This window comes from Panthera pardus, unplaced genomic scaffold (genome assembly GCF_024362965.1).
Source record: "Panthera pardus isolate Hobbes unplaced genomic scaffold, ASM2436296v1 HiC_scaffold_27, whole genome shotgun sequence".
Classification (NCBI taxonomy): Eukaryota; Metazoa; Chordata; class Mammalia; order Carnivora; family Felidae; genus Panthera; species Panthera pardus.
Window position 1 is genome coordinate 104,701,678 of NW_026526843.1, and position 140,710 is coordinate 104,842,387.

A 140,710-nucleotide genomic window follows, 5' to 3' on the forward strand; every position below is an offset into this window, starting at 1 on the left:
CTCATGGGATCAAGCCCCAGGTCGTCGTGCCCCACTGTCAGTGCAGAGCCTGCTTGGGATTCTATCTCTCTGCCTCTCTCTGTCTCTGTCTCTGTCTCTCTCTCTCTCTCTCTCTCTGACCCTTCCCCACTCATGCTCTCTCTAGCTCTCTCTCACTCTCTCAGAACAAACATTTAAAAAACAAAAAAATTTTAAAAGGTTCACACAGCAAGTAGTTGAACAGATTCAACGTAACAAGGAATTAGTTTTTTTAAAAAAGCATACAGGAAAATTTAATGGATTATGGAAGTTATTTCATGAGACTTTTTTATTAGAAGACTTTCCTATTCAAAATTCACCACAGAATTCTGCTATCAAATAATAACCTCTATCGCGAATACACATAATCATTTGCTTACAAGAGGCTGAACAAGAATAAATTTGAGTGAGTGCTGAAAAAACAAACCTGAAGGTGTCACGGTCCCTTACTTGGGTCTAAAAGGATACAAAAAGCTGTCAAGCTCAAGATTAAAAAGCCGCTGCCAGAAGAGTAACATAAAGGACCATAAAGCATTACAAAGTCATAGATAATGCTGCTCTTAGGAAGCCTTGTAAGCTATAAAGCAATTCTAGTAAGGTATGTTTACCATCCTTCTACCCAAAACCCATCCTGAGTGGGAACCAGGGTTTTTGAAAGTACTGGACCTTCTCCACCTCTCCCAGCCACAGCCAACTAGACAAGTGGGGGACAGAACACCTACTGTAGGGTGACCAACCTACAGGTTGGTCACAGTCCTCAAATCTGTGGTCGTGGGCAAGAAGATGGACTGGGCCAACTAAATTCGTTTTTTGAGAAATTAGGATAGAGACAGGCAGGGCAGGAGACACAAGGACACGCTGAGAGTTATCATGACTGACCTAGAGGGCCTGGGGTGGCCACCAATGCCTTAGACGAGCTGCCCTAAACAAGCGTCAAGGCTACAGACAAGAGAGAAAAGGCAGAGGGGCCGGGGCGCCTGAGTGGCTCAGTCGGTTAAGCATCCGACTTCGGTTCAGGTCATGATCCACAGTTCGTGGGGTTTGAGCCCACGTCGGGCTCTGTGCTGACAGCTCGGAGCCTGGAGCCTGCTTCGGATTCTGTGCCTCCCTCCCTCTCTGCCCCCTCCCCTGCTCACACTCTGTCTCTTTCTCTCTCTCAAAAATAAACAAACATTAAAAAAAAATTAAAGAAAAAAAAACATTTAAAAGAAAGGCAGAGGGGCCATGGCTCGGCAGCCTCAGTTGCAAAGATACACAGTAAACAACCTTGTTTTCTGCTTCCCAGGTCCAGTGTAGCTCCAACTGTGAAGTGCTTCCTGTCCCTCGGATTATCATGGGAACTACTAGATTCTTTTTTTTTTTTTTAAGTTTATTCATTTTGAGAGAGAGAGAGAGAGAGAGAAGAGCGAGAGGGCGAGAGGGACAGCATGAGTGGGGGAGAGGCAGAGAGAGAGAATCCCAAGCAGGCTCCACACTGTCAGCACAGAGCCTGACACGGGGCCCGAACTCACGAGCTGTGAGATCATGACCTGAGCCAAAGTGAGAGGCTTAACCGATTGAGCCACCCAGGCGTCCCCCTACTAGATTCTTTTAACGTATCGGTTTCTTGTGCTAACATGAGCGGGCCTCTGTTACCTGCAACCTCAAGAGCCCTAAGTGAGAGCGTAAGACATTATCTCTGAACCAGAATAATGACATGCTCTCAAGATACCACTTGTATGCTATTATGCTAAGCAATAATGGCATGTAGCAACAACACAGGCAAACTAACATCACTGTGAAAGCTGACTTTTGTACCAAGTATTTAAGTCTGTACCTTTAAAATGATCTTACCACAGGATTTTCCATTTTATTTCCTGGTTTCTTAACAAAGAAAGAAGAGGAAAGGGTCACAATGGAAGGCACCTCCCAGAGGATAATAGGAACAGCTTTACAACACTAATTCCAGCATTCACTACCACGAGTCTGTAATTTACAGATGGTGAAGGTAGATATTAATGTGCTAAATAGGCAGCAAGGAGGCATGCTTCAATGTTCTGCACAGTCAATCAGTGTTATGCAAGATGCACCCCACGTTTACACATTTATACAACCATCCAGTCAAAAATAAAAATGTCCCTGCCCTTCTACATAAAAGTAGTTCCTGTGGTCTGTCTCAGGAGACCTAAGTATGGTACCATTGTTAGTTCATTAGAGCTGTGTAAGGCTGTGAAACGCATGCGCATATGGAGGCATGTGTGTACACGCTCAGGTCACGTGGGCTTCACATGTGACTGTGCTGAACTCGGGCAGGATCTTCACAGCTGAGAAAATCAAGAGTAGAGCTGTCATTAAAACCCGGAACCCCTGCTTCCTCTACATCAAGCTTCCTAAAACAAAACAGAAGGACAAAAATAATCAAGACTGAGACAGGATGTGAAAAGGCCAAAAAACCTGAGAAGTCTCATAGGATGTGAGAAGGCCAAAAGGCAATGAAAAAAATACCAGCTACTCGAGAAAGAGGAAGGGAGCAGTAAGACTTCGCTAAGAGTCCAAAGACACAGACACAACTTTCTTCCACTCTCTGACAGTTCCCGGGAATACTGGGACTGGCTGTGACACGTGGGCCCTTTGAGACCTTCTCATCATTAGAGAGACTCCGGGACCTTTTTGCTAGAAAACCCAGAAAAACTTCTAGGCTTTTTGACGGCTGGTGCTCTCTGCTTTGTTCCTTCTCAGTCTTATTTTGAGCCAGAAAGAGCCTGTGCTCAGGTGTTCTGACACTCAGAGAATTGAGAGGAGGGCCCAGAGGGAATGAAACGGGAGGTGACTGTTAAGATTGGCTTTAGTCCACAGGGAGAAGAGACCTTCAGGTTTCCTTCTAGGCTGCCCAGTCCATTTCGCCACAGTAGGAAAGGTACCTGATTTAAGGCCAATACCCCAGTGAGGAATAAAGACCATACACACTGGGCTGGAAAAACCATTCGTATACAAAGATGATGAGTATAGCAGATGAGATATAGGAAGGACTCCAACCATACTGATACAGAGGACGGAGAAGAGGCTATGCTGTCAGATGTTCAGTTCATCCAGGAAGGTCATGAGTGATGGGCACTCACACTGGACAAGATGAAACAAATACAATGGATCTTGTAGAGACAAGGATCACTCACCGTATTTGTGACTGCATACTCATCTGTAAATGTGGTATGAGCTCAAATGTATAAAACAATGTTCTCACTGAGTTACAAAAATGGGTCATTTTTATTCTCTTTACCCCTGCCCTCCTTTTCTGAACTTCCTTCAATGAGCACTTTTTAGTATTTTGCTAATATGGCCATTAGTCCTCTTAACTGACCCAACTGCGAACACGAGCTGGATGACCAACAAAAACGCTCGATAACGTGGGAAGCCCTAAAGTAGAACTATTATTATAAACGTTAAGTTCGACTGCACGTTTGAATATACAATTACTCCCCCGCCAACCTTTTCATGGAAGGCCAAAGCCTCTTCGTTCCATATGGATCGGTTTTGGGCTCTAGGTCATCTTTCTCAGGTAAGTAACACCACATGTATGTATGAATTCCAACTCCTACTCCTTGAAAGTCTACTAAAGGTAAAGATACCTGTGAAGCAATGTGAGTTCAGGTTCCTTCTGCGATTTTTCCTCAGTGCTGCCCTGTAACCTAAGAGTTATCTGTTCCCTGTCACTTCATTACATTTTTAAGAGACTCTTCTTTATCAAGTCTTTCCGAAGCATTCAACTTGATTTTAATGGAGAGAAATCTTTTTTCTACTCGTATTTCTTCAGTTTACATAATATTTATATAAATTATGGAGTCACAACAGGTGGAAAACTTATACCAATGGTTTGAGGACAAGTAAGTGGCCCTTAGTAAGCATCCACCTCACCAGGTGGAAGGAGCATAAGAGCATTCTACAGAGTATGCACGAGCATACTCAGCGTGCCGTGGGGACCAGGAGGCATGATTTGCGAAGGGAACGAAGGTGGCAGAAGAGTTGATCGTGTGAATGTAGCTTGATGTGTTTCTGCACTTTCAGAATCTGAAACCACGCTCTGCTGCTGACTTCCTTAAGGGAAGAGGCTGTCGAAAAATGCAAAATCTGGTTTAAAAGATAAAGTAGGAGCGGGGAACACGCGAGCCCTTCCTCCTGACCACGAGAGCGAACGTTTGCTGGGGGAAGCGGCAATGCACGTGGCAGAAGGGCATGGAGGGTAGCGGGGGATGATTTTCCTAGGCACTGGCATCGCCAGGAATCCAGGCTCTAAGTCATGCCCACAAGCGGCAGAAATGATTAAATGAGTACACAGTAAGCTTTATGCACAGTACAGCAGTGGTGCCACTGGGTACAAAGTGGAGAAGGGCAGGAGAGAGAGTGGAGCCAGAGCTGTGAGTAAGCACGGGAGGGGGCAGGGAAGGGACCTGTCTGGCCCACGGTCAGACCATGACCACAAAGGACAAAGGAAGTGGAGCCAGGAGGTAGACCGGAGGCATAAACATCTACTTTCTGTCTTTCAAGTATCAACTGAACCGCTTCGCACATCTCTTCAGCTAGTTTTCAGTGCAAAACTTCTGTCCCTAGGAGTGATGTGAAAGCAGAGACGATCAATTCCAGCCGTTGAGAAATCTGCAGCGCCGTTAGAGGGACCAACGAAGTACGAGGAAGGCCGGGACCGGGGAGCATGGAACAGGCCAGGGAAGAGCAGCGCAGTCAGTAAGTGGCGCGAACCCACAGGTTCTTTTCACCTGAAGAGTCAAGGGCAGCGGGCTCGTCCTCATCCTCTCTTACGAACTGACTCACGTTAGCGCCGCTTCCTCCCTCTGCTCTGAGAAGTGCTACCAGTTGCCTAGAAGTCTGTTACTTATCTAATTGTATTGATTTGCGGTTTAAATCTCCCTGAAAATTAAAGACTGCCAAGAAACAATGAGATGATAAACATGAGTCTGTTTTCTACAAGTTGATCGTGAATAATGGCCAGCGTATGCCAAAGTACAGATCACACTATAATGAACCCTGACGTACCCATTACTACACTCAGCGGTGTTCAACACATGTCAGTCTTTTCTGCTGCAATTCTGAAGCAAAACTCACATGTCATTTTATATCACGTGCGATATTTCAAAGATACCTTTCTAGAAGCTAGGACTCTTTTAAAAAACATAATCACAACATAATACCACATGTAAAAACAACAGTATTTCTTCAATGTCAAATATCCAATTGTCTTATACATGTCCTAAATGACTTTTATAAATATTTCACAGCTTATGCCAGAAAGGAAAGTAAAAGGTGCCAACCTATTATATAATTGACAGTATAAACGAGAAGCCAAATGACTTGTACGAGGCCCAAGGACTACTCCTGGGAAACCTGCCTACAGTCCCTACCGGGTGAGAGCCCTGCTTTAGGAGCTCTCTCTAGATCAACTCATTTAACCCTATGACAAAGATGACTTACCAACAGCACCATTTTACAGATGAAGAAACTGAGGCCCAAAGAGATTACCTAACACGTTCAAGGGTGCCCAGCTAACCCAAATGTCCATCAACTGATGAATAAACAAAATGTAGTATATCCATCCACTGGACCATTACTCAGCTGTAAGATGGAATAAAGTACTGACCCACATGCGATGTGGACGAGCCTTGAAAACATTCTGCTCAGTGAAAGAAGCCAGACACAAAAGGCCGCATGTTGTGTGATGCCACTTACGAAAGTGTCCAGAATAGCAAGTCTATAGAGAGAAAGTAGACCCGTAGCTGCCTAGGGCTGGGTGGACAGAGACGATTGCCAATGGTCATGGAGTTTACTTCCGTGATGAAAATGTGAGGCTGACTGTGGTGATGAATTCACAACTCTGCACCTGTGCTAAAAACCACTGAATCGTGTGTATACTTTAAATAGGTCAGTTGTACAGTATGAGAATTCTATCTCAATAAAGTGGGTTTTATTTTTTTTTTTAATTTTTTTTTAACTTTTATTTATTTTTGAGACAGAGAGAGACAGAGCATGAACTGGGGAGGAGCAGAAAGAGAGGGAGACACAGAATCTGAAACAGGCTCCAGGCTCTGAGCTGTCAGCACAGAGCCCGACGCGGGGCTCGAACTCACGGACCATGAGATCATGACCTGAGCCAAAGTCGGACGCCCAACCGACCAAGCCACCCAGGCGCCCCATAAAGTGGGTTTTAAAATAGTAAATTATCAAAAGGATTAAAATTTGTCAAAACAACGAATGTCTATTGACCATCTTATGGGCATACGCTAAATTCAATATGAGTCACAAAACCAATGTAAAACACAAATGCTTATAGTTCAAAAGAAAAGGCATATATTCAGTACATAATCAAGTTCCTGTGCTTTCTGGATTTGTGCCTTTTTCTCTACGAGCGGGCAAATATCTGAACCAGGCTTTCTGATTCGTAAAAGCCAGTGGACTAGGTCTGATGAACACAAGCTAGGACAAGACCGATCCTGCTCCCCTTCTACCCTGGGGCCTGCAGAGGTCATGATCAACCACAGGGTTATCTTGTGAGCGAGCAACCTATAGGATTCCTAGGGAGCTGAGGCTGGGCCTATATTCACCTTATAACTGACATCATTTGAATGAATGTGTCCTAAGTAAACAGAGGCCAGAACAGCTCAATGATCCTTGGGTGTGCTAAGGCCACCATGCCGGGGTCCCCCTCCCTGGGTTTAGCAACACCCAGGCTATGCAAATGGCACAGATCTTCCTTACCTATCGCTGCTAAAGGTCTGGTCTGCTCCCCCACTGCGGAGGCTGCACCTGTTAGGCCATCTACCTCGTCCCTCTAAGCTCAAACAGCAAAGGTCACTCTGCTTGAGGTGGGCTTGAGAGCTTGGCCAAGAAGACAAGGCCTTCTTCTGCCTCCCACTTAGCTACACAGTTTAGAAAAAGAGCAACTAAGCTCCTTGATGAAAAACGGGAAGGACTGTGGCCATGAAAACTTGTGCGTGTTTAGGGGAAAAAGAGGAGGACCACAGTAGGAGATATAATCTTTGGGAAGGAGCAGTTTGGGGATCTGAGGCTGCACAGAGTAACCATAACATTGAAAAAAAATTGAAAAGGTCCAGGCAGGTGGGTCACTTAAAACAAGTAAGGCTTTGTGGAGGTAACATTTATCTTAAATGAACAACGAGGAAACTGCTGTTCAAATTACAAGTGCCTGGGTCCTAGGATGTATGGCTGCAGGGCTCCATTCTACTCTGAGGCTACTAGAAGGGTGTCTGGGTGGATGGCCAGTGAACCCATGAAGCTCACATGCCACACAGATGCCCGAACCTGGGGTGCACATCAAAAGGATGTTGAGATGTTACAAACCTGTGAATTCAGCTGAATTTTATAACACGGATTTATATTTCCTGGAAGTTTCAGGTACTGGTAGCAATCCAAACTTAGAATGCTACTTAAGCTATGCAACAGTTCAGTGTTTAAGATAAAACTATACGTAAAACTCCAGTCAATGAGGTAGAAACTCCTATTTCGAACAGTGCTAATTATATATCTTTTCCTGAACTGTCACATATTTGGCACAAGTGGCTTGGGCCCAGCCCGATGAATGAGCCAAGAACTTAGCACCATAACGCTAGGGTTGCCTCAATGAGACCACAATCCTATTTGAACTCCAATCACTAACACGATAGTGGTCTCCTTACCTTTCACTACGTCAGCCACATTACAGGTGGGATCGATACTTCCTATGTGTTTAGGATGAGCCGGATTAGTATCACCACCAAACAGAAGAGCTAAACAAACACAAAAGGGAAGGGAGAGATTAAAAGCAAAGCAGGCAACTGTAGGCTTACAAGCTGTAAAAGGATTGTCTTGTTTTTAAGAATCATTTTAGCATCCGCACTGACTTAAAGCGACAGAACACATATAATGGTGGCTGATTCGCTCCACTGGACCGCCGGGTGCTATGAGTGGGTCCGAAAGCAGTGACACGTGCCAGCTGTCCAACCCTTTTCTCCCTGACCCAATGTGACATGGAGGAAAAAGTTATTTTCATCCTTAGCCAAGTTTACCCACCTTCTCCATACCACTCCAGACAGTGATTCCAACATTCACAACATATTTAGAAACCGCAGACTGCCCTGTCGGTGCAGGCTTGCAAAGTATCTTTGCTGTGAGCACCTCAAGTGCCTCTGTAACAGAGATTGTTCTCCAGAGGAGTCTACACGAATAGTATCCATTCAAGTATTTTTTTTTTTTTGCTCATTTTTAAAAGTACATTCAAACAGTTTCACAACACACAACATCTGTGAAATTTTACTCCTGAACAAAAGCCAAAAGGAGCCCTCAAGAAAAAAGTCATCTAAATCCAAATGTTTATAGGTGTAGTTATTTTCAAATCGGACAGAAATTGGAGATAACTTGGATTCCACAAAAGCGAATGCTTAAATAAAGCAGGGGAGGTTTTAAATTATGAAAAATGACAAATAAGGGCATTAGGCCAAAACCTATAGTTCCAACTGATCAAGTGGAAGAAAGAGGGGTACAACCTTGCTTAATCAATGACCCAAAAACATGTACATATACACGTACACAGACACAGTAGGTCACAAATTATGTAAGTAGTTTAAATCAATAGTAATTAGGTTGTTTTTTCATTTAAATTTCCTATAAATTGTTATACATTCCTATTTTTAAAAGATATTCATTTGGTACCAACCCACATGTATTAATTATTTAACATTCACTTATCCAAACAAATTAGTAAAGATGTTCTGCCTATGTTCTGCTTCAGCAAAGAGGGTGATTTAGACCCTAGACATGGAGGTGCTTTTCCGTAATAATTATGAAATCAGGCAAAGAAACAAGGCTGAAAACGAGCCCAAAAGTTTTTTGTGGCAAGAATTAGTTTGTTTGTTTGTTTTTTCTTATCTGCTTATCATCCTGGTGAGGGGACTAAAACTCTGCAAGAGATTATGGTTTCACAATTCACTTAATCTGATTTCAGTGATCACTGTGAAATTAAAGATCAATTGCCTCAGGCTGTCATAATGCCAATTTAATATTCCCAGGATCAATGTTTTTAAAACCAACAAGGAGACCACGTAACATCCCGAGTAAAACATCCTCTCGGAGCGTCCTCCCAGGGACACATCCAAGCAGTGCGATGCCTTCACTAGGAAGGTAATGGCAGAGGCTTAAAGGGCGAGCAGAGTTCCAGTCTCTAATATGAGCATCAAATTTCAAGGGTCTCTTTAAACAAAGAATGCTAAAGAACAGCTTTTTAACAGACAGGATTTACTTGGGAGAAACTAAACTAGAAATGAAATTTCTACATACAAAAATGCAGATCAGTACATTCTAAATCAAGCAACAGGAAAACACTGGGGAGAAATCACTCTGGGTACCCATTCAAAAGTGGACCAAAACCACAACTTACTGTGCTGGTTAATAAGCATGCGGAAAGAGATGCGGTTGGTATAGAACCGATCCAGAAAATACTGGATGTTACTGCTAATGAACGGATCAAACCCAAATTTCTCCTTGTATTCAATCACTCCTTGTGCCATTGTAGGAACCACATCATTGTGTCTATTTCTGACTTTAATCAGAACTTGCAGAAAGCTGTGTAGGAGGGAAACAAAAAGAGGTCAGTCTTTATATTTCATGGGCTGATGCATGAACTTCCCAGCTCTGTCTCTGGATTTTCTATGTGCTGGTATTTTTTTAAGTAGAGACATAATCATTATAGGCTACAAGGAAATATTCATGAGAAACTAAACTATTACCCAAGTTTTTGCGTGAAACTTTCTATCGAAATTCTTTCAAAGACATAAAAAGTAAGAGGTTCTAGTTAAAAAAAAATGCTCAAAGATCTTTTTAGTAACCCAGTGACTTTTTGGAAAAGCAATCACATATAATACAGGTTCTATAAATTTTTGGTGAATAATTGCAGAACATATTAATATTTCTTCTGACAACATGAGGACAGTCTCCCCATATCTCCAAGGATTTATTATAAAGTCTCAAAGCAACAGCTTCCATGAATAAACAATGCGAAATTTCTTAAGAGTAAAATTTTGAAATGAATTTCTCATAGCAGTAAAACAGAGCGACAAAATATAGATAGAACAAAGGCAATTAAAACAAACCTACAAGTATTATGGTATATTACTATAAAGATACAGAGGGGAAAATATGTACTAAGAGTGGTAACTAAGAATAGAAAGACAAGTCAATGGAACCAAATAAAAAGCTTGGAAAAAGGCGCAAGGGCAAGTAAGTCTGTGTACATAAAAACTTAGCATATTTATAAAGTGGTGTTCCAAGTCGGTAGGGAAACAATCAAATTAGTTGGGACAGCTGGCTAACAATTTAAGTCACATCCCAATTTCAAGCCTTAAGCCAAAAATTTAGTTAAAAGATTTAAATGTGAAAGAATGAAACCACAGAAAAAATAAAAGAAAATCGGGTGAATAAGTATATAGTATCACTTGGGGTAAGGAAGGCTGGTCCAAGATGAACACCATAGGTAGAAACCATGAAGAAATAAATGATAGTACTATGTAGAGTTTCAGCAATTCTATAGTGATACACATTACAAAGGCAAAAAAAAAAAAAAAAAAAAACAGGGAAAACTACATTTACATTTACAAGAGCTACTGCTATCCTTAATAAAGGAAAAGATGAGCACCCCAACAGAAAACGAGGCAAGGGATCTGGTGTCAATGGGAAATTTACCACAGAGAAAATGCAAATGCCAGTAACTTCTCCTTCAAAACAGTAACAGAAAGGCAAAACAATGCAATAAATACTATCCTCCGCTTATCAAACTGGTGAATAATAACCAGTGTCATCTAATGTTTGTTTATTTTTGACAGAGAGAGACAGAGCATAAGTGGGGGAGGGGCAGAGAGAGAGACACATACACAGAATCCGAAGCAGGCTCCAGGCTAGGAGCTGTCAGCACAGAGCCTGAAGTGGGGCTCAAACTCACAGACCGCGAGATCATGACCTGAGACGAAGTCAGATGCTCAACCGACCGAGCCACCCAGGTGCCCCAATAACCAGTGTCATCTAGATCAAGGAAGCATAACTGATGCATTTCTAGGGGCGATTTAGCAGCATATATCTAAAGACCAAAGAGAGTCATTCCACTCTCAGGAACTGATCCCAGGAAAGTAACAGGACAAGGCCAACAGCTGTATTTAAGAGCTATTTTTTAGAGCCCTGTTTAGAGTAGCAAGAAAAATACAAACCATTCTAAAACTCAATGACAGGAGGTCAAATCACATGACTTACCTGTAGATGGATCATTTTGAAACCATTAATAATGGTATAGAGATCTATAATGCCCACAGTTATTTTTGTAAAACATTGTGCACATATAAAAATATGGATGCCTAGGAAAAAGTATGGAAGGAAAATGTTAACAGTGGTGGTCTCATGATAATGGAAATTTGGAGTGACCTTCTTTTTACTTATCTGAATAGTCTCATGTTTCTCAGTGATGAAATACTTCTGTAACCAATACATACATACAAAGACATCAAAGATGAATAAATCAACCATGAAACTGAAAGGTCATAATTATCCAGAAGACATTTCAAAACGGACAGTTTGTCCTCTACGTAACGTTCTTTCCAACCTATTTAGAAATTAAATATCACTAAAGCTTAAGATTTCATTATAGTAGAGAAACACCTCACCTGACTGGAAGGAAGGAGACTTGCCTCAAGGGCTCAATTCTCAGAAGCTTCCCCAGTCTTCCTGGGCTCTTCTTAACTTTATCATCATGGGAAGTAACCTTGTGCTCTAAGCCGCTTTCACTTTACTTAAATGATCTCCCTGCCCGGGACTCCTGTATAACCTCTCCCAGACTGGAAAAGGCTACCACCATGAGTAAAGCCACTCGCTCACCTTCCTTTCCTTCCTTCGCCAGGAGCAGCGGGCTTCTGAAAACCCAACTATCTTAACTAGCTGTGTGAACCAGGGCAGGCCATCAAAACTCACTAAGGGAGACTGATTATCATTATGATCTCACACACAATGGATCCAGCACTTGGCAGTTTCCAAAGTGGGCTCATGTCCGTAAGTTGCATCTGACCGATAACCTGTTCCAGAAATTGAGACAGGATTCCGGGAAACATACAGCCGCAATATTATATACTTCCACCCATCTATACCCTACAATTTGAAGCTAGAGAAGTCATCCTAATGGCATCAAGACAAACTGTTACTAGCTAATGACTTCTGAGAAAATGAAGCTTCTAGATTCAATTCATTTAATTTCAATACCTTAAATGGCAGCAATGGCTTCTAGCAATGAAAACACTGCATCTGGAGCTCTAATCCAATGCCTCCCCTCCACAAGTCACAAATCCATCAACAAAACACCTAGCAAAGTATAAAACAGGTCAGGATTCTTCTTCCTTAAATTTTAATTTACAACTAAACTGGAGCTAGCTACTCAAGGCTCAAACTGGCGGCTTGGGCACTACGGAACGTTGTAAAGAACAATGTACTAAGGAAATGGAACAATGACTTACGGATCCAAGTTCTGCTACTAGCAAATGTTACCACGTGGGGCAAGTCAGTTCACTTCTCTGACTTCAGTTCCCTGAGCTGTACATTGAAAGGGCTGGGTTCAATGCCTCGAGCTAAGGTTGCGTGAATAACACAAAGTTTCTTGGTTCTTTTTCCGGAACGCCTATATAAGGCGTTTGGTGTCACAACTATGCAGACCAGGCTTCTACGTAGAAATTCTTCAGGACAACAGGCCTGCCCTGCGTATTCACTCGTGTGTACGCGAAACAGGAGGAAAGTGATGTGAAGGGGATACTTAATTTCTCTTGGGGTAAAAAAGAAAACCACACTCAGAGCTGGGGTTAGTGTTTTTCAGTTAAATGAAAATGAAAAAACAGAAACATTTTCCATCTGCAAGAGAATTTGAGAATTCAGCAGTCTTCATGCGTAATAGCAACAAGAGAATTCAGGTCATTATATTAAAAGCACCTCATTTATGCTGCTCCAAAATAAAACCATTACAGTTTTTCCGAGCTCAAATGTTATATCGCCTTGAAAATTAAAAAAAAAAACAACAATATCTGTAAAGGACTGAGTAGATAAATTCATGTCTATATAGAGGCCACTGCATTCTTAAAACCACCACTAGGTGGAACATTTACTGCGATATTTACAGTGAGGGGCCTGCGCCAGTTCACCATGAGTAAAAGCAGTAAGAACTAGACTGTGAAACAATGTTGAAGTCATTATTCCTTTTGTGCTACGTTAAATTCTTAACTCAAATTATTTAAAAATGTGACGTCAAGTTGTTACCCATTAACAAACCTAGTGCTTTTGTCCAAATTAAACTTCTTGGTTCTTAATGCCACGAGTTCCATTTACCAACACATTTTTTAACGTAGAAGTTTGTACTTTCAGGTAAGTTTGGTACCATACTTACTTATCCAAGACCTGTGGATCCTCAGGGCTCTTATTCTCGTATTCTAGGAGTTCAAGAAAGCTCTGCATATACCTAAAAAAGATGAGTTACTGTGTTAATTGCCTACTGTGTTCATTGCCATCCATTCCTCCTTTCCCACGTCCTAACAGCAGCCCAAATTTTCACTCAGGTATCTCCCCTATCTCCCCCTCCCCCCCATGTAGCCCAGGTGCTGCAGGGGAAGCTGATGCCATGCAAAGCTCCTGGGTGGCCTGATTTTTCTCTGGGTAATGGTATTTTTCTCGTCACTGATGACTAACTAGTCCAATAGGCATTCCCCTGAACACAGGGACTGGCTCAGGAATGGTCATACCGCCCCAATTCAGGCCAGTGAAAGAGAAGACATGGTCGAGGACTTTGGGAAAGAAATTACCTTGCTCTGCTTTTTGTACAGTGTGCCATGTGGGTGTGGAGCCTGGAGATGTTGTAGCTATTCTGTCACCAGGAGGAAACCCAGCCTGAAAATAAAGCTAATGCCGTGGAAAGCAGGGCCTGGATAACCTCATGAATCTCTGAATTGAACCAACACCAAAAGCTCATCCTTCTGGCTACAGGAGCCAATTTATTGTTTCGTTGGGTTTTCTGCTATTCACAAACATATTCTAACTGGTACACCAAATCTACAGCTTGATTAGCCAAAAAGTACATATCTACTGTAAGAAACACTATGTGACACCAAAGCACACGCTACGAACTTGGAAACTACAAATAAATGTTCCTTCTCAGAGTTAAACCAATCTCATCAATACTGCATTGGAGGAGAAGGAATGCCTCTCTGGTCCTCAGAAACAGCTTCTGGATTAAAAATAGCTACATATCTCAATCAGGGTCAGTACAGGAAATAATGTGTCCAAAATAAATATCTAGAGAACAGAGAAAAATGGCATTGAGAGAGGCACATTACTGGAGCAGCTGTATCCAGACAGAACCTGCTGGATCTGGAGGGGATTCAGAGATGCCAATTACTCAGACGTGCGCCATCTCTGCTTTGGATCTGAACATGCCCGGAAAGAATTATCCCTGAATATAATTATTTCGAACAATTAATTACCACTAATCCTACTAACCAGCTTTGGAGAGAGGATGAGGTACTCCAACAACAAAAACTGACTGTGGAGCACATAAATACATCAACAGGAATAATATTTTATTAATCAGCCTCACTTGAACTTTGTAACAATGCATGACACTAAAAGTATGCTCATCTCCGGATATATTTTTTAAAAGCCTCTGGGCACATCAGGCTATGAGTTAGGTACTGTTGAAATCTTCAGGTCAAACCTCTCGGAAAGGCCAAAGTCAGCCATACGCAATAAGGCCCTCTATCTAACACGCCCGCAGAATTCTAGGGAGGTAACCCATCCTTTCCAAAGGGGTAGTTCATCTAAAGAGCCAAGTCATGAACAGAGAGGAGCCAAAGATCACGTGGAACTGCCCAGCCCGCAATTCAAGAGAACAAGGAGAACACGCTCTAGCGAGGTGGGCTTCACAGCCTGTTGTAAGTAAGAGTCACTATTAAGAGGAAAAGGAAACAACAGCTAAGCACAATGTGTGACCCTAAACTAGATTTCTAAATTGGGGGGGGGGAGGGTTACTTAAAACAAAAAGAGCACTGTTAGGCCAACTCATGAAATGGGAACAAGTTGTCCCATATTAGAAAATATCACTGGACTGGGGCACCTGGGTGGCTCAGTCGGTTAAGCATCCGACTTCGGCTCAGGTCATGATCTCACGGTTCATGAGTCCAAGCCTTGCTTCAGGCTCTCTGCTGTCAGCACAGAGCCTGCTTCAGATCCTCTGTCTCCCTCTCCCTCTCCCTCTCCCTCCCTCTCTCAAAAATAAACATTAAAAAAAGAAAATATTACTGCGTCAATGTTAAGTTCCCAAATTTGATAACCATACTATGGATTTCTAAGAGTTGTTCTGAAAGAGATATATACTAAAGCATTTAGGGGTAGAGGGACATGTCTACCGTTAACCCAAATGGTTTAGGGAAAAAAATAATGTGTATCATATATGTACCACATGTGTGATATACCATATGTTTATATGGTTTATACCATATATGTTTATATATGGTATATATATGGCACATATATACATACGTGCATAGAGAGAAAATGAATATGAGAAGAGCAGAAGAAATGCTGCCAGATGTTAACAATTAGTGAATCCGGGCGAAGGTATATGGGAATTCTTGCTACTAGTCTTGCAAACCTTTCTGTTACATTGGGAATTATTTCAAAGTTGAATTTAAAAAAAAAGTTAAAAATGACATGCATAAGTTTGGAATGGCTATGGAAGACAAATATGAGACAAAAAAAAAGAGCTGACCCGGTCATCTGAGTCTATACTTTGCCAGCAAATCACTTTGAAGCCCATGAAGTAACTTTTACATAAGCAATAGGTTTGACTGTCAGCCTCTGCCACCAGGCCCAGGGGACTTGACGGTCATCTAGCCAACCTACAATCCCCACGACAATGACCCTGATAGTGAATTCACATTTTCTGGAGAAAATTTTCTGATGATGGTCTCGAAGCAATCAAGAAGTCTCACGCAAACAAACACTCGTTGATCTGGAAATGAGCTACGCATCTGGGGTGGAAAGCAACCTACTTTGAGAGCCAAGTCACCGTGGCCAGCTCTCTCACCCGCCCCGGACCCCAGGGCCCCCGAGCCTGCCACAGCGAGGAGCCGCTGCTTGTCTGGAACGGAGACTGGTGCCCACCCAATATACTGCTTCTCAGACAATTCAAGCTTAGCCCTAAAAACAGATTACAATTAATATTACTGAGGAATCACGGCTGAATGTCCATTCTCCTTCGGTAGCCTGGCTGCCATTAACCCTTTAAATGCCAACTAATTAATAGCTCTGTTCGCCTTCTATCTGTCCCCATCATTCCCTTCCCCTAAAATGCTGTCCCTGCCCCTGTCCCCTCCACCCAACTACCCAGGGGCAGTGCAAAGCCACAGCAGCCTCTTCACCCCTCCCACCCCACCCCCCCCCCCCCCCCCCGACACCCTCTGTGCGCTTCCTCTGTACTGGCTTGAGAACACTTTTTTATCTGGCCTCCTTAACTCGTCCAGCTTTCTTGGTGACTTCTACCTTGCTTTTTATAACACACAGGAGACATGCAAGTGTTTCTTGACCATACGCAGATGCCTTTCTGAAAATACACCACCTGCTCTTACACCCTACCACTCGCCAACCTCACCCTGCTCACCTAGTGACTGGTTTGGTGACACATTTGACTGTCCCAATTCAGTAACCATGCCTGAAGCGTCAGAGCTGTACCCGATCAAACTTGATGTCACACTTTGCTCAGATTTTTTCTATTTTTCACAAGGCAAAGGAAGCACATTAGGTACTGATATTTTTACAATCCAAGGTTCCCCTTTAAACAACTTCATTTTCTCGAAAAGAAATACTGCCTCCAAGAAACTCCTTTAACGGGAAAACAAAAGGAGCAAGGCTGAGACTTGATCAAAGTGGCAACATTCCCTTACCCAAAGGATGGCAGACCAGTGCCCAGAGGTCACAGCATTGTTATTCCTGTATATTTTTCTGTACCAATTTTTGTTCCGATGGGCAATTACACTTATAACCAGAAAAATAAGATCTGAGAAGTCAAGAAAGCGGTTAGTACACGTGAGAAGTATTTTCATTAAGACAATTTTAAATTGTCACAAAAACAAACGAAGAAACACATATAACTGCTTGGAAAACTCAGCTATCCCAAATGACTCATTCCCACACTGGCATACGTGTACTTTTAGGGAGAATGGTCTCAATGCCAAGTGTCCAGAGCATCATGGGAAGACCCATCTAAAGCCACATTATTTACTCACCAACTCTGTACCAACCCCACCGAAGGGCGGTTAAGCAAGTTATCCGGCAGAAGATTAACTTCTCTCATCGTGTTAGCCAGTCGTACAGGAAGCTCCTTTCGTAGAAACATATATGAAGTCTTCTCACATGCATTATCTCTCCCTATTAAGAGATAATAAATGTTCCATGATTTTATAATCTAACAGATGCAATAATAGAGTGCTCTCGTGACGGCACAGTTACTGCTTAAAAAGAGAAAATTAAACAATCCTAGGGTCTCCAGCTAAATGTTTATCCTCTAAAATTGCAAGCTGAAGAAAATTTAATTAGAATAGAAAAAGAACATTTATTCCAAGAGGCAACCTTGAAAGCAGTTTTTTTTTCTAACACAAATACATTGCTAGGGTTACCAGCAGTGATATAAAAGTGACCTGGGATATAATCTGAACTTGTTTTCAAATAAACACTGTGGGAAAGCTGCCAAGTACAAAAGCAGGAGAACATGCAAATCCACTCCTGTTTACAGGGGTTTCCAGAATGCAACAGATCCACTCATTCCACAAATATTCACCTACTGCATGTTGACTCATTCCTAAGGTTTTCTTCAAACGTGTTTCTCCAGGAACCAGAGCTTTGTCACTCTGGGAAGTGGCCACAGACGTACTCTGATCGGGACACAGGGCTCAGGACGTGCCAGAGATACCAGCTCACAGGTGTACTCAGAAGCAGAGTGACCTACTATGGCAAGTCCGAGAGGGTACGACACAGTGTCGACCACAAAGACAGAGGTCAGAGAGTCTTCTGTCGGTCGCCCTGAGCTGGTGGTGCATAAAATTTATGTAACTAGGGCAGAGAGAGAGAAAAGGTACCCAGCCAGCAGAATGAGGAAACATGAACCACTTCCCCAGCTGCTCTGTGACCAGAGTGGTTCCACGTAGGTTTTGCCCCCCACTCCCCAGGTCCTGCTGTAAACCTGGATGATGGTTGGGGGATGGGGTTCATGACAGAAAGGACATGAGCTTTGGGGACAGAAATGTGCTTCGGCCCCAACTCCTCCATTTTGGGGGTAGGAAACCTTGGGTAAGCTTCTTAATCACTCTAAATCTCAGTTGCCTTAACCTGTAAAATGGGGATGAAAATTCAGTTTCTGTAAAGACTAAATGTGATAACGTGTATGGAGCCTGACACAGAGCAGGTGAGCCATAAACATTAGTCCTTCTTCTACTCTCCGTGATACTTATGGGTCCATCCGAACTCCTTCACATTCCACAGGCCTTCCTAATGCTCCATACTGCCGGGAGGATGTTCAGAGATGGGCAACCTTGAGACCAGGCTCAGAGAGAAACAAGCAAGGCTCAAGTAACAATCTTCTTTTTTTTTTCTTTCCTTTATTCTTTTTTTTTTTTTAATGTAATTTATTGTCAAGTTAGCTAACGTACAGCGTATACAGCGTGCTCTTGGTTTTGGAGGTAGATTCTGGTGATTCATCACTTACAACACCCAGTGCTCATTCCAACAAGTGCCCTCCTCAATTCCCATCGCCCCTTTTCCCTTCTCCTCCACCCTCCTCCAACTCTTCCCATTCCTCCAAACATGATACAGGCCACAAATCAGAGATCCAGAAGTAAATCTGATTTGCTAACACTTGCAGCCAAGTTCTGGTTTATTCCTTTCCTCTTCCTGCTGAATAAGACTAGAAATAAAGAATCCACTTTTGAAAGTCATCTGCAGAACCTTTCTTTCTCCTACTGACCCCTGAGCCCCATTCTCCATTTTAAAAAAAGTTAGAGTAAGAGATTAGTCTTAAACAATTCATCCCTTACTTCAGTTATTCTAAGTGAATATACTGAATGAAGGCCCTGGGTACATCTTTAACTAATCAATGATTCTGTCTTCCACTTTTCCCCCAACTAAGGAAGAAGGGCGTGGTATCCCAGCAACGACCTTCCATCACCTCCTCTATGCACACTTATTTGGCTTTAGATGATTAACATTTAAAAGGACTCCGGCTGCTTTGCTTCAGGTAATATATATCATTCCTAAAATGTTTCATATAATTCTTAGACACGAATCATTTTTAAATGCACTGAAAATGCTGATTTTTAAATCATAGTGAATTGCATCACAAAATGAAGCACCTGTTATTATCTAAGGTAAAAGGTACATCTAACTTTTCACACACTAGGAGAAATACTTAGCATCCTGGTTAAATAGAAAAGACACCTTTTTTTTTTTTTTTTAAGCACAAAAGAAATGATGAAGTACTCCCTGGAGGAGAAGGAAGTGAGGGAACAGGAGAGAAGAGGAAGAAGCCCACAGGGGTTGAATCAGAATGGTGAGTGGCAGTATGAATTTGGGATTTAAAAAAACTACCTGAGTTTCTTGACACAAAAAGTTTCCATTTTCAAACTGCCATGTCCGCGTCAGTAGCAGCAAATTGGAAGCCTAGGGTCAGGGGAAGGGGAAGGACCAGGAGAAGTGGGGGCAGGCTGGCAGGTGGCAAGGGGCGGTCAGGTCCCTGTCTGTGCTGGAAACCCACAGGGCTAGATGGTTTCAGAATTTCAAGGTTATCAGATTTTAGGAAGGTAAAAAGGAGTATGTACACGTATTGTGCAACATGGTCTATTATACAGACACAATACAGCTGCAGTGAAATCTGCAAACATTTACAGAGAGCAGGACAGAGACCATGGCCTCAAATAAGTTCAGGTCATGTTTTGCCACCAAAGGCATGAGAAAACAACTTCAAGTTTTAGAGGTTTTTGGACTTGAAAATTCAGATAAAAAACTGCAGACTTGGGGCACCTGGGTGGCTCAGTCGGTTAAGTCTCTAACTTCAGCTCAGGTCACGATCCCGCGTTTCATGAGTTCGAGCCCCGCATCAGGTTCTGCACTGGTGGTACGGAGCCTGCTTGGGATTCTCTCTCTCTCTTCCTCTCTTTCTCTACCCCTTCCCCACTTTCTCTCTCTCTCTCTGTCCCTCTGAAAATAAATAAATAAACTTAAAAAAAAAAAAAAGGCTGTAGACCCACAGAACAGTAACACCAAGATCATGTGCCAGACTTAGACTTGGGTTTGAATCCTGACTTGAGGCTCAGGAGCTCTATGAAGGTGACATTACACTTCTAAGCCTCAGTGTAGCCAGCTGTAAAATAAGAACAGTACCTGTTTCACAGAACTGCGTTAAGGGTTAAAAAGTGCTTAACCTTTAACATTAACAACGTCTTAAAATTTAGAAGAGGGGGCTCATTAAATAGCCATCACTAATGATGCCAGCAATGATAAAGCAGAGAAGCCTGAGGCCACAGGGTGCCAGACCAAATCATCTGATACTTGCTAAACCCCCGAGAGCCCGACTGCATTCTGGTTCAGTGCGGTTGCCTCCGCTCATTTGGTGATTCTACATAATTAAAAAGGGATTAAGAGGGATTAAAGTATGTTGTGTCCCTACCTACCACTTTTATTTATTTTGAAATGAAAGGCTTGATGCATACATTGGTCAACTCTGCACAAACTAGAAAATTCAACAACTAGGAATGGTCTAAGATAACCAAATACCAGGAAGCCTTTATTCTAGCCATCTTGGATGATCAGCCTGTTGTCAACCACCATAGAAACAACCATGTTTTGTCTCTAGACATCCCCCCCCCAACCATGGCACCAATGGGAGTACCTCATCTACAGCAGCTCCTCAATGATTTACTGGAAGAACAGAGAATACTTTCGGAAGTTTGTAGTTTTAAGAAACAATACCTGAAAAATCTGTTTTGACTCCTACATTCTTCTTTAGCTTTAGAGATTAATTCTTTGTACTCAGGTACCTTAATTATACAGGGGGTAAGCCTTTTTTAGTTAATTAGTGAACCTAAAAATAAATATGAAAGGCCCAATTTTTTTTAACCTTTCTGTGGTTTTCCTCATGTAAGTTGAAAGTATTTTATCCCATGTATTAATATTGGATATTCAGTTTAAATTAAATCAAAGGGTTCTGACAATCTTTTTTTTTTTTTTTTAAGTAAACCTAAAAAAATCCTTTTGGTTGTAATTGAATGTCCTCTCGGAAGGCCTCAAGTTTTCTAAGTCTTCTGGCATATCCAGTATTTTCCAGTTATTCTTTCCAGTTATTCAGCTTCATTTTTTCCCCACTTACTTGGCTTCCCTACATTCCTTAATTTTGATTTTCCATTTTTATTCCATATTTCTCTATATGCTTCGCCTTATTCAATTTTACCAGTTAAATTTTTTCCTAGTATCTGTTGGAAGGATGATGAGGGAGTGGGTGAAGGGCAGGGAAGATTCTGAGCTTAACTACATTCGTGCGTATTTCTTTAGTTTCTCATGCTCATATGATGACCTTTCAATTCTCTTCTGTTCTCGGTTTTTCAAACTTTGCCCTTTCATTGAGAAGTTGGAGACAATTACTACATATGATTTGCTTTGTCTAAAGAGGTTCCAAATAACTTTCCATTCACCAAGACACAGGATGAACAGACACAGAAACACAAATGACTTTTAAGCAAGTGCAGGGAGCCCTCTCGGTGACGGTTACCGATAAGAAAGGAGCGTTTGACTAGCCTTCTGAGAACCAGAGTTCAGACTTATTCTTTATACCTGGTTTCCATCGTGGCCTCTGTCTGGTAAATCTTTAATCCTCTTCCTGATTAATTTACAGGAAGCAGAAAAAATATTTCTTCAGTTAATAAAGTGACCTGATAATGTCTCTTATAATTGAAGCAGAGGGTTGAGCACATGCCCCCCAAAATGGAGAGTCCCCTGTCTGCATTACTAGCGGGCTTTGTCCACATATTTCAGCTTTAACACTTGCGGGGGGGGGGGGGGTGGGGAGGTGGTTTGGGAGCGGTAGTAATGGAATCACGGAGTGAAAAAGGAGAGCAGTAACAGGGAAAATTATAGCAAGGCATCAAAAACCAACAGATTGATCAGCTCATTCTAGTTATGCTGTTTTTTTCTAAATACTGTCAATTACATGTATGAGTCTGCAATGTATTTTTACCATTGACCATACTCAAATGGGGAAAATGTAACTGAGAAAATAATATCTTAGGGACAGCTCCGGTTTTTCTCCAGTTACATTTATAAGATTTCGATCTTTTGAAAACACTGAATTTTAGAACCATGATTAATTAATTTTTGGACTTGCCAAGGCTAAACAATGATTAATTGGCCTTCAAAAGAAAAGTGTCCTTCACTTATACTTTTAAAATATTTACTCTGTGTCCAGAAGTAGTACTTCACTGCCTGAGAAGTTTCACAGATTTCCTTTATCTGGGAAAACTTATTCCTGAGTGTAGACATCAAGATATGTAGACTGGGGCGTCTACCAAAATTAAGGCTGCCTCTATTCTAGGTCAGACTGTGTTTTGGTTATTATTACTAATAGCCAGAAACATCAGAGCCAAAGACGGGATTTCACACACACCACATTCCCTGGCAAATTCAATGCCCCGACAACATCCAGACGTGACACTAATTCTTTCAGCTCAATGTCTATTTCATTATGCTCACCAATGCCATGGGTTAGGAATTCAGACAGGATGCAGGAGGGATAGCTCGTCTGGGACCTCAGCTGGAAAACTCAAAGGCTGGGGCTGAGGAGGCAGTGACTAGATGGGGGACCTGGAAGTTCCGAAGGCTCCTCATTTAGAAGTCTGAACCTTGGGCCGATGACTTGCCAACTAGGATTGCCTACCAGAGCACTATCTGGTGGCCTCTCCATTGGCCTGCTCACAGCGTGGTGGCCTTGGGTTAGCTGGATTCTTGTACGGGTTCGGTGAACAAGGTGAAGCTGCATGGCCTTTTATGATCCAGGCTCGGAAGTCAAACAGCTAGTCACAAAGCTTGTCCAGATCCCAGGAGAAGGGGACAGATCCTTCCTCCTCTTGAGAGAGGGATGGTGAGGGCACACGGTAGGAAAGCATCAGTGTGGCCATCTTTAGAAAATAGGATTTGCCCTATGATCATGAGGAGGTGCAGAGGATGATTTCTCAAATTACATTTTATTAAAATTTTTTTTAACATTTATTTATTTTTGAGACAGAGAGAGAGCATGAACAGGGGAGGGTCAGAGAAAGAGGGAGACACGGAATCCGAAACAGGCTCCAGGCCCTGAGCTGTCAGCACAGAGCCCGACGCGGGGCTCAAACCCACGGGCCGCGAGATCATGACCTGAGCCAAAGTCGGACGCTCAACCGACTGAGCCACCCAGGCGCCCCTCAAATTACATTTTAAAGCACTCTTTAAAAAACAAAAGCACTCTTTGATTGCCTCAACTTATTTCTTCTGGTGTCATTTTTGAGCAGCATTTAGTTTAGTTTGTTTTTCACTGTGGACTTCCCTCAGACATCTGGTAACCTGTGCTTGTTCAGTAATGCTTGAGGGTGAAGCAGCCTTCTAAGACGAATGAAGTGAGGACCGCAAATATCTGGTTATTCAGGGCTTCTGGGTGGGGTCCTAACAGCACACCAGGATCCCTAATTCTCCTTAAGTAGTTCACTCGATGCCATTAGAGAAGAGTCCCCTGGTACCCTCTACTTTCCCTACAGATAATTACCTACCTACTAATGTTCCGATGGTTGGGGTAAAGGATGACCCTACTGTTCACAGACTTCCAGTTCATCCTCCGGTTTTCGCCAGCCAGCCCTATCTGTCACTCCCGTCCTCTATCTGTGGTACGCTACTGAGGCCGAAGCCCCCTCCTGGGCCCTGCTGCGTCCAGCTCAGCACTCTCCTTGGCCACAGTGCCTTCTGAGTATGTTCTGGACCTGAGCTGTCCAGTGCTGGAGCCACCAGCCATGAGGAGAAATTTGAATATTCAGTTTTCTTATGAGATCAATGATGAATTCCCCAAATGTGATAAGAATACTCTTATGCTTCGGATACACATACTTAAGTAACTAGGGGTAATCACGTTCTCTACAACTTACTCTCAGATGGTTCAGCCAAAAAGGCATGTGTTGAGAGAGGGGCAGGGCAAGAGACAGGAAGAGGGATAGACAGAGGGGGGAAAGACAAGAAGCAAATATGGCAAAGTAACTGGTGGATCTAGGTGCCAGACATGGATGTTAACTGTAGTATTCTTACAACTTTTCCTAAGGTCCGAAATTTTTCCAAATGAAGAGTGTAGGAGGGACCCTGTGAACAACCTAACTATCCAACAATAAGGGAAGAGTAAAATAAATCACGACATTGTATATTTACATCGGGAAATATGGAGTCATTCAAAAGATTGTTTTTAAAAGCAGTCTCCTAACAGAAAGGTCTTCCTATGTAACTAGAGCCATTCTATTTTCTAAAAAGAATACAAAAATCTCACACAGAATGTGCTACCATATGCAACGGACGTGCAAAGCTCGTGTTACCTTCATGTAATGATTTTGGTTGTTCTTATAGGGAAGGAGGGTACAGGCTGACTATGACAGGGTCATTAAGGTAGGCGAGGGTCACTGGACCCTTCCCTGAGGGGCATCCAGGTCTGTGCTGAGAGAAAGTGACTAACATCCACTAATGCCCTCATCCTCTCTCTTTAGAGTCCTCTTCACTCTCTGAAGGTAGATATGTGTCCATAAACACACTCGGGAGAAACCCGCCCTTCTGTACGCCAAGTGAGGCCAAAGCAAGTTGTAAACGGGTTTCACCATAGGCCCACACTGTGTCCTCTGCCTGGACAACCCCTCTGCCATTCCCCCCATTCAATGAGTTCTATCTATGTCCTGTGGGTCCCAGGATTCCTCAGAATTCCTCAGAGTACTGAAGAGGCCACTGGCACAAAATCCAACACACGGTAGGTGTTTAATAAATATTTCCTGCTTAGAACTGAAAATAAAAACACCTAGCAAGTTTTAGAATAAACTTACTACAGCAAATACAACTCAGGGATGCAACATAATATTTGCTGGTAATGGCCAATTCCTCTTACAGAATGACAGATCACTTCATTCTATATATTTGGTCAGAGGTATTACATCTTTTAAGTTAGGGGAAGAGGAACCCAAGGGAGGTAGGAAGGTGAAAATAAAGCGGCAGTAACCGTCAGCATGGTGTGTCAGGCCACAGAGCGGAGAGAAAAGGCATGGATGTGTTAGGAACTGATCCCACAAACAGAGCTTGGTCCAGCCAGAGCATATGAGTAACATGGCAACCACAAAGATTCCTATCAACCTAATTCCGGGAGGGGGTTTAAGATCTAGTCCTAATGGTGGACTGGTAAATTATGTGACGCCTTGTTGTCCTGGAAGCAAGAACATTTAAGTCAAGGTCACAATGCACTCATCCTCGAGGTTAACTGAGGCAAAACGTTAAGTTAACCGCTACAGTGAATGAAGAAGATCCAAAGCCAGTCACGCTCCAAGCACAAACAAACTGAAAGTGCTGTTTCTTGGAAAACGGTCAGTTTTTAGAGCTGGGACCTTCAGCCAACAAACCTTAAAGTAATTAACATCCAAGGTTAAGAGCTCCCTATGCAGCTTTTGTTCTTAGCAGTAAGCTGATTTCATCCAGGAAGTGCTGTGTCACAAACTTCCTGTAATGAAAGCAGTCACCATCTACTGGGCACCTACCACGTGCCACACCTTGCGCTCCATGTTCTCAACCGTACCAGTACGACGAGCCTGTGGTCGGATGCTAGCATTTTGATTCTGTAGCTTAATACACTGAAGTGTAGCGAGATCAAGTGATTTGCCTTTGCCTCCTGGAAAGAATAATTTCTGGTTCACCTTGGAAGAGTTGGTCAAGATGTCATGTCAACAGCTACCTGATGATTTGGGAAGTCTCCGCTCCTTATTCAGGACTTGTACTTTGCCATGTATAAAATTAGGGACGTTGGAGAGATGATCTCTAAGCTCAAGGTCCCACTGAATGCACCAGAGAGGGTTAGATGTTGGTTCGTATCTCTATTCAGTTATTTATCGTACACCAACTGTGCGTAGTAATGTCAAATCTCAGATGAGTATGGAGAGAGCACTGCGGTGAGGAGGCAGCCAAGGAAAGGAGCCAGAGATCAAGAAAAAGAGTACATCCTTTCATATGCGTTCTTCTAATTGTGTTCTCCACCCAGAAAGCCCCTAAGGATGCTGTGGATGAAGGACAAGAGGGTTAACATGGTGCACATTCCCAGAAACCACTTCTATGAAACAAGCCTTCGAGGGAGAGGTAGGGACAGCAGGAACGCATGCCACAAAGTCATAGGGCTCATAAACGATGACTAACACATCTAAATTTATGTATTTCCCCCTGCCTCACATTTATCTAGAAGTTTCCCAAAGGCAGCGACTATGCCTTGACAATTTCCCAAAGCTTCTGTTTCCACTTCATTCCAAATCCAGGTGTTCAAGTGCTAACCTTCAGCATCTCGGACCCCATCCTCTAAAGTGGTTCATGGCTCTTAGGCTTAGGCCAACAGTCTACTGGATCTAACACAGTTCTCAGCACATCACAATCACGTGGGTAACTCCAGGATCCTGGCGCCTAGACACAACTTCTGGGGATTGATTCACTGGCCTCAAAGAGGGGCAGGTGCTACTAGTTTTAGGAGCAGCCCAGATTATTCTCGTGAGCGGCAGGACTGAAGACCACTGACTAACATTAATCACAAAAAATCCAACCAGGGAAGGCGAATCAAAAACTCCTCAGGCTCAGACAGTGGCTGTTTACCCATCTATTTTTAGTCTCTATTTTCATGTTTGAGATTTGTTTCAGCCTCTTAGGAAGCTGACCGAGGATGTCCTCATAGTCTTAAGAGACTTCTCAGCGTTACCACTATCTTCTTTCTCCTTGTCCTTTAGATGATCCCACACAGGAAAGATAAAAACTGCTGAACACATTCATGAAGGAGATGGCCGTACTTCAGGACGTGGTGACTCCTGCCAAGCGGCGACAGTGTTCTCGTCGATCCTTCCCCTCTGGTGGGTTTTGTTTCCACACTGCACACAATCCTTACCTACTTCCTCAGCTACAGTGGGGTGGTACGACGAGCAGGTCATGGGTCCCCGGCTCTACTGTATGTGTGGGTACTTTTCTTAATGGCCCTGAGCCTCAGTTTCCCAATTTGTAACATGGACACGACTGTTGTCAGAACCCCACAATAGTGTATTTTATACCAAGTGTTGGTAAGTACTCAGAAAATGCTGCTGGAATCTACTCAATCTTTTTCAGTTTACACAGAGTCCATTTTAATTTCCTTCTCCAACAGTTTCTAAAACCAAGCTAAGAAGCAGAACTAGGAGTATGCAGGTTGGAGATAGCGTGGCAGAGAATCTGTACAGAATGCTAACCAGAGACGTGGGCTCCCTTTGTACACAGGGCAGTTTCTAGAGAAGGGGGACTCGCTGTGGGCAAGTAGCTTAGGAGTTGATTAGAAATAAAGGGGTCACGACCACACTACATGACCAGTATAGATAGGTATAGTAATATAGCAATTACCCTTTTGCTTTCTATTTAATATCACAAATGGGAAGAGAAATTAACCAAATTTATACAAACTTGGCAATCAGATACTAAGGAATACCTGCTACCAAGTTTAAGGAAACACTATATTCTACTAGGACAGGTCCCAGGAGACGTTCAGATAAAACCCAGAATATGCTCTGAGCTGTGAAAATCTAGCCATTTGCTGGGGAAAGAAAGGTATGTTACACATCTCAAAGGCCCCTACTGTTTTTTGGCCAAGAAGACATTGGGAAATATTTAACTTCCCACTCCAGGAAAATGTTAGAGGTATTTAGTAATTTATTCCCAACAGTGAAACTATTATACACTGACACCCATGCCCTAGTAAGAAAGCAAGCAACATTGGTACAACTCAAATGGTCCGACTGGAATCACGTATCATGTCTAAGAACGAAAGTAAAATAATGACTGCCTGTGTGATGCTTAGGGAAATAATCTACCAGTGAGTTAGAACCCCAACTGTTCAATCAGAGGCAATATAAATATGGACCTGTATATGTATATACAATATAAATATAAATATAAATCTGTAAATGTAATAGTTTGCTGTAATTTTTGTGCCATTCACTATGGCAGAAAGTATAATCTGGGAAAAGACGAGACACTGACCAGGAATAGGGTTCTCCTTGAAGGATATGAAAGATACCACCAGGGGCCTCAATCAAACCTGGCTCTGCCCGTAGGGGAAGCATGGAGGTAAACTGATCCCCCCACATACCATGAAAGTGAAATGGGCTAGCTGAATGCTGCCAGGTCAGTTTCAATTAATGTCAGGTAAGCCACCCACACTCCCCTTAACACGTTTTCCTGTGAGTTAACTAATTTATCAAAAAGAATAAGTGGGCAGGTACAGCAAGAATTTCTAAAAAAATATGGAAATAAAGAATCGTCCTTACCAAGTTTCAACACAAATTATGAGGCAAAGGTTAACATATACTACTTCGTTAAAATCAGAAAAGCTGTCCTACTGAATAGAATCCACAAATATAAACTACTCTGTGAACTTAGCATGTAATAAAAACAGAAACACAGCGAAAGATTTCAGGCCTTAAGAACTGTTGCTATGCAACTAGAAAACAGAACAGAGCCAAACTGAGTTAGCTACAGAAGTCCCATCAGAAATGGCAATAAATTCCAGAGGGGTTTAGTAACAATTTGCAAAATGCTATAGGTGATAAATCTGACCATGATAAAAGCACTGTAATTGACTGAGTATAAAAAAACTCAGACTGTGCACTAAACAAAAAGGAAAGTAGCATTCAGTCATAATACATGCAAACATATGGGCAAAAGCTGGAAGACTATCACAAAAAAATGGATGGAAGAATTATAGGTGATATTCTTTCCAAATGCCTTTAATTGCATACTCCGATAATTACCAAAAAAGGGAACACGGTGGGCAATGATACTTACACAGTACAATAGGTTACTATGCCAAACAGATACAAGAATTCATGGAAATGATTAAAACTCCAGATTCTAGTTAGTAAGCGGTCAAGGGCACTTTACACACAACAAAATGCAGAAAATAAACCACACAGGGAAAAAAAGTAAAACACTTAGCTTCTATGTTACCTATTACACAATTAAAATCATAACACCTCACTGTGGCAGGGCTGTGGAGAAACTAGAACCCTTAAACTTTCCCTTTCACATGGTCACTCCCCCCAGGGGCACGTACCACATAGGTAAATCATGGATTACCTGGAAAGGTCTTAGCTAACTTCATGTTACGCTTCAGATAGCCAATACAGTATTTGCTTTCGCTGGCATTTTGGAGAAACAGATCTTCATCATTTAAATCCAAATTTTAGAGCAACCACAGCAAAAGCTCCTTTAACAGGCTGCCATTAGCTTAGACTAGAGAGAGGTACAAAACTTTCTGTAAAGGGCCACACAGCAATCATTTGTGGCTCTGTGGGCCAAATGGCCAACTTTGCTTTTGTGGAGGGACAGAAGTCACAGACAATATGTAATACATGGGCATGTTCCGATAAAACTTTATTTATAAAAAACAGGTGAGGTCAAAACCCAGAGAGTGTACAAGACAAAGACCGGAACCCTAACATAAACTATGGACTGTGATGGGCCAATGTTGGTTCATCAGTTGTAACAAATGTCCCCACACTGGTGCAGGATGTTGATGGTGGGGTGGAAGGGCTGTAATTGGGGAGGGGCTGGGCATGGGCGCTCCCTGTACTTTCTGCTCAATTTTGCAGTGAGCCTAAAATTACTTTTTTTAATATAATTTATTGTCAAATTGGCTAACATCCAGTGTGTAAAGTGTGCTCTTGGTTTTTGGGGTAGATTCCCATAGTTCATTGCTTATATAGAACACCCAGTGCTCATCCCAACAAGTGCCCTCCTCAATGCCCATCACCCATTTTCCCCTCTCCCCCACCCCCCCCCCACCCTTAGTTTGTTCTCTGTATTTAAGAGTCTCTTATTGTATGCTTTCCTCCCTGTCTCTTTGTAATTATTTTTCCCCTTCCCTTTCACCATGGTCTTAAAATTACTCTTAAAACTAAAGTCTATTAATTAAAAAACAAAACAGGAGACTGGCCCTCAGGCTATATAGTTCGACATATCTTCGAATATGGCATTCCAAAAACAAAAAGCATTTGCCCAACTCTGACGTCAGCTTATCAGCGAAGTCAAATAACGTAACGCCCATACAATATAAAGGAAAAGCGATAATATTTTCTCATTCCATCCAGTAACAAATCCAAAGTTTCTCAAATCTTGCCAATAGCCTGAATTTCCTAAAGCTTAGTGGGAGAAAACCACCCAACAGGTCAGCAAGTGTGGCCATGCCGCCCCTTCAAAGCTACAAAAAGTCCCACACAAAACTGCAAAGACAACGAAGCCAAAGCCACAACTTTAGTGCCCAGAGCCTGATAAACCAGATTATGTTGAAATCCAATGCTATCTGATCACTAAGGACCCAAAGGGCCAATTCTGTCTTTAAACTTAAATACTGATCAAGATGCATGAAGCCAAGTTAGGTATCTTTACCCTGACTGAAATCGTTCTCTTCCCCTTTAATTCTGAACAGTCGGCTTCTGTCTCCAAACAGGTTAGTCTAATTCTTGGCAACTCTTCACAGCAGAAAAACCTTCCTGCTTAGAGAAAAGGTATATCATGTACATGTACATACAGGTACAAAATAAAGACATTCGGAAACAATGCAATTGTTTTTCCTTTTTCCTAACATGATAATTAAAAAAAACCTTTTCATTTCCTCTGTAAATAAAACCACTCTTGGGGCGCCTGGGTGGCGCAGTCGGTTAAGCGTCCGACTTCAGCCAGGTCACGATCTCACGGTCCGTGAGTTCGAGCCCCGCGTCAGGCTCTGGGCTGATGGCTCAGAGCCTGGAGCCTGTTTCCGATTCTGTGTCTCCCTCTCTCTCTGTCCCTCCCCCGTTCATGCTCTGTCTCTCTCTGTCCCACAAATAAATAAAAAAACGTTGAAAAAAAAAATTTAAAAATAAAAAAATAAAAAAAAAACCACTCTTCTCTCCAGTGGTAATCAGGCTTCGAAGAGCAAAAGGACTTAAAAAACCAAGACTTTTCAAAGACAAGTCATTTGAAACCAAAGTCAACTTTTCAGCAGGTAGTGGAATCTTAAAATACTTTCTAAAGGAAAACAGAAAGTGGCTCGGCCCTTAAACCTCAAGAACAATAAAAATAAGGAAATTGGCTGGTGCCTTCTAACAACTAAAGGCTCCTAGGTTCAGAGAACCAGTGTGACTGTGGCAGACATCTTTTCTGTGAATAGAAACCAGGACTGTCACACAACCTGCTTTCTGGTGGTTTTATTTGGGAGATGCTATATTTAAATGTGGGGACATTATGAAAGGTTTTTATGTTTTTATTTGTTTAATATTTACTTATTTATTTTGAGACCGAGTGGGGGAAGGGCTGGGGCGGGGGGTGGTGGGCAGAGAGAATCCCAAGCAGGCTCCAAGCGGTCAGCAGAGCCCAACACGGGGCTCGAACTCACCAACTGTAAGGCATGACCTGAGCCAAAATCAAGACCAGGATGCTTAACCGACTGAGCCACCCAGGTGCCCCCATGGAAGTTTAATCTTATATACTAACTGACTAAAGTAACAGGGTGTTTCACACCCTTTATATGGAGCCAGGAATCACCAATGACAGAGCGCCCACTCTGCAGACAGCAGACAGCTGAAGAAAGCGTGAGAAGTTCCAAAGAGGTGAGCGCCGCCCTCTAGAAAGAGACGGTTGTGAATAGAATAAAATAAAATAAGAGGAGGCTGGAGCAAACACCTTTAATACCGGTGCAGCTGTGCAAAAGACAAGTGCAAAGGAACTGGAAAATAAAACAAAAGGGGAAGTAAGTCTGCAGGAAGGGGATCAAAGTGATGAATGAAGGAAACAGAAGTGGCCAGAGTGAGACGGGAAGATGAAAAGCAGGTCCAGATGAAAATGTGAATCATTTCCTATGAACTCATTCAAGATTCAGAAGGTTCTGTCTTTAATGTATGTCTTAGTCTGAGTTCTCCTTTCCTTAGATCACTAAGAGAAGTTTGAATTCCTAACAACTCCTTAACGGAAAAAAAGAACTCAAACCTTTGCAAATATAACAAAGAACCACCATGAGCACGAGCTGCCCTTCAAAGACAAATTAATCCCCAAATCCCAAGAGTAACAGGTTCATAAGGAAAAAAACTGTGAAAGTTATATTGCAAAAGAAAATCAATACGTGTTCATTCTGAACACTAAAATGTGATACTTCTATTACTCCTAAGGAATTAATATATACTATCTGAAGCCTCACTGTCCAATAGAAACATAATGTGAGCCACATGTGTATTTTAAAATTTCCTACCAGCCACATTAACTCACAAAGAAACAGGTGAAAGTTGTGATAGTTTATTTAAACTATCCAAACAATCCGAACATATCCAAAATAGTATGTCTACATGAAATCGATATAAAAATATATTGAGATATTTTGCCAATTTTTACATTAAGTCTTTGAAATCCACTGTGTATCTTATACTTTTAGCACAACTCAATTCAAAACCTAAATTTCTATCAGAAATAAGTGACCTATAATTAGATTTCATCATTATAGTTAAGGTAGATTCACATATCCAAACTGTTCTAAACAGAGCTAAAAGTTTTCCATTTAACTGCATCGAGCATCAAGTTTAAATTGAAATTGAAATCAATTCAGTTTCTCTGCCACACTAGCCACATTTCAAGTGCTAACTAGGCTCAAGTGGCTAGCGGTGACCTTACTGGACAAACAGGGCCTAACATAATCACAGGAACCAAAAATTCAAACCTCGCTGTTAAAATAACTATAATAAAACAGCAGATAAAGATATATAATACAGCAGAAAAATTAAGGTATTAAAAATAGAAAGCAACAGAAAATTACAGATGTTTATCATTACAGATGATGGATCTTTCATATCAACAAACATATGTATCGGTTAAACTTCACCACATAAAAGGAAAAGTTTGATTCACAAAGCAAAACCTAACTTTATACCACATTTCAGAAAGACTGAAAATAAAGGACTAAAAATTAAAAAACAAAATTAAATAGCAATGCTCTACCAGAAAATGTAAACACGAGGAAAATAGGGATCTAGATCTCAATGTCAAATAAGGTTGAGTCCAGACTTAAAAGCATTAAACTAGTAAAAGGGCAGCACTCCGTATTGCTAAAGGGTACGTCTCACAATGAGGGCATGACAGTTAAGAATGTCTAAGCAACAAACAAGATAAAGGAAATACTACTAGAAGAGAGATATGGAGAAACAAAATTCTATTACGAGAATTGAACTTCTCTCAGGTCATGATGGATCAAGTAGATAAAATAAAAAGTAAAGGTATAGGAAATTTAAATAACCTAATATGGTAGATACGGAATATCAAACTCTGTAACCTGAGAAGAGAACATCATCTTTTTGCTGCCCAAGGAACATTCACAGGAAATGATCATACACGGGCTACAAAGTAAACATCAATAAATTAAAGAAATAATTCAGACGTTTGCTGATCACAATGCAACAAAACTATCAAGAAAATGAAAATACAGGATGCACCTGTACCGAAAATTTAAAAGTCCACCAACTCTTAGTTCACAGAAGAACAAAAATCTGAAGCTGCAGAAGAGCAGGGAGGAGAGAGGATCAAATACTGTACATGTCAGCAGCTAAGCAGTGCTCGGAGGACTAACTGGAGCCTTAAATACTAAAATAAACAGCCAAAGAGAAAAGAAACCAAATGTCCAACTTGAAAAGAAAAAAGAAGAGCAAAATAAACCCAAGGATATTGAGGAGCTCAGAGGGCATTAACAAAGTCAAAGCGGACATTAATGAACTAGAAAACAAAAGTCATAAAACTAATAGAGGAATCCAATCATAAACTCCCATGTAATATCAAAAAGGGGAGGGGGGAATACAAAATAGAGGAACAGCCACAGAGAAAATTAAGACTGCTAAGAGACTACTATCTCAGCTATGCAAATGGACTTAAAACCTCAATGACTAGGACAATTTTCTAAGGAAATATAAAATGGACTCTAGAAGAAAATCTATGCAGATCAATAGCACAAAATACAGAAAGAGCAATAGTCCCTAAACACACTAGGTTTAAAAGGTTGCACGGGGGGGGTTCTACCAAATCTTTAAAGGACAGATCATTCGAGAGACAAACTGGTCTTAATATAGAAGCAAAAGGTTTTTTTCTAAAACAAGCATGTCACCGGTAAGAAAATCTAACAGACTGCACATACACGCAGGATCTACAAACAGCACGTGGATACTAATATAATGAACCCAGGAGTTCAAGAGCCAATTCTTGCTACTTCTGTCTATGCTCAAAACCTTCCATAATAAAAAACGAAAATAAAAAATCGTTTACTCGAGGAGAAAAAATTCTCACTAGATACCACTTTTCATTCATCAAAAGTTTGAAGACGATTTGGTAAAAGCAGAGGAAAATAGGTGGTACTTCCAGAAACTTCTAGCGAGAGGATAAACAATCTCTCTGGAAAGCAATTTGGCAATGTGTGTGAAGATTTCAAATGCGCACACACTCTGATGTAGTAATCCCACATTTAGGAGTATGTCCTCTATACATACTCGTACATGCACAGAATGATCCACACAACTCGCCGCAGCACTGGTTGTCACAACAAAGACTGGAAAGACCTATTAGCCATAAAGAGGGAGTTGGCTAGTGAATTCTAGAACACTTATATAAACAAACTCTCAGAAGCCCTAAAAAAGAAAAAGGAAGTACTGTAGATAAAGATTGGAAATCTCTAAGGTATAAAGTTTAAAAAGCAAGGTACGGACAGAACTATAACGAGTTGCCGTTTATGCAATAAATGGGGAGGCTAGTGGACAAAAGTAGGAAGGTGACATTTCTGTCTACGTCCTGTTGCGCTTTTTTTGAAAAAAAAAAAAAAGTTTATTTTTGAGAGAAAGAGACGGGGTGTGAGTGGGGGAGGAGCAGAGAGAGGGAAACACGGAATCGGAAACAGGCTCCAGGCTCTGAGCTGTCAGCACAGAGTCCGACATGGAGCCTGAACTCGGGACCTGCGAGATCATGACTTAGGCTGAAGTCGGACACCTGACGGACTGAGCCACCCAGGCGCCCTGAGCACTTCTTAAATTTGAAACCATGTAACTCCAATCTCAGATCAAGAGAAAAATCGCGTTTTTTTTAAAAAATCCCACCCTTTAGAAAGCACTATTGCCACTATAAACTCATAATCCATTTAAAACGCTATGCTTGCTATACTTGCTCCCTGTGCAGAAGGCCATATTTCAGGTAAAGACTGAGTTCAAGAAACTCATTATTTTAAAGGGCATAGAAAAAATGGCACACATATGAAAGGGCAACGGTATTCTAGATCGGAAGGTCATCTAATTAGTGGTTCTCAATGCTGGTTATGCTTAAGGACAGCCTGGGAATCTTCAAAAAATACCAGTGCCATGCACCCCACCTGCAGGCCATTGACATGAGAAGTTTGAGGTATGGGACCCAGGCATGACACCCAGTACTTTCCAGCAGCAGTCCTCCACAAAGGGCGATTTTGCTCCCCTCAAGGGCATGGCGCTGTCTGGAGACATTCGGTTGTCACAACTGGTGACATCTAGTGGCTAATGGCATCTAGTGGGTAGAGGCCAGTGACACTGCTTTAGTCAACTTCCAACAACCCACAGGACACACTCCCAACAATGACCTGTCCCAAAATGTCAGGAGTGTCGAGAATGAGAACCCTTCCTTTAAAATAAAATCACTGGGGTGCCTGGGTGGCTCAGTAAGCTGGGTGTCCAACTTTGGCTCATGTCATGATCTCATGACTCTTGAAAGTTCGAGCCCCATGTAGGGCTCTATGCCGACAGCTTGGAGCCTGGAGCCTGCTTCGGATTCTGTGTCTCCCTCCTTCCCTCTCTCCCTCCAAAATAAACAAACATTAAAAAACTTATAATAAAAATAAAATCACTCCTTCTGAAGTAACAACCGGTTTTAATCCTCACTCTTAAACAAGGAAGATAATCTCCGTATTTTACTAGCGTGGATACACTAATATAATAACGCTATTTCGGGGCACCTGGGTGGCTTAGTCTGTTGAGTGTCTGACTCTTGGTATCAGCTCAGATCATGGACCCAGGGTCGTGGGATCAAGCACCATGTTGGGCTCCACACTGAGCATGGAGCCTGCTTAAAATTCTGTCTCCCTCTGCCCCTCTCCCCCGCTCGTGCTTAAATAAATACATAAATAAAGCTCTTTCAGTGGCCATAGAAACTACAAGTTATTTGTTAACATGGTTATCGCAAATACTGTAACACAGAATCATGTGTATATACTTTCTTTGGTTCCTGTCTGATTACTCAGTCAAAAATGTATGTCCCGTTTGTAAAGGAGCCAGGGAAAAAATCGTAAAAGTCACCAAGTGGTGGCCTGGAGGTCAACACGGTCCACGTATCTACTTTGTTTGAGCCTCAGTTCTTTTTATTTTGAGAGAGAGAGAAGGCGCATGCAGGGGAGGGGAAGAAATGAGGGAGAGATGGAACCCCAAGCAGGCTCAGTGCTGTCAGTGAGAGCCCATCGAGGGGCTAGAACTCATGCACCTTGAGATCACGACTGGAGCAAAATCAAGAGTCAGACGGTTAACCTACTGAGCCACCCAGGTGCCCCTATTTTTTTAAAGATTTTATTTTTAAGTAATCTCTACACCTAAAGCATGGCTTGAAGTCATGACCCCAAGATCAAGAGTTGCACACTCCCAGACTGAGCCAGCCGGGCACCCCGAGCCTCAGGTCTTTTAAAATATACTGAATCAGTGCCAATCAACCGTCCCTCTGGGAGCCAGCACATACCTGGGAGTCTGCCACAGTCCCCACCTGGCTGGCTTCATGTAGTCATTTGCTGCTTCCCAGCTGGTCCTTTAAGCATTTGAGGTGGCCTTTATCCACAGTTTCCACCAATCATAAGAAGGCATTCAGCCTTTTTACTCTTCTTCCTTCTCACCTTAAAAATATCCCCACATCCGTTCTAAATTCTCAAACTCCTACATTATTTGCCAAAATAGAACTATCAAGAGCTAGAAGAACTAAAAGAAAGGTAGAAGTTGAGACGGTCTCTCTTCTTCTGCTTGTTGTCATTAAACATAGGCTGCCTGCCACCTGTCTCTGGATATGACAAACTAGGCTTGTAGTTTCTAGCAAATTCCACTACAATTATATATAGCTCTTCTGTGGGCTTCCTTATAAGGAAAAGACTTCAATTATTAGGCTTCTTCCATTATCCTAGATTAGTGTATCCCTCCACCTCTCCCAAAATAGGTCAGAAGCCTTTTATGGGAAATATCTATCAAGAGATTTGGTCGTTTTCTTTTGAAAGGCTCATCCCTTTTCCTTTGAAACTACAATCACATATTTTGGGAGTTGTTTTACAGATTACCTGAAACAATCCACACGTTTCATTCATGAGGAAAACGAACCCCAGTGAGGCTCACTTAGCCAAGGCCATCCTCTTGAGATAGTGGCAGAAAAAAATTAGAACATTTATTCCCAGATACTGGTCCCATGGGGTTTTCCACGCTAACACTACCCTCCACTGTGGTCTTCCTACTCAAGTAACATTCTTGCGAGACATCTCTTAACACGGGGAGATACTAGCTGCTATAGGAATAAATCAACCGAAATTTCGCTAGCCTATCACAACAGCTATCATTTTAACTTTGAGGGTGGAAGAAGGAAATTCGGGATTTCTGGACTCCTTCTGCTCCTTTTACTGTGAATTAACCTAGCCCGGTTCACCCCCGATGAAGCTGACATCTTTGGAATCATCTCTAAACCATAAAGTAGGGATGGGAAACACGCTATTTATAGCAATGGTGGCATCTTCTTTCTAAATCCTGAAGTCAGGGGCTGCTTCAAACCTCTAAAACTCTCACAAGTGGCCAGAGATAGCGAACGACTGAAAAGCTTTTAGGGGGGAAGCTGAAGATGCAAAGGTCAACATCTCATTGAACTTTGACTTTCCTCCTCATTCTCTGGCAAAGTGGGTTCTTAAAATTTAATCTGGCCTCAACTTTAACCTATTCCTCTCTTCCTATCCCAACTTTTTAAGTATACACACAACATCGCATTTTGCCTGCCAGATCCTCCCTGTATGTTCTACCTCCTCTGCACATGTAGTTTTTATTCCCACCTGATACGATCCCTTTACATTCACATAAAATTCATTAAATGAACAGACGCCCCATTATTTTCCCTTGAGAGCGCAGGGCATGTTTGCTGCTCCATTTTATTCCCCTCCAAGGATGCTGACCTCCATTCGGACACCCGGGTGCGCACATTTGTTTTACTGTCAGGTGTCTCACAACCAGCTCCCTCGCCTCCAGCGATTGCAAGTATTCGCTCCGTGGCTGAAAAGGCACCACTCTGGGGAAACACGATCCGGTTAACATAAGGTGGTGGCATCTATTCCCATTTCAGCTAGGCCTCTAGGACAGGGTGAGGGCCGGGGCTTCTGCGCTCCCACCTTCATCCGTGTGAACTGCCCACCAGCCCACCCGACGGGGGGACAAGGTGGTGGGACACAAAAGGAGAGGCGCGATGAAAGGTGCTGGCACTGAGTCCCGGGGTGTATCAGACCCTGCTCTGACGCTAGGAGCCCACGCGTCCCCTCCTCCCCAGCATGTAAGGCGTTCACAGTCCAGGCCTCTAACTGCTTTAACCTAACACGAAAAAGACAACAGTTCGAGTCCTGCCGCTCCAGGCACACAGGAGCACCTTAGGGCAAAAAAGGAACAAAATGCCATTGCATAATATATTCGACCTCAAGATGTTTCTAAACAGCGCTTACCCAACAACAACAAAAAGGATCTAACAAATCTAACAAAAATATTAAAAAGCCACCCACATTCCGCTACTAAGTTTTAAGGGCGGTGAGGTCTGTGTCAAGTAGATTTGAAGCTACCGAAGCAGGTCTGGGGCGTCCCGCCCGATAAGGGTCCTCGGACGCGGTTTCTGGGTTTTCAGGTAAACCCCTGGCCGGTGTGTAAGCGCCAGGCCCTGCCCCTCGGCGCCCTGAAATCCGAGTCCCTGGGAGAGACCCCGGGCATCCCGGAGCCCCGCCCGCGGTTCCCACGGACTTTGCCCCGAGGCCGGGGAGACCCGCGGCGGGCCTGGAAGGCAGCGGCCCCGCGTTCCGGGGGCTGTGGGGAACGTGGCGACCGTGGGGGCCCGCGGCCCCGCACTCACCGAAGTCCAGGAACTGCTTGATGGAGAGCGGCGATGGCGAGAAACGCGAGTAGCGCTCGATCTGCTTAGGCACCGGCTGCTTCAGCAGCCACCAGAACAGCCGCATCCTCGCCGAGGCCGTGCACCGACCAGCCGAGACGCCTAGGCAGCCGCAGGAGCCAGTGCAGCCGAGCCGCGCGGATCGAACACGTCTGCCGAGCGCTCACACCGGCCCCCACCTCGGCTCCGGCGCCGCGGGTGCAGCCGCCGCAGCAGCAGCAGCAGCTCCCGGGCCGCTGCCGGCCGCCCGCGGCTTCTCCAGGGCCCGCCCACGGGGGCGGAGCCGGCCGCCGCACGTACGCGGCGCACGAAGGGCGCGGGGGGCAAGAGGGGCGCGCGGCCGCACGCGCCAGCCGCTGATTCGCCGCTGCCGCCCTCGCTTTCTTTTGCTTGAGTTCTCCCAGAAGCCGGCACCTCCCACCCTGGCTCCTGGCGCTGAGCCCCGCCTCCGGCTAAGTCCTCCGCTGCCGAAAGGTAGCGAAGGTGCCAGAGGACTGTGAGGAGGCCTGGAGCCCACGCCCAGAATCCAATCCTATGCCTCGTTCCAGGCCCGTCTCAACCGCAGGGACCTCTTCCGGGGGGCGGGGGGGGTGGCCTTCCCTGGACGGGCTGGCGACTGCACTTCAGAATTCTCGTTGCAGCTTGACACTTTACTTTTCATGTTCTGTTTACCACTTAACTATACTGGCTGTTACATGCTTTCCACCCCACCACCACCTTTGAGCAGATGAAACTCACTGGTTGTTTCATGCCCCCTCCACCCCCACCCATCATTGGACAGGCTTAATTGTAACGTCACGGGCTCTGTTTCGTAGCCCACCGCACCCCTCCACCTCCACCTCCCCACCCTTCCGGGTCTCACTCAAACACTTTTGGACAAGAATGTTAGGTTACCGACTCTGTTTCACGGGCTGCCGCTCCTCGTTCCCACCAATTCCCCCCCCCCCCCCAACACACACACCTTCCCACCTGTGGCCAACACCTTTGGACAAGATTAATTAAGTCACTGACTCTGTTTCATGCCATCACCACCACCGTTGGACAGTATCAATTTTAAGATCACTGACACTTGGTTTCGTGCCTCCCCCCTCCCCAATACTCCACCTCACACCAATGGGCAGGATTAATTATAAGGTCACTGGCTGTTTCATACCTTCACCAGCACTACCACTGGAAAGGATCAAATGTAAGGTCATTGGCATTATCTTTCACACCCCCTCACCTACCACCACCACCACAGGACAGCTCCTTGACTCTTTCATGCTTCACCACCACTAGCACCACCACATTTGGACAGGAATCTATGCTTACACTAGTGTTGGGTATTTTTTTCTCTGCATACCAGTCAACTTGAACTCGGGGCTCAGTATATGAAATCACCGTTTCCTGATGCGGACGTATGAAGTACTGCCTAGTTTAACCATTTTCACCAAAACTTGCTTTATTTTTGGAAACGTGTCGATGTGGAGCTAAAGGAAAGGTAGAATATGCCCTAAGGAAAGGAAAAATGTACCTGGAAACCACTCTTTTAATCTAATTAGACTGGTTTTCTCATAGAATAAAATTATTGGTGTGTAGCTATTTAACTTTTGTGATTTCATTGGTTATTTATGCACCCAATTCTTTGCCAACTAGTTGCATCTTTTTTCTGAATTTAAGGAAGAGTAATACACGCACTTAAGGCCATCCAGTGGTCTTACCATACTTCTAGATTTTCACATACATCTTGGTCACCTTGGTGGTGGTATGATATCTAGGCTACCATGTCTTTTCCATTCCAACCAAAGACGCACAGAGACGTACTAACAACCTCTTTAGCTGGGAACTTTGCCAGCAGAGCTAAGCAATCCTTTCGGTGTGCGTGGGCAGACACAAGGAAGGCCCGTGGCCTGTGATTCTTCCAGGGACTTTTGCAGGCGCTACCCAGAGGCAGAGTATACTTGGTACCGGTAGTGGTAGTCAGTAAACAGGAAGGGTTTCCCAGCCTAAGCAGCAGATCGCTGCTGACCTTTCTGAGCTTGCAAATCACTTCTTTCACTCTTTCCTTTCCCAGTGAACAAAATCTATGTATTCTGCTGATTTGATTACTTCACTTGTCCTGTGACTAGTTTTATTAATGCTTCTCCAAAAGGTGACAAAATCCTAGAAGCTGGGAACAATATGAAAGAGTCTGGTGTAATATAAATTGTGCCGGTTCAGGGCTCAAAGGACCCAGTCCTGAGCTTGGCTCTATCATTAACTGGCTGTGTGGCATTAGACAAGTCACTTAGCCTTTCTCTGCCCTAGATGGAGACACCTGATTTCTCTCCCTGGCATTTGTGACAATCAAATGAAATAAATCATATCTAATACAAACATAAGATACTGTTTTACTGCTTTTATACAACAATACATTTTTCAAGCTAACAGCTTCATGTTAACTGGCAAAATCCAGAAGGTAAACCAGTGAGTTGATTTCAGGGCTGGTTATAGTAATAAGAAAAGGATCTTGAAAGAAATAAATAGATCTTAGTGAACTTTTTTCAATTCCTTGTACATACCAAGGTTTGCCCAGGCCTGCTCCCAGTGGCTGTCAAAGTAAAATCCCTGGACCAGCAGCAGGAACATCACCTGGGAACTTGTTAGAAATACAAACTCTTGGACCCCACCCCAGACCTACTGAATGTTAAGCTCTGGGGGTGGGGCCTAGCAATCTGTGATTTAACAAGCTTCAAGGGTTTTAAAGATATGGCCACAAATTCTTTGATATTCCTTTCCCCGAGAGATAGAGTTTAATTCTCCTCCCTTTGAGTGTGGGCCAGATTTGGTATTCACTTCTAACAATCAGAGGATGGCCAGAAGTGATAAGATATCACTTCAAAGATGAGGTTCGAAAACAACTTCACTCTTACAAATACCTGACGAATACTCCTCAAAATTATCAAGGTCATTAAAAACAAGGAAAATCTGAGAAACTGTGACAATCAACAGGAGCCTAAGGAGACGTGACAATTAAATATAATGTGCTATCTGGTACAGGATTCTGGAGCAGATAAAAGGAAATTAAATAAAAACTACAGAATTCTGATAAAGGATAAATTTGGACCAAACGTGTTCAATAATAATACATCAATGTTTGTTCATGAATTGTAATGAATGTACCATATAATGCAAGATATCAATAGTAGGGAAATGGAGCATACAGCATATGGGAACTTTGTGTACTATCTTCTCAATTTTGCTGTAAATCTGAAACAGAAAAAAATAAAGCCAATTATATAATACAGTATTAACTACAGTCATCGTGTTATACATTATATCCACAGAACTTATTTTATCTTAAAACTAGGATTTTTGAAAGTTGTTAAGAGACATCTTAAAAGATCCTAATAAAAAGGGAAATCATTGTAGCTATGTAAGTTGATGGGTGTTAACTAAATTTATTGTGGTAATCATTTGGCAATGTATACATATCCCAAATCATGATGTTGTACACCTTAAACTTTTATAATGTTATATGTCAATTATATCTCAATAAAATGGGTGACAAGCAGTATCTTTTGGTTACAAAATGTAAAATATATTCAAAGAAAATATATAATATATTAATAAAAACATTTTATAACCATAGACTAACTACTGAAGATTTAAAGGACATGTATTACAGAGGCGCCTGGGTGGCTCAGTCGGTTAAGCATCTGACTCTTGATTTTGGCTCATGTCATGATCTCACAGCTCGTGAGATCAAGCCCCGCATCAGGCTCCTCATTGAGTGAAGAGCCTACTTGGGATTCTCTCTCTTCTTCTCTCTTTCCTCCCCTGGCTCATGCACTTGCTGTCTCTCAAAATAAATAAATAAATAAATAAATAAATAAATAAATAAATAAATAAATAAATGTTTAAAAAAAAATAAAGGACATGTATTGCAAAAGTAATAATAAAGTGAACATTAAAAAAAAAAAAGGCTGTGACTTCCCTCTTGGGGTTTCCTCTCTCTGCCTTCCTGTCTGTCTCTCTCTCAGAAGCCACCTGCCATGCGGCATGCGAGACAGACAGCCATGTGGAGAAGCCCACGAGAGTGAGCTTGAAAGCAGATTCTTCCCCTGGTGCCTTGACTCTAACCTTGTTGAGAGGCCCTGAGCCACAACCACTAGGATAAGTGGCTCCTGGACTCCTGGCCCACCGAAACTCTCACAGATTGTTGTGATAAATGTTTGTTGTTTCCAGCTGGTAAGTTTTTGGATAGTTTGTCATGCAGTAAAAGTTAACTCATCTACAAGCCTCGCAGGTGATTCTGATGCATGCTCAAGGGCGAGAACCACTGTTCCGCCATATGCACTCTAGCCCAGCTCCGTGTTCCTTCTGGATAATGCCTCACACCTCAGCAGCAGCATCGCTGAGAAAACAGGGAGGCCTTCCCTGACCACGTAGGCACTTTGTTCCCCTTGCTATATGGTTCCCTGATTCTCTGCGCTTCTCACTGTAACGCTCAAAACACTGTTAGAATTTCCTAAGTGCCTGTCTTCCACCCTAGACACAAGCCCTGTGATGGCTGAGCCCAAGTCTCACTTATTCGCTGCTTCATTGCCATGTCCAGCATCAGTACCACTCACTATGTCCACAACAAATACGTTTCAAATAAATGAAAACCAACAGCAGGAACAACAAAACGACCCCAGATTGCATTCCTTCCCATCAGCTCTCCATGGGGGACAAAGGCAAGGGTAGTATTCTGAGTAATTCATGCAATAATGGACATTTTATTAAATTATAATTTGATAAAGCCAAAAGCCAAAAGCCGAAGTGGAGTGGAATAGATGAGGGGAAAAAAATAACCCCTGATTATCTCATCATCAATCGCTATCCAGTGGATCTTGTTAATAAAACGCCTCCACCAGCACTTGATTTGGCCATGACCTCCTGGCCTCCCTGTGTTTTCCTCCTCCTTCTCTCTTTACTCTCAACTAATATATTTTAAGCACCTGCCGTGTGCTCTGGGAAAGGACCTGTGTTTGTCTCTTCACAATAAGTCTGATGGAGGAATCGTATCCTCATTTTACGGGTGAGTGAACTAAGACACTGAAAGGTTAAAATAATTTAAGATTACACAGCTTGTACATGACAGTCCAAATTTGAATCCCGGTCTCCTGACTCTCAATGCCATGTTCTTTCTTAATACCAGGCTACATTTTTTAAAAAAAGATTTTATTTAAAAAAAAATTTTTTTAATGTTTATTTTTGAGACAGAGAGAGACAGAGCATGAACGGGGGAGGGTCAGAGAGAGGGAGACACAGAATCTGAAACAGGCTCCAGGCTCTGAGCTGTCAGCACAGAGCCTGACACGGGGATCGAACTCACGGACCACGAGATCATGACCTGAGCCGAAGTCGGCCGCTTAACCGACTGAGCCACCCAGGTGCCCCAAAGATTTTATTTTTTTAAAAGCATTTTTAGGTTCACAACAAAATTAAGTGGAAACTACAAGGAGTTCCCGTACACACACAGCCTCCCCCACCATCAACATCCTGCGTCATACTGGCACATTTGCTACTATCAGTGAACCTACATCGAAATGTCATTATGAACCAAAGTCCACAGCTTACTGTTCACTCCTGTGTTGTACATTCTATGGGTTTGGACAGATGTACTGCCCTAAAAATCCTCTGTGCTCCGCCTACAAATCCCTCCCTGCTAACCCCTGGGAAGCATCGATCTTTTTTTTTTTTAATGTTTATTTACTTTTTGAGAGAGAGAAAAAGAGAGACACAGAGTGTTAATATGCAAGGTGCCTAGAGAGGGGGACGCAGAATCCGAAGCAGGCTCCAGGCTCTGAGCTGTCAACACAGATCCCGATGTGGGGCTCGAACCGCCAGATCATGACCTGAGCCAAAGGTGGATGCCTAACCGACTGAGCCATCCAGGTGCCCCAAGCATTGAACTTTTTACTGTCTCCATAGTTTTACCTTTCCCAGAACGTCATACATTTGGAATCATACAGTATGGAGCTTTTTCAGATTGGCTTCTTTCACTTAGTAATACACATTTAAGGTTCAACCATGGTTTTTTTGGCTTGACAGCTCATTTCTTTTTAGGTCTGAATAATATTCCATTGTCTGGATGTAGCACAGTTTATTTGCTCATTCACCTATTGAAGGAAATTCTGATTGTGTCCAACATTCACCAGCCCCCCCCCCTTTTGATGTGAAGGGTGGCAAGTCAGGAGTGTGAAGATGAGGGGCGCCTGGGTGGCTCAGTCAGTGAAGCGTCTGACTCTTGACCTCAGCTCGGGTTACGATTCGTGAGATCCGCGCCCGCGTCCAGCTCCACACTGAGAGCACAGGGCCTGCTTGGGATTCTCTGTCTCCCTCTCTCTCTGCCCCTCCCCTGCTCACAATCTTTCTCTCTCTCCCAACATAAATAAACTTTTTCAAAAAAGGAAAAAAGAAGTGTGAAGATGAGTGAACTATTAGTAAGGGTTACTTAATAAAGTTTTACTAAACTTCTATATTTACTCAAGTATGTGTGTGATTTGAAACAATAGCTCTATTTTCCCAAGTGCTCAGATTCATGATTTTTGTGACAAACTACTTTGGATGGGGCAAGTCCCCGTCAAGTCCATTTATCCTGGTCCTTTCATTTCTAACAAGGGAGGGTTTTCATTCTACTAGTAATAGTCTTTCTCTTCCTCCAAAAAGAGGTCAGGAAAGATTTTAAGCACAGGAATGGTGTGGCAGGATAATTTATGGAGAAATTAAGTCTGTGTTTTGTTTTTGCACCTCTTGGTGGGGCAAATGAAAGAGGTAGCTGACCTTCTCTGACCTAAAAAAAAAAAAAAAAAAATGGAGACTTCACGTCTGGACTTCTTTGGGCTACCGTGTCTGAGGGTGTTCATTAGCCGTTTTTGTACAGCAGGACCGAAAACAGAAGTTGGAAGATGTAAGAGACATTTTGATAATGTCTGTAAATTCATTCCTTCTTCTCTTGGTAACTCCCCCCACTTTTGTCTACTGCCCCGTGCAGTGTATTTGTGCTGCGGGTGGGGGGAATAGCCTCTTCTGGTTGTAGTAATGAAATATACGGTTCAAACTAACAATTAATGAGCAGGGTGCCTGGTTGGGGGGGGGGGGGGTCCTCAGTCAGTTAAGCATCCAACTCTTGATCTTGACTCATGTCATGATATCAGTTTGTGGGTTCAAGCCCTGCATTGGGCTCTCTGCTGACAGCACAGAGCCTGCTTGGGATTCTCTGTCTCCCTCTCTCTCTCTGCTCCTCCCCCATTTGCACACGTGCACACTTTCTCTCTCAAAATAAATAAATAAACTTAAAAAATAATTTAAAAAAACTAATGAGCTTGATTCTGACCCTTGGCCATAGCCAGGAGGGTTCAATGGACACATGACCCAATTTAGGCCAATGAGAAAGGAGAAGATATTTCCTGGAGGCTTCTGTGAAAGAAACTTGCTTGCTATTTGGAGGAAGCTTCTGGAAGAATCTCTCTTTCTCTCTTTCTACCTTCTCCTTACCTCTGAGCACATGCAAAAGAGCATGTAGCATCAGCTGACAACCGTCTTATGACCAGGATTAAGCTGACTTTGTAGAAAGCAGAGCAAAAATGAGAAGAAACAGGGTCCTTGATGATGCTATCAGGTGACTAAATCAAACCAACCCTGAATCTTCCTCTGAACTGCCAGGTATACAGGCCAGTACTTCTCCTTTACGGTTTAAGCCAGGTTGAGTAAATCTGGGTCGTGTTGAGTCAAAAGTATCCTATCTGTCATAGTAGGCATTCTCCACATACCCCTACATATACACATGGGACTAGCTCCCCATTGATGGGTGTCTTGCCAGCCCTGCACATGGGAATTCAAACCCAGATTTAATTTTATTTTTTAAAAATAAAGAAAGGTAATGTTTCATGTGCCCAATTTATGAAACAAAGTTACATCCTATAATATCCAGAAGGAAAAGACAATAATGGAAAAATAGCTCAATAAATCATGGCACACCCACTCAATGGCCCGATACACTGTCATTAAAAATTTGTTGTGTGAGGGGTGCCTGGGTGGCTCAGTCAGTTGGGCATCTGACTCTTGATATCGGCACAGGTCATGATCTCTCAGTTCGTGGCTCAAGCCCCACGTTGGGCTCCGCACTGACAGCGTGGAGCCTGCTTGGGATTCTCTCCCTCTCTTTCTGCCCCTTTCCCGCTCATGTGTGTCATGTGCACTCTCTCTCTCTCAAAAATGAATAAACTTAAGAAAAATTTGTGGTGTGAAGTCTATATGAGAACACAGAAAATGCAAACATTATAAGTGGGTAAAAGCAGGATACAAAGTTTAGTACTAAGTTTGAGCTCAGGTATGAAAAGATCACAAAACTTCACAGAAAAAGTCTGGAAGGAAACAGAAAAATGCCAACAATATGATAACCACTAAGGAGTGTTTTGAGTGATACCATGGTTGGATTGACATTTAGGAATTCCTCGGAGTCTCTGGGTGGGAACGTGATCCAAAAATGTGAGCCCAGAATAGGTAACGTGAGTGGCTTTATTCAGTTCTCCTTTACCCCAAAAGATGAAAGGTAATTACACAGCAACTTGTCACAATCTACTTACTGCTCTTCTGTTTTTCTCCAAATCATGATCTTATCAGTTTCTATTAATATTTGTAGTGGACTCTGACATCTAAGGTGCCACCTATTATCTGGAAAACTTGGCATTTCTCACATCGGTGAGTTTAGTACAGCCCTCATTCACCCAAGCTGTTCACTAAGGTGCAGCCTCCCCCTGGCCCTGACCGTCACGACCACCACATGTGAACATGACAGCAAACTTGAGTCGTTTCCAAAGTCGCTAAGATTTCCTTCCATCAGGGAGACTTATGTATCTTCCAGGAAGGCCCCCTCTCCAGGGCGCTGGAGTTTTATTGTCAGTTCCAACTCTTTTCACCTTCTTCTCCCTCCACTTATTCCGAAAGCCTGGAGGAAAAGAAAAACAGCCACTTGTCACAAAAAGATTGGGGACGCCAGCTCTAGGATAATCTGACCCGTGTCCCATCTACGAGGCAACTACAAATTAGTGATATTAAAGGAACAGGAATACGGTCAATCGCCTCCCATTGTTTGGAATGTGCACTAGAATAGAATTGAAAGTCCAGATTTTGAAATCTAAAGAGATCCAATCTCATTAGAAGCGCTAAGGCTGCACTGCCCGGTACAACAGCAACAGTAGCCAAGTGGGGCTCTTGAGCCGTTGAAATGTGCTGATCCGAGCTGAGAGGTATTGTAAATGTCAAATTCACACTGGATTTCAGAAACTCAGTATGCAAAAAAAAAAAAAAAAGAGAGAGAGAGAGAGAGAAAAGAAAAAAGAATACAAACTCTCATTTAGAATTTTCTATATTGATTACATGTTGAAATGATAACATGTTAGATATATCAGTTACATTGATTAAATCATATATAATATTAAAATTAATTTCATTTGGGTTTTTTGGTTCATTTTTAAGTGTAGCTTTCAGAAAATGTTAAATTACATCTGTGCCTCACATTTGGGGACCACATTATATTTTTTTTAATGTTTATTTATTTTGAGAGAGAGAGAGAGAGAGAGAGAGAAAACGCATGCGTCTGCATGAGTAGGGAAGGGGCAGAGAGGCAGCCAGAGAATCCCAAGCAGGTTCTGAGCGCTCTCAGCACAGAGCCCACCGCCGAGGAGGGGGGTCCATGAACTGTGAGATCATGACCTGAGCCAAGATCAAGAGTCAGACAATTAACCAACTGAGCCCCCCGGGCGCCCCAATCACATTAGATTTCTATTAGATACGTGCTGTGCAAGATATATTGCCAGGTACCCCTTATACTCCTGTTTCTATAGAAAACATAATTAACACTTGCTGCTGGGCTTCTTTGTGGCCTAGCTGGTTAGGGGGCAGTTCCCTCTTTTAATCGACATAGCAGCCCCACAAGGCACACATGAGTTTGCCTACTTACAGATGAGAAACCTGAGGCTCAGAGAAGTTCAGCAACTTGCCCGTGGCCATCCATTGATATATGGTAGAGTCAGGAGATCCAACACTGGATTATCGTTCAGGGAGTTACCCAGTTGCCAAGGCTTTTGTCTCTGCCATGACTTGAAGACCTATACAAGCAGAGGGAGCGATGCCAAACAAATGCAAGCAGATGAGTTCTCTAAAACTGCAATCGCTTTGCACAGACAAGCCTCAGTAAAAAATAAGACTACACCTTCCTAGTCCTAGATCCCATTTGACAAACATATGACTAGTGACAAGCAATAAAGTATTGCCTTCCTGTTCAAGCTAACCGTAACTTGGAAAAAGGTACGGAATGGGTGCTTTTGAAGAGCTAGGCTTTCCCACTCAAAAAAGGAAGATTGGTGTATTCGTCTAAACTTTCAGATGTGGCAGGAAGAAAAACTTGCTACTTAGCCCTATAATTTACAAATAAACAGTGCTGCTGTTATTTTTGGCCAGGTTTATAGATTCCAAGGGAATGTTTAACACTATAAAATAATGGAAACTGATTACAGTAATTTATATTCCTAGGGATGAATAAGAGGTTTGGCTAATCCATATCTTCCTCTTCAAAACTCGGTATCGTCAGACAGCTTCATTGACTGCTCCAGTTTGTGGTTTGGATGTTGGGTTCACGGATGTTCATTTTACCTATGTATTTATTTAAAGAGAGAGCCATGCACGGACCTGATATCTTGAGCCCAGGATTATAATTCAGTTCTATGTAATGATGGACCCCCTTCAAAGATAGTACAGTCACAGCATACTGATCAGGTTTCTATAAATGCATGCTATCGATTTCCATAAACGCCTCAGCCCAATCAGGGGCTCAAAGATCCAGCCTCATTCTAGATACCATTCAGAATTGGGAAGTATCTGTTCCTTCTCCAGAGAACCCTTCCCTTTACGCTGTCTCCACTTAAGAAGTATCATCCTACCCAGCCTGAAAAGCTCTCCTTTGCTCCACACAGTTCCCCTTCCCAAGAAAATACAACTCTTCAGCATTCCATTCCCTCAAGACTCTGCTCTTTCCTAGCCATGACTCCAAGTTCAACCTTTAGGCACCATAGCCGAGGAGTTGGGTCAATATTTTGTGGTGTGGACCTTTGGGCATTCCTTGCGACAGCAGGCATCCCATCACCTGTCCCCGCTGAGGAGTCGGATCGGCCCTAGATGCTGATAATCCCCACTCGGCCATCCCACAAGATTAGGCAGTTCTACTAGCACTGACAGCGTGGTCTTAGGCAGGTTAGCTAACCTCTCTGAGCTTTGGTTTTCTCACCTGGGAAATGGGAGTGATAAGGCCTCCTTTAAAGATTTGTCTCGAGAGGTGGAGAAGGTACCCTCCCGGCCGGAAGAAGCTCTCAATTATGGGCGCTGTGGCTGATTCGATGCATTCGAACGGGACAGCACAGCCTCGGAGACACCTGACCCCAAAGTTGCAGGCCTAGATCTGCCACGAAGTAGCTCTGTGGATTTGGGAAAATTGCTTCATCTTTCCATGCCCAATTCCTCCTATGTAAAATGAGAGGGCTGCACTTCAGCTGATCTCTAGAAAGAAGATCATGAGTCTCTGAGAAGAGCTCTAACTAAAATACTCAATTATTCATCAGTGCCCATGTAGTCACCTGCTACTATCTTTCATCGGGTACTAACTTATTCAACAGATCCTGAGGGAAGAGTGAGCACAAGCACTTTCCCAGAAAACAAGAGAAAATAATTTTGTGTTCCTTGAGGGAATAATTAACCTGAAGGGTAAAGGAAATAGTGAAGGGGGGAACAACTACCCCCACTGTACAAATAAAAGCTATATTCGTGTTCAAAACCAAGTTCAGAACTCTGATATTATTCAGAGTGAGTTAATTATTGTGTGAGTCAGAGCTGTATTCTGTCTCCCCTTGTATAACTCCTTGTATAACCCTTTTCTTCTTTTATTCCTTTCCCTCAAATGACTTCATTCTTTCTGTGTGTGTGTGTGTGTGTGTGTTTCTTCTCAGGATTCCTATTGTTGCTCTGGTTTCAGCGACAAAGCCACTTTGGTCTTGAGTGAGTTTTATCTGGCAGTATAACCTGAGGAACGCCTGTTCCCATTTTTGTGCTCTGTGGCCGCACGAAAGTGGAGGAGGCTGGGCTCCTACATACACCTCATAGTCGTGGTCAAGGAATTCCATGTGAATTATATGTAAGCTGAATTTCAGTAGACAATAAAAACCAGAGGAACGCTTTCTCTCACAGTTATTTGTACAGGTGCTGCCGAAGAGAGCATTCTCTCTTTGAACGGCAAGATTATTTGAACTTCCAACCTGGAGCCAGTCTTTGGCTCTATCAACAGCCTTTCTGGCTTTCCACACGGAAGAAGACTTAGCCGTATCCTCCCCTCAAGCTTCTCCGTCAAGTCACTCACCTAATATGCTCTTGTTCTCTGTCTGCTCATAGGACTCACCGCGCTCCATGAAGAACCACTGCATACACACTGCAGAACTGCTCTGAGATATCAAGTCACTCCGACTCCCTGGAGACACAGAATCTCTTCAACACTAGAATGAAAGGAAGAGAGAATGAGAGGGTGAGCTCACGGGTCCAGTCTCAGAATAACCAAGAATGGAGACAGGGATGGCCGCAAGCAAGGAGCAGAGAGCTGAGAGAAAGAGGGAATGATTCCGGCCAAAGGTGACAAGCGTACAAGGAGACGCGGCTAAGGCCCTGCGGGTCTGGAGTCCTGTCTACCACCTACGTGTCTTTCTGGGAAGGCAAAGTACTGGTGCACGTGTACGGTGGTGGCCGTGCAGCCTTCAGCCGCTCCCGGCAGCAGTTTCCTGTCCGACTTCTCACCAGCACGTAGCTTTTCCTGAAGACCCTGTTCTCACTAACGTCTGCCAGAAACACTTAGAGAAGATGACCCCTTCCCTCCCCCACACCGAATTCATGCTAAGGTCACTGACCAATGATCTTCATGTCCAGGGGATACTTTTTAGTCCCTATTTTTCATGATCTCACAGTCACTCCGTCCTTTCTGAAAAAAACTCCCTTTTCCTTTCAGTTCATTGGCTCCACACCCTCCTTGTTTTTTCCTTTGCTTTCTAGTCATTTCCACGTCTCTTTCTCTGACCTCTGCTCCTCTGCTTCCTTTGAGGTCCCTTAGAGCCCTTTCAGAGGCCCTCCTCTTACCGGCTTCTCCCTTCTTGGGCAATCTCCGCTGTCCCCAGAACGTCACTTGCCGTTGAAATTCTAACTCCCAAGTTTAAATCTCCTGCCCCTGGGTATGCAAATGCCTACTTGACATTTCCCCATGAATGTCTCAGTGACCCCCTCAGGTTATACATGTCCAAAGTCATACTCGTGTTCTTCCCACCAAAGTTCTTCTCTTCCAGCATGGTTCCCTTCCTTAGAAAATGGCAGTTCTGCTGAGCAGGTTGCTTAAGTATGAACCTAGGCACCATCCCTAACACCTCCCGCTCTGTCACCTCTCACGCTCCATCAATCGCCAACTCTTTTGATCCTCTGACCTATATGTCCATCTCTTAAACCCTTCTGCTTCCCTCCGTCCTCACTGCCACCATCTTAGCCAGGACCGCCATTACTTCTCACCCGGGCTGTTGCAGTATCCTTCTAACTGGTCTCTTGCCATCTTCTGTTGCACCTCAATCCATTCTTCCATCCACTATAGCCTACGTGATCTTTAAGAGTATAAATACGGAGGGGCGGGGCGTTGGCGCCTGGGTGGCTCAGTTGGTCGAGCGTCTGACTTCAACTCAGGTCACGATGTCACTTTTGATGAGTTCGAGCCCCATATCCGGCTCTGTGCTGACAGCTGACGACCTGGAATTCAGAACATGTCCCCATTTTCGTAAACTCTGCTTAGAATCCTTCAACACCTCAGGGCAGCTGGGTGGCTCAGTCGGTCAAGCATCTGACTTCGGCTCAGGTCAGGATGCCGCGTTCGTGGGTTCGAGCCCCGCCGACAGCTCGGAGCCTGGATCCTGCTTCAGGTTCTGTGTCTCCCTCTCTCTCTCTGCCCCTCCCCTGCTCATGCTCTGTCTCGCCCTGTCTCAAAAATAAACATCAGGAAAAAACTTTTTAATAAAAATAAAACCATAAATATGGGCATGCCACGATCCTTCCACGGCCTACAAGGCCCTGTCTCACTTAGCCCTAGTCACCCCTCCATCTCCTCTTGTACAGCACTAGCCCTTATTCTGTTGGCTCCAATGGCACTGGATTTCTCTTAACTCGTTAAAACACAATGCTTTGCCTGCCTACAGCTTTTGGATATGCTCTACCGATTGTCTGAAAGGCTCTTTCAGCGTCAGAGTCTGCCTTAAACGTCACATCCTCAGGAAAACCTTCCCTGACCATCCAGAAGAAAGAGCTCTCCTTTTAGTCATTTGCATCGTACCATGCAGTACTTCATAGCACACTGCACACTTGAAGTTGATTAATAGCCATTTTGGTTTAATGCCGGTCTTCCTCCTGTGGCCATAAGTTCCGTATCGGCAGAGCCCATGTCAGTTTGTCCACAAGGGAGGTCTCAGTTCCTAGCTGATGGTGGGCTCCCAATAAACTCTGTACAGTAACTGACTCTGAACACTCCTGCCTGCCATTACCCCTAACGCTTTCACCAAAGCACTCTCACTGAATTGAAAATAGCCTGTCGAATCCTCCTACATTAGCTTCCTGTGGCTGCTGTAACACATCACCACAAACTGAGTGACTTCAAACAGCACACGTTTATTCTCTGACACGTCTGGAGGTCAGGAGTCCTAAAATCAAGGAGTTAGCAGGGCTGCGTTCTTTCTGGAAGCTCTAAAGAGGAATCTATGGCTGGGCCTTTTCTGCCTTCTAGAGGCTTCCTGCATTCCTTGGCTCATGGCCTCACATCACTCCAACCTCTGCTTCCCTCATCATGTCTCCTTCTCGTCTCTCCTGCCTCTCTCCTATCAGAACCTTTGTAATGACACTGCGCCCATACAGATAATCCAGAATCATCTCCCCATCTCAAGACCCTTAGCTTAATCATATCTGCAAAGTCCGTTTAGCCACGTGAAATAACCTATTCACAAGCTCTGGGGACAAGCAGATGGGCATCTATGCCTCAGAGGGTAAAATTTTTGCCAAGTTTTCTGGAAAAAATACTGAACTTTGCTACGAACTATCACCTACCATACACACTCTGTACACACCATGATATGGACCATATTACGACTCTTTCTCCTAGATCCCCTTGTAAATTAGCTTTGATTAGTATGTCCTTGAGGATGTACATATATTCCATAGTGTCTGCATATACACAGTACTCAGGGATCCTTAGAATATCCTTCCAGATTTCTGTCCCTTTGGTGAGGAAGACAGAGCCAGAGCATGGGGAAGAATAAAGCCGGCGAAGCAGCTGACGTGACCTTGCCTTGTTTGACCCCGGAGTCTCCCCTCCCGACTGCGAGTCTCCCTTCCAAGCTGTTGCTTCCTTGAGAAAATGGCTGAGGGGATGGTCACAAGCTGCCTCACGTGGAAGAGTCGCAGCAAGAAGCTGTGGCCGAACATTTTTAGACACATTTATAATCTGTCAGAAAGTACACAAATACTTGACAGTGAGTGTGGAAGCAAAAAGGGTGTCGTGATCCAAATAATTTGCATCTTAAACACTTGACTTAATGGGTATGAAGATTCTGGAGGTGAGAAGGCCTGATCCCCAAGGTGCTACCTACAGACTGTTCACCTCAGACTTGGGGTGAGTGGAAACACTCAGCCTCAGGCGTGGTCCCGTCTTATGTCACAGCTGCCCTTACGTGCTCTCCTTGGCCGTTATGGGAATCAAACAGAAGATGTTGCTTCTGGCAGCAGAGTGTCCTAAGAGTGAATCTCTTGTTCCCAACCAGCACGATCTGGGGAAATAAAGACAGGTCTCTCTCTCTCTCTCTCTCTCTCTCTCTCTCTCTCTCTCTCGGAACCTATTCCCCCTGTAGTAACCACATCTCAGCTCATTCATCCTTGGTCCCATCTAGACATTATTGCTTTATGGGCATTCTGGTTTCCCCCCAAGTTCTGATTATTTACCCACAAAAGATTTCCAAGGGGACAGGAAGCAATTGATAACACTTGTTGTGTACTCTACTTACCTTTACCTATTAAAATAATAAACATCACTACTGAGAAAAGTTCTAGGTAAGTTGTTCTAAGTCACCTAACCCTGAGATGGACACACCTTTAGTGGAATCTAGTCACAATGTCTTACAGCTTGGAGGGTAGAGGTCATCTGGTCCACCCCCTCATTTTTGTAGATGAGGAAGCTGAGGTTATAGACACCTAAGGAAACTGTGCGAGGACACGCAGGTCAGGGTGTCGACAGTTTCATAAAGCCATAAAAACTATCAACCAAGATTCTACCTCTCCAGTTGATAACAGTCATAGATATAGCTCCCATGTAATAAATTCAGTCTTTCACAGTTTTAAAGTTTGGTGATAATTCCACCCAAGCGAGGCCAAAGTTTACTTCAAACCTATGAAAGAAAATCTTACTAAGCAATTAATGGTCTAAAAAGGTCACAGAACATATAGTTTACCTATGTCTAGTAACAAACAAGTTAAAGGACGTTTGCCTTTACACGCAACTATACTTCTGATTTTACAATAAATCATTAAAATGGGCTTTGCGAAACTTCAGCTTAGAATCATCTTGTCAATTATTTAATCGTCATTATTATATACTTGCAATTTTAAAAATTGTTTCTTTTAAACAATGAGCCTGAGAACTTACATTGATCAAGCCTTATTATCCCTTTATGGACTCAGAGTTAGAAGGGTTTAACCGCAGGGCTTCAGAGCAAATCAGAAACTGTGTGACAAAGCCAACTCTTCCAGAACAACTGCTCTCATTCACCTTGAGTGAATCTTGGACACTTTGGCTTTGATGAATAGAGAGGGCGGAGTGTTCGGGAATTTGTTTTTCCCCACCAGTAATGATGCAGTACTTTTAATGGCAACCCCTATTTATACACATCAAAAACCGCTTCAGATGAAAACTGACAAGTCACTACCAGGCACTAGGTCTTTCTGACGAAGTCCTTTGCCCTTCCTGCCTGCAACCCCACACCATTATCCCAGGCAGTTTGTGTCACTCAGCTCTCGGCAAAACAGCAAATGTGAAAGGATTTGGATTAAACTCTGGACCCCTAGCAAGAGATTTAAGAAAAGTCCAATTTTTTCTTCATTGCAAAATTAAACTGATTCCTAGTGCAAAGTTCTTTCCCTCATTTAGGACAGGGAATGTTATCCAATGCTAGGTAGTTGTAAGAGAATCTGGCTTTGGGCTGGATCCCTGCATTGAAGAGACATTTTTCATGTTCCCTGTGATTTTATCTCCCTCTTCCTTCCCTTGTATCTAGGGTTGCCAGGTAAAACATACAGGGTGCCCAGTGGAAGGTGAGTTTCAGATAAACAACAAATTTTTACATATATATTAAAGTTTTTTATTTATTTTGAGAGAGAGAGAAAGAGAGAGAGAGAACACAAGCAGGGGAGGGGCAGAGAGAGAGAATCTCAAACAGGTTCCACGCTGTCAGTGAAGAGCCCAATGCCAGGCTCAATTTCACAAACCCTTGAGATCATGAATGGAGCCAAAATCAAGCGTCAGACACTGCACTGATTGAGCCACCCAGGTGCCTCACCAACAAATATATTTTGAGTACAAGTATGTCCCGTGCACTATTTGGAGCATATTTCTACTTTAAAAACCTATTTGTTGATTATATGAAATTCAAGTTTCAATGGGTGTCTTGTATTGATCATTTGTTTTTGGCTTTTTGTTTTTCTAAATGTGACAACCCTACCTGATTGTCCTCTTCCAACACTGCTTTGTTCTTTCTCCTAAAATTTTCTTCAATGGGCTTTCTTCCCAATTTCATTTACCTCTTTAAGGACAGTGGGTTTTTTTCTTTACCTTCTGCTCTTGTTTGGTGGTGGTGGTGGGGGGGGGGGGGTATTAGTGTTTAGTGATTTTGGATTGAGATGGGTAGTACCAGCCTTCTGTATGAAGGGGCTCAGAGCCACACATCAAGGAAGATTTGAATAGGGCCTGTGTGAAGCCATCTCTTCTGAAGTTCTGCCTTCACCACATACCCCTTGGAGTTAAGCGTTGCCTTCTCTAACCGGTGCTTCCAAAACGTCCCTGGGAAACATTAACACAAGTTACTAATAGCTTAGTAGAAGCGGTAGTAATGATTTTTAAATGTTGTCTCCGTCTAATTTATAAAGTCTTTCTTGGAAGTATAACATGCATACAGAAGTGGGTCCAGTCAGTAAGTGCACAGCTGGGGGCGCCGGTGTGGCTCAGTTGGTTAAGCATCAGGTCACGATCTCACAGTTCGCGAGTTCGAGCCCCACTGTCAGTGCAGAGTCTGCTTGAGCTTCTCCCTCTCTCTCTGTGCCTCCCCCATTCACAAGCTCTCTGTCTCTCTCAAAATAAATAAATAAACTTTAAAAAAAAATGAGTGCACAACTGGATGAATTTTCCCAAAGGGAGTGTACTCAGGTAACCAGCACACAGATCAAGAAATACAACATTAGCAATAGCACTGCTAGGAATTTACCCAAGGGATACAGGAGTGCTGATGCATAGGGGCACTTGTACCCCAATGTTTACAGCAGCACTCTCAACAACAGCCAAATTATGGAAAGAGCCTAAATGTCCGTCAACTGATGAATGGATAAAGAAGTTGTGGTTTATATACACAATGGAATACTACGTGGCAATGAGAAAGAATGAAATATGGTCTTTTGTACCAACGTGGATGGAACTTGAGACTGTTATGCTAAGTGAAATAAGTCAGGCAGAGAAAGACAGATACCATATGTTTTCACTCTTATGTGGATCCTGAGAAACTTACCAGAAGACCATGTGGGAGGGGAAGAAAAAAAAAAGTTAGAGAGGGAGAGAACCAAACCATAAGAGACTCTTAAAAACTGAGAATAAACTGAGGGTTGATGGGGGTGGGAGGGAGGGGAGGCTGGGTGATGGGTATTGAGGAGGGCACCTGTTGGGATGAGCCCTGGGTGTTGTATGGAAACCAATTTGACAATACATTTCATATAAAAAGAGAAGTAAACATTGAAAAATGCCATTAAAAAAATAAATACAACATTAGAAGGGAAATCCTGTCACGTGCTACAATATGGAGGAAATTTGAGGACATGATACTATGTGAAATAAACCAGTCACCAAAGGATAAATACTGCATGATTCCACCCATATAAGGTATCTAGAGTAGTCAAATATATAGAAATAGGAAGTAGAATGGCAATTACCAAGGGCACTGGAGAAATGAGGAGTTATTGTTTAATGGGTACAGTTTCAGTTTTACAAGATGAAAAAGTTCTAAAGATCTACTTCAAAACGATGTGAATATACTTAACACTACTGAACTGTACGCTTAGAGACAGCCAAGTTGGTAAATTTTACGGTATGTATCTTTTACCACAATAAAACAAGAAACACAACATTACCAGCTCCCCCAGAAGCTCTCGAGCTCCTTTCCAGTCATTTCTGCCTGTCCAAGGTAACCACTATCCTCCTCTCCGAAGACAGCCCATCTGCTCTAAAAAGATTCTAGAGTTAGTAAGAAAAAAGGTGTACCAGACCCCTTTCCTTCTGACGGGGAGACTCCTTCAAATCAGAAAAGGACCGGCCGAGAGCCTTAGGCTCGCTGTGGTGGGAGGTGCTGAGGGAAGAAAAGGGCACCCAAGAGAGAAGACACAAGCGCTGGAAACAAACACCAGCTACTTTGCGTTCTTGCCAAAGGTGAGCCCTGCATGTTCATTACAAGTTTATTCACTGACGACGCATTGTTTTTCATTTTCACTGTGTTGACAACATGATCTGTAGGTTCATATTAGGGTCCCGCTCAAAGTATGCATTTATTTTTTGTTACTGTGTGCACAGCACTAAGTGCTTATTTTCTTACCGGAGTGTTTATTGCCTCTACGTAAGGCATGAGATGAAACAGATGTGCTCGCTCCTGCCTGCCTCCGAATTCCTCACGGGCAAATTCTAAACTCAAGGAAATTTAGGCTCACTTCATTTTACAACAGTAAAAACTGATCCACTGGCCTTTTTGACTACGTCCTTTTCCAAGAGGTCACCAAATGTTCTGAAGAACGAATGGCAAAACTGTCAACTCTGATCTAGAAAATGGGTAGGGGCGCCTGGGTGGCTCAGTCGGTTAAGCGGCCAACTTCGGCTCGGGTCATGATCTCGCGGTCCGTGAGTTTGAGCCCCGCGTCGGGCTCTGTGCTGACAGCTCAGAGCCTGGAGCCTGTTTCAGATTCTGTGTCTCCCTCTCTCTGACCCTCCCCCGTTCGTGCTCTGTCTCTCTCTGTCTCAAAAATAAATAAACGTTAAAAAAAAATTTTAAAAAAAATGGGTAAAATTCCGCAGACGATGGCTTTTTCTCATGATGGTCGGCGGATGCCGCTGTGGGCAGTGGCAATAATGCCAATGGCTCAGCTGATGCCAGGAAGGAAAAATAAGGAAAATGGGTAAAATTGTTACGTTAGACCACAAATGGTAGTGACTGGGGCAGAGGTGAACAATTTGCTTATAGTCTTGAAGCCAAGGGAATGCGATGTCAGATGGTAGGAAGATATGCTGGGACCGTGGAAAAAGAAATGGCATTGCCATATCATGCTAAGGATTAGCCACTTAGATTAGTTATTGGGTCTCAGACCCAATGACTCCTTTAATAACACATACTCAGTAGCCCTCCTGTACTAACCTGAAATGAAACTCACAGGTGATACCACATACCCCTACGCATAATTGTAAAAAACAATCAACGTAACGCCGATAGAAAGGACAAATAAAAATAAGTAATTTATAATAAAATAACATGCACCTCAAAATGTAAACTCAGGCACAGCGATGCTAGAAGACAAAATAGAGGAGCCGAACGCTTACACTGTCATACCATCACTGTGAGTGACGGTGCAAGACAAAGACTGACACAGGTGTGCCCTAGTGGCAAAATCAGTTACCACCAATGTTGCTAAGACTTCCCAACATGGTGAACAACTTTTGGAGGGTTCGAAGCAAAACTAAATGCAAGCATCCTTGTAAAAGATGCTTGCATCTTGGAAACCTGGGTGCTTATTTTCATCAACATGACAGCTCAGCAGAATATCTCTGAAGGTCACGGTGCCTAGGTGGCTCAGTCGGTTAAGTGTCTGACTCGATTCCGACTCAGGTCATGATCTCAGCATCAGGAGATCAACCCCTGCATCAGGTTCCACACTGAATGTGGAGCCTGCTTAAGATTCTCCCTCTCTCTCTGCCTCTCCCCTGCTGTCATGTGCACTCTCTCTCTCTCTCTCTTAAAAAAAAAGATTTGAAGGTCATTCAGAACATGGGACAATTTCCAATTCTAGCATCTCTGGCCGGACCCTTTAGATTTCAACAGTGCTCCCCAATAACTGCAACAACAACAAAAACTACCACCATCTATCCCCGCCCCAGGACGATACCACCTCCCATTTAGTATCCCTGATTTAGAGTAAAACATTTTATTTGCAGAAGGATTTTTCAATTAATTTGTTTTTATTTTAGAGAGAACGCGCGCGAGCAGGGGAGAGGGGCAGAGGGAGAGTGAGAATCCCAAGCGGGTTCCACACTCAGCGCAGAGCCCGACAGTGGGGGCCGATCCCATGACCCTGGGATCATGACCTGAGCAGAAATCGAAAGGTGGACGCTCAACTGATTGAGCCACCCGGGAGTCCCACTGCAGAACCATTTTTAAAATCTTTAAATATATCACTGATAAAATGATCCGTTTCCTTAGCAATTCCCCCAATTGTGATTCACATTAAAAAAAAAATGATGTTGAAATTTACAGTCCCACAAAAAAAGGAGTTTCCCAAGATCTGAGCCAGTTAGCTCATCAAGGGAGTCAATATATAAAATTACATAGCACTTTTTGGGGGGAACACCTACTTGGTCTTTTAGTCATTAAAATAACAGGTTGACAAAAGGAAAAAAGAGAAAAACCCTGCAGGTTGTCTCATCAAGAAAAGCAATTTAATGAGAAGGTGTCATACAGATGTAGGATAATAATAAATATTATAATTATTGTTTTGTCCCCCTTTTCCAGCCATTCTGTTCAGTTGTGTTTTTCAAAAATACTCAGTAATTATGAAACTTCTTTATTAGCAGCATAAATATAAATCAAAAATCCTGCACGCACTGTCAGTCCCAGTCTAGAGAGCACTGCCCTCAGGGTGGGTTTCACGAGTCTTGGGGCCAGCAGTGTGGCTGGAGCACCTGATTCTAGCTCAGAAAGCTCATTATACTCATCTCTTCCCAACTGTGCATCCAGCGATGTCAAGTTCATGGCCTGAAAGCAGCAGTGACGGAAGTATCAGCACAGAAATTGGCCGGCGCTGCAGATCAGGTCCACCACCACCACCCACACACCCTGAACTCCAGAGAGTTCTGTTAAACATTCACCAGACACCACTGCATGGGGCTGGCTCCCTGGAAAGAAATACCCATCACAGAAGTACAAAACAAGATTTTGTTACATCCTCTTGGGAGACAACAGTCCATATTGGGCTCTCTAACGTTTCATCCAATTCTAGCAAAGTACCAAATGATGGCTCATAAATGACCAAGGAAACAAAGCTAAACAGAAACATCAATTCACTAGTATCCAAATATTTATTCAGTACTATGTGCAAAACAGTCTTCTTAAATTCTTTCTGCAAAAAGGCAAGACAGACATTAAATAAGTACATAATGTGCAATGGACCAATGTATATGCTGCCAATTTAAAGAGATAATTCAACAATGACGCTAACATTTTTTGTCTTTATCAAAGGGAATATTAATATTAAATGTGCATGGTGACAGGTATTAAACAAATATTGTCTTGTTTGATCTTCACAACCACACCGTAAGATAATCACTAGGTTGAGCCACATGAAATTGCCAACAGTGGACCAATTTTGACCTCTACAAATGGTAATTTCCACCTAAATCACTTTCTCTGTTTTATAGACAAGGAAGCCAAGATCCTACCACACCAACCTGTCCAATGTCAAACAGCTAGTAAGTGGCAAACCCAGGGTTCCTTGCAGACCAGAATGGCTCCAAAGCCCCTGTGCGCCCACCACACATGCTTCCCAAACGAAAGAAATGTTAAGCACACGTGACGTGCTGCACACATTGAAAGAAATCTTGGCATTAAACTGTTTTGAAATAACTCATGGTAATAGAAATTAAATCAAGGACATGCGTTTTGCCACATAACTCAACACTGGCTTCCTCGGTTTGTTAATCAGAAACAATTAGAAATAATCATACTTGTTGATACGTTTGAGAGACTGAAAAAATATTCTAATAAAGATTGCAACCATTGTTTGACTTGTTCTTAAAAGCTCAAATTAATGTTTATACTTAAGAAATTCCACCAGTGTTAAATTTACACTTGAGAAATTAATGTTTAATTTGTACTTAACAAAAATGACTTTTTAAAAATGCTGTGCAAATCATCAAAAGCCTTATATTCAGTGATTCTCAAGCTGCTAAAATGATCAGAGCTTCAGAAAAGAATTACAGTCATAAATGTTTGAACCAGAGGGTATGGGCAGGAGTGTCTCAATTTTTAAAAATTGGAACATAGTAAAATCATGACACAACACACACATGTGTATGGGTATGTATGTATATGTGTGTATATACATATACAATATATATTATAGCAATAATCACGCCTCAGATAAACCTCATTGGCTATGATACTGCCATATATATATATATATATATATATATATATATAATCTATATAATTCAAACAAAAGTTTCTTGAAAATGTTTACTCTTGGTATGTGGTATTTTCTCTGATATGTTTTTTTCTTTTCTTTTCTTTTCTTTTCTTTTTTTTTTTTTAGGTAGGCTCCATGTCAAATGTGGGGCTTGAATTCATGACCCTGAGATCAAGAGTCACCAGCTCCACCGACTCGGCCAGCCAGGTGCCTCTCCAATATTTTCTATCCTATCCCATTCCATTTCATTAAAAAATTCTGGCCACAACTTAGTATATCATTCTCACAATTCACTAACGTGTTGTGACCCCCCAGTTTGAAACACATTCTCTTAGAGATCTTTATTTTAGAGACCTCATCTACCTACATCCCCCATTTTATTCCTTTCCTGCTAGGTTACTGTGTTTTTTGCAACTACAGCTTTGAGCCCCCGCTGACCAGCTTCTTTCCTTCCCTCCTTGAACAGATGCTTACAAATAACCTGCTATACGTGCTATCGACTGGGCTAAGTGCGGCAGATGCAATGTATTTATATTCACATCCTGGGATCCCAATGTCCATCCAATCATCCTGCGAATTAACAGCAGCTTCCAACCTTAGTGCTTAGTGCTATCAAGGACAGGTTCCAAGAGAGGGGGATTTGGCCTCGTTAGGGAAGACTTCCTGAGAAAATGGTACTTGAGCTAAGATGTAAAGACCCGATCCAGTCTAATCTAATCTAGCCTATTCTGTTCTATTTCATTAAGAAAATGCTTATTTCCATCCCCCAATCTACTCTGAGCAACTACTAACTCTAAGTAGTAACTGTCTCCATTCACTTAGCGTGACATTTTCAAGGATCATCCAAGTCGCTGCACTGCGTGGATATACCGTATTTCACTTATTCATTTGTCAGTTGATGGACATCCGCATTGTTGCCACTTTTGGCTACTGAGTAATGCTACCATGAGTTTTTGGGCACAAGTGTTTGTATGGGCATATGCTTTCATTTCTCTTGGGTATATACCTAAGCGTGAAATTGCTGGGTCATACAGTAACTCTAATTTTAACATCTTAAGAAACTGCCAAACTATTTTCTAAAGCAGTTGCACCATTTTACATTCCCACTAGCAATGTGTGCGGGTTCCAATTTCTCCATATCCTTGCCAACACTTGTTTATTATCTGAATATTCGATTGTAGCCATTCTAGTAGGTATGAAGTGGTATCTCATCGTACTTTTGGTTTGCATTTCCTTGATGGCTAATGATGTTGAGCATCTTTTCATGTGCTTATGGACCATGTGCATGTGTCATCTTTGGAGAAATATCTATTCAGATTCCTTGCCTATTTTTAAGTGGGTTACCTATCTTTTTATCATTGAGTAGTAAGAGTTATTTATACATTTTTCTTAAATATTTATTTTGAGACAGACCATGCGCGAGCAGAGGAGGGGCAGAGAGAGAAGTAGAGAGAGAATCCCAAGCAGGCTCGGCGCTGTCAGCACAAAGCCCGACATGGGGCTCAATCTCACAAACCATGTGATAATGACCTAAGCCGAAATCAAGCGTCAGATGTTTAATTGACTAGGCCACCCTAGGGCCCCAGTTATTTATACATTTTTTATACAAGTCTCATCACATAAGTTATTAGCAAATATTTTCTCCCATTCTGTTGCTTGTCTTTTCACTTTAAAAAGATTTTATTTTATTTTATTTTATTTTATTTTATTTTATTCATGTATTTAGAGAGCATAAGAATGCAAGCAAGGGAGAGGGGCAGAGGAAGAGGAAGAGAGAGAATCTTAAGCAGCCTCCATGACCAGTGTGGAGCCTGACATGGGGCTCGATTCCATGACCCTGGAATCATGACCTGAGCTGAAATTAAGAGTGGGACACCTAACCGACTGAGTCATCCACGTGCCCCTTTAAAGATTTTATTTATTTATTTTTTTAATTTTTATTTATTTATTTTTGAGACAGAAAGAGACAGAGCATGAACGGGGGAGGGGCAGAGAGAGAGGGAGGCACAGAATTGGAAGCAGGCTCCAGGCTCTGAGCCATCAGCCCAGAGCCAGACGTGGGGCTCAAACTCGCGGACCGTGAGATCGTGACCTGAGGTGAAGTCGGACGCTTAACCGACTGAGCCACCCAGGCGCCCCTAAAGATTTTATTTTTAAGTAGTCTCTCCATCCAACACGGGGCTCGAATTCACAATCCCGAGATCAAGAGTCACATGCTCTACCAACTGAGCCAGCCAGACGCCCCATGTCTTTTCACTTTCTTGATGGTGTCCTTTGACACACCAAAGCTTTGATTTGATGAAATCAGATAAGACCCTATCTTACACCACATTTCTCTGATCACCTCTGCAACCATCACCTCCATTTTACCTCAGCAATGGACCTTGACATCACCCAAAGCTGTGTGAACTCTGCTTTCTTAAACCCCAGTATTCTTCTCTCAGAGTAAAACCCTTTATCCTTCCAGCTTTCTCTCTACCTTGTGTCTGTCACATAAGCTCTGTAAACCCTCTGAGGCCTCCAATCCCCCAGCCTTCTGTTTTATCCCTGTATGTCACACTCTTACCTTCCAACCTTCTCACCTTCCGTTCTTTTCTTATCCAGCCTGGACTTGAGAACACAACACTACAAACTCTCCATTCCCTCCCTCCTCTACCCCACTGTCTATTTGCTATGCTTGTTCTGCAACCTCCAACCATATATCAATCCCTCCATCTGCCCTCTCTACTTCCGGTGCTCCTAGGCAGTGTTGAAAAAGTCACGCAATCTTATGTGTTAGAACCGCTCCTGATTCATGTTCTCCAATAGCTGCTGGGCTCTCGGAGCTGCCCTGCTGTCCTTTCATTTGACCCGCTTTTACTTTCCTCTCCAATTCCCTGAGGTCAACTCTACTCCACTCCCTTTCACTCGTGTCGTTCCCACCGTGCTCTTCCTTGAACAAGCCAAGATCACTCCCATCTCCTTGGTGCTTGCTGCTCCTTTGCCTTAAACACTCTTCTACTGGGTCCTTGAGTGGCTGAAAACTTCTTGTCACTTAGGTCTCAGTTTAAATGTCACCTCAGGGCACCCGGGTGGCTCAGTCAGTTGAGTGTCCGACTTCAGCTCAGGTCATGATCTTGCAGTTCATGAGTTCGAGCCCCGCATCGGGCTCTGTGCTGACAGCTCAGAGCCTGGAGCCTGCTTTGGATTCTGTGTCTCCCTCTCTCTCTGCCCCTCCCCTGCTCACGCTCTGTTCTGTCTCTTAGAAATGAATAAACGTTAAAAAAAATGACAAAAATAAATAAATGTCACCTCTTCAGAGAGGCGACTCCTATCTGCTCTTTCTACTGCTGCTGCCCTCCTGCCCTCCTCTCATTGCTATCACATACCCCTGATTTATTTTATTTTCTTCATCTGCACTGTCTGGAAAAATCTTACTCATGCTCCTAAAACCCTTCACTAGCTAGAGTCAGAGACTTGTTCCTCTGTGTCCTCATAATACCCTAGGTAGAACTTTCTTATGAACTGCTGTTATTTATGGACGACAGTTCTGCGTTCCTCTTCTAGATGCCAAGCTCCTGGCAGACAGATGCTGTGTCTTACTCATCTTTGGCTCCTTCAAGGTGCCCCACACAGAGCAGGGTCTCAGTATATGCAGAGGAGAGGTATAGAAACTCATCTTGGCATGCTGGGGTGGCTCGGTCAGTTAGATGTCTGACTGTTGGTTTTGGCTCAGGTCATGATCTCACGGTTTGTGAGTTCGAGCCCCGCGTCAGGATCTGTGCTGACAGCTCAGAGCCTGGGACCTGCTTCAGGTTCTGTGTCTCCCTCTCTCTCTGCCCCTCCCCACACTTGTGCTTCCCCCCCCAAATAAATAAACATTTAAAAAAAGATGATATCTGATGTCCAACAAGAGATAATAACATAGAACATGCTTATGCCACGATGAAAATTAAAACACAAAAGCTGCACATAGAAAGATAGAAAATAAACTAACATGTGATGCTGAGTTTCATTATACAGAAGAAATATTGATGCCTTTCTTCTACTTTTCTGAATTCTAGTTTTCTGTGTATTTGCATTACTTTTATGCTGAAATGAGCTCTAATATTTTATTTCTCAGAAAGGACTACAGTCCCATTCTTTCTTTACTTCATACAACCTCAAATATTAATTGATTAATATGCTGGAAAAATGGAAGAATGCAGAGTCAGTGATTTATACAGCATCTCTCCACAAATTAATGAGAGAAAAAGACACATTACAGTAGTCCTAAAGTGAGGCTGGAGAACAAAACTAATTTCCTGTAGGCTCTGTACCATCGATATTGTATTTCAGATGGTTCTGTATTAGATCCTTGGAAATAGGGTAAATGACACTAGCAGAAGTAGCATTTAAATGGGGGGAGGGGCCCCTGGGTGACTCAGTGGGTTAAGCGTCCGACTTCGGCTCAGGTCATGATCTCGCAGTTCGTGGGTTCGAGCCCCACATCGTGCTCTGTGCTGACAGCTCAGAGCCTGGAGCCTGCTTCGGATTCTGTGTCTCCCTCTCTCTGCCCCTCCCTTGCTTGCTCCGTGTCTCTCGAAAAATGAATAAACATGAAAAAAATATTTTAAATAAAAGAAATAAAATAAAACAGGGGAGACTAGTGGTGCCTGGCTGGCTCAGTCAATAGAGCATATGACTCTTGATCTCAGGGTTGTAAATGTGAGCCCTATGTTGGGTGCAGAGATTACTTAAAAATTTAAAAAAAAATGGAGGAGACTGTAGGTGAAGTCTCATTTATTTTTTTTTTTAATTTTTTTTAACGTTTATTTATTTTTGAGACAGAGAGACAGAGCATGAACGGGGGAGGGGCAGAGACAGAGGGAGACACAGAATCGGAAGCAGGCTCCAGGCTCTGAGCCATCAGCCCTGAGCCCGACGCGGGGCTCGAACTCGCGGACCGCGAGATCGCGAGATCGTGACCTGAGCTGAAGTCGGACGCTCAACCGACTGAGTCACCCAGGCGCCCTGGTGAAGTCTCATTTAAATCAAGGTAGGTATGGTTCACTTTAAGGAAAGAAAAATACATGAAAATTCATAAATTTGGGTTTGTTTTATAAAAGGACTCACAAGAGAATTAGTTTGAGATCTAAATTCCCCTAATATATTTAAAACATGATGCCACTCACATAATCTATCAGAAAATAAATTTTCCAAGAGAAAGCTCACCTATGATTCAGGTACCAGAACAAGTACGTAATACAACACATCCCAGTCTAGCAAAGAAGTGGCAAAGTTCCTTAAGAATCATGCGAGGGCTTTTGAAACTTGGGTACGCCTTGTATCAAACAAGTTGGTTGGATGGAGGAGCCACTCCAGCCTGGTGTTAAGTTTGAGAATGAAAAATTTATAGCAGAGTTAAACCTATTTAAACAAAGGAGGAGAGCAGATTTTAACGAAACGGATAAAGCTAGGAGGATGTTTCAGTTTGGGGTCCCCCAGACCTGGGCGCTGACAGGAGGATTTCGGTGCCAACGGCTGTCGTGGGAGGTCTCAGGAGACATCGGTAGGGCAGTGGGGAAGGGAGGCAAGCAGCACAGCCCTGCTGGGGAACCCTGGGTGACCAGAGACACACTTCCGAGTCCCCCTGCCTGAGAAGCGAGGGCGTCCAGAGAGAGTCTCAGGCCCGAGCAGCACTGTTGACTGCTGGGAGCTGGGCAGGTGCGCGCGAAAACAGTAAACGCCGGCCGTGGCGAGCGGGGGAGCCGAGGGCTTCTGTGCGTTGGTGCTTTTTACAAAGCGGTTTTAGCGATTCACACTTCCGGTTCAAACTGCGCAAAGCAGACTTTCTACAAACCGTGTTCTTTCATTTTTTTTTTGTGCCCAGAGTGCACGGGGGCTGCCCACACGCTGTTGCCGCCACATCCCCGTGTGCCGGCTCGGCCGCGCTCCCTAGAGGGTTTTCCCAGGTGCCAGCAAGCTGAGGGCCTTGGTGCCCAAGCAGCTCATTCCAGTCCGACCTGTTGTCTGCGGTGGATGTGGTTCCAGACGGAACACACAGCCCGCACTGCTGTTACAGCAGAAAGCCTGGAGTCTTCAAAGCACTGCTCTAAACAACCTGATTCACTGTTATACTTGTTGAACGTGTTCCCCAGGCAAGGCACAAAAGACCGAATGCAGTTAGTCACTCTAGAAGGGAAAGTGACAGTTTGCGATCCAAGAGGACTTTGTCTCCCCGTCTTCCTCCTCCCCCTCCTCCCCACACCCTCTTCCCTCCTAAGCAATTTTTAAGGTCCAAAGAATGACTGTAGAGTTCGTAATGTGCAGTTTACAGCATGAAAACACTTGGCAGAGGAAACAACAACAAAGTCAACGCCACCTTGCCCGTTGCGGGCGGTTACGTAATAAAAGGGCAACCTGCTGTCTCCGGCAGAGCTGGAGGAGGGCTGGGAAGAGAGCTCTGCACACGGGATGTCTGTGCCTTGGGGTAGGGAGGGGACACCCTTCCAGGTGTCGGAAGCCTTTGACATGGACAGCATCCGGGCCTCTCCTCCCTGTCCCATCACCTGGAACTAGGGCTGCTCCTATGACACCTCAGTGTGGTTTTTCAAAGGCATCCTCCCCTTCCTCCTGGAGCACACAGCCCCGTGCTGGGCCCTCTGCTTGGCAAGTGGGGCGTGGGCTGCATTTCAGTTCCTGCTCAGTGCCCTTGGTCAGGCGTCCGACTGAGTGCAGGGCACGGCCCACACAACGCACATGGGGACCGTCTCCAGGACTGGGAGAAACCTTGCCGGGCCTGGTGTAGGTCACCCCACCCCAGGTCAGTCCTACAGTTTACTCATCTCCCTTCTCTTTAAGTGTTTGCTTCAAGATCCTGAAAGATCATTCTTTCCACTTCAGAGGACAGCTCCTTATTCCTGCCTCAACTTGCTTCCTTTCTAAATTACCTGGAAACCCCTGACCCTCCATTTGTTAACCTACATCATTTGGCCTGCTGTATCAGCATTACCCGCCAAGGCTGTATCACTCTTTCCCCCACAAAGTGGCATTACTTTGTGGCAGGGTGTCTGGGGAGGTGAAGGAGGCAAACGGTCACATTTGCATAAAGGGGGGTGTGGGGAAATTTGCCTAAGAAGCCCGGGTGCCTTTTGGGGGGAAGGTAACCCAGACCCAGCGCCGAGATTCCTTTCCCCAACCTGTGTTAGAGACCACATGACTTTACGACCTTAATAAAGGGCTACAGGCAGGGGAAAGGAGACACAGAGAGGGGGGCTGACTCTGTACCATCTAAAGGGAGAAAGAAAGCAGGATCTGGGTTCAGGATACAGCCACCACCAGACATGCGCTCACTGGGTTCTCCTGCCAGCAAACCACCACCCTCAGGAGGCGGCTGTGTAAACAAACCAGTAAGCTGCCCTTTCAACAGCTGGCCCCAGGGTTGCCAACCTCAGATAGAATCTGGGGACTCAGGAAGCCCCTGTTGGAACCACTGGCTTCAGAGGTACGCCAGACCTGTTGAGAGATACACCTGCAACAGAAGCTTCCTACCATGCCTCTTTCCCCACTTGAAGGAGGCGAGAATTCGGTTCACACCTGATTGGTGGAACCAAAATTACATAGCTGCCAAGCAGTCTGGGAAATGTAGTTTTTTTTTTTTTATTTATTAGCATCAGCTACACAAACAGGCATGCTGAAAGGGGGCTCACTGAAATAGATGTTGAATAACCATTCCCATCATGGCTCCCCTGTTTGAAAACGTTCCGTGGCTCTCCGTCTGGATCACCCTCTTGAGGGAAAGCAAGGCCTGGGTCTACGATACAACAGATTCCAGCAATAAATCCAGCTGAAGACTACAGACCCTGGGGAGACAGGGAGACGGGGAGACTACAGACCCTGGGGAGTCGGGGAGACGTCACAAGATGTTCTTGGACCTTCTTGCACTCTAGTCATTTTCTGTGGACTGGAAAAAACCACTGTGACTTCTATACATGTGTTCACCTATGTTTCAAATACGGCAGCAGTGGTGATTCAAAAAATATAAATCACATAAAAACCTTCCTCACAGATGCCCTGTTCCACACCCACAGACCGCACTCTCCCGGAATGGGAATGTTATCTCCCTCCTCTCTTGCCAATTCCTACCGATCATCTGAGACTCAGCCCAGCCCACCATGTCCACGACCCCTGGTAGGTGATTCTCTCTGACCTCCTCAGGCTGGGGTAAATAATTCTCCTCTGTTCTCTCTTTATATCCTGGTAAGTTATACTAATGATAATGATAAAATAAAAGCAAACCGTTATTGGCTCACTTGGTGCCAGGCTCCATGAGGTATGTAGTTTTATCACCCCATTTTACAGAGGAGGACACTGGGCCACAGAGAGGGTACATAACCTGCCCAAGATCACGTATTAGTCATGGCTGTGACTCAATCCCAGGCAGCAGTCTGGCTTCAGAGCCCACGTCCTTGGCCAGTACTCTCATTTCCTCTTATCCTACCTATTATTACACTGCCCACCCTGCTATTTGTCTATCTATCCATCTATATCTCAATCTGTGCCTCTGACTCCACAAACAGCCAATGTGTTTCTACGATGTTAAAATGGAAAGAGAGGGGCACCTGGGTGGCTCAGCCTGTTGAGCGTCCGACTTTGGCTCAGGTCACGATCTCGCGTTTTGTGAGTTCGAGCCCCACATCTGGCTTGCTGCTGCTGTCAGCACAGAGCCTGCTTTGGATCCTCTGTCCCTCTCTCTCCGCCCTGCCCCAGCTTGCACTCTTTCCAAAATAAATAAAACATTTAAAAATAAATAAAACGGAAAAAAGAAAAAGTCAAAAGTTTTTCCTCCCTTCCCAACACAATGAAAATTCCAGGACCAGTGTCCAAATTGTTTGATCCTTCCTTCTCTCATCCTCCACTGTCTGTTAACATAGGGATGATTTTCTCCTTCAGCAGAGAATACTACACTAAATTACAGAGCAGACGATGAAATTGCTACCCTCAGCTCTTTTTTGCCTGTTTTCTCTAAAATAGATTCTTTCTGTTGGTTGTATAAATACAAGACAGAACCCACCACTGCTTTGCAATCATGTGGCCAAGTGTATCAGCAGCTCTGATCTCTGCTGGCACGGACCTCCTGGCCAGGATCCACTGAGCACTCCTCAGGACAGCATGAGGCTCCTGGGAACAGCATTCCCATGCAAACATTTATGAGAGTGATGTTGAACAGAGCTTGACATTTCCCCGGGAATCAGAAGGTGTTTCCATATCTGTTTTTGCTTCTACTGTTTATTACCCTAACACTGAAGACACTTGCCCACAATTCCTATGCCTCGGTACCTGGGAGGCTATGCTCGTGCTAACCAATTGGTCCTACTGTAAGTCCGACAGTAAGCTAGCCAGTCACTCCCTATACGGAGGGGTCAGCCACTCTGACACCCTGCAAGTGCCAACTTAACCCAGACCCATCTCTCTTCTTGCTCAAACTCCTTTCTCTTCCTTTTCTACCTTAAGTGTTTGATCTCTACTAGCCCCCATTTGTTTTGGCTCATAAACCAGGCATTTCCTTTTCCCTCTTAAAGGTAACTTATAAAGAAACTCTCTTTAATCATCTTTCGAGTATGCTGTCCAGGCCCCTATACAGGGAAGTCCTCCCTAACTGAGAAGTGCTCTTCCAAAGGCTTGTGTCCTCTGCAGAAAACAGCCAGGGAACAAGCCGGATGGATCAGACATCGCGGCTTTGCATATCTCCCCTGTGTGATTTACACACCTGAGACCATCATTTCTTCCAGTAAGCACACTATTTTACCAAGGCACATCATCTGTAGGAGACATAAGAAAACATATCAAAGATGCTTCAGGGGTGACTTCCGTAACTCATTATTGTTTTAAGACATCTTAATTCCGGTTCAGGCTGAATGACCCAGTATATCCACGACCATCTTAGAGAGAGTCGGTTCAATCTATAGAGAGAGTGACGTGTTGTCAAAATAGTGTTGCACGAATCCTCTAAGGAGAGCCAAAAGAAAAACTAATGTGAACTACAATAATATTACGGAGTCAATGAGACGGGGCATTTAATCCACAGCTGATGTTGACACTGAGTGGCACACCCACAAACGCCAAAAAGAATTCGAGTTTAGAATACAGGTCCTCAGGGGCGCCTGGGTGGCTCAGTCGGTTGAGCGTCCGACTTCAGCTCAGGTCATGATCTCACAGCTCGTGAGTTCGAGCCCCGCGTCGGGCTGTGCTGACAGCTCGGAGCCTGCAGCCTGCTTCAGATTCTGTGCCTCCTTCTCTCTCTGCCCCAACCCACTCACATTCTGTCTCTGTCTCTCTCAAAAGTAAATAAACATAAAAAAAAAAAAAAAGAATACAGGTCCTCAGCTCTGGCTGCACACTGGAATCACTTGGCTATTTAAAAAAAAAAAAAAAACAAAAAAAAAACCATCCATGTCCAGGCCACATCTCATGCCAATTCAATCAGAATCTTTGGGGGCGGGCCCCAAGCATTATCACATTTTAACCGCCCCCCCCCCAGGGATTCCAATATGCAGTCAAGTTGGAAAGCCACTGGTTTAGAACATCTGGCCTTTGCTCAGAACTACCTAGACCCTCCTTTCCAGCTTCATCAAGTGTGTAGGGTGGGGAGAGGGCACCACATGCTTGCCCATGCCATTCACCCATATGCCAGCCCAACCTGCCAGCTGCCCACTCAACTACTGAAGGTGAAAACTCTAGGTATAGGTGACACTCGGCTGAGGGTTAAGGTTGGTATATATCAGAGCACTGAAAGCAGGAGAGACAAGGCACAAGCAGAAGAGACGTGAGTGTACTTTCGGCGGCAATCTGTGACATCTTTACTGGCCCTCCAAAGCGGGGGTGTTGGATTTGCCAATTTGACGTATTGCCACCTGACAGTCAACTGATAAAGAAAAAAAAATGTGGGGGGCAGAGGGCATGAAGGGAGCTTCTGAAGTGCTGGTCATGTTCTATTTCTTTTTTTTAAGTTTTATTTATTTATTTTGAGAGACACAAAGACAGTGTGAGCAGGGAGGGGCAGAGAGAGAGGGAGAGAGAGAATCTCGAGCAGGCTCCGCATCGTCAGCACAGAGACCGACGCGGGGCTCAAACTCATGAAACCACGAGATCATGACCTGAGCTGAAACTGAGAGTCGGACACTTAACCGACTGAGCCACCCAGGCGCCCCACGGTCATGTTCTGTTTCTTGAGCAGGGTGCTGGTTACACGGCTATGTTCAGTTTGTGAAACAAGTCCACCTGTACATTTATGATATGTATGTGTGATGTATGTACATTGAGCTTTAGTAAAAACTTTAAAAGAGAGACCCTACTCTGATCATTGACAAAGGCCATAGATGCCGTCAAAAATAAAGAGCCCACCAGCCTGTTTACAGCAGTGAGTTTGATAAGAGCTCTATATTAGAAACCATCCAAATAGTAAGGACTTGGTTGAATAAATTAAGCGTCATCCATACAATGGGATACTACGTAGCTATTAAATTTTATGTTGTAGAAGACTATGTCATGACATGGAAAAATGGTCACAATCCATTTTACATTTTTAAAAAAGGTGGATGGGCCCAGACATATCTCCAAAGAAGACACAAAGATGACTGACAAATACATGAAAAGATGCTCACTCGTGATTAGGGAAATGCAAATCAAAACCACAATGAGATATCACCTCAAACCTGTTAGAATGGCTAAAATCAACAACACAAGAAATAACAAGCGTTGAAGATGTGGAGAAAAAGGAACACCCGTGCACTGTTGGTGGGGATGCAAACTGGTGCGGCCACTGTGAAAAACAGTATGGAGGTTCCTCAAAAAATTAAAAACAGAATTACCATAGGACCCAGTAATTGCACTACTGAGTGTTTACCCAAAGAATACGAAAACTCTAATTCAAAAAGACGCATGCACCCCTATGTTTACCGCAGCATTATTTACAATAGCCAAAATATGAAAGCAACCCAAGTGTCCATCGATACATGGATGGATAAAGAAGAGGTAGTATGCATACACAATGGAATATTATTCCACCATAAAAACAGAATAAGATCTTGCCATTTGCAATGACATGGATGGAGGCAGAGAGTGTAACGCTAAGACAAATAAGTCAGAGAAAGACAAATACCGTATGATTTCATTCACATGTGGAATTTAAGAAACAAAACAAACGAGCAAAGGGAGAAAGAGAGAGGGAGAAAGGGAGAGAGAAGAAACAGACTCTTAACTACAGAGAACAAACTGATGGTTACTAGAGGGCAGGTGAGGGGAACGGGTGAAATGGGGGATGGGGATTAAGAGTACACCTGTCGTGATGAGCACTGAGTCATCTATAGAACTGTGGAATCACTATATTGTACACGCGAAACTAATACAACACCGTGTGTTAACCGTACTGGATTTAAATGAAAAAATTACTTTTTAAAAAGGTGGATGATAAAATGTTTTATAGATGTAATACATATTACTATTTTTCTACGCACACTATTTTTTGAGATGAATAAATACACCAGGCATATCTGAGATAGAAAGTTACACAGAAAGAGATGTGTGCGGACCAGACCTGGACTTGAGTCCCAACTCGGTTACTTACCAGTAATTCTTTGCCCTTGGCCAAGTTGCTGGACTTTGTAAAAACAGTTTTATTGAGATAGAATCATATTCCACACAGTTCACCTATTTAAAGTGCACAAGCCACTGTTTTTTTTTTAGTATTCACGGAGTTGTGCACCTATCACAATGTGATTTTAGAACGTTTTATCACTCCAGAGAGACACCCTGTACCCATTAGCGGTCACTCTCTATCCCCCCCTCCCCAATCACCCTAGCCCCTAGCAATCATGCATCTACTTCCTGCCCCTATAAAGTTGCCTGTGGAATCATAGGATATGTGTTTTGTATGCGTCTGACTTCTTTTTCTTAGCATCATCTTTTCAAGGGTCATCCACATTATAGCATTTATCAGAATGTCATTCTTTTTTGTCGACAAATAATATCTATCTTGTCGACAAATGTATGGATATATCATGTTTTGCTTATCCATTCATCAGTTGGTGGACATTGGGTTGTTTCTACTTTTTGGCTATTATAAATAATGCTTCTCTAAACATTCACATACAAGTTTTTGCGTGGAGGCACGTTTTCACTTCTTCCGGGTATATATGTACACATACAGTGGAATTGCTGGATGTAGTACAATACAAAAATATATTTGGCCTTTGCCCATGGTTCCTGGTACAGAGCTTCCAAAACCCTTGGAATTTTCTGAGCGATAGGAATGTGTTTTCGTTGTTACTCCTAACAAGCCCCTTTCAAGCACACCTGAGTTTATGCTAGTGAGGTGACTTAGGGAAGGACCCCTAGATGGCCATATGATAGGGTTGGTCATCAGAAAGGCTCAGTGATCAGAGTTGGAACTTCCAGCCCTACCCACTGAGCCATGAGAAGGGGAGATGGTGAGTTTCCAGGTTGGTGAACACTCGAGCTTGCCGGGAGAATGCCCCACACCTTCTCCCGCTGTCCATACCTTGCCCTTTGCATCCCCCTCATCTGGCCGTTCCTGAGTTGTATCCTTTGTAAGAAAGTGGTGAACATAAATAAAATATTTCTCTGAGTTCTGTGAGCCATTCTAGAAAACCACTGAATCTGAGGAAGGGATCATGGGAACCTGTGATTTATAGACAGTCAGTCAGAAGTATAAGTGACCTGGAACTTGCAACTGGCATCTGAAGCGGGGGCAGTCTTGTGGGACTAAACCCTTCAATATGTGGGATCTGACCATAACTCCATATAGTTAGTGTCAGAATTGAACAGTTGGAGATCCAACTGGTGTCCAGAGATTTGGAAAACTGGTTGACTGGTGTCAGAGTACACTCCAGATTGGGTCCTATGGTGACTCTGAGTTTAACATCTGGGGAAGGGCGGGGGACTGGGTGGCTCAGTTGGTTAAGCATCTGACTTCAGCTCAAGTCATGATCTCACAGTTCATAGGTTCAAGCCGTGCATCGGGCTCTGCACTGACAATGCAGAACCTACCCGGGATTCTCTCTCTCTCCCTCTCTCTCCCTCTCTGCTCGTCCACCACTTGCGCTCTCTCTCTCTCTCTCTCTCTCTGTCTCAAAATTAAATAAACAAAAAAAAAACATTTGAGGAAATAGCCAAACTGTTTTCCAAAGCAGCTACACCATTTTACATTTCCCCCAGCAGTGTATGAAGGTTGCAATTTCTCCATATCCTTGCCAACACCTGCTATTGTCTTTTTTTATCATAGACATTTTAGTAGGAATGAAGTGATACCTCATGTGGTTTTGATTTGCATTTCCCTAATAACTAATGATGTTGAGCATATTTTCATATGTTTATCAGCCATTTGTATAACTTGTTGGGAGAAATGTCTATTCAAATCATTTGCTGATTTTTAAATTTTTTTTAACGTTTTATTTATTTTTGAGACAGGGAGAGACAGAGCATGAACAGGGGAGGGTCAGAGAGAGGGAGACACAGAATCTGAAACAGGCTCCAGGCTCTGAGCTGTCAGCACAAAGCCCTACGCGGGGCTAGAACTCACGGACCGCGAGATCATGACCTGAGCCGAAGTCAACCGCTCAACCGACTGAGCCACCCAGGCGCCCCATCATTTGCTCATTTTTAAACTGGATCATTTAACTTTTTATTCTTGAGTTGTATGAGTTCTTTGCATATTCTACATACAAGTCCTTTACCACATATTTGATTTGTAAGTATTTTTTATTTATTAATTTTTGAGAGAGAGAGGAGAGAGGGCTCAAGTGAGCAAGGAGCAGAGAGAGAGAGAGAATCCCAGCAGGGGCAGAAAGAGAGAAGCGGGGCTCATGCTCACCCGAAGTGAGGCACGAGCTCACCCGAAGCAGGGCTAAAGCTCACCCTAAGTGGGGCTTAAGCTCACCAGATGTGAAACTTGAACTCACGAACCATGAGATCATGACCTGAGCCAAAGTCAGATGCTTAATGGCTGAGCCACCCCGGCGCCCCTATGTTTTCTCCAATTCTGTGGGTTGTCTTTTCACTTTCTTGATGGTGTCCTTTGAAGCACAAAAGTTTTTAATTTTGATGAAATCCAATACATCTTTTTTCTTTCGTCATTTGTGCTTTTGGTGTCATATTTAAGTAGGCTTTCAGGAACCACAGGTTTTAATCTTCATAGTCTTGGTGCCAAGAACAGAAGCTGGCATACAGCAGGCACATAATATTTGAGAACTGAGATGATAGATCTTTCTCTATCTAAACTTGGGAATTTATTGAGCACTGTATGTATTATGTATTGCTGTGGAATACATGACCCCAATTTAGGCTGCATAAAACCACAAACATTTCATTTGGCTCATGATTCAATGGGTTAATTGAGCAGTCCTTCAGATCTGGGCTGGCTCATGTGTCTATGTTCACCTTACAGATTGGCAGGTGGCTGGATGATCTAGAAAGGTCTGGCTCACATGTTTGGTAGTTCATAGACTGTCAGATGGGATGCATTGGTTCTTCTCCATGTAACCTTTTACCCACAAGCAGGCTAGCTCATGATCATGTTCACGTTCTAATTCCAAGTTCTAATACCCAAGCATTTTCAAGTCTCTGCTTGTATCACATTTGTTCATGTCCTATTGACCAAAGCAATTCACACAGCTAAGCCCAGATTTAAGAGATGGAGGCTCTAGCTCTTACGAGAAAGGGAGAATCTGTGGCCATTTTTGCAATCTACCACAAGCACCTTCTTTCTATTCACCTAGCACTGTTAGGCTCTTATGGAAGATGTAAATGGAGACCCTCTCTTCTTTCTAGGGAGCTTACAATGTCACTGTGGGCATTTAATCATTCAATAAATATTTATGGAGTACCTACTACGTGTTGGGAGTTCTGGGCTCTTGAGATACCTTCAATAAGCAGACCAGACTGCAATCCTTTCCCCTGTGGAATTTATATGCTAGTGAAACTTGAAAATACTGTCCTGACAAGTTGTTCTGGTGAGGTCGACATTTCTTTGATTGCACCTATATGCAATCAACATTAAATCCAAGATTTAGTCCTGGGAGCAGGAGGGATGTAGAAATACCCTTAAGAACACACAGCAAAACAAAAACAAACAAAACCCAAAAACAGCAGAAGCAAGAAAATAATAATGATTAGAGCAGAAATAAATGATATACAAAATTAAAAAAAAATAGAACAGATCAATGAAACCAGGATCCAGTTCTTTGAAAAGATCAAAAAAACTAATCAACCTCTAGCCAGAGTCATCGAGAGAGAGAGAGAGAGAGAGAGAGGTCTCAAATAAACAAAATCAGAAATGAAAGAGGAGAAGGGCCTCTGGGTGGCTCAGTCGGTTGAGCATCTGACTCTTGATTTAGGCTCAGGTCATGATCCCAGGGTTGTGGGCTCGAGCCCCAAGTCAGGCTCTGTGCTGAGCATGGAGCCTGCTTAAGATTCTCTTTCTGTGTCTCTGTCTCTGCCTCTCTGTTTCTGTCTCTCTCTCTCTCTCTCTCTCTCTCTCTCTCTCTGCCCTTCTCCCCTGCTCGCCCTCTCTCTCTAAAAAAATAAAAAAATAAAAAAAAGAGAGCAAGAAATGAAAGAGAAGAAATAACAACTGACACCACAGAAATACAAAGGACTATAAGAAAATATTATGACAAGTTACGTGCCAACAAACTATGCAACCTAGAATAAAGATCAATTCCTAGAAACATATAACCTACCAAACTGAAGCAGGAATAAATAGAAAATCTGAACACACCAATTACCAGCAATGAAATTGAATCGGTTATGAAAAAACTCCCAATAAACCAAAATCCAGGAACAGATGGCTTCACAGATGAATTCTACCAAACATTTAAAGAAGAGTTAATACCTATTCTTCTCAGACTCAGAAGAGGAAGAAAAACATCCAAATTCATCCTATGAGGCCAGCATTACACTAATGGCCAACATCTCTGATGAACACAGATATAAAATTCCTCAACAAAATATTGGTAAACCAAATCCAAAAATACATTTAAAAAATCAATCACCACAATCAAGTTTATTCCCAGGATGCAAGGGTGGTTCAATATTTGCAAGTCAATTAATGTGACACATCATAACAATAAGAGAAAGGATGGGGTGCCTGGGTGGCTCAGTAGGTTGACCATCTGACTTCAGCTCAGGTCAGGATCTCATGGTTCGTGGGTTCGAGCCCCACATCAGGTTTGCTGCTGTCAGTGCAGAGCCCACTTTGGATCCTCTCTCCTCCTCTCTCTCTGCCCCTCCCATGCTTGCACTTTCTCTCAAAAATAAACATTTTTTTTAATTTTAAAAATAAGAGAAAGGATAAAAACCATACAATCATTGCAAAAGATACAGGAAAATTATGTGACAAACTACAACATATATTCATGATAAAAGCCCTCAACAAAGTCAGTTTAGAGGGAACATACCTTAATGTAATAAAGGCCTTATATGAAAAACCCACAGCTAACATCATACTCAATGGGGATAAACTGAGAGCTTTTCTCCTAAGGCCAAGAATAAGACAAGGATGTCCATTCTCACCATTTTCATTCAACATAGTATTGGAAGTCCTAGCCACAGCAATGAGACAACAAAAAGAAATAAAAGGCATCCAAATCAGTAAGGAAGAAGTAAAACTTCCACTATTTGCAGAAGACATGATACTCTATATAGAAAACCCAAAACACTCTACTTAAAAACTGCTAGAACTGATAAGTGAATTCACTAAAGTTGCAGGATACAAAACCAATGTACAGAAATCTGTTGCATTTCTATGTACTAGTAATGAAGCAGTAGAAAGAGAAATTAAAAAACAATCCCATTTACAATTGCACCAAAAATAATAAAATACCGAGGAATAAACTTAACCAATGAGGTAAAAGACCTGTACTCTCAAAACTGTAGAACAGTGATGAAAGAAATTGAAGATGACACAAAGAAATGGAAAGACATCCCATGATCATGGATTGGAAGAACAAATATTGTTAAAATGGCTATACAACTCAAAGCAATCTACAAATTTAATCCAATCCCTATCAAAATACCAACAGCATTTTTCACAGAATTAGAACAAACAATCCTAAAATTTGTATGGAACCACAAAAGTCCCCGAATGGCCAAAGGAATCTTGAAAAAGAAAATCAAAACAGGAGGTATCAAAATTCTGGCCTTCAAGTTATATTACAAAGCCATATCAATCAAAACAGTATGGTACTGGCAGAAAAACAGACACACAGATCAACTAAACAGAATAGAAAGTCCAGAAATAAACCCACAATTATATTGCCAATTAATCTTCAACAAAGGAGGCAGGAATATGCAATGGGAAAAAGGCAATCTCTTCGACAAATGGTGTTGGGAAAACTTGATAGCAACATGCAGAAGAATGAACCTGGACCACTTTCTTACACCATACACAAAAATAAACTCAAAATGGATGAAGGAGCTAAATGTGAGACCTGAAACCATAAAAATCCTAGAAGAGAGGACAGGCAGTAATTTCTCTACACTGGCCATGGCAACATCTTTCTAGATATGTCTTCTGAGGCAAGGGAAACAGAAGCAAAAATAAACTATTGGGACTACATCAAAATAAAAAGCTTCTGCAGAGCAAAGGAAACAACAAACAAAATTAAAAGATAACCTATAGAATGGAAGAAGATATTTGCAAATGACCTATCCAATAAAGGGTTAATATCCAAAATATAGAAAGAACTTACACAACTCAAGACAAAAAACCTCAAATAATCCATTTAAAAAATAGGCAGAAAACATGTGAAAAGAAGATATAAAGATGGCCATCAGACAAGTGAAAAGATACTCAACATCGCTCACCATCAGGGAAATGCATATCAAAACCACAATGAGATATCACCTCACACCTGACAGAATGGCAAAAATCAACAACATAAGAAACAAGTGTTGGTGAGGATGTAGAGAACAAGGACCCTCATGCACTGTTGGTGGAATGCAACGTGGTGCAGCCACTGTGTAAGACAATACAGAGGTTCTTCGAAAAATTAAAAATAGAACTACCCTAAGATCCAGTAATCACCCTAGTGGGTATTTACCCAAAAAATAAAAAACACTAATTGAAAGGTATACATGCACCCCTATGTTTATTGCAGCATTATTTAAAATAGCCAAATTATGGAAGCAGCCCAAGTGTTCACTGATAGATGAACGGGTAAAGAAGATATTTACGGAATATTATTCAGAATAGAATATTACTCGGTCATAAAAAGAAAGAAATCTTGCTATTTGCAACAATATGGATGGAGCTAGAGAGAACAGTGCTAAGCAAAATAAGCCAATCAGAGGAGGACAAATATCCTATGATCTCCTCATGTGCACTTTAAGAAATGAAACAAATGAACAAAGGGAAAAAAAGAGAGAAACCAAAAAACAGACTCTTAAGTATAGAGAATAAACTGACGGTTGCCAGAGGGGAGGTGGGCAGGGGACGGGTGAAACAAGTGAAGGGGATGAAGAGGGCACTTAGCGTGATGAGCACTGAGTCATGTATAGAATTGATGAATCACGATATTGCACACCTGAAACTAATGTAACACTGTATGTTAAGTATACTGGAATTCTAGGGGCGCGTGGGTGGCCCAGTTGGTGAAGCATCTGACTCTTGACTTTGGCTCAAGTCATGATCTAATGGTTCATGGGTTCCAGCCCCGCGTCAGGCTCTACACTAGCAGAGCAGAGCCTGCTTGGGATTCTCTCTCTGTGTTTCTCTGCCCCTCCTCTGCTCATGCAATCTCTTGCTCTCTCAAAATAAGTAAATACACCTTAAAAAAGTATACTAGAAGTTTAAAAAAGACGCAGATAGTTGTAAGAATTCACAAATTCTGATTTTTCTATGGAAACCCCATAGAAACCCTCTTCACAATAAATGCTCTTACCATTTGAAAAAATAATAACAGTTAAAATGATAAATAAGAATACACAACAAATGGACAGAACAGTTTAAGATAACCTAGGGAAGAAAAGAAGACTCCTATCAAGAATGGAAACTTGTTTATATTCTAAAAGTGGGTTTCTATCAGTCAGGGATCAACCAGAAGCATATAACCAACAGGAGATATATGTGAAGAGATTTAGCAGGATGCCTGAGTGGCTCAGTCGGTTAAGTGTTCTACTTCAGCTCAGGTCATGATCTCATGGCTCGTGAGTTCAAGCCCCACATCGGGCTCTCCCCTTCGGGCTCTCCTCTCACAGGGCAGAGCGTCACTTTGGATGCTCTGTCTGCCTCTCTCTCTCTCTCTCTCTCTCTGCGCCTCTCTCTCTCTCTCTCTCAAAAATAAACAAACATTCAAAAAAAATTCTTTTAAGGGATTCAGTGCAAGGCAACGCCTTATGTACTTGCGGGGGCTGGCAAGGCGATTCTGGAACCCATCGGGCTGGCTGACAGGAAAAGCAGGCTGGGACTCTGAGGCATGGGCTGAGGCTGCAGTCTGCAGGCAGAATTGCCTCCTCTTCTGGGCAGCCTCAGCTCTGCTCGTAAGGTCTTTCCCCTGAACGAACCAGGGTCACCCAGATTATCTAAAATAATCTTCCTTACTTGAAGTCAAGTGATTATGGACTTTAACCACATCTATAAAACACCTTCACAGCAGCACCAAGATTAATGTTCAGTTGAATAACTGGGGACTGTAGTCTAGCCAAGTTGACACATAAAAATGACCATCACAGGGTTAGATTCTGTGAATATACTAAAAACCACTGTACACGTTAAATGGATGAATTAAATGGTATGGGAAATATATCTTAATAAAGCTTTAACGGGGGGGGGGGTTAATTCCATGCCTTGGGAGATCAAATTTTAAAAATAAATGTAGGCTTCTTTTAAAGAAAAGTCATTATAAATGTGTTTGACTCAGCCTGGGAAGGCAGAACAAAAGCTGTAATCCGGGAGAAGTATGGGTTAACTCACCCTAAGCCTGGCATCACTCTGCCCTCTCAGCTAGAAGTAATTTCTCCACGGCTTCCTTACTGCCTCTGTGCCATAGACCCATTAATGTTTATACTCCCCAGCCAGTCACCAGAGGAGACAGACACCGGGAGAGCCAAAGAGCAAGGTCTGTGCTAAGAGCCCGTGAAGATCTTCAGGGCTATGGGCTGCTTTGGGGATATAGGACGTGGCACCACTTAATAAAAACCATGTTACCTCTAATAAGCTCTCTGTCTTCTCTGGGCTCAAGTGGCTCTGGCCTCTGGGAAGCTGTTAGAGTTCAACTACAGAGACAAATAAATAGGTGGAATGTTTCAAAAAAAAAAAAAAAGTACAGAGAAGTCTAGACATGTTCCAGGGATTAGGAGCAGAGTGAAGTCATTGTGGGCTGGAAGAGCTGGGCAGAAGCCCATGGAAAAGATGAACTGAACATGGATGCACATGGGCAGGAGAGAAGGCACACGTTGGGACTGGAAACAAACAAAGGGCTAGAGGAGGGAAGAGGCCAGGCTGACTGGAACAGAGTGTTCTGGAGAGATTAGGCACGTATGGGAAGATGGGTGCAGGGCAGGGAGGCTCTTGAAGGAGAGGTGGAGAAATGAGGACAGGATGCAAGCATACCAGTGGCCTCCAAACTAGGGCTACATGTCACAAGCGGTGGTCAGGACGATCCACTGGGGTAGCAGAAGAAAAGATAACTTCTACTGGATTTCTTTCTGATTCAAAGAATAAGAAAATAAACTCAACTCGTGGATAGCATATGGGTTGATGCTGTCACCCTCCCCCTGTCTGTGGGTCAGACAGTCACAAGACAAGAACAATACCTTAATTATTTTGAAGACAGAGTGGGAGTTCCTCAGCTAAGAGGACGGTAAGATGATAAGCCTCGTCATTGGCTTTCAACATATTCCAACATCTCAACGTTTTTTTTCCTGGCTGATTAAATGTGTTTACACATTTTAGTCTCTAGTTATAATGAAACCAACCCTCACAAAATAAACAGATAATTTTGAAGAATCCCACAAAGGAAGCCCTGGTTGGAAATAACGTTAACAAAGCAAAAAGAATCAAACAGCCAGAAAATGTGAGATTTCTCCTTCTGACAATGTAACTAATGTTGCATTTCTCCTCCTTCCAGAACCTTCCTTGTCTACCATATTTGACATCAAAACAAACACCACCTATTCATACCTGAAAAGAAGTTGTTCAAAGAACTCAAAATTATCCAGGTACCTACTGGAAATATGGATCTAAGTCTTGCCCAAGTAATAGCCTGCGACTTAATATACTGGTTAATGACAGTATGTCATATATAAACAAGTATGAACATAATAGGGGTGTGTACTAATGAAAGTACACAAGTAAAAACTTTGGAGCTCGCTGCCATAAGCAATGGGAAAGGCTTTTTTTCTGAAAATATCCTTTAGTATATAGGCTGTTCTAGGTTGGGTTCCCCCAGAAGCAGAAGCGGAGATGAGAATTTGAGTTACAAGTAGCTTGAGAGATGGACCCAAGAAACACTGGGAGGGGAGCGGGGACATGAGACAGGGAAGAAAATCAATACAGCGTGTGTCAGTGAGCAGGTTGTCACTGTGGGCAACTGAGGCAACGGACATTGGTGTAGAACCTACTTTATTGCTGTCTCACCCTAAGGGAAAGGAAGATGGAACAACTTCTGCCACCGTTGGTTGAGAACCACTCCTGGGGCATTTATTCCCCACCCCGCCCTGTGCTTGGGTAGGCCTCGGGCTCACAGTCACAGGGGCTGAGAGGAGGAAGTCACTGGCATGCATGGATATGGTGTGGTCCAAGAGATGTGGGTGGGGCACCCACAATGTCTGCTATGTGGGCTTGTTTATGGTTTGACTTTTTACAATAAACAGCATTTACTCTTTGTCTCAATCTTTGTTTTTAAACTTTTAACTTGTTAAAGTCTAGGCAGGGCAAGGAGCCCATGCATGTGGGTCCTGAAGGCCTTGGAACAAATGTGCTACCAAAGGGAGAGAAACAGTGCAGGCAGCTTCTTGTGCACACTTCAAGGCCACTGCGTGGTACTCTCAGCCCATGATAAAGGAGCTTGTGAGCTGTTGGGCTACAGAGAGGAAGGTGGTTCTTTTTGAAAACGTCGCCTGAAAGTCTCACATGTAACTGAACTACAACAAGTCTAACTGCAACAGAAGACACTGAAAGGAAGGGTTGGGGATGGGGGTTCTCAAGGAGGTTCAGAAAGTTCAAATCAGCTAGGAATGAAGCTAAGGCCCTCAGTGTAGCCTTAGTTCAGAAGTCAAGATGAATGAATGCCAGGTCTGTCCTAGAGGAAAAGACCATTTACAAGTTGCTGTGGGTCAGTCAGCCCAGTGAGGTCTGGGCAGCAAAGGAGACATTGTGGGGGGTCTCCAGCACCAGAAAAGGTGGACTTTGCCCACTACTTGCCTATACACTAAGGCCATCCTGTCTACCAAACAGATCCTTCTAACGTGCTATGCTTGAAGCATGTGTGCTTAGAGGGATAAGCAAGCCCTATTCTATTTGGTCAACCACTTTGGTGCAAGTAGAGCTTTAGGCCCAATCTAGAAGGGAGGGACTGCCACTGAGAATGCCGTGCTAAAAGGAAGTTCCAGAGCAGCATGGAAAAGCAACTAGAGCCAAGGAGACTGGGAATCTCCTCGCTCCTACTCCCAGCTTCCCAGGGCAGGCCCATCCTATGGGAAGGAAGAATAGGCAGCTAAATACAGAGTAGACACAAGGAGCCTCCACTGGCATGTCCTCCCTGACAAGAGGCTTTATTAGGGGCAGGGGAGAGACAGCCGAGGGCTATTCTTCCCACTAGTAAGAGGGTAGAAAGAGAAAGAGAGACAGAAAGGGGACTTAGAAGTGTGCCAAAGGTAGTCCACCATTTCATGATTTCTTTACACTGTTCCATTATTAGAATGACTTACAGGTTATGCCACAGAGGACCCCTGTTAAAACACTGTTATCATTAGTATATTATTAACACAGGTGAAGGGGGGGTCATTAGCCATATGATACCCCGAGACCTGAAGGGAAGAGCTACAAGATACGTCCATAGTGACAGCGTGTCAATGGGAAGGAGGAGGGGATACCATAGAATGCAAATGACAGGAACTAATGATCGTTTCTGCGTGACAGGATGCCAGACACTTTTCTTAACTTATTTACATTGAACTTCACTGCAACCCTACAATTAATAGATGAGGAAACTGAGTCACAGAGCTATTAAGTGACTAGTTGTGTTAATTCATTGGGCCCTTCGAGAAGCAGATGCCAAGATGGTACTGGATACGGAAGAGATGTCGGGGTGGGGGGCGGTGCCGGAAAGAATTCAGGGGGAGGGAGCAGGACAATGCAGGGCCGAGCCTTCAGATGGTGATGCTGGTCTGGCCCTCCTAGAGGAAAGACAGAAGGAAGCAGAAGTTCAAAGGAAGAGTGTTGGGCTGTGGCATGGCTGTAAGAAAGTCTCAGTCAGGCCAACAGGGAGTCCTCAAGCCAAGACGGCCCATCGGAAGAGTCCTGCATGTCCCAGGAAAGGCCTGTACAGATACACTGATGTGCGCAGTCATTGGCAGGGAAGCACAGCCTGGGTGCAAACGCAGCAGTGGATCTAGAAGGGGCAAGAGTTGGGACCTCAGTAAAGCAGGCTCTGAAAGCGAGAGCCCCAAGTGGAACACTTCCATGGCTGCCATGATAGCCTAAAACCAAAGAGCCAGTCAAAAGTGGGGCTAGGATTTGCACTGGGACCTTTCTGACTCTACACCTCACTGTTTTGCCACTGTGCTGGGTGCTTATGGTCTCCGGTATGAACTAAGTGGCATCAGAGGACTGAAGACAAACGTCACAGACATCCCAACTCTGCTAAAGGCTCCTCCCACGCCAAGGAGTGCAGTGGTGATAAAAGAGCCACTGGAAACATATTCATAACATCCTCAGATCATCTGTAGAGGCCATACGGACTCCTACTGCACAAATTTCTAAAACTGAAATCTAGCTGGGTAACATGAATTTTTATGAAGACATCAGAAAGAGGAAAGAAGATTTTAAATCCTATTAAAAATTTTTTAAAATTCTTTCCCATTCTTGCCATTTCCCCCACAAGAACACTCAAATCCACAAATATTTATTGAGCACTTACTCTGTGCCAGACTCTGCATTAGGGGTTGGGTACACCTGGAATTTACAGTACAGTGGGAGAGGCAGACACAAGTAATGATGGAAAATTATGGGTAAGGTTATGAGGATAAGTTCAAAGTGCCTTGAGACAGAAAGCAGGAGAGACCTAATAGAGACTGGGGTATGCGTGGGGAACGTCAAAATGTCTAAAGCAATGAATGTCCCAGGGAGGAATGGAATTGGTGTTAGTAGAACTAAGGCCTAGCCCAAAGCGTGTGTTGTTGGCTCCCTCAAACATGACGAGAGCTGGAAGCCAGGCCCCTGTGCTTAACTTCCTTTCCATGGTCCCTATGTGTATCTTCCAGTGGGCTTAGCGTATCATTTTGAGGAGAGGGTGTAACTGGACTGTGATGTTTATAGTGTTTGAATTCTTAATCCCCTGCAGTAGATTTGAAAACATACAAATAAAAGAAACACACCACATAGTTTTAAGCTTACTTTTTTCCCCTGGGAATCAAGTAGATTTGAGCTTCCCATCAGCTGGCTGTTCCAGCTATCACAGTGTAATGATTAAAACCCACGTTCTTTATGTTGCCAGTTGGTAAGATGGCAGGGGGTGTTCTCCGATTATATTGTTTAAAGGCTGTAAAGCTCCCCTATCTCCTGGTTATGAAAATGTTTGCCTTTTGGTTGACTAACTGATTTTGAGGCTCACTTGTTATACTGCTTATTCAGGTTGGAAATCATTAAACAAAATGATAGCTCATGGTTTAAGAGACCGCCATCTAAAAACAAAATGCTTCTTGCTATTGAGTGCTCATCAGTTTCTCACTCCTATTAAAAATAATTCTTTTCCCGTATGGAAGCCCACGAGATCAAGCTTTTATTAAACAGGCTCAAAACCCTTACCGATAATCACCTCGTTAATCTCCACACTGTTCCGTGTTAGACAGGGCCAAGTGTCATTACATCATGGTGGGCCAATTCCAGAAAGAACGCACTTTGGCGGGCAATTCTAGGTCTTCCAGAAACAAACAGGGTATTCAATTCCCACTGAGGTATCAAGGTTGAATCAGAGAACAACAGAGTATCAAAGCTAGACTTTTCCCCCCAAGATGGAGAGGCAGGGTTTAAGAGCATGTGTCCTGGTGTTAGCCAGGGCTCTACTCAAATGGGAGCTCTGATTTTTACCTCTTTGGGCAAGGTTCTAAACCCCTTTATGCCCAGCTTCCTCATCCATAAAACAAACTGAAAGAAAATGTCTGCTTCACAGTATGGTTATGAGGATTAAATGAGCCAGCCTACATGTGGTACTTAGTGGAACACTCATTATTATATTATTATTATTATTATTATTATTATTATTATTAAAATAAGCTAATAATAGCTTATTATTAGGCTCAAGCTTGATTTTCCAGGGATACTAGGGATAAGGATACTGAAGCCAGACATTGCATGGTTTTCCCAAGGTCCCTGAGTTGGTTATAGACAGGTTAAGGTAGGGAAGAGAATCTAAATCTCATGTTTCCAAGGACAAAATAGCGAAGGGAGTCCAGTAATGGTATCAATGCCCACCAACAATGTCTTTCATTCAACGCCTGACAGACTGGAGCAGACCGATCCCTTCCTCACCCTCACCCTCACCCTCACCCTCTATACTAGTCAGAGAATCAAGACCTTGCACAAGCCACGTCAGCTACTTGGGTCTCCATTCCTGCTCTTGAATATGAGGAGCTGGCCTGACTCAAACAGACTCATTAGCAAGGAAATTTTATAGACCATTATATATTAAAGACCGTTGTAAGGCTTTCAAATCCAAATTCAGCATTTAAAAAAAATAATGATAAACTGAGCTGAGTGTCATGGACTCAGAGCTGAATGGTGTGTATCTAAGGTCAGGAGTACACTGGCAGGGAGGTTCCTGTGGAACAGGTGCACGAAGCAGTTGTGAGCTTTGCCTGCCTCTCTACCTGTGTAGCCTCCAAGTCTGAGTCTTTGACCCTCCCAAAGACTCTAAACACGCCTTAATATTTTGAATAAGCCTCTTAAGCTAGAGGGAGTGAATTCTGATGTTGGCAAGTAAAAATTCTGATGGAGTCAGAATGGGGTATGTTTAAAATTAACCGAGTGATGTTGCCACAATTCCCAAAAGGTTCAGAATCAATGTCTCAGAATATATTTCTCAAAGTTAAAAGTGACTCTTTCAAATTTTAGCAAAGTAAGAATATTTTTGTTTCTTCCACATGTGCATTTATCACTGAGAATGCCAATAATCTCTAAGCTGAAGAATGCTTGTAAGCAAGGACAGAGATCCCTACTTTGCAATGAGATTTGCAAATACGTTTCTGGCTGTTTCTTCCACAGTATGTCTAAGAGCATCACCAGAATATGCTGGGCACTGACCTATACAAGATGAACCTCAAAGTCAGACCTTTTCCTTTACTAGTACCACTGATTCTTACTGTGAACTTTTTAATTGTGAGGCTGAAATGCCTGCCTCATATACAACACACTCACTGTAATCAGAAATCTCCAGAAGCCCTAATACAATGTTTTATAATCTGCACTGGCATGATGAAAACTATTTGGGGTTATCATAAATCTCCCTAGAAGGGTAAGGGAATAGAAATGTCATTGAAAACAAAAATGTCACAAGCATGAATCTTTTAACAGACATAAGTGAAAAAGTCTGCCCACTTCCTTCCATTATATAACGGACAATGGTAACTATTATGCAATCAGTCCAGTCTTTTTTACCTCGAGGGGGAAAAGACATGGTGCCATGAATTTCAGGTTTATTGGAATCTGGACAAAGTCTCTCTAGTGAAGTTTCAACTTATTTTCACAAGAACTATTTAGAGACCCATAATTTCAGTCAGACATTAATATTTTGTCTTGCGCTGAGGCTGCCTTTTAAAAAATCTGTAATTCAAAACCCTGAAGATTCAATATACCAAAAAAAACCCTGCTAAAACTAATAAACAAAGGCAGAAAAGTTGCAGTATACAAAATGAACATGCAGAAACACTGCTGCATTTCTATACACTAACAGTCTGAAAAGTCAAGTAGGCAAACAATTCCATTTACAATGGCACCAAAAAGCATAAAATACTTAGAAATAAACCCAACCAAAGACATGAAAAACCTATACACTGAAAACGACAAAACACTGATGAAAGAAATGAAAGAAGACACAAATAAATGTAAAGACATCCCATGTTCATAGATAGGAAGACTTAATATTAAGATGTCAATCCTCCCCAAAGTGATTTACAGATTCAGTGTAAATCCTACCCAAATCCCAACAGCATTTTTTGCATGAATGGAAAAAAATGCTAAAATTCATACAAAAGCCCAAGGGACCTGAAATAGCCAGAGCAATTTTCAAAAAGGACAAATGTTGAAAAAGTATGAAGGACTCACATTTCGTGATTTCAAAACATATTTTAAAGCTACAGTAATCAAAACAGTAAGGTCTGAGATAAAGACAGGCATGTCAATGGAATAGAGAACCCAGATATAAACCTTTAACTTATATGGTCTAATCGTCTTTGACAAAGGTGCCGAGACCACTCAATGGAGGAAGGACAGACTCTTCAAAGTATGTTTTTTTTAAAAGATTTTTTTTTATGTTCGTTCATTTTTGAGAGACAGAGAAAGACAGAGTGTGAGCAGGGGAGAGGAAGAGAGAGGGAGACACAGAATCCGAAGCAGGCTCCAGGCTCTGAGCTGGCAGCACAGAGCCTGACACGTGGCTCAAACTCACAAACTGTGAGATCATGACCTGAGTCAAGGTCGAACGCTTAACCAATTGAGCCACCCAGGCATCCCAAGAAGAGTTGTTTTTTAATGGGTATAGAGTTTCAGTTTTGCAAGATGAAAAAGTTCTGGATAGCTATCTCACAACAATGTAAATATATTTAACTCTATTGAACTGTACACTTCAAAACTGGTAAGGTGGTAAATTGTGTATTATGTGTTTCTTGCCATGACAAAAAAGACAAAAATCTGTACTTCAATATGTACTTCTACCGTAAGAGTATATGCCATTAGCATCTGAGAATATATGAATGAAGACATTTCCATATTGATATTTTTTTCTTGCCCTGTATTTACTCAATACCTGGGGTATCAGACTTTGATTTCCAATTCAAGTGAACCTCCCCTCCCCTCAGTACTGTCTAGAATGCAATACTTGAGCCTTTATCTGCCCAGATTCATAGAAGTCCATCTATTCCTGCTCTCCTGTCATCCCTTCATATGATAAGAATCCTTTGGGATTTTCACTGTTCAGCCTGAAAATGTCTGCCTTTGTGGGAGTCAGAACCCTCCTGACATTGGAGAACACTGCAATCACCACCAGTTGGCCACCAGATCACCAAGCCAGAAGAACAGTGCAGTTGATGGGACCACTTGTCCCCACTACAGCTGCCAAAGAAGGAGGGTAGACAAAGAAGTTACGTGATATGAAAAAGAACAAATCCAGGGGCCAGGGCTCTTTGAACCTATTCATGTGTTCACTTTACCAGGCTAAGCCTGTCCCCAGAACTACACTGGGACAAGTTCATTGGTACCCCATACTGTAGACATAGAAATACCACTAATTTTTTTCTTTAAAACATTTTTTATTAAAGTATAGGTGACACACCTATACTACATTACATTATATGTAACTATGTTACATTAGCTTCAGGTGTACAACATAGTGGGTCAACAACTCTACACATTATGCTATGTTCATCACAAGTGTAGCTACAATCTGTCACCATACAATGGGGAAGGTGGTGGAGGGATGGGCAAAATGGGCAAAGGGGAGTGGGAGGGACAGGCTTCTACTTAGGGAATGAGTAAGTCATCAGGATGAAAAGTACAGCACAAGAAATACAGTCAAAGTTAGTGTAAGAGGTTGTACAGAATACCATTTCTGATACAGAGCTGCAGCCATCCCACTGCTCTAGTCTTGCCCACCACTGCACAGTAACTGCACCGCAGGATCCTTGTTGCCATTCTCCACCTCCAGTGTGTGCCTTGTGTCGCTTAGGTCCGCTTCAAAAGAATTTAACTCCAAATCTAAAGAAGAAGCTTAATGCTGACAGTACCTTCCCTTCCAGAAAGCCCTTGGCCTTCTTATGCTAATTTTCCCATCCCCCTGCCAGCAACCTTCAAACTCTGTACATCATGAGTTAAGTGAAGAAGTAAGAAGGAAAATTTACCAAGTAACCAATTATAACCCTTCTCTCTTTTTTGTGGAAAGGGTGGGATGGAAATAGAGTCAGGTAGAAACATCAATATAGGAATATTCACAGAATATTCTTCAGCAGTTTTTTCACCAGCCAACTGGTTTACCACCTCTGAAAAGCCCAATGACCTTTCTTCAGGACTCCCATCTTTCTCACCTCTATGCTTCTTTTTGGATCTCTAGTTCTGTCTTTGAAGATTTCCTGTAAGTGTCCAATGAGTTGAATTACACATGAAGTTGGAGAGACAAGGATTATTTCAAACTTCCTCAGCTTCAGGTCAACTGTCAATGTATTTTAATAAGGCACAATTATGGCACAAAAACAGACACTCAGATCAATGGAACAGAACAGAGAACCCAGAAATGGACCCACAAACATATGGCCAAGTAATCTTTGACAAAGCAGGAAAGAATATCCAATGGAATAAAGACAGTCTCTTCAGCAAGTGGTGCTCAGAAAACTGGACAGCGACATGCAGAAAAACAAACCTGGACCACTTTCTTACACCATACACACACACAAAAACACTCAAAATGGATGAAATACCTCAACATAAGACAGGAAGCCATCAAAATCCTCAAGAAGAAAGCAGGCAAAAACCTCTCTGACCTTGGCCACGGCAACTTCTTACTCAACACATCTCTGGACGCAAGGGAAACAAAATCAAAAGTCAACTATTGGGACCTTATCAAAATAAAAAACCTTCTGGATAGCAAAGGAAACAATCAGCAAAACTAAAAGGCAACCGACAGAATGGGAGAAGATACTTGCAAACGACATACAAGATAAAGCATTAGTATCCAAAATCTATAAAGAACTTATCAAACTCAACACCCAAAAAACAAATAATCCAGTGAAGAAATGGGCAAAAGACATGAATAGACACTTCTCCAAAGAAGACATCCAGATGGCTAACCGACACATGAAAAAATGCTCAACATCACTCATCATCAGCGAAATACAAATCAAAACCACAATGAGATACCATCTCACACCTGTTAGAACGGCTAACATTAACGACTCAGGCAACAACAGATGTTGGAGAGGATGCAGAGAAAGAGGATCTCTTTTACACTGCTGGTGGGAATGCAAACTGGTGCAGCCACTCTGGAAAACAGTGTGGAGGTTCCTCAAAAAATTAAAAATACAACTACCCTACCACCCAGCAATGGCACCACTAGGTATTTATCCAAGGGATACAGGGATGCTGTTTCGAAGGGGCACAGGCACCCCAATGTTTAGAGCAGCACTATCAACAATAGCCAATGTATGGGAAGAGCCCAAATGTCCATCGATGGATGAATGGATAAAGAAGATGTGGTATATATATACAATGGAGTATTACTCAGCAATCAAAAAGATGAAATCTTGCCATTTGTAACTACGTGGCTGGAACTAGAGGGTATTATGCTAAGCGAAATTAGTCAGAGAAAGACAAATATCATATGACTTCACTCATAGGAGGACTTTAAGACACAAAACAGATGAACATAAGGAAGGGAAACAAAAATAATATAAAAACAGGGAGGGGGACAAAACAGAAGACTCATAAATATGGAGAACAAACAGAGGGTTACTGGAGGGGTTGGGGGAGAGGAGACGGGCTAAATGGGTAAGGGGCACTAAGGAATCTACTCCTGAAATCACTGCTGCACTATATGCTAACTTGGATGTAGATTAAAAAAATAAATTAAATAAAAATACCAAAAAAAAAAAAAGGCACAATTACACTTCAAGGCAGTGGAAGATGGGTTCATTTCAGATTTGTCAGTGAGGAGTCATTCTAAGCCTTAAAGGTCATAACCTCCCAGAATTCCTTGCCTGGGCTTTAGGTGAGAATGTTTTCCATTTTGGAAGATATAGCCATATGTAGAAAAGGGGTGTGTGTGTGTGTGTGTGTGTGTGTGTGTGTGTGTGTTATGGGTAGAGTCACATAACCCAGCTGTGGACAGGAAGAAAGATGTAGAGGCTGAGCACCAGGATAGGGATGAAAAAACCCTTGCATATCCTCCAGGTGCAGAAAAACCAGTTACGAGTTCTTCATAGGGCAATTCAAGGTCATCTTGACACTGACTTATGCCTTAGACCTTCAGGAAAGACAATGGACATTTTTCTGGAAAATAGCTTACAGTCTAATGTACCTCTACAGGTTTTGAAGTTATAATCTGGATTTGAAAATGTATCCAACGTATGTTGTGCCATTGTGATGTGTGACAAATGGTGATGTTGTCTTCCAACTAAAAACATTAATTAAGTGCCTTCCGTGTGCTAGGCATCATTTTAAGTATTAACAATGTTGATCATTTAAACCACACAACATCCTGTGAGATATGTAGAATTATCTCACTCCACGAATGAGGGAACTGAAATTCACAAAAGCTTCCTCCAAATTCATATGACTAATTAGCAAAAAGTATGGATTTCAGACCCAAGTCTTCCAAGCATTTGGGTGCCCACTGTACCGTTACACTGCAGCACCTAGAATTTCCTGCTTTCTTCCCTCACCCCTGTTAAGAAAAAAGTATTTGGACACTTGTTGGAGATGGTAAGGAAGGCTGCTCAAGAAGGGGCCTATTGCAATGGGGGTTTTGCAGGAGAGGAGACAGATTGGGCTCAACTCCAAATACAATAAGGATAAGTGGAGATTTATAGCCAAGAAGCAAGGCGAGGTCAGTGAATGGAAAATTACTAAGAGGATACATCAAGGCTGGCAGGATTTTAGCTAGACCAACTCAACAGGATTCTTGCTGAAGGCAGGCAAGGATCATAAAAGAAGATATCAAGAGTATAGATTGAGAAATCTGACCAGAGATCAAGGATGATCAGATACCAAGGATTCGGGTTTTAGGTAAATTGACTCAGCAGGATTCTTGCTACAACTTGACTAACCAGGCCAAGGACCAAGCCTAAGGCCAAGGCCTACTCAAAAAAAGAACCTGGAAGAAAGTGATCCAAGTTTGGTCAAGTAGATAGTCTCTGTCACCCCATAACATGGAGGAGGGGGTGGCCATCATGGGTGGAAAAAGATCGATGACAGGTGTATGGCAAGGGAAATGGGCAGAAAAACTGGCCAGACCAGTGAACAGATGACCAATGATGGAGACATGAGGAAGCGCCTACTCCCACACATTCCCAGATGTGTAGGGTACAGCCTAAAAAAGCTGGAAAAGGTTTGCTCTAAGATACCAGATTTGAGGGATGATATCTTCTGTGGTATTGTATATTAAAATAGCAATTATCTTCCTTCTCTGTCTATATAGTCCAAGGCTTGTTAGGCCAACAGATTTGAAGAATGAGTTCAGGGTCAAAAGTTGATCCCTGGGTGATTCCATTTGGTAAACATGTGGTATGGCAGTTATTGTCCTCAATTCTTCACTCTTTCCCACATCATACTCTTTGTCTTGAGGCTCTGTAATTCCTCTCACTAGAAGCAGAGTATTTCCCCATCCCATTGATACTGGATTTGGCCATGTGGCGTGCTTTGGCCAATGGGATGTTTGCAAATGTAACGCAAATGAGGCTGAAATGCCCCTGTGTGGTTGGGCTTGTTCTCCTGTGTTTCTGCCATTATTGTGAGCAGAACACGGCCCAGGTCTACATGCTAGTTCAAAGAGGATGAGGAACACCTGGAATAGACCTAGACTCAAACTGCATCTTAAATTCACGCCCAGTCATCACTGGCCTGGATAAGCCAATCTGCAGATGCAGGAGGAAGAGTTTTGGGGTGCTTTATTATACATCGTAATCGTGGCAATAGCTGAATGATATATGAGGACACGCAGGCACAGGCAGCAGCTGGCAGTAAGTATTTAGTGGGGCGTGGGAAGGTTTCAGCCTGCATCCTCCACCGTGATGAGATAAAATACTTGTTCTAGAGTATCATCTTCATAGCCAAAAGGCCCATGCATTTACATACAGATCAATATTAAGGATATTTCTCTGCTTCCTTTTTCTTTTTCTTTTTTTTTTAAGTAGGCTTCATCCCAGTGTGAAGCCCAACACAGGGCTCGAACTCACGACCCTGAGGTCAAGACCCAAGCCGAAATCAAGAGTCAGATGCTCAACTGACTGAGCCACCCAGGCGCCCCTCTCGGCTTCCTTTTTTTTTTTTTTTTTTTAAGTTTATTCATTTATTTTGAGAGAGAGAGACAGAGAGAGAGAGAGACAGAGACAGAGACAGAGAGAGAGAGTGAGCTGGGGAGGGGCAGCGACAGAGAGAGAATCCCAAGCAAGCTCCGTACCATCAGTGCAGAGCCCAAAGCAGAGCTCAATCACACAAAACCATGAGATCATGATCTGGGCTGAAATCAAGAGTCAAACACTTAACTGACCGAGCCACCCAGGGGCCCCTCTGCTTCCTTTTATAATTTTTTTTTCTTTTTCAAGTTTTTATTTAAATTCCAGTTAATTAACATACAGTGTAATATTAGTATCAAGAGTAGAATTTAGCGATTCATCACTTACATACAACACCCGGTGCTCATCACAAGTGCCCTTCTTAATACCTATCATCTATTTAACCCATTCCCCCCTCCCACCTCGCCTCCAGCAACCCTCACTTGGTTCTCTATAGTTATTCACCTGTTTTCTGGTTTGCCTCTCTTTCCACCCCACCATGTTCATCTGTTTTATTCATTAAATTCCACATAAGAGTGAAATCATGTTGTATTTATCTCCGACTTATTTCGCTTAGCATAATACTCTCTAGTGCCACCCACGTCATTGCAAATGGCAAGATTCCATTCTTTTCTATGGTTGAGTAATACTCCATATTCTATATACCTCACACATCTTTATCCATCTGCCTCCTTGTTTTCAAACTAAACTGTAGGACACCTGTTTCTACAGTGCCCGTAACTAGAACGTGGTGACTGACATACTTCTAGCTGTTTCCCTTCTAAATGGGTGACGTCGAAGAACCCAATTTCTCCTGGATATTCAAGTGTGACTAGAAGCTTCCATGATGTACAGACAGCTGTGGTGAGCATACGAAGAATTGGATAGGAGGTCAGACCACTGGCGTGCTATAGCAGACACACCAGCCTGCAAGGGCCGACTGTTAAATTTTCAGGAATTTGGCAGGTCAGTTGTTAAACACAGTCATTATGAAAAATTAAATCACAGAAACTTACCCTGGACCTCACTCTGCAGCTCAACCCTGCCCTCAGTTCCCAGGGCCCATCCTGCAAGGTGGCCATTGTAGCAGGTCACCTGACTGTGGGCACATCCTGGTTATGGTTCCTGGACTTCGCCTTGTGCCCAGGCTCTGCTTATACAGGAGACCCCATCTAGTAGGCTGTAATCCTGAGGTTCCCCTGGGTGTGGGGTCTTGCTTTGCTCTTGAGAATCACCCTCCCAGATTTTCATGTCTTCTCTCAGACCCAGCAAGCGGTGAGAGCTCTCAGCCTCAAAAGAGCTGGATGTTGACTACTTTCCCTGACTCTAACACGAACCATAACTCCCAATCCTAATCTCTAACCCTACACCTTACTCTAACTCCTAACAGCTAACCCTAACTCCCAACCTCTAATACTAACCAGAAACCCTAACTCAAATCGTTACCCAAACCCCTAAAGGTAATCCAAACAGCAAACTCTGCCCGGCTCTTTAACCCCAGGCCCTATTACATGACTCTGATCTCAACCCAAACCCAAACCCCAATGCCTTTCTCCAGGGTCTTCTACTCACCTGCGGCAACTCCTTCCTCATGTTATCTCCCCAGGGTCAGCAGCTTTCCTAGAGAAGAAATCACTACTGCCCAGAACTCTTTCGGCCAGGCAAAGGCAACCAGCTGGAAACTCTGGTCTCCGCTTGGAGGTTCCTCCAAGTAACTGAGCCATTTGCATTTGACTTTCCAATCCTAGCATCTCCTTTCCTGTGCCATCCTGCTTCAGGAATGGATCACTCTCTGGCCCAATCCTGAGACAGAATGACAAGCTTCAGTTACTTGAGAAATTAATCTAGGAGGAAAACTCTTCCTCCATAATGTCCACTAAATTAGGTGGCTCAAACTCTAGAGCCAGCCTGCTCAGCCACTTAAATCCTGATGTAAGCCAGGCAAGCTACTTAATTTCTCTGTGCCTCAATTACTTCCTCTATAAAGTGGGTTTAATAAGAGTCCCTCTCTTATAGGGTGGCTGGGAGAATTAAACAAGTTAATATATAAAAGCACTTAGAAGAGTACCCGGCACCATAGTAACCACCAAATAAGCGTTTGCTTTTGTTAACATACTAAGAGTATTGCAAAAAATAAAAAATAATAAGTATACATTTTCCTCTTCAGACTCCCACTTGCTTTTATAGTGAGGGCAAAAAAAAAAAAACCCACCTAAACATGCTTATTTTAGAAATTTTACATAGAACAGTAAAGTCTAAAAAAGAAGAAAAATAGCCCACATCCAGCCAGTTACTCACATTTCAAGGACAAAGGACAATTTGACTTTGCTAACAGTGTGCATTTTAGATTTTTCAGTGGCTGCAGCCCTGCCCAGCCAGCCAGAGCTGTACTTTATTTTTATTATGCTTTTGGCACTCAAGTATAATTCCAGGCATAACATAGGGTCTCTGTATGTTTGTCTTTCCCACTAGGTTGGAAGCTCCTAGAGGAGAGGAACAGTGTCTCTTTAATCTCTGCGTTCCCCGTAACACCCAGCAGAGCCAGGCCAGGAAAAACGCCTTCTAAATGATGATATGCCTGCTCTGCCCTAGCTGAACCATTTTGGGATTCTGTTCATGCCTCTTTGCTCAGAAAGCCAGGTTTCTAGCAGAATTATCTTTGAAATAAAATGTTAGAAGAAAAGAATCTCCCATTTTGAACTTGGTGGGGTTCTGCACTACCTCTCACAGATCTTGGAAAGAAGGTTTTCCTCTACTGGGTAATTTCAAACATTTTTTTTCCCACAGGGTACGTGGCTCATTAAAGTGGTGATTTTCCACTTGCAGGTACAAAACAGAAAGGAGGGCTGGCCAAAGCCATGCCCCAAAGAAACACGGCATCTGTTCTGAGCTTCTTATTTCTGCTGGCTGCCTGCTCAAGACCACAAACCAATGGACGGTCCTTTCTCAACAAAGATAACTGTATTAAAATGGCCATGATTCTCTCAGTTAAGTAAGCTTATCAAGTGGCAGCAAACACCACACCAAGGAGTAAAGTAAGAAAGGGAAACATAAGACCTAAGGTTGCATGAGCATGTTTTTTTTTTTTTTAATGATTTTTTAAGAAAAATTTGGAAAGAGCAAGACAGAAGATGGAACAGCTATGTCAGTTTCAGGGATAATCCTGCTTTCCACGCAAGCCTTCTGCCCTCTCCTTTCTCTTTGATCTTTCCAGTTGGCCTCGTGTTCACAGCAGAGAGAGCTGATCTAACCAAGCTATTCCCTTCCCAGAAAGGCCTTTTGTGATGCTTCCGTGCAAACTCAATATTCTTACTGGAATTGAAGTAGGGAACAGACGCAATAAGAGAATGAATGTGCAAGTTTATAATCCAAAAGAGGAACAGGTTCTTCCCCCAAATGATGAGCAGCTTTTAAGTCAAATGGAGCATCAGAAGAGGCAGAAAACGTATGTATGTGTATGAAAGAAATGCTTACGTATTACATAAATCTGTGCATCAGCCTCTAAAAGCTAATCATTAAGAAGTAGAAAAAAGTAATCAAGGCTTGCCTCTGTATACCAAAACTCAGGCAAGCGCAAGGGCTGTCCTGTCATTGGTGTTTTTCGTCCCCCCTAACAGATCCTCTCCCCTCTTCCCCAAGCATTTTACCAGGCTATGTTTAGAACAGACGTCAGACCTAAGAAACCAGCCTGGAAGCAAGACTTTCCCAAGAGTGCCATCTGGTGGTGCTTCTACGTATTACAACATTGCTTTGACCTGACGCTGACAGAGCTGAAATCAAGAGGCAAACAATTTGGAATCGGTCCTTTCCTGATTTAAAAAGTTGAACCTTTGGGACTTGGCAATGGATCGTCTATGTTAAGTGTCAAACACACAGGTGTTGAGAGAAAGTTCTGCCTCAAGGTGGAAATCAGGCATTTAGGAAACAGAAAATCTTGGGTTGGCCTGAATAATCAGCTGGTTTCATGAAATTAGCACTCCATTCTTTTCTTTTTTTTTTTTTTTTTGGTCTGAAGCCATGAACATATTTACAAAAGGCTACCTGGGAGAGATCTGCGAAAATGTAGCTTCTAGGGAAAGGACTTTGAATCACTACATTTTAGAAATAGAAGAATCCTTTGAGTTGTGGTCTTCTTAACCTGAGGAGCATGATCCTGCTTTAGGGGCAGTGAACTCCTCGAAGTTGAACATAGAAAGTGGTGTGTTGGCACATATGGGCATTTTCCTGTAGAGGGGACCCATAGTTTTATTAAGAAACTTCTGGGGGCGCCTGGGTGGCTCAGTCGGTTAGGCGGCTGACTTCGGCTCAGGTCACGATCTCGCGGTCTGCGAGTTCGAGCCCCGTGTCGGGCTCTGGGCTGATGGCTCAGAGCCTGGAGCCTGCTTCGGATTCTGTGTCTCCCTCTCTCTGACCCTCCCCGGTCCATGCTCTGTCTCTCCCTGTCTCAAAAATAAATAAACGTTAAAAAAAATTTTTTTAAAAGAAACTTCTGTCTACAACAGCGTTGACAAATTCAGTTACTCTCACTTTGGACTTTACTGTTGTGGAGACATCGTTGCTTTGGGGCAGATGTTCAATGGTAATTGCTTCTAGACATTTGGAAGTTGGGGTTTTTTTAATTTTTTAATGTTTGTTTATTTTTGAGAGAGAGAGGGAGACAGAGTGCGAGTGAGGGGCGGGGGACAGAGAGAGAAAGACACACACACACACACAGAATCCGAAACAGGCTCTGAGCTGTCAGCAAAGAGCCCAGTGCGAGGCTCGAACTCGGGAACGGCGAGATGATGACCTGAGCCAAAGTCAGACGCTTAACCGACTGAGCCACCCAGGTGCCCCTAAACATTTCGAAGTTTTAATACGGAATGTCAAACCACTGGGCTTAATTCCACTCTCTACCCTACCATAGCACAGTCTAGTTTTTCCTAAATGGCATCCCTTCACACATGTGGTGCTAGCATGAATGTGCTTCTTCCAACCCTCCCCCATTTCCTGGCTAAAGCCACCTGGCACCAACAGCTTTCATTTGCCATGGTTTTCAGATCCACCGTTTCTCAGGTGCCCTCTCCTTTTTTTTTTGAGACAAACGTTCTTTGAAAACTTTACGTACAAAACCGAATGCACCACCCTCCGTAACAGCCCCTTCCACCTACAGACTGCCTGACCTGAACTTGTTCCAAACACGCAGTGACTCTTTTCTATTTCTGCACCTACCTCTGGTTTAACCAAGAGCCTTTTACCCTTTCCAGTTTCAAGAGCGCTCCCGTTAGTAAACAATAATAAAGGGGGAAACAAACCAGGAGCCGTATGGTTCTTTCTCCCCGCCACTTGTTTTTACCATTTCACTCGCCCCAAGAGGACCTATCCTTTCCTCATTTTATTTCTGGCTCAAATATAGCATAAAAGCCTTTTTATGGCCACATTAGTGTCATTCTCAAGTCTGAGCTTATTCTAGTCTTTTGATTTCTGATACGTTTATGGCATGCTTTGTGCTTATCCTTTATCGATGCCAGGTTTCTGTTTTTGTACATAGCCCTTTAAAATGAAGGCTACAGAAGAGCCCTCTCTGCAGCCTGGATGGGTTCCTGAGATCAGCCCATTTTCTCTCTTCTCCAGCTTCCTCTGTGGGTAAGTATCATGAGCAGGTTTTTTGGCACCCATTTTCTCTTGCTCATCTCTATCTCTTGGACTTTCTGGCCAGGAGCTCATGCCCACGTATCTTTAACGTTTTTACAAGTCTTCTTCCCTAAACTTTGGGGACGTGCCTGGGGATCCCTTTCTTGACTAAGTCCAATTGTCCTTGTCATTTTCTCCTGTTTCCTATCACGCCTCACTGACGACAAGGATCGGTGGATCCGGTGTGGACCAGGGGGCCCGCCTTCATCAGCACCATAAGGTAATGAGAGGTAAACAAGAGACAGTGGTGAAGGATCAAGACCAGAGATGACGCTAGGAAGAAATGGATAGAAAAGGCAGTTCCAGAAGGAACTCCACAAATGCTGACTGCACCTCACAGCTTTCCCCGTGAGCTCAGCCCGGCACAGTAGGGGCAGGGATGCATCTTCTGAGGACCGGGTGGCGCTCCAAGGTCCATCCATGGAGTGAACAGAAAATGTACACGGCAAGGGGGGGGGGGGGAAGCTCTTGCCTCCTTACCTTGGGGACACTAGTTTCTGAGCACCACCAGCCCAAGGGTCCCGGAATCTGATGCACCGGAGGACCGGACCTCTGACAGTTCCCTGGCTGAGGTCAGCCTGGAAATCCTGCCAGGCTGAGCAGGCCCACTGAAGGCAGCAGGGCCTGCAGCGGAGGGACCGAGCAGCGCCTCGGACAAAGCCCGCCCCCTGGCTGCACGGGAGCAGGGCCATCTAAGAGCGACTCTGCAGGTGGCAGGCGACTGAGTGTGAGGGCCCCTCCTTACAGTGAGACGACCACTTCCCAGCCCCCCGCCCCCACCGCAGACACGTTTGGTGTCCTGCCTGATTGACTCAGCACTCACCAGGCCCGCACTTGCAGGTGGCTTCTCATTGCCAGCGTCCATCACTCCGCCTGGGCTCGTCCGCTGCAGAGGGTGTTCGCCACAAATCTAGGGGCCAGCAGTTCCAAGGGGCAGCCCTCAACTACGGAGAAAAGGGACTTCATGGCAAAGGACCCCAGCTTCTCACTACCAAGTGGGACAGTTCAGAGATACGTGCAACACAGTCTCCCAGATGTCCCCAGCAGATGTCCCCAGCGCCCGGTGGCGCACAGTGGCCACCTGCTCACGGACACCAATCACTGACCCTGTATTGGGGGCTCCTCACCACTTCCCTGCTGGGGCTTCCCCGCACCACCTCCCAGGTAAACCGCTTGCACCTGAGTCCTAGTCTCAGGGCTTCGAGGGGAACTCAGCTTAAGACACCTGCTAATTGTACTTGTGTAAATCACATCACCCCTTCCCTCGAGGCTCACATAACGACCAGTCAGGGCAATTGTTGTGCAGCTTCCCCAATCCCCAACTAGCCATCTCACTTTGTGTCTCCTCAGGAAGGGGGTCTCGTGTAGTGGTTTCCGTGTTTTTCCATGGCTGTTCCTGAGCGGACACCTGATTGCACTGATTAAGTGCCCCCGGGGACCCTGCCTACAGACCAGTCTGACCACTCACCCTCACTACCCTCTTGCCAGCCTCCGCCAGCCCCTAAGCAGTGGTTCCCAAGGAGCCCTGCACCTGAATTGCCTGGGGAACATGTTGAAAATGAACTTGCCTGGGCACTATCAACCGAATCAGAATGTCTGCAGATGAGGTCCGGGAATCTACATTTGAAACAATTTCTCAAGGGATCTTTTACAGTCCGAAGTTTGAGATCCACCGCTCAGAGGTGCGACCAGACAGCAATCAGCATCATCAGTTTACCCCAAAGACTTAACATCTCACCCTTGTTGAGCAAAAGCCATAGCACTCAGTGGACAACAGGAGGTGCTTCCTCCAAACAGTCCATCCCTTTCACTGTTCCGGCGTGCTCTCCTGGCTTCCGACAGTGCTTTGCCCATCGTGCGGAGGGCAGACGTGCCTGGGGTTTTAGGTTCCCCGAAGTAGAGCTTAGCCAATGACTACCAGGTGTGGGCTTCTGAAATCACAGGTGATTTACTTGCATCTGGGATAAACTCGTGGGGTGTAACCTACCCTCTGAGCTCCTCTGAGGCTAGAACTTCACTCAAGATCACCCCTTGCTTACGTTGAAAGAGAACGTAACTCGAGGTATCATAACCCCAGATATCAAGATAAACTACAAAGCTGTAGTAACCAAAACAGTATGGTACCGGCACAAAAACAGACCCATAGATCAATGGAACAAGATAGGGAGGCCAGAACTAAACCCACGATTATATGGTCAATTAATCTTTGACAGAGGAGGCAAGAAGATATAATGGGAAAAGCACAGTCTCTACAACAAATGGTGTTGGGAAAACTGGACAGCAACATGCAAAAGAATGAAATTGAACCACTTTCTCACACCACCCACAAAAATAAACTTAAAATGGATGAAAGACCTAAATGTGAGGCCTGAAGCCATAAAAATCCTAGAAGGGAACACAGATAGTAATTTCTCTGACATCAGCCACGGCAATGTTTTTCTAGATATGTCTCCCGAGGCAAGGGAATCAAAAGCAAAAATGAACTATTGGGACTTCATGAAGATAAAAAGCTTCTGCCCAGCAAAGGAAACAACCAACAAAACCAAAAAGACAACCTACAGAACGGGGGAAGGTATTTCCAAATGACATATCTGATAAAGGGTTAGTATCTAAACTATATAAAGAACTTACATAACTCAACACACACACAAACAAAATAATCCAATTAAAAATGAGCAGAAGACACGGACAGACATTTCGCCAAAGAAGACATCCAGATGGCCAACAGACACATGAAAAGATGCTCAATATCTCTCATCATCGGGGAAATGCAAATCAAAACCACAATGAGCTATCACATCACACCTGCCAGAATGGCTAAAATCAACAAGAAACAACGAGGGTTGGCTAAGATGTGGAGAAAAAAGGAATCCCTGTGCACTGTTGGTGGGAATGCAAGCTGGTGCAGCCACCCTGGAAAACAGTATGGAGATTCCTCAAGAAATAAAAATGTAATTACCACATGATCCAGTAATTCCACTACTGAGTATTTACCCAAAGAATATGAAAACACTAATTCAAGAAAATATGGGCACTCCTATGTTTTTTGCAGCATTATTTGCAAGAGCCAAATTATGGAAGCAGCCCAAGTGTCCATCGAGAGATGAGTGGATAAAGACGATGTGGTATGGAGATAGAATAGAATATTATTCAGCCATAAAACAATGAAATGTTGCCATCTGCAATAACATAGATGGATCTAGAAAGTATAAAGCTAAGTGAAGTAAGTCAGTCAAAGAAAGACAGATAACCATGATTTCACTCCTCTGTGGAACTGAAGAAACAAAGAAAAAAGAGACAAATGAAAAAAAGAGACCCTTAACTACAGAGAACACACTGGCGGCTGCCAGAGGGGAAGTGGGTGGGGGCGGATGGGTAAAACAGGTGATGGGGATTAAGAGTGAACTTGTCACAGTGAGCACTGAGCAACGTATAGAATTGTCGAGTCACTATATCGCACACCTAAAACTAATATGATACTGTATGTTAACTACACTGGGATTAAATTTTGAATGCAAATAGCTAATGACACCATAAATAACATTTCTGCTCAGTACCAACTTGTTCACAAGGGGTCTCAGTTACATTTAAAGAAGGTGCCCACAGGGGCACCTGAGTGCCTCAGTTGCTTAAGCGTCCGACATCCACGCAGGTCATGATCTCGCAGTCCATGAGTTTGAGCCCCGCATTGGGCTCTGTGCTGACAGCTCAGAGCCTGGAGCCTGCTTCGGATTCTGTGTCTCCCTCTCTCTCTGCCCCTCCCCCACTCGTACTCTGTCTCTCTCTCTCTCTCTAAGATAAATAAACATTAAAAAATTTTATATAAATAAAAATAAAGAAGGTGCCTGCGTGCATGGAGATCATGAAAGCTGGTGCCCTTTTCCCTCCTCTGTCATCTCTTGTCCCCTTTGGTAACAGCTAAGACTTAATTAGCACTTACTGTATCCCAGATACTGTTTGAAACACTCCACGAATAGTATGTCATTTCATCCTCACAGCAACCCAGAAAATTGGCAATTTTATCATTTCCGTTTCATGATAAAGAAAGTGAGCACACAGATAGTAAGCGACTTGCCCAGAATCACACAACCAGAAAGTGGCAGAACTAGCAATCAATCCAGACGGTCTAGTTCTAATATCTGTGGCTGACCTGGATCCCTCCCTCCTCTGATCACATTGTATTTATTCATGTGTTCATTTGTTTGGCTAACTTTGACCTGTCTTGCTCCCCATGCATTTTATATGGATCGATTTTGTCTCAACCCCATATGCTGGACTAACTTCACGATGACAAGCAGGACCTAACCCTATATAAATCTCCTAGTCCTCTGCCGCGAGTCAAGATAATTTGGCAGACATTGTTGTGTTGTCTAAGTTGGCGGCTTGTAGCCACGCGTGGCTACTTAAATTTAAATTAAGATTGAATTAAATTAAAATGTCATGTCCTCGGTCCCATTAGCCACATTTCACGTGCTCGACAGCCATTTGTGGCTAGTGGCTACCAGAATGGACCAGCACAGATACAGATCATCGCCATCACTGTCGAAAGTCCTGCTGGAGAGGAGAGTGAGTGGTACTTCAGAGGCTGGCACAGCTGATTTTTCTCTTGAAGTCTAAATAAAATTAGTTCTCTTTTGCCAGCTTCTCTAGACTCCTACACATTGCTACTCAAATCCCATTCACGTCTGCCCGGATTCGCAGGAAGGCTAACATGCTGCCTAGGACGTGGGCTGGAGGATGCGGGTGAGGGGAACCTCTCTCCTGGCCCGTCTGACTCCCAGACAAGGTCACGGCTGTAGCCTTGCTTCTGCACGTGGGGAAACGTGTATCAGGCACATTCAGGCACATCCCATTTTGTTTGCCGGTACCCACCTGCCCCTGAGTCCCTGGCCCTCAAAGGACACAGGAATGTGAAGAGGCTTTTTTTCTTTCCTTCTAGCACCTGTTTTTATTATTTTTAATATAATTTATTGCCAAATTGGTTTCCATACAACACCCAGGGCTCATCCCAACAGGTGCCCTCCTCAATGCCCATCACCCACTTTCCTGCCTTCTCCACCCCCCATCGACCCTCAGTTTGTTCTCAGTATTTGAGAGAGAGAGAAAGCGCGCACGAGAGACAGCCCACACGAGCAAGGGAGGGGCAGAGAGAGGGAGAGAGACAATCCCAAGCATGCTCTGTGCTGTCAGTGCAGAGCCCGATGCGGGGCTCAAACTCACCAACTGTGAGATCACGACCTGAGGCGAAATCAAGAGTCTGCCGCCTAACCAACTGAGCCACCCAGGCGTCCCAGCCTTCTGATATATTTGACGTCTTCCAGCCCTTGAGACAAGCTCTACTTTCTGGACATGCCAGTTTCCTGAGCCAATAAACCCCTCTTTTTGCTTAAACTGGCTTGATTTAGATTTCTGTTACTTGCACTAGAAATGATGTTAGCATAAAAGCCCTAACAGAAAACAGACACACACCAACCGACCTTACTCTCTCCAAAGAGGTCATCCCATACTTCCAGTATCGATCCTTATAAAGTGTATTCACAGAAATTTGTAATCTCAGGGCACCTGGGTGGCTCAGTCAGTTAAGCATTCGACTCTGGAGCTCTCATGATGTCACAGTTCGTGAGTTCGAGCCCCGTGTCGGGCTCTGTGCTGACAACATGGAGCCTGCTTGGGATTCTCTCTCCCTCTCTCTCTGCCCCTTCCCTGCTGTCTCTCTCTCAAAAAATAAACTAAAAGAAAAAAAAAAAGAAAGAAACGTGTAATCCCATAGCCTCCAGGAAAATGCTAGATCACTGTGTTATTTTAGCATGATATATAACAGGAAGCAATTTAAAAATGAATTTAGATCTGAATACTAGTAAAGATTGTATTATAATTTCTATTTTAATATATCCTTTAATAATACTCATAATACATGAGGACAAAGTTTGACTTTCCCCCATTTAGCAAGCGGGGGATGCTACTTATTTTCAATTCAGTATACAGGAAAGAGCATGGTTTAGCTATAAATTCAAAATGACATATCAATATTGTGTTTGGGGACCAAATGTGTATTAATATCTAGATTGATACTTAACTGTGTGTAACTGCCCTCCAAACATCTTCCATGAGCTGGTATTTGGAATTCTTGAATTTTGCACTTTAAAAAAATCAATTACTTTATTATTGTAATTTTCATGGTTTGTTTCTAAAAGAGGAGTCATGAGCACTTTCTGGCTGCTATTTGCAAGTACTTCTCCAGAAATAACACACTGTGGGTTTGGATAATTTTATTCCCAATAAAAGAAAAGGAAAATCAGATACAAATTTCTCCTTTTAACTTTTGTTTAGAAGAGCTAGAGATATCTTGATGTATTAAGAAATGATAATATGAATATACCTTATAGGTCTGAGGTCACAATTGAGAACTATCATTTTTATGTCCCTCATTAGATCGTTCTATTTGTTTTTTACCATCTTAACCATTTTTTATATATTTTTAATGTTTATTATTTATCTTTGAGAGAGAGAGAGAGCATGAGTGGGGGAGGGCAGAGAGAGAGGGAGACACAGAATGTGAAGCAGGCTCCAGGCTCTGAGCTGTCAGCACAGAGCCCGACACGGGGCTTGAACTCACAAACTGAGAGAAATCATGACCTGAGCCAAAGTTGGATGCCCAAGTGCCCAAGTGACTGAGCCACCCAGGCACCCCTTAACCATTTAAAAAAAATTTTTTAATGTTTATTTATTTTTGAGAGACAGAGACAGAGCACGAACACGGGAGGGGCAGAGAGAGAGGGAGGGAGATACAGAATCCCAAGCAGGCTCCAGGCTCCGAGCTGTCAGCACAGAGCCCGACACGGGCCTCGAACTCACAAGCTGTGAGATCATGACCTGAGCCGGAGTCGGACACTCAACTGACTGAGCCACGCAGGCACCCCACCATCTTAGCCATTTTTAAGTGTAGAGTTCAGTAGCTCACTCTATTCTAAATCATATTCATAATGCCTCCTCTCTTTAACCCATAATCCATCGTGATGATAAATTACACAAGTGAATGAAAATAACTGAAAGCTGTAAAATGGTGAACACCACCAACCGTAAGGCTAAGTAGTCAGCTGGGTGATAAAGCAACCAAGGGACTGATGCCAAAACAGGTCCAGATGATCTCCACAAACTGCCCCAAACACCTAGTCCACATCTAAGGCCTTTACGGTTGAAATTATAACAGACTCCATTATCATTTAAAAAAAAGTCACCAACCTCAGAACACTTTCACAAATCTCCAGGCATTGTTAGTACCAAAGCTGAGGTTGGAAATCTTCGCAACCCGGTTCCACCTCTCACTAGCTCTGTGACGCCGGGCCAGTTATTTCCTTTTTCCCTTTCTGATGCTTAGTTTGTGGGTACATAAATGAACACTTAAAAGATCTACCCAGTGAGCGTGGCCAGACCACAATCTGGGCACACTAGGGCCACAGCAAAGACGGAGGAGAGCATCAACTTGGACTCGGCTGGTGTTGCTTTCACTCTGATTTATTATCAAACCAGCAGATGGATAAAAGGCGCTCAAAGGATAAAAGTGATAACGATCCAAATGAGCGAAGAGATGTAGCTTGTCACGGTGGCCCTAAAAGAGCGAGGAGTCTGCCAAGTCAGAGAAACGAAAAGCCTTGACTGACTGTAGCACTAGGCTGGGGTAGGACCATGACACCATAGCAGTGGTCTACAAAGTGCGGTCCCTGGACTGGCATTTTTGACCCGGGGATTTGTGAGAAATGCAAATTCTTAGGCCCTACCCCAGACCAACTGAATCAGGAACTTTGGGGGCGGGGCCCAGCAATTTGCATCTGAAGAAGCAAGCCCTGGTCGGGGCGGATTGTGATGCCTGCCCAAGCGTGGGACACTTGCACTGCAGCAGGAGACAATTCCTTCTGCCGTGGGTTTCACCTTCCCGTTGTCGTTTCTCTCCCGGGCCTGCTTACCACCCAGAGTTACTGCGATGACAAAAACCCACGTAGACTTGGTAAGTGCTCTGTTATCGGAAGGATCCGTTTTTCTAGGGAGCAATGCTAGGCCGAGAATTTAACTGGTTCTGCCCGGGTACTGAGTGATCAGCCCCACTAACGGGCGCAAGGTTGGGCTATCCCTTTCCCTCTGGTCTTCGGGGACCACCTTCATTTTTGTTCGTAAAGGAGGAAGAGATGGGATGTCGAGGGCCCGCTACCAGACACCATCTGCCTGAGGAGCAGCCTCCTGGAACATCGTCCCGGCTCACTCAGAGCAGCACTGTCCAACAGAACTTTCTTTGGTGCTGGAGATGTTCTGTAATGTGTGCTAATCTGCACCGTCCAATACAGTAGCCACTAGCCACGTGCAGCATTTGACAACATGGCCAGTGAAACTGGGTGATTACATTTTACATTTTATTTAATTTTGATTAATTTAAATTTGAAGAGCCACATGTGGGACAGAGTTATACTAAAAAATTATTGATTGTATACCTGCAATTCGAATTTAATTGGGTGTCCTGTGTTTTTATTTGCTAAATCTGGCAACCCTACTTTACAGATTCTCAGTGATATTGACCTTGACTCCTCCAATGGAAAGTCTGATTGAAAGGGTCTCTACCCATGACCAGAGGAAGCAGATTTGACATTATACTGACCAGAAAGGGCACCTGGCTGATGTTCTTCTTCTGGAGACAATTTTCAGAGAAATATGGCTGAGAAAATCAATATAACTGATGACTAAAAAGACAAACTTGTACTATCATTCCTACACTCATACTTAGTTCTCTGCAACTGAATCCATCTTCTTGCGAGGTGAGATGGAAAGCAGTAGTCCAGAAAGCCTAACTTAGTCAAGGATCATTCTGGATTTGGGGCATGGTCCTATGTACTAGGACTGCAACAGGGAGAAATGGTACTATGGGTCATGCTACTGATTTATTTAAAACTTTTTTTAAATGTTCACTTATTTGTTTTGAGAAAGAGAGAGAGACACACACACAAACGGGGAAGAGGCAGAGAGAGGGAGAGAGAGTCCCAGCAGGCTCTGCACTGTCAGCACAGAGCCCAACCCGGGGCTCGATCTCATGAATGGTGAGATCATAACCTGAGCTGCAGTCAAGAGTCAGACCCTTTACTGAGCAAGCCACACAGGCGCCCCTATGCTGTTGATTTTAAGGCAAACCCTACCCCCTTCATTACTTAATCCTTTAATCCCCTCAATGAATGACTACCATATTAAAGTCATCATAGGAAATGAAAAAAAAAAAAAGACCCAGAGTCTTTCCTTATGACTATACTTAAGCTTTGCTTCAAAAACAAATCAAAAATATATATATATAGCAACTAGAATACTGCCAGTTCTCGGGAACACTTGATAATATTTTCCCCACAACCCTATAATTTCAAGATGTGATCAAATGGAGGTGCCTTTATATCTCCATTCACTCTGGCCCTCACTCTCTGCCATAACTATCTCGTCTCTGGCATCTTGAGGTCTCCAAGCTCATTCCTGATGTAATAACATATTATTTTACAGTTACTTATTAAGTAGATATTTGATAACATCATTTTTAACTAGAGGAAAGGATTTGGAAATTGGCACTCATTCCCCAGGAATAGCAAAGAAAACACACATGGTGTTTTTATAAAGTAAATGGTGTTCCAGAAGGCAGACTGATTCTTGTAAAACCCAGGCCCCTTCTGTTTCCAAGAATGTCCAGGTCAAAGAGTAATGATCACGGTTTTTCCCTTTCAGCAGGTTTTAATGTAACAAACAACCAGCAGGTTTAAAAACAAATCTTAATAGCATTGTATCTAGACCATCACCTTTGATATTCTCCTATTTTCTCTATTGCTTAAAATACTCACACGGATATATATTTAGCTTTGGAGATCTGGCGATTTGGGAACCAATGGGTCTCTGGGAAGAGATTATTAGGTGATCATATTGCTCTCTGCCTCCTCCACCCTCCCCCGGGGTCCTTCTCTGTCTCTGCTACCCACTTCACTAAGAAAAGGTATTGAGACTGGGAAACAGTCTCAGAGAACCTGCCAGAGAGAATCTGCCCAAATTTTTGAAGGGGCTCCTCTAAAAATAGCTCAAGTTTAAATCTGAAAATGGGGCAGTCACCCTCGAGGGCTGCCATGTAACTGGCACACAGACTGTGGTTCTCAAAGTGTGGGTGGTGCCTGGCCCAGAAGCAGCGGCAGCATCTGAGAACTTTCTAGAAATGCTAATTCTCAGGGCTCACTCACGCAGACGTATCTGGATGACAGCAGTTACCTGAGTATTCTATCCTTCTTTTTTTCTTTTTTAACCTTTCATGCTTCTCTTTCTTTCTCCGGAAGCAGCGCCCCCCTCCCTCAGGCACATTCAGACCTTTCCTCAGTCAGAGTACAGCAGCATTCTCGAAGCGTGGTCCCAGGACCAGAAGCATCAGCCTCAGCTGAGAACATGTCAGAGGTGCACGTTCTCGAGCCCCACCCACTCGGGGCTACTGAATCAGAAATCCAGAGGGTGAGGCTCAGCGGTCCGTGTTCTAACAAGGCCTCCAGTGATTCTGGATGCACACCAAAGTTTGAGAAACGGTGAAGAGTAGTCCCTGCTATTTTGCCTATTCTGTGACTTGGAAGCTTGCCCAAAAAGCCCTGTGATTTTATTCTCATGGGATTTTATTCCTTTGTCAGTCTGCCTTATCCTCGAAAAAGTATTAAAAATTGAAAATTCCATCCACAGTATTATCTGCAGATATAAATCTACGTTTCTCAAGAGAATTCATTTCAGGAAGGGTGTCTCAGCAGGCCGCGTGGGCTCCGTGCGATGGGAAAGCCATCATGGAGAGCCGTGGGTTCGAAGATGCCTCCTTTCCCCCTTGATGTAGGTAAGAGAGTGTTGCTGTCGTTGTTATTGTTGTTTTAATCAAGTTGGTAGAACAGTTTGCCAAGATTTGGATCTACTGGAGCATAAGAAACCATTCTCACAGCCCGCCCACCCACGGAAGCCTATCTCTGGGGAGACATTTAAGCTCTCCATCTTTAACTTAGAAGGTTAGTGCAAATTCAGCTTCTCAATCGTTTGGTACTATGGATGCAAAGGTAGAGGTATCTTTCAAGTCAATGGGTATGAAAGTCAGGTTTAATCCAGTCTCTCCCCCTCCAGACCCTCCTTCACATTCCTGCCGGACCAACTGTGTTAAACCAGCTCCAATCATAGCATTTCCCTCCAGGGGTGGCTCCCCAGTACCTACCAAATTAACTTCCTATTTCTCACCGGGCATTCAAGACTGAAACTGTAGATCCTCAACTGAATCATATGAAACTGCCATTTTAATTGGGCAAAAATGGTCGAACATCACCAATTTCATGTGGTTCAACCTGTTATCCATTTCATATTTAATTTGTTAAACTTCTCTATGACCTTTTTCTTTTTTCTATTTTAAGATTTAAGCTTCTTGGACTTGTAATGCTTAATCTTAAAACTGCCACCCCAACTGCTGGTGAAAAATCTCAGAAAAAAATGTTGCCTTCCTACAGGTACAGAGAGGCAGACGCTATTGTGTGGCACAAAGCCAGTGCCATGTCATAAACTTAGAACTGGAACATTTACTCAAGTCTCTGTCCCACCGTCCTGGCCAGGATGGTGGTGTGAGTAAAGGCCATGATCCTGTTTTGTTTTCTGTTACTATAAAGCTGTCCTTTAGAGTGTTATTTGTAGAGAAACCTATCTCTTAAGATACGTGGATATCAGAGTCGGTTGCTATGTGTGGTAAAATAGAACCCATAACGTTCCTCTTAGGTGCACAACATAATGATCTGACATGTGTATACACTGCAAAATGATTACCGCGGTGAGTCTAGTCAACATCGATCACCGCATGTAGTTACCAACTGTTTTCCCTGAGTAACCTTTAATCCCACTGCAGATGGAACAGGTGCCTGACTCCGCCAAGTATGAAGCAAAAGGCCTTGCGTGTAAGCATGCTCTCAGTATTTAAAAGATGACACTGAAGAAGTCTCCCACAACCAGTATTAAGGGATATCTTGGGTCTAACTGACCCCTAAAACCAAACCATTCTTCTTCCCCACTGCGGGAAGTCAACAACATCCCTGCACACCTTGAAGATTCTAGGGCCTGGCTCATCACTACACTGTAAGAGTTCTTGGTGATTTCCAGCCACGTAGATAGATGAGCCTGCCAATAGTCTGGCCCCTGGTTCGCTTGACCTTCTCTTTTCCAGTGATTGTGTTCACCACCTGCACCAGGAGGCCACTCCTGTGGTTTTACCCTAGACCTCATCAGTACCGATGACCATAGGCCCCCATAATCGCACCTTCAAATGCCACACTCTCCAAACAACGCCAAAAATAGTAATTTCAAAATAACTCTGGTTTCTCAGAGTGTAAAGAAGATGCATAGCCCCAAATACCACTTCTTATAATCACCCGCTTCCCCCTCCACCTCTGGCACAGAAGCTCCAACACTTCTGTGAAGAGCTGCTTAGAACCCAAGAGTAAGCCTGCTGGGTGGGGGCGGGGCATGAAGGGATTTGCTGTGAAGCTATTTGTGCGTACCACTTCACAACTCTTCCAGAACATCTTTTTCATATCAAAGAATGCCCCCCATAGGGGTAATAGGGGTGGAGGGCGAAAGCTTCCCGAGCTGCCCCCGCCCCCCCCCCCCCCCCCCGCCGCCTTCGCCACGGACTTCTCACTCAAGTCTCAAACACTTTAGAAAACTCACCCCAAACATTCCTTCGAAAAACTGTCCCACCAGCTATAGACCTCTGCCCATTCCCATTGGAAACTGGGACGGCAAAGCCAGAGACCCTGGATCGAGACGACAAAAGGCGGCTGGGAAGCTGTGGGTGCGTGCAGGCGCGTACGTGTGCGTGCGTGTGTGGGCGTGCGTGCAACAGGACTTGTCCGGTGGTGCCAGAGCTGCTAAAGCCCAACGCTGCGATCAGGAAGCATCAGGTGCGCCTACATGCTGAGGAGGGGCTCCAGCCTTCCAACCCAGCAGACGCGTGCTCTCAGACAAAAGGACCGAGAAATGGAACAGCTGGCCCCCATTACGGCTCCCTGCGACCTCCACCCCCCACTCGCCACCCACCAACCTATGTCGACACGACAGGGCCGGGGAGGGCAGGGAGGGGAGCTGAGTGTTCCTGGTGAGAGGCTGCTTTTTCCAGGGGAGAGGAGATGTACCGGTGCCCTCCTGCTCTCCCAAACCGAGAGACAGGTAAGGGACAGCCCTGAGAGAGCTGCTCGAGGGCAGTGGGAAGGTCTGCAGGACAGGCAGGTTGGCACCCGGTTTCCTGCCTGGACCCTCGCTGAGCTGCACAGACCCGCAGGCCCACTCTGCGGCCCTGGGAGCTCTGGGCGAGGGAATTTTTGCCCGGGCTTAACAAACACGCTTACTGATGTGTTGTGCGTGAACCTGGAGTCTGGTGCCCCCTGGTGGTCAAGAAACATCTAAACGTCAGAAGCTCCAAAAGTACTGAGGCGTAATGTGCCTGAAAAGAAAATGGGACCATCACTCCCAGCCTTCAGAGCTGGGAAACGGACCTTAGCAGTTCCCAAAGCTCCATGTGGAGGAGCACAGGGCTTACGTAGAGGGCTGTCCAGGAGATGGGAGACAGAACCGGCAGAAGGGCGTGGGAATCAGCAGGCAAAGCTGCCCTTTGCTGAGGGATGCCCCGGGGAAGGAGGAACCCAGACGAAAAACAGCACGGCCTCCAAGGCAGAGACCCCCCCACCCCCACCCCAACCCGCCGACCTGCAGGGCACCTCACAAGATCATGGCATCAGACCTGGAAAAGGACCATATCCACAGGAGTTCTCTGTCTCCCTTCTCTGACCCTAAAACCAGAAGATATAATATTGGGATTGGGATTGGCCAGCTTTACCAACCAAGATAACCCTCCAAGTTATGAGATATGCCCAAGGTGTCATTAAAGAATGGGAAAAGAGGCTTGGTGCCACACAGTTGAAAGCAGTGATTGGAAAAAAACAAGAGTTACATGTATACAGTCCACCACTGAGTTGAGACCTGTCAACACATCAGTTACATGCACCCAGGCACAGGCATGGATTTAGAAGGACACGGAAAATAGCAACTGTGCCACTTACTACTTGTACTGCTTCAGGCCAGGCCTATCTGACCCTCAGTTTCTTCAGTCCTCAGGGGATAATAATAGCTAATGAGCAACGTTATTCAAAGATTAGAGGCAGGGTATGTAAACAAAGAGAAGCTACTATGTATTTATATATTTGTTTGCCATGGTCAGGAGGCATTAGTTTCCCAGTTTCCTTTGACAAAAGATTTGAAGCAGTCTATGAAAAAAGGTAAAAAGAACTACTAAAATAGAAAGAAAGAAAAAAAATTTTAAAGAGCAAGGGAATGCTGAAGAGCTAACCATAAATGTAAACGTGGTGGTTCCAGCTTCACATTTGGTTTTGAGTTTCCTGTCAGCTGAAGTGAAAAGGGAAACCTGAGAACTTGTACAATTCCCGTTACCAGAAAGGGGCAGGGTCGCTGCCTTCTCAGGGGAGACAAGCTCTTCTGGGCTCCAAATTCGAAAAGCAAAGCCTCAGCAGGAATGTTTCCGCACTGGCTTGTACCTTACCTGAAACCTTGTCTATTCTTTACCACAGGGTTCCAAATGCCCTGAACTACTAATAGAGAAGTAGATTAGTAATTGGGACCGGGCCAAAGTACTGAAAGTTGATGGGCCAGATTTCTACACTTCAGAGCATGGTGGTATTCTCCAGCAATTCTTACCCCACAGTTCTTCAAATGCTTTCAGATGTGCTGTCCCTCAATACAATCCATTGCAAAATCACCCAAAGGACATTTAGACCCACCACTTCCACCCCCAAGGAAATGTTTCCATTTGTAACTCAAGCAGAAGCTTTAGACTGATGACAAATGAAAGCAAAAGTATAGATGCATTTTTAGATGAAAGAGCTAAATTCAAAAGGCTCTTCTCTTTCCAGAACCAATTCAGCCCTCTAAAGGCCACACCGCTCTCCCTTCAAGGCCAAGGTCACCTTTCAGGAGCATTAGCACATGAAGTAAACAGCTTTTGCAAAACAGTGCCACAGGTGAGCCTTCCCATCCGAAGCGCAGAGGCACCGCAGCTAATCTGCATATGCTAACTCGAGTTACCGGGGAAGAAGCCCGAATAAGCCACCGTCCTCCCTCACCTTTACTTTCATCCCCACATAGGTTTTGCTTTTACCATATGGTAATTATTTCCAAATCACAAGTGCAAACACTCACTCTGATTGGAAAATTAGCAGATTTCAAACTCGGGTAATTTGTCCCTAATGAGGAACTTGTTGAACTGAATTTAACAATTAACTCGAACACCCTTTGCTGCCTGCGGCTTATGAGAGTGAAGCGGGAAAGAAGGAAGGGCAAGCCGAGGGCCAGGCCTGGCAGGACTTTGGCACAAGACGAGGGTTGGGATGGGGCAAGGTGTGTAATGGGGTTGTGGGAACATCAGGAACTTGACTGTTCAGATGGATATATATAGCCAATCACAAACATATGCCAAAGTAGGGGCGCCTGAGTGGCTCAGATGGTTAAGCTTTCGACTTCGGCTCAGGTCATGATCTCATGATCTCAGGGCTCTGTGCTGACAGCTCCGAGCCTGGAGCCTGCCTCCGATTCCGTATCTCCCTCTTTCAGCCCCACCCCTGCTTGCGCTCTGTCTCTCAAAAATAAATAAATGTTAAAAAAAAAGTTTTAAAAAAACAAATATATGCCAAAGTAGTGAGAATAATATGGTGAGCCTCCATGTACCCATCACCCCAGCTCCCACAATTACCAAGTCATGGTTGCTCTGACTTCATCCATGCTGAGGAGCAAGAGATCAAGAAAATGGACAGGGAAGAAGAGTGAAACAGCAGGGGGTGGGTCTCCTGCCTCGAATTCCCAAAGGTTCCAAGATCTCTAGGGGCAGAGGTGGGATGGGTGAGTATAAACTGCTGGGAGGGTTTCAGCCCCCTTCATTAGCATTTTGAATCTGGCAGGGCAGACCCTGGGAAAGAGATGACCCGTTTTCCAGGTCTCTGCTACCACCGCCCTGCCCCAGGGCTGGGGTCGCTTGTTCTCTCCCCGCGGCTACAGGTCCAGGTGACCAGAAGCCCTGAGCGTTTCTGGGAGCTCTGGCGGAACACACAGTCAGCAATGGTCACCCCCCTCCAACCATGTGCTCCGATGGTTGGTTCCTGCCTCTTCTCCAGCACTGGTGCCAGTTCATGCCTGAGGCTTAGTCTCTACATCTGCTCTGCTGTTTGTCCCTCTAGAACTGCCCTACCCGGGGCGCCTGGGTGGCTCAGTCGGTTGAGCTTCCGGCTTCGGCTCAGGTCACGATCTCGCGGTCCGTGAGTTCGAGCCCCGCATCGGGCTCTGTGCTGACTGCTCAGAGCCTGGAGCCTGTTTCACATGCTGTGTCTCCCTCTCTCTGACCCTCCCCCGTTCATGCTCTGTCTCTCTCTGTCTCAAAAATAAATAAACGGTAAAAAAAAAAAAAATTTAGAACTGCCCTACCCAATTGGCACCATAGGTAGATGTGGCAACTGACCACGTGAAACGTGGCTAGTGAGACTGAGGAAGTATTTTTTTTTTTACTAATTTAAATTTAATAACTGGTCCTTGACCCAATTATTGGAAAACTTCTAAGTATATTTGGAAGGTGAATCTACATTTTCAACCATAGAATCTAAGTACAGATCAAGTATTTTTGGTGAAAATCTAGCATCTGACTTGAGAAAGGCTTTAACTGTCTGGATTTTGAAGATTTAATAAAAATGAAACAATGTAAAATATCTCATTAAGTATATTATTAATTACATGTAGAAATGATAACCTTTTCCATCTATCAAGTAAAATTAATTATTAAGGGCAATTTCTCCTGTTTACATATTAAAATGTGACTACTAGAAAATTTCAAATTATATATCAGGCCCAAATTATACTTCTACTGGACAGCGGTGACCTAACCAGACTCCTCCCTGCACTTGCAGAGAGCCTCAAAAAATAGAATTCTGTTGCCAAAGTTCTTCCTGTGACAGAGGCCCCAACTGCCAGACATGTCCTGCTATACTAGCCTCACCTGGATTTTCCTGGATGACCATCTCCTGTGCCATCTTCTCTGCTCCCTGTGCATTCTGAGGCCACCAACTTTCACACAACCATGGCCTGTGATGGGCCCTGACCTCATAAAGACAGAACCTGCGTGACCTAATTTCAGACTAAGATGATGAATTTGACCTGGGGTAGGGAAGAGCCTCCAAGCTCTCAAGATACTCAAATCAATGTAAAGGTCCTTCACAACACACAGCCAGTTAATATCCTCAAAAGGGAACTTGGCTGAAGTTGCAGCCTAGGGAAGGATCTTTACAAGGAAATAAAGGCCACCAAATGGTGATTTGACACAAAGCTGAATTTATTTGCTTGTCCAGGAGGGGAGCATCACATTGCTCAAGCACAAGTTCAGTTGGTGTCTCCCTGCAAAATGTTCAACCTTGAACAACACGGGTTTGAACGTATGGGCCCACTTATATGCAGATTTTACTTGATACATGCCACACAATATTTTCTCTTCCTAATAATTGCCTTGACATTTGATTTTTTCTACTTACTTTATTGTAAGAATACAGTCTATAACGCATATAACGTACAAAATATATTACTCGACTGTTTAAGTGATCGGTAAGGTGTTTGGTCAACAGTAGGCTATTAGGGATTAAGTTTTTGGTTACGCAAAAGCTACACACAGATTTTTGACTTCGTGGGGAATCGGCGCCCCTAACCCCCACACGGTTCAAGGGTCACCACTACAAAAAGGGCCAGATAGAGGGCAAAAGGAAACAAGTACATCGAATCAGGTGAGATTCTGAGCACGGGTGTCTAGCTGGTTCCCAAGGCCTAGCACACACTCTCCTGAGCAAGTTCACTTCTTCAAAGCGCAGCCACCACACCCAAAGATGGCCACGATGGGTTACACAAAGCTCTCGTGGGCTCCCTGTCACTCACGTGGCACATCTGACTTGTTTGCTTGAAGTTGGCCAAAATCCTCCCTCGCCAGGATCCGTAGCACATTAGTACAGCCGGGCCGATCACGTGGGAGTCACCCACCGGTTACCCGCCTTGTCACTCATCTCTTTTGGAACTGCCAGGCCACATTTCCCTTCTTTCTTAGGGCAAGAGGCAGGGACACATGCGTGTGTACGTAGAAAACAAATTTTGTGTGGACAGGTTGCCCTTTGGAAATGGCAAGGGAACAAAATAGACGAAGCTCTCAAACGCCAATGATCCTAGCAACACCGTTCACAACGCCCAAAGGCTGGAAGCAACCTCCGTGTCCATCAGTGGATAACGGAGGAGCTAAATGCGGCGGTCTGTGCTGACAAGGGAATATTATTCAGCCATGAAAGAATGGACGAAGCCCGATCCGTGTCACACCGAAGAGGAACCTTGAACACTAGGCCAAGTGAACGAGGCCAGACAAAAAAGGTCACATACCATTTGACTCCATCATTGGCAAGCATCTAGAACAGGAAAGTCCACAGACCAGAAAGCAGATTGGTGTTTCCGGGGCTGGGGGAGGGGAGGACGGGACCCCCGTGCTAGTGGCTACAGAGATTTCTCTGGGGTGATGAAAACGTTTTGGAAATAGAAGAGGTGGTCGCACGGCAACGTGAAGGCATTCAATGCCACGCGGCCGTAACTTTAAAATGGTTCCTTGTCGCTTCTGTGAATTACACCTCAATAAAAAGAAAGGCGAAAGAAAACGAACTTCGGGGATCTGCTGAGCCCCACTGACACAAGACAGAAGGAACAGACACGAGGGAGCAGGGGCTGCCGAACAAGTGATGATCACCGGGAGGGGACAGGCAGGAATGGGTGGGGGGCCGGGGGGGTGGATTCCACGTCAGAAGTGACCAAGGTAGCAAACGCTTGAAAAGCAAACAAAGAAAACTCATTTTCAAATGTTTAGCTGTTCAATTTCTGCAAATAACCTGGAGTTCTAAAACAAGCAAATGATTTGATAGGGAGAAAGCAAAGACCTCCCACAAGTGCCTTTTCAGGCCCAGTGATTGTACCTGGAGGAGAAGGGCTGAGCTCAGCCTGTGGACCGCCCCCAACACGGGCGCCCCTGAGCCACTCTGCACGTTGGGAGGGCTCCCACATCCTCCATATGAGCCTGACAAGCATCATCTTTTGGTAGTTTTCACAGTTTCTTTCAAAACTAATTCGTAAGGATTGCATTTAATACGCTGCACGCGAACCTTTTTGACACACACCAAACGACGTTCTTCTGAAAGGTGTTTCTCCTATTTAACAGGTCACTTCAGGGGCGGCTGAAGTGGGTGGCTCAGTTGGTTAAGCACCCGACTTCGGCTCAGGTCATGACCTCACAGTTTGGGAGTTCAAGCCCCGCCGTCGGGCTTTGTGCTGACCGCTCAGGGCCTGGAGCCTGCTTCGGATTCTGTGTCTCCCTCTCTCTCGGACTCTCCCCCCACTCGTGCATTCTCTCTCTCTCAAGAACAGATAAACATTAATAGGTCAGTTCAGTACCGATTATGTGCAGTGACACCATTAAAATTTTTTTTTAACGTTCGCTCATTTTTTGAGAGAGAGACAGAGAGATGGGGGCGGGGGGGGGGGGGAGCATGAGCAGGGGAGGGGCAGAGACAGAGGGAGACACAGAATCTGAAGCAGGCTCCAGGCTCCGAGCTCTCAGCACAGAGCCCAACGCGGGGCTCGAACTCACAAATCGCGAGATCATGACCTGAGCTGAAGCCAGACCCTTAACCGACTGAGCCATCCAGGCGCCCCATAAAAACCTATGGCCTTCCCGTCCACGCTACAACGCGTCAAGGGTGAGCCTTGACGGTGACGACGTTACGCTAAGTGAAGTAAGCCAGTCACAGAGGGACACCTCCTGTTCCACGAGTGCACTTTATCCGAAGGCTCTAAAGCAGTCACACTCGCGGACACAGAAAATGATACCGTGCATGCCTGGGCTGGGGGAGAGGGAAATGGGGAGCTGGTGCTTGACGGGGACAAGAGCGTTGCTTCTGCAGGATGAAAGCAATTCTAGAGACGTGCTGCACAGCAGTGTGAACGTACTGAGCACTACTGAACCGGGCACTTCGATCACTTTCAGCAAAACGATCCCAGTTTCTTAAATCACTGCCTTGTTTCTGTGCAAAACTCACGAGGTTGTGCTTCTGTACAGAGTTCGTACATCTAAAGGTAAGATGCTGCTGACACATTAAAAAAGCAAAAACCAAAAAACCCCAAACGAAGGAAAACCTCGGAGTTCACCTGGGCCGACCCTCTGGTGTTTTTAAAAAGAGAGGAAATAAGCGAGACTCAGGATCTGGGAGGGGAAGGCGGGCCTCTGTTCCTTTTACCTTCGGACTGGCTTGCGGCCCGCTGGTCCCAAGAAGGCTGAGCCGTCTGGGTGGCTACTGTTGTCACGGCCACCAGGTGCTGCAAGATTCTGTGCTGTTGCGCCTGCTGCTGTGGCCACGGCTGCGAGGCAGGGGACAGCTGCAGCGTGTGCCGAGGGCCGCTCGGCCCGGCTCTTCCCTGGTTCTCTGCAGCACAGCCAAGCAGAGACAACACAGCTGCCTGGGGCTGCAGCAAACTCCCCTGTCCCTGTCCCCGTCCCTGTCCCCGTCCCAGGCGGTTCAGGACAACGGCTTGCTGAGCAGGTGAGGCCGTGTCTGGAGGGGCTGGGCCTCGGGCACCGGGACCCCGTGGCACTGGCTGCCAAGGACCAGAAGCGGAGGCTTGCTGAAGTTGTTCCTGTGGAATCAACTGATAGAGCCGCTGCTCTGGCTGCTGCTGGGCGTTCAAAGGGGGCGAACCTTGCGGAAGCTCCAGCAGAGTCACCGGCTTGAAGCCTGAAGCATTTTTTAAAAAAAACTGAACGCGGACTGGAGACGCAGCCTGTGCTGCAGTGCGCACTGCATTTGGTGGCCGAGCTCCCGAGGGCAGGCTGCCGGACTGGATTCCCGCAGGATCTGTGGCCCCAGCGGTAGAGCCCTGCCCGGGGCTGGAACCCCTCGCCAAAGCCTGGGCTCCACAGACCGGGCCCGCCAGCTGGATGATGTTGGGGCCAGGGGAGCAGGCCGTGACCTGGGTGGCCAGGCTTCTTTGTGATGAGCCGGTAGTGGGTAGGGTGGCCGCGGGAAGCATGCTAACTTGAGTCACCTGTTTCGCAGAGGGCTTCTGGGAGCTGGCCGTGACCGGGGGGGCCAGGGTTGTCTGTGATGAGCCGGTAGTGGAGAGAGTGGCCGCGGGAAGCATGCTAACTTGAGTCACCTGTTTCGCAGAGGGCTTCTGGGAGCTGGCCGTGACCGGGGGGGCCAGGGCTGTCTGTGATGAGCCGGCGGTGGACGGTGTGGCTGCAGGAAGCATGCTAACTCGAATCACTCTGACAGGGGATTGCTGGGAGCTGGCCGTGACCGGGGGGGCCAGGGTTGTCAGTGATGAGCCGGTAGTGGAGAGGGTGGCCGCAGGAAGTATGCTAACTTGAGTCACCTGTTTCGCAGAGGGTTTCTGGGAGCTGGCCGTGACCGGGGGGGCCAGGGTTGTCTGTGATGAGCCGGCAGTGGAGAGGGTGGCCGCGGGAAGCATGCTAACTTGAGTCACCTGTTTCGCAGAGGGCTTCTGGGAGCTGGCCGTGACCGGGGGGGCCAGGGTTGTCTGTGATGAGCCGGCAGTGGAGAGGGTGGCCGCGGGAAGCATGCTAACTTGAGTCACCTGTTTCGCAGAGGGCTTCTGGGAGCTGGCCGTGACCGGGGGGGCCAGGGTTGTCTGTGATGAGCCGGCAGTGGAGAGGGTGGCCGCGGGAAGCATGCTAACTTGAGTCACCTGTTTCGCAGAGGGCTTCTGGGAGCTGGCCGTGACCGGGGGGGCCAGGGTTGTCTGTGATGAGCCGGCGGTGGACGGTGTGGCTGCAGGAAGCGGGCTAACTCGAATCACTCTCACAGGGGATTGCTGATAGTTGGCTGTGACCGGGGGGGCCAGGGCTGTCTGTGATGAGCCGGCGGTGGACGGTGTGGCTGCAGGAAGCATGCTAACTCGAATCACTCTGACAGGGGATGGCTGGGAGCTGGCCGTGACCGGGGGGGCCAGGGTTGTCAGTGATGAGCCGGTAGTGGAGAGGGTGAACGCAGGAAGTATGCTAACTTGAGTCACCTGTTTCGCAGAGGGTTTCTGGGAGCTGGCCGTGACCGGGGGGGCCAGGGTTGTCTGTGATGAGCCGGCAGTGGAGAGGGTGGCCGCGGGAAGCATGCTAACTTGAGTCACCTGTTTCGCAGAGGGCTTCTGGGAGCTGGCCGTGACCGGGGGGGCCAGGGTTGTCTGTGATGAGCCGGCAGTGGAGAGGGTGGCCGCGGGAAGCATGCTAACTTGAGTCACCTGTTTCGCAGAGGGCTTCTGGGAGCTGGCCGTGACCGGGGGGGCCAGGGTTGTCTGTGACGAGCCGGCGGTGGACGGTGTGGCTGCAGGAAGCGGGCTAACTCGAATCACTCTCACAGGGGATTGCTGGGAGTTGGCTGTGACCGGGGGGGCCAGGGTTGTCTGTGATGAGCCGGCGGTGGACGGTGTGGCCGCAGGAAGCGGGCTACCTCGAGTCGCTCCCGCAGAGGACTGCTGGGAGTTGGCCGTGACCGGGGGGGCCAGGGTTCCTTGTGGCGAGCTGCTGCTGGACAGGGCGGCTGCGGGAAACATGCTCACTCGATTCACGTCCACAGACGAATTCTGGGAAAGACTCGGGGGCTGAGGAGCAGGAGGAGGAGCAGGAGCAGGAGCAGGAGCAGGAGCTGGAGATTTAAAGAAGCTGCTTGCCTCCACTGGGGTGAAACTGTTGCCTGACCGAGTCCCTCCTGAGCTCCAGGAAAGTCTGAAGCGTAGAGGTGGATGGCTGACTCCCTTCCCCAGGACTGAAGACCAAACCGACACCGTCTCAGGCTGTGCTGTTTCTTTCCCGGGAGGCGGCTGGCTGAGGCTGGCTGAGCCACTGGAGCCGTGTGACGCGGCGGCGGGACACTTGGCCTTGCGCTGGACCAAGACAGCTGACCGAATGGCTTCCGTCCCAGCATCCGTCTTTGAGCCAGGCCGGACACTGTCTGGATGGTCGTCTGTGGAGGAGTGCGGAGGAGACCCCTGTCCCTCACGTCTGGCTTCTTTGCAGGGCCTTCTTCTTCCAGACAAAAGTGGGTCATCCGGCGGCTGCATGGAAGTCAGCTGCGCTGTCTGAGACTCGCCGCCAGCTTCATAGCCCAATACGGAATCACCTTCTACCTTGTGGGCTGGCCAGGCCGTCGGTGGCGAGCCATCGTATCTGGCGGACTTCTTCCCTCTGGCGTATTTCTGCACGTCCACTCCAGAAGGTACGGCCAAGTCACAGGGTCTCTGTTTCCACATATCGACGCAGTTCCCCGCTTTAGAAATTTTGAGGTCGTGCTGCGGACCTGCTTGCCTTTCTCTGCTTTTCTTGCAAGAGGCCCATACTCTCAGCTCAGGAGGAGGTGGACGATGAGACAGCTCCTGCTGCCGGTTCAGGGAGGGTGCAGAATACCTCTTGAAGCTCCTTTTCATGGGGCCAGTGTTCATCTTTTGCTTGTTATAGAGCAGCCTGTTTGCAGTGCAGGCTACTGATACAGAAGGATCAAGACACAGCGGTTCGGCCGTAGCTAAGATCAGCTGGCTCTCCAGCAAAAGCCTGTCTTCCTGGGTCCAGGTCTGGTCATCGCTGCTCATGGACTGCACGTCGCAGGCTAACGTCTGCATCGTTGGCCGCAGGAGAACATGCCTGCTCGCGTAGCCGGGAGGTTCCCGACTGCACTGCCTGTAGTCCCGTACCTGGGCTATGACACACCCAGAGTGAAAAAAGTTAACCTGAGATTTTTCCAGGAGATCCACCAGAGCAGGAGGTAATTGTTCAGCATCCAAGTATTCGAGCAACTCCCCTTCTTCATAAGGCAGTCGAATGGTCTCCGAATAGGATCCATTTTCGCCCTCGAGCATCAGCGAATATCCCTCCTTTCCTGGGTATAGGTTGACCACTAAGCACGGCAACGACTCTCTCCTCAGGAGCTTCTCCAACAAGTTCACGTTGCTTCTTAATTCCTCCGTAGCCTCAGGCTCTTTCCCGCATTCTTCCACATATAGGTCATAAAGTTTTTCATCCAGAGATGCTCCCCCACTCGCTGAGCCTTTCCTTTTAGGAGGCCTCTGCTGGGCACTGGCAATGACATACTCCGCACGGTCCAGAGCTCGTTCTAAAGCCTGCTGCATCGTGACACAACAGGGGCCCTAAAGAGAAGGGCAAGCGCAAGTGCAAGCGCCTTGAAGAGCCGGGTGAAGGTCCCGTCTTTCACGTCGAGCTAGAGGTAGAGTCTTGCAGACGCCGCCACTCCACAGTGCAGCCACCAGCCTAACTTCCAAATGGACGGCAAGAAACGCGCGCCGGGAAAGCACCGCACGACATACCTGCGATCTGGGTATCCAAAGCCAACAACACGTGTCGGAGCCGCCACCGCGCGGCTCTGGAGCGGCCGCGGGCTGGGCCGGAAGTGGAGGTGAGCCCCCCGCCCTCCCCCCGCCCCCCAGCTCCCCCCTCCCTCCCGGAGCAGCCGACAACCCGCTCCTGCGCATGCGCGCTCCCTGCAGGCCGCAGGCGTCAGGCTCAGGCGTCAGGCCTCAAGCCTCATCCTATTGTTGCCTGCGCCTCCGGGCCACGAGGCCCCGCAGCCCGCACTTCCGCTGCTGCCGCAGGGCCGGACCTTTCCTTTCCCCGTAACGCGGAAAGCACGCCACCGAAGCAGAAGCAACGGCCCGACAAATAACCTACTTTCTGCCACGGTTCGAGTCCACGCCAATTCGCGCAGGAATGCGGCTGTCGGGGAGGCGGCGCAAGCTGTGCGCTTCTCTTCTTGGCCAGCGCCTCACCCAGAATTGTGCACGGTTTCTGCGTCTCCCGTCGGGAACGGCAGGGCTGCTCCCGGTGCCCGTCGCCGCTGTGGCACACCCCGCCCCCTACCCCCCACCCCCAACCCCGAGTCCGCGTCCGTAGCTCCTGCCTGCCTACGTGGAGGCTCGCCGAATCTAATCTGGTGCAGGCGTCAGATGTCCTCCTTCCTTGAATCTACCACTGATCTCCTGCCTGACGGTCGTCAGACGTGCACCTGGCATGCCTTCCTGACACTTAAGTCTTTAACTTGTTACTTCCCCGTGTGTCACAGGAAGGGCGTTTTTACACACGATGCGGTAGGCAAGTCGTATTGTCTGTGAATTGCACTTCAGGATTAAACTATTTGTTGGGAAAGGTGCTTTGCATGTGATGGAGCCGGGGACTGTTGTCCCGGCTGATGGCAGCGCACTTCCGCGATCACCCTCCCTGTGAGACCACCGCCAAGGTCCTAAGGATGGCTTTGGGGTGAGGTGTGCGGGTCGTAGATCGCGGATGGGCCCTTGTTTTCCACTAACGTTGTTGCCTTGAGGTGTGCCGGCCTTTTGGGACAGGTTTTGAAAAGAGTCTCTTGACGTTTGTGTGAGACGTGGCGATAATAGGGGTTCATGGAAAAGCCTCACAAAGGAAAAGAAGACAAGACAGATCGGCGAAAGTCCCGAATTTCACACAACTATGAAATCAACGTGGGTTGGGGCGCCTGGGTGGCTCGGTCAGTTAAACGTCCCACTTCAGCTCAGGTCATGATCTCACTGTTCGTGGGTTCGAGCCCCGCGTCGGGCTCTGTGCTGACGGCTCGCAGCCTGGAGCCTGCTTCGGGTTCTGTGTCTCCCTCTCTCTCTGCCCCTCCCTTGCTCGTGCTCTGTCTGTCTCTCTCCCTCAAAAATAAATAAAGATTTTTTAAAAATTAAAAAATAAAATAAAATCAATGTGGATTTTAACCAATGGCAATTATGACAATTACATGAACAGTAGATACATTGTATTGAAAGAGGACTAAAGCCTTTTTCACTCAGAGCTCCCGAAAGATGACCCTGGTTCAGGGACAGACAAGAATACTTTTCTACTTGCATATCAACCATCTTTGGGCAAACGGATACTTGGGGAGCGCCTCAAGGGGGCTTGAAATCAAGTTTAGTCTCTTAACTCTTTTACACATCCTCCCCGTGTCTCTTTTTCCCACCCCCCACCTGCCCGAAATTAGGCTAAGTACCAGACTGGACGGCCAAAGCATAGTTTTCCTTCTTTCTTTCTTTCTTTCTTTCTTTCTTTCTTTCTTTCTTTCTTTCTTTCTTCTTCCTTCCTTCCTTCCTTCCTTCCTTCCTTCCTTCCTTCCTTCCTTTCTTTCTTTCTTTAAATGTTTATTTATTTATTTTGAGAGAGCGAGACAGAGAGAGAGAGAGACAGAGAGAGAGAAAATCCCAAGCAGGCTCTGCTCTGACAGCACAGAGCCCAACGACACGGGACTCGATCTCACAAATTTGTGAAATCATGACCTGAGGCGAAATCAAGAGTCAGGCGAAATCAAGACCGAAGCTCAGTGGGAGAAGTTGGCCATCCCTTCTCGGTGCTGCAGAGACGCGTGCTCCGTGGTATATCTGGCTGGACGGACAAGCGAAACGGTCCTCCATCCGAGTGAAGCGGCCAGTTTCGTGTGAGTTGTGTGTGTGCCGCAGCGTACGCGCACACTCGCGTCACCTCTAGAGCCACCACGGCCCAAGACGGAGGTTGTGGCCCGCTCCTTACCCGTCATCACGTGAACCCCGAGGCCTCCCGGCCACAGGTGCACTGCTCGAGGTTCTCAGCCCGGCCGCGCGTGTATCCGAGCGTGCGTCAGTTGGCCTGGCAGCGCTTAGCGCGGTTGTGGTTCAGCCATCCCCTTCACTTGCGCCCCCTAATTGCCTGGTCTTGCCACAAGATGGGGGGTTTAAAAAACAATTGCTCTGAGTGCACACTGTCCTTGGAGCCTTCCAAGCGCGTTAATGAGCACACTGGCTGATTATAAGGACTCCGATGGCTGCCCTCCCCTGCAGCCGCCTGACCTAGATGCACACGCTGAGAAAACTCATGGCCAGCCTAAGATATGCTCGTGGAAGAAGAGAGTTCAGTTAATTGCAAGGTAATTGAGCTAATTTACAACTAGCAAACTGGTGTGTGCCATACCCATCGAGGGCTAGCTCTAGATTTTGCCACCTCTCCCCTGCTGCAGCTAGTTAGAGGCACCGGCCAGAGAACAGGGACCTCAGGGAGCACGTGAAGGTGAGGACACGTTGTTTGTTGGCCTCGCCTCTGGTTAACCCTCCATCGCCTGCCCTGAGACTTGATGTGTCTTTCCCGTGATCAGGCCCCGAGTCCCATTACAGCAAATCCCTTGGGGATGCTGTAGCTCTGGGAGATCATGTGACTCAAGGCCCCTCCCACAGCCTGTTACAAAGATGGAAAGGCAGCCCTTATTCAGAAGCATCACGACAGGTCTAGGCACCCCTGCAATGGGATTTCCCGGGGTGGGGGCGGGGGGGAGACAGATGGGGCTCAGCTCCGAATACAGCATGGGCACGTGGGAACTTGTGGCCAAGGAGCAGGGTGCAGGTCAGTGGGTGGAAAAGGACTAAGAGGAAGCATCGCGGGTATGGGGGATGCTGGCTAAACAGACCCAACAGGATTCTGTACCAAAGACAGGCCAGGGTGATCAGGCATCGCCTGGGGGATGGTGGAGGATGAGAAATGTGATCAGGAATGGAGGTGGGGGGGGGGGATTCTGGTTAAACGGACTTAGCAGGGTTTTTGCCAACACTGGATTCTACAGGGAAGTGCACAGATGGGCCTGGGAGAAGGTTCAGGGGCCTGACGAAAGTTTGGTCAAGAAAAGAATCTCTGTCACCATAAACTTTTAATTATGGAAAGCTTCCTTATCATAGTAACCAAGTGTTAGATATGCTAGAGGAAGAAGAGAATTGAATTAATTGCAAGACAATTACCCTAATTGCAATAGTAAACCAGTTCATTCCATGCTGAGGTCAAGCATGAATGTTTTTTATTAAGTATCATATACAGAGAGTAAAATTTTCCTTTTTCAGTGTACAGTTCTGGGAGTTTTGAAAAATGTTTTCAATTGTGCAGCGCCACTGCAATCAAGATATAGAACTTTTCCATCATGCAAAAAAATAAATTACCTCATGCATATTTGGTGTCAATTCCTCCAGGACCCAGAGGCCATACACTCTGTCTTAATTACTGTAGCTTTATAATGAGTTTTGATTCAAGTAGTGAGAAAGCTCCCACTTGGTTCCTTTGCAAAGTAATTTTGGCTACCCTAGTCATTTTGTCTTTCCGTATACATTTTAGAATCCTCTTGTGAATTTCTACAAGTTGGGGGCCTAACCCCCCTAGTTCCCCTAATTATCTGTGCCCTTAAGCAAGTCACTTAACTCTTTTGTGCCCCTATTTTTCATTTATAAGTCAGAATGATGATGATGATGATACTTTGAAGTTTAAGTGGCATAGTCTATGTAAACATTGCCTGGCACATAGTGAGCGCTCAGTAAAGGTTTGTCACTTTTTCCTCACAACCCTCTTATGATTGCCTCAGCACCCTCCTTTTATTCCTTGGGGACAGTGGGGAACTAATGAACAGTTTGAAGAGAAATAGTAACTATTTAGCCTGTTAACTGGAGGTGTGGTGAAGGCAATGGCTAGAACGGGGTGAGATTGGTGACAGAAACAGGTGAGGAAGCGACTGCAATACCATAGTGGCAGCTGATGGTTGGTGTTAGTGAAGATGTCAAAGAAATGCTTGAGTTGAAAAAGACTTGATAAATAATTGTTCATAGGAGTTGAGAATAAGAGTTGAATTTGGCTTGGATTGCGAACTTTAAGAGATTGAGTGGCTTCTGGTGACTTGTATGGTATCATATATAATTCACAATCGTTGTATTTTTGCCAGAATTGTAGGAAGTTGGGGAATGGTGACATTCTTTAAACTTTAAACTGCCATAAGAGCAGGGACTGCTATTTTTGCTCACTACAGCTTACCCAGGGCATAGCACAATGCCTTGTGTATAACTAGGTAGTTGTAGTGGTCAGAGTAATGGTCCCCAAAGACGTCCACATGCTAATCTTTGGAACCAATAAATGTGTTACCTTCCAGGGCGAGGGGGACTTTGCAGGTACGATTAAGCTATGGAGCTTGAGATGGGGAGATTACCCTTGTTCTTCTGGGGAGGGGGTCCAATATAATCACAAGGGTCCTCATAAGGGAAGGAGGGAATCAAGAGAGTAAGAGACCGAGGGAGGCACCAGAAGATGCCTTGCTGCTGGCCTTGAAGATATTCAAATTATTCAAATTATTCAAATACCGAGGAAAGGGCCACGACCCAAGGAACACAGATGACCTCTAGAAGCTGGAAAAAGCAAGGAAATGGATTCACCCTAAAGTCTCCAAAAAGTAATGCAGCCTTGGGGTGGCTCAGTTGGTTAGGCATCCAACTTCAGCTCAGTCACGATCTTGCGGTTGGTCTGTGAGTTCAAGCCCCGTGTCAGGCTCTGTACTGACAGCTCAGAGCCTGGAGCCTGCTAGGGATTCTGTGTCTCCCTTTCTCTCGGCCCCTCCCCCACTCATGCTCTGTCTCTCAAAAATGAATAAATGTTACAAATTTTTTAAAAATAGAAATTAAAAATAAAAAAAGCAACGCAGCCTTGGCCACACCTGAATTTTTGCATAGTGAGTTCAGTTTCTGACTGCTGACTTCCAGAACTCTAAGATTATAAATTTGTGTTGTTTTAAGCCAGTATGTTTGTGGTAATATGTGCTAGCAGTGCTAGAGAATGAATATCTGCTGTATGTGATGGATGGTGCTGAGAATTAGTGAAGACCTGTATTGCACTGCCCCAGCTCATGGAATCTAAGTTTGCAGAACTCCGTACCTCTCTAACAAAATCTGCTTGTCTGGTATCTGAAATTGTGAGGAAAAAAAGATGCACACAAAAGGTGTGTGCAGCCTTTCCCAGAACATCTAATGGCATCCTTCTTTAATTCCATAAAACGTTTTGTTTCCGAAATCTCAGATCTCAGAAACAAATAAGTAAGAGGTTTAGGGTCTCTGGGAATGCAAAACAAACCGAACAAAACAATATGGTGGTAAGAACTCAGGCTCTGAAACCAGACGGGCCTGTTCCATTTTCCTGGGTTTGCTCCAGTTATGTGAGCTTTGATGAGTTTTAAACCCTTTCTGAGTCTCTATTTCTTCAACTATAAAATAGACTTTGAGAGATTAAGGCATGCAAACACTCTTTATACAGTGAGTGCTCAATAAATGTTAGCCATTTTCATTCTCTGAGGTTAACTGGAACTGAGGAGCTGGTAATGTCAGTTTTCGTTAAAAATTTAATTGGCACAAACTCTGTTTACCATCGTGGGATTATCCGTGTCTCTGGTTACACCCAGGGCGGGGAGATGGAGTTGTTCAGGGTCAGCTGTGGATTGAGGGCAGAGAGGAATTGGCAGTGTATGTGCTGGGAAAGTGACCAGGCCAAATGGCCTACGGAAATGGAATATTCCCCCACAGACCGTAAGGGAAAATGGGAAGCTAGTGGCCTCCACTTCCTCCATCCGATCATCAGTGGCCTGGAAGAAGCACACTCTGAAAATATCATGAGCAAAATTGGTTGCGTTTGGTTTTAAAAGACAAGCCTTATCTTTCCTCTGAAATGAAAATGTGCTGCTAGAAGCCTTTGGGCTTCCTAACATTTGTATGAAAAATGGCAGATATTGAAGCAAGGACTTTGGGAATGACAGCTTCTGCTTTTTTTCCTATCTCTTATTCTTCCCAAGGTGAAGCACTTATTCAGGTGAGGCTTACAGTTCATTAGAACCTCAAATAGCAGACCCTCAAAACACTAGAAAGAGGAAAATTACAAGAAAATGAACAGGTCCAAAATGTATTCATATCCAGGAGACTTATAATGAAAACAGCATTTAGGATCAAGATCCAGAAGCAAAGCAAGATCAGTGTCATCATTCAAAGACTTAGTTATATCTACTGTACCATAACTGCTGAGGTCAAAAAGCACACTCATGCTACTCCTTAGAAAGATTTGTAAGGACAAGGGCTAAACCAAAATCTTTTTCATTATCCACAACACTCTAATACCTACACCAGACCATAGATTGCATGGTTTTACAAGAATTACCAAATGTGGCTCAGAAAATAAGAAGTATACTTTGTGCTCAGAAAAGTAGAATTATATTTATATATATGTACGTATATAATTTTATAGCTCAAATTCTAAATTTTTATATGTAAATGTCATTTACTATGTATAAGATATATAAATATGTATGATAAATATAAAGATATAAAGGAAAATGGTAGGCCTCAGTATACATATAATTTTAGTGTTTATATAATATATTCCTTTATTAAAATTACATGTATTTTCAAACTCACTATCTTACCTTACCTAAAGAAGTTCTTCTAGATTAAGTACCTCTTATTTAGTCATCCTACATTTTGAAAGAGTAAAACACTTAAAATATTTTTGAAAGAAAAAAATTGTGTCATCAGATCCATTTTAATAAGGCTGACTAATGTTACTAAGTATATAGCACTGTCTAATACCAAATTACAGTCAAAATGCATTACTAAGAAAAGATGATAACCCCGACTATAATTTTAGTTTTGTCAGCTATAAAAGCTAGATATGATTCCTGGCCTACATTTTTCTGGAAATATCGTTCATTATCTGTTCATCTGTCTCAGAGAGTCAATGCCTTGTGCCACCACCATTTTGATACCAATCTGGTCCTAGCAAGGCCGAGGTATAAAGGTGGCATCTCTTAGAAAAACTTCTCACATCCGGTGTGATACTTAAACTCTATGTGTAATCCAAACACTAGCTTCTCCCTGCTCTCCTTAAAAGGGCCTTTTTTCTTTTATTTTTAAAGAAAAGGGGAGTTGTCATCCGTCTACTCCAGAGTCATCCACTTGGCACCTCCTTTTCTGCTTTGTGAGTTCCTGCTCTAGGCCACCCCCTGCGGCCATGTCTTCCTCCCTGTGACAATGCTGTCATGGAGCAGGGAAAGGTGATACAGGGTGGGCCACACTTCCTGTAGAGACCTGCCCTCGATTCACCCACAACGGCAGGTGAGAATGTGTTTTAAGACTTTACTGACCAGCTGGGGCTAACCTAATGGCATTATGAGGTAGAAAATACTTTTTAACTAGATGCTAAATATGACTCCTCTCCTAGTCCAAAGGGCATTAAACACTTCATGGAGGAGGGTGGGGTCCTTTTGAGGGCACATCCCAGTTCTCAGTCCTACTCCCGGGCCCACTCTCTTCTGTCCCTTCCAGAGAGAATGTGAGACCCGCTTCTTCAAATATGGTCAGTATACAGCTTTCCTTCCACAGTGGGAGAACTCTACCGTCCGCTCTCAGGGTTGGTGCTATGCTAGGGCAAATCACCTTCTGAGGCGGGTGCTCTTTGAGCCCTGCCCAAGTCCCCTGGGATCCTGTCTACAGTTTCTCCACCCTCTTCCCTTGGCTTCTGTGTGCTTTTGCTTCTAATGGTCTGTACCAGAGACTCTTTTCGGAAGACAACTCTCAGGTTGTTGGAACAGCTTTGAAGAGCTAGAAAGAACCAGGGATAGACAAGGACAGGAGTGTGAAAACCTAGCTCTCTGGCCTTAAATTGGGACAAACTCTGAGGCATAACTCACACTTCAGAGTTCCCCCTCAGGGCTAGGCGGAGGCTGGGTCTGGCTGAGGTCACGTCTTCGGCTTCCTCCTCTTCCCTGTCCTGCATCTGTAACCCCTTTACGGTATCACTGGAAGCGCTTAGTTCAAAAAACCACTTGCAGATGAATCCTCAATTCAGGGCCTTCTACCAGGGAACAGACCTAACGTACCTCTCCACCCATTTTCAGGTATAGTCAAAGGCTCTATAATTCTCTAGCAGTACATTCCCACAGCCCAGCAGACCAGCCCAGGGGCCCTGGTGTGATATGTCAAATCCTTTTGAGTTCTCTTTCCATCAGAGTGAGGTGAAACTGTGCCCCTTTACGACTCCAGTCCCCAGTGGGTAAATTCTGGGTAAACATTTGTCCCTAGGACAAAAGACACTTCTTAGCAATAGTAGATTTAAATTGTATTATAGAGGACAAACTTTCCCAAAGCCAATGCAACTTGCAAAGAGGTGCTCTACTCAAAATTAGATTATTTAATTAGGCAGAGCTGGTTCGACTTCCCTCCTCTCCCTCCTGCCCAGATACCGGTGGTACATAGGAAATATACAGAGAAAATAAGCCCATTGCATGCCCTACCGGAACAAGCCATCCACCCTGAGGGCCATTTTTATTTTTTATTTTTTTTAACTTAAAAAAATTCTTTTAATGTTTATTTATTTTTGAGAGAGAGAGACGGTACGAGCAGGAGGGGAGCGGAGAGAGGGGGAGACACAGAATCCGAAGCAGGCTCCAGGCTCTGAGCTGTCAACACTGAGCCCAACGCAGGCTCGAACTCACAAACCGTGAGATCATGAACTGAGGCGAAGTCAGATGCTTCACCGACTAAGCCACCCAGGGGCCCCTGAGGGCCATTTTTAGTAGTGCAGAGACTCAGTGGGGGCTCTGAGCTGAATAATTCTCTTTTGTCTGGTCCAGTGGTTCTCAAAATGTGGTGCCAGGACCAGCGGCATCTGGGAACTGGTTAGAAACGCAAATGCTCTGGACCCTAACCCCGGACCTATTGAATCGGAAGCTCTGGGGATGGAGACGGGCCCAGTGATTTGTGTTTTAACAGTCTCCAGGGATTCTGATGCACGCTTTAAGTTGAGAACCACTGCTTTGGTCAAATCAGGCATCTTCTCTCTTTAATCTCTGTAAATATTTTTTCAAATTCTCAGGAGAGATAGTGTGACTGTTACCAAGAGGTTTCAATCCTTGACATAACCATCCCTGTCAAAGAGACAGGGGGAGTAAATCCAGGGGAACTCTGTGAATTAGGAAGCTGCCACGGCATGCGACTGTTGCGTCCACCATTATTCACTGGTCTGGGAGTCACGGACACAGTCATCTGTGAGACACTGGAATACGATCAATGAGGTCTCCATGACAGTGATTTCAAAAAATAGAAATGCAGCAAGTTTCTCTGCTTTAGATTGTTTGGTAGAGCCTAATATTGAGATGAGTACTCCTCTAGTGTGTGTGTGTGTTTTTAACTTTATAAATGTTCATTTATTTTCAAGAGAGAGAGACAGAGACAGAGAGCAAGCGGGGGACAAACAGAGAGGGAGACACAGTATCTGAAGCAGGCTCCAGGCTCTGAGCTGTCAGCACAGGGCTCGATGCTGGGCTCGAGCTCCTGGACCATGAGATCATGACCTGAGCCAAAGTCGGATGCTTAACTGACTGAACCACCCAGGTGCCCCATAACTGGAAGTTTGGCCATCTTCCTCCAGTTCCCCATACAATACAATACGATATTCCATTGTATGTATATACACAGCTTCTTTATCCATTCATTCATTGATGGACAAGAAAGGTTTTTCACTGAAATCTTAAATTGATTCTCCCTCACAAAGGAGACGTGTGTGGTAGCTTTTTCTGGTCTCAGAAAAAAAAAATTTAATCATTAAAATCTCTTGTTTTACTGAAAGGAATTTATACTATTTCCTGGGCTCTCTAACCCTTTGTGAAGCTCCAGCTGATGGGAGGACAGGGCATGTTGTGAGGGGAGGTATGTGAAGACTGAAAAGTGAGAGTGTAGAGGGGCCGGGGGAGCAGAAGAAACATGAAGAAAAGGGGAGCTTGTGCTGGGGGCAGGGCATTCTGTACCTTTGCCAAGCAAATACATTGGGGATGGGAAGACAGAGAATGCTATATGCCTGCTTAGAAGGGGTGTTTTAAGTTAAGAACCATTTATTTTAAGAGGCAGAAATGTAAAACTATCATTTCAATCACCTCCTAGGAGTGGAAGCATACAGCTAATTTCTAAGTAGAAAAAGTAAGACACATCGAAGGAAACCATAACGTACCACGCCAAAATATGCCACCTTGACGTAAGAATTGTTCTGAGCTGAAAGCAGGTAAGAAACTACAAAAGAAGAAATAGTTGTCTGTCCTCCCCACATCCACCTCAAATTAGGGCATAAGTTTCCCTTTGTGGGGGTGTTTCCCCTCCCTCTCCCATTCTAGAGGAGAACAGCCATTACCACTGGAGACAGAAAGTCAGCCCTGAGGTGTACCAGCGGAACAGCCCTTACTAACTAACCCCTATCTTTCACTTGTTGCCCCTATATAGTTACCATCCCACAACTTACTGCTCCCAGAAGCCCAAACTTCTTTTCTTTTGTCTCGTCCCTTTTTCACAAACTCATTTTGTTTTTGTTAAAATGGTATATAAGTTCCTGGGTCTAACTGCCTCCTTGGGATCTTCATTTCTTTTTCGGTGAGGCACCCATATCACGTAGGTAATAAACCTTTCCTCCCGTTAATCTGCCTTTTGCCAGTGTAATTAGCAGGCCACAGACAGAGGGTCTGAGAGAGTAGAGGAAAGGTGTCTCCTTCCCTACAATATTGTTTTGGGTACTAGAGAAGTGGTTTTTCTTCAGGTGTGGGAAAAAGCACACTCAAGTTGTTGTTTTAATAAGTTTTGGAGTTTATCTTCCTTTTCTATTTTGTGTGGGTTCATTCTGGGGGGTTTCCTTGATTTTTCCAGTTATTGACTGGGATGATTCAGACCATCCCAGGCTTCCCTGCATACAGCCTTTGGGGGGAACAACGATAAAGGAAATATGAAGACTTTGAGACACAGCTCTAGGTTGAGTTCACTGTTGGACAAGATAGGAAGAACCTGACTGACTCCAGCAGGCTTATGTCCTATGTGACAGAGTCCCCCAAACTGTGAAGGAATACTTCAAAGACAACTGAAGCCATGAGGATTTACTCAAATTAGAAACCACACAAGGAAGAACAGCTCACATGGTGACCCTCTTGGACAAAAAGCACGGGTGGTACTTATGGAAGCAAAGCCGGCAAGTTTCCTGGGTGGACTGGTTGACTAATACCTAGCTTGTCAGTTCAAGATTGCTTCATTGGAATGAAGCTGCTCAAGGGCCCTTTACTGAATCCCAAGTCTGGTTGTAGTTCTTAGGAACTGTGCTTGCCCTAAGATCTTTTACATACAAATAAGCTCTACGCCCAATGTGGCGCTTGAACTCAAGACATCTAGATCTAGAGACTTATGTTCTACTGACTCAGCCAGACAGGCAGCCAGGATGGCAGAGATTCTTTTCTTGACCAAACTTTCGTCAGGCCCCTGAACCTTCTCCCAGGCCCATCTGTGCACTTCCCTGTAGAATCCAGTGTTGGCAAAAACCCTGCTAAGTCCGTTTAACCAGAATCCCCCCCCCCCACCTCCATTCCTGATCACATTTCTCATCCTCCACCATCCCCCAGGCGATGCCTGATCACCCTGGCCTGTCTTTGGTACAGAATCCTGTTGGGTCTGTTTAGCCAGCATCCCCCATACCCACGATGCTTCCTCTTAGTCCTTTTCCACCCACTGACCTGCACCCTGCTCCTTGGCCACAAGTTCCCACGTGCCCATGCTGTATTCGGAGCTGAGCCCCATCTGTCTCCCCCCCGCCCCCACCCCGGGAAATCCCATTGCAGGGGTGCCTAGACCTGTCGTGATGCTTCTGAATAAGGGCTGCCCTTTCCATCTTTGTAACAGGCTGTGGGAGGGGCCTTGAGTCACATGATCTCCCAGAGCTACAGCATCCCCAAGGGATTTGCTGTAATGGGACTCGGGGCCTGATCACGGGAAAGACACATCAAGTCTCAGGGCAGGCGATGGAGGGTTAACCAGAGGCGAGGCCAACAAACAACGTGTCCTCACCTTCACGTGCTCCCTGAGGTCCCTGTTCTCTGGCCGGTGCCTCTAACTAGCTGCAGCAGGGGAGAGGTGGCAAAATCTAGAGCTAGCCCTCGATGGGTATGGCACACACCAGTTTGCTAGTTGTAAATTAGCTCAATTACCTTGCAATTAACTGAACTCTCTTCTTCCACGAGCATATCTTAGGCTGGCCATGAGTTTTCTCAGCGTGTGCATCTAGGTCAGGCGGCTGCAGGGGAGGGCAGCCATCGGAGTCCTTATAATCAGCCAGTGTGCTCATTAACGC

General features: G+C 44.5%; 2 protein-coding genes, 1 long non-coding RNA gene and 1 other non-coding gene across 9 annotated transcripts in view; 1 reads left to right on the forward strand and 3 right to left on the reverse strand.

Moving 5' to 3' along the window:
- Positions 1 to 39,859, reverse strand: part of PDK3 (pyruvate dehydrogenase kinase 3) — a 64,872-nt gene extending 25,013 nt beyond the window's left edge. The window contains exons 1-5 of one of the 3 annotated variants that reach the window (XM_019419717.2): positions 39,559 to 39,859; positions 17,349 to 17,490; positions 13,460 to 13,531; positions 9,434 to 9,618; positions 7,698 to 7,787 (exon numbers count right to left, since the gene is read on the reverse strand). In XM_019419717.2, coding sequence (XP_019275262.1) covers positions 7,698 to 7,787; positions 9,434 to 9,618; positions 13,460 to 13,531; positions 17,349 to 17,490; positions 39,559 to 39,664 — 595 coding nt within the window. In that variant the 5' untranslated portion in view covers positions 39,665 to 39,859. Of the gene's footprint in view, positions 1 to 7,697; positions 7,788 to 9,433; positions 9,619 to 13,459; positions 13,532 to 17,348; positions 17,491 to 17,899; positions 17,934 to 39,558 lie in introns of those variants that run through there. The other 2 variants (XM_019419716.2, XM_019419718.2) reach the window with 2 other exon arrangements.
- An 8,246-nt stretch (positions 39,860 to 48,105) lies between these two features.
- LOC109249359 (uncharacterized) lies at positions 48,106 to 116,384 on the reverse strand. Of its 4 annotated transcripts, none has more exons than XR_008418310.1 (5): positions 116,269 to 116,384; positions 52,013 to 52,145; positions 50,891 to 51,159; positions 49,568 to 49,715; positions 48,106 to 48,553 (listed from the first exon to the last, which is right to left on the reverse strand). It is a non-coding gene; the product is annotated as an uncharacterized LOC109249359 (long non-coding RNA). The 4 variants fall into 4 exon arrangements; XR_002072538.2 differs by lacking the exon at positions 116,269 to 116,384 and adding an exon at positions 53,197 to 53,575 and having other exon boundaries at positions 50,891 to 51,123; XR_002072536.2 differs by lacking the exon at positions 116,269 to 116,384 and adding an exon at positions 53,197 to 53,575.
- On the forward strand, positions 60,030 to 60,116 carry LOC128774001 (small nucleolar RNA SNORD35). Its single transcript, XR_008418481.1, has one exon. It is a non-coding gene; the product is annotated as a small nucleolar RNA SNORD35 (small nucleolar RNA).
- A 7,534-nt stretch (positions 116,385 to 123,918) lies between the features above and the next one.
- LOC128773788 (transcription factor SPT20 homolog) lies at positions 123,919 to 127,982 on the reverse strand. Its single transcript, XM_053891371.1, has one exon. It carries the CDS (start codon positions 127,855 to 127,857, stop codon positions 123,919 to 123,921), a length of 3,939 nt encoding a protein of 1,312 aa, XP_053747346.1. The 5' UTR covers positions 127,858 to 127,982.
- Positions 127,983 to 140,710: the final 12,728 nt, after the last annotated feature.

Coding starts and splice junctions, on each gene's coding strand:
- LOC128773788 (XM_053891371.1), bottom strand. CDS start 127,857: ATGCAGCAGGCTTTAGAACGAGCTCTGGACCGTGCGGAGTATGTCATT.